Source organism: Besnoitia besnoiti, chromosome III (genome assembly GCF_002563875.1).
Source record: "Besnoitia besnoiti strain Bb-Ger1 chromosome III, whole genome shotgun sequence".
NCBI lineage: Eukaryota > Apicomplexa > Conoidasida > Eucoccidiorida > Sarcocystidae > Besnoitia > Besnoitia besnoiti.
The window spans coordinates 2,708,682-2,823,870 of NC_042358.1; the positions used below are offsets into that span (position 1 = coordinate 2,708,682).

Below are 115,189 nucleotides of genomic sequence, written 5' to 3' on the forward strand. Positions count from 1 at the left end.
TTCGAGAACCACGAACTCTCCTAACTTTTCGCGAAGGCACGATAAGGGCAACGGAAAAGGGAACATTGTGTGAACAGTTTTAGTTCGACTTGGTCGCCGGCATGGTCAGAGCGGGGTAAAAAGTGAACATCGTCTTCACCCCCCACTCGATGAAACTTTCTGGACCGTCAAGACTGTTGTGCCGCCTCTCATGTGCATCAGCCTTGCAGAGGCCTGTGGCACACTCTCTCACGACCTGGGTATCGAAAGCACCTGAAGAATTTCCTTTCATCTGACAGCTGCATCAAGCTGGTGCCGCGCATTCCGGCCCCATCGTGACAAGCGGTTCTGTTCCAGACTGCGGGTCGTGCTTTCCTGGTAGTATTGGCTGCTAGGAAAGCGTGGTCACACTTTCCCTGTGTCTTCCACGCCCTGCTGCAAACTATTCCATGCGCCGTTGTCGTGTGGCATGATTCTCAGAAGCATTTGGTGGCATAGCAGATGCCAAGCCGTCTGGCGGCGGCGGTTCCCGATTTCCGCGCAGACAATCTGCGGCTGCGTGAGTTGTCAATATTTCAGTGCACAGGGACTGCTCTTGGTCTATTCAAACTCCCTGTTTTCTACACGGTGTCTAGCAACGTTCCGCCAAGCCCACGGCAGCATCGGTCCGCCGTGCAAACCGTGCATTGCCAGCCCCACTCGACTGGCACAGCGTGGCTGCATGCACAGAGCATCGATGCAACCATATCCACCACAACAGTCAGAGCGATGTTTACTCGTTACTCGGATTTCAACAGCCATACAGACGCGTACAAGACCCAGAGTAGTCCTCCACATCTGGCAGGCGGGAGGTTGATGGTATGCACCAGGGTACCTGCAGGGTTTCAGAATACACCGTTGGCGGTTTAACTCAGATAGCTGGCCTTTAAGTATCCTCAAGAAAATAGGAGAAACATTGCAGTGCGCGTGCACCGGCACCAGGTTCACCCTAATTAATGCGTTGGCCGTACGGAGTTCGTTTGCGCCACAATGCTTCCTATCCAAGGTAAGGACAATACGCCAGGGAGCCCCAACATGTTTATGATGGAAAAGGCTTCACACATGATCTGTCCAGGCTTCCCATGAATGATGGCGGCATCGCTTAATAAGCCATTTATTTCGTGCTAGGAGCTCTGTAGCATGGCAGGTGGCCCCGTGTAATAAATGAGGATTTGCATAAGCCGGATCAAGCGTTGTCTGTGCCAGTGTGCGGAAGCACCTAGTGGTGGATGGCGACTGCTTCTTGACCTCGCCTCCACTTGGTACCGCTCGGCATGTGTCAGCTGTCGTGTTACCGGAATTCTACGATGCAAACGTTGACTCCATGAGGAACCAGGTAGAGAAAACAGTTACTCTCATGCGCAGCTGCTCTAAGGGGTGTCAAATGCTTGGCTCCCTGCTTACGTTGCTGCCGTCTTTCAGTCAGCGTCGACTCGACGCGCTTTAAATTTAGGGTTAGAGCTAACGCTCCAACACAAAATATGTGCTTCATCGAGGAAGGAAGGGGCTTGAGTGCCGGCGGGTTTTCTTTTTCGGAACTGTGCCGTTCATAGGGTTTAGTGGTTGTTCTGTGGGCTGTTGTACAGTCCGAGGACTCGCTGAGCATGTGCTCGGACTTCCGTTGCAGTATCCAGGCGTCCATCAAGAGTCGCAGGGTAAGCGATGTTTGCTAGTGAGTGAAAAAAACAGACACCTCATACATACGCACCGTTGGAAAAACCAAGCTTCCCAACTCATCGGGAAAAGGCTCAAGGTGTGACGGAGTGTCACCCAATTGAATCCATTGATTTTTTTGTCGAACTCGGTCACAGAAAGATAGCGGTTGGCTAATTACTTCTCTATTTGGGGTCGACTGTCCTACGTGGTGTGACGCAGCCAGAGTGACTCAGGACTTGGCAAGGACGGATCCGAAGCGGCAGCTCCTGCTGATTTGGGACGCCATGTGTGATTTCGTTTCGGAGCAGTTGCAGCATGGAAAAGGAGTGACCATAAAAGACTTCGGTCAGTTTCGTTCATTCGGTGCATCCGGGGCCGGCGAGCCTAATAGGTACCTCGCCTGTACCATCATAGACGTTGACCCTAGAGCGTGCCGAGTGTCTCCATTGTTATGTGCAGCCGATTGTGAAACTGTCCTCAGTCTGTCCGTTGGTAGACGCTGCCCACACAGAGCATCCTTCTTCGGGGCGCGAGGGGTAGATTTCCTTTGGTACCCGAGTTGCGAGTGTAATAGCACAGGCAAGACGAAATGTTTGATCGGTGCTTGATGTGGCCACTACGCGGTCAAACGGATTACGCCTTCAGCCGGGGGCTGCTGAGGTTTTGTGGAGCTTGACGGCAGTTCCATTATCCCCGTGGCAGAGCTACGCAAAACTCTTAGACAACGCATTGTTCATCCCAGCAAGGCTGTCTAGCACGCGAATGTGCTCGTTTCATGTTGCTATTTGCATGCTTTCAGGGTCCTTCGTATTTGAGAGACGTCTGGAAGCTACGCCCCCCAAAATCCCCGAACTGGGGCACGCCCCAGGGGAAAAAGAAGTGATAATTCCGCGCTTTGTTGTATCTGACACGCTGATGAAGGAACTGACAAGGCAGCGTCCGAAGGAGGATATTCGAAGGCAGCATATCTCAGGGTCGATATTCCAGACGAAGAAAATGACGTACGCATGGATCTCTAGCAACCCAGCGCCCTGACCGGCGTTGTTCGACAGCTGGAATCGCCAGAAAACGAGCAATCATGCAAAAGTTTCTCAGGCAGGGTGACCTCAGCTGTCGGCTTCGACAGCGAACGGGAGGCTTCCCGATTCCGATGTGGCCAACTCTCGTGGGGAGGGTTTTGTCGTTTTGTTGTTATTTGCGCCTGTACGGATACGTGGATGCACTTGTGCCTGGGTGTACGGGAGCAGCAGACAGTGCCACCGATCTGGGCCGCAGAAATGTTTGTTGATTGCACACTGAGCACTGATGCATGCTCGTCGAGTCTTTTATTTTCTACAGTGGAGGGCAGAGAGTAATGTTACACGAATCCAGGTGTGTTATATCCTTAGGAAACTAGTGAAAACATTTTAGCCAGGGGTCAACTGTTGCGGCGCATTCCCGGAGATCTTCCCCAGCGCTTCGGCTGCACGAGAACCACATTACCTCACATTAAGCTCTTCTGTATTCGCCCTTTCTCAAAAAAAACACTCGATAGCGAGAGCATTGGAACTCGTACCCGATGCAAAGACATTTTTGGCCTCGAGCTCCGTAGATAACGCACTCCGATGCTCTCGCAGGAATTCTGCCGATGATCACTGTCTATGCGATGACCTGATTTGAAGCCTTGGTTATGCATTTTTTCAGGTGACGTGGCAGGTGTGTGTGCGATGCTGCAGTGCCATTAACCCCGTTTCGATAGCAGCGGGCTGTTACATGCGACGGGACCTAGTAGCGTCTGCCCTCACCGCGATGTTCCGAGCCATCATTGATCTTGGTGAGTCTTTTCAGGGAGGCGAGACGCCCGTCCATCATCATTCCCAGAGCGCCTCGGGTAAAACCATAGAGTGCCTCTTCCTAAGCCATGGAGACAGGTCATCATTCTTTGGGGATATAGTTTTAGAGACAGGTCATCATTCTTTGGGGATATAGTTTTAGAGAACAACGGATTTTATGCGTGAGCCTCGGCACCGAGGGGATATGAATGATCATTGGGACAAGGGCCGAACGTATTGCACCGCCTTGAGTAACGATTACGGCGCAATTCTATTCGTCGATGGTATTTTCGCAAATGACGAAGCGCCGCTGAACTCGCTTGCCTAAGACCGTTTTAGCACCTCTCAGAAGTTGCCTGCTGTCTTACATGCGGGATTGTTTTTTGCTGGTGACTGCGAGACACCCTGGCAGTCGGCGTTGCAAGAGGGGGAGGGGATACGGTGCATTTTACGGCGCGCATTCCCTAACCAATGCGGGCTAAACACGATTTGTGCGCGCGTGCTTCATGCCACCCACGGTGTGCTTGTTGATACTGTGTATGTTTTATGCTTTCAGTGAGAACAAATTACGATCTCGAAATAAATATGAAGTTTGCAGTCATTAGCATCAAAAACAGAGCCCTGAAGTACAGCTTCCGCAAAGGCATTCAGTTGTCCGCTCAGGTTAGTCCATTTTTCCTTGTCAATTGAACGGGAAGATTCACTCACTAGCGTGAGAAGTCCCTAGCAGCGCATGATCATTGTTGTTTACTTGTGTCCCATTCTTATCCCATCCGGTGGTTTGCACCGCCACATATATATGATCTGCAATTCTAGCACCGCAGTTCCTGCATGGTCTATATCTGGGTTAACTGCAGCGAACGATTGATATGGGTCCTTCTCACGAGAGCGTGCCCGTTTCGCGGCGCTGGCGCGAGACGCACTTGAGCAAGGCCATGGTCGAGTACCTCGGAGACCCGTCGCAGACGAACATGAAACGTAGACGAAAGGAAACAGAAATCCTAGCATCAACGGACCTCTCTTCCATTTCTTCTGTTACATACTCGTCTAAGGCCTGAGTGCCACCAAACTGGCGCCCTCCACTTAGCAGTCGCCGACGCCGTACAGAGATAGAGAATCCGTTACCATGGCCACACCTTGAATATTACTTAGCGTTAAGGCTTCTCACAAGGCAGCGACCGACAATCGTGTTGTCATTGACTACAACTGGATAATTGCGCAACACGGGAAGTCCGCTAACGGCTGCCTGCACCACTCACAATTCTACTACGTGCTGCTGACACCCGTCTCAGCATAAAACCCCCCTAGCAGAATAATGAATAACTGTCACTATTTTCCAGCTGAAACAGAGGCATCTGTGTGAGGCTTCCGTTGCCAGGGTTGAGAAGAAATGCGGCTGACTTAGGAACCATCATGACAACTGCAGTTGAGGGTTTGCCCTCAGCAAGATCAAGTTCCGTTACATCACTCCAGTTACTTAGGAGCAGTTGAACGCAGCGCTTTTGCAAGTTACATACGCTCTCACAAGCTCTGTGCCCATTGAGTTACCCGTCCCCTCTAGTCAAGCGTGCTTCGGACACGTTTTCTGCAAAACGTCCAACGACGTTCACGACGCCCACTGGCTTCCATTCGACAGCACAACAGAAGCCGCCGTACCCTCTCTTGCTCCTGCTAGCACACGGGGTCGCGGCAGCTCCCATAACTTGAGCTGGTCGAATATTGTCCGATTTCCAGCTCCAAGTGACGGGCGCCGTTCACCTGGAGCTGTGTGACACCAGAAACACCATCAGAGTGTTCTCTTAGTTGTTGCTGGCGCCCTGGCCGCCTTGCTGGCCACCGCTCTGAGGGCGACGCTGAGGGTTCTCACGAACCTTGCGCTGCTGAACAGAGCGCACGCGGACGACGCGAGAGTGGATGGCACACGAAATGCAGTAGCACTGCTTGATGTAGAGCTTCGGAAGGGTGTACGCTGCGAATAAAAAACGCACACAGAGACACATCTCGCGTTTCCTGTGCTCAACAGTCATACCGGTACCACCCCTTGACTGAGGCTGTGACTTTACGGGTTCCCTTACTAATACTTCAGCGAAAAGCGCAGCGATCGAGAGGCGCAACGACCGAGGCAACACCACAGTCTCGAACAGTGATCTGCATGTCACTCATGATCCACGCAGTCAGGCCGCTGCTTGACAGACTTGGATTCCTCCACGCGAGTACAGCCTTGGTTTGCTGAACCTGATGCGAGCCAGAACATTGAAGCCTCTCTCCCACGTATAACATGGCGCCTTCATGAGCATGAAAGCCGAGACAAACACACACGATGGAACACTTAGTCACTACGACCAACAAATACTGCATCCATGGACTCTCCCCCGGAGACTTCCACGCGAGCTCCGCTTCCGGCATCACCGAGCCCGAGACATCGAGGAGCTACTGGCCCCCCCCTCAGTAAACCCACATCGCTTCGACATGTCTCAGTTCCTAGTCAGGCGTCCAAACCGGGCACATTCCCAGCCGCTTCCCACGGCAAACGCTCCCCCCCCCCCCCCCCCCCCCCCCCCCCCCCCCCCCCCCCTCTGTTAACGCGCATGGGGATAGCTAACATGCCCTTAAACCAGTTGACACCGGCCGGTTTTCCATCAAAACAAGACGCCGTCCCCAGCCATCTGCAGTGCTACAGAGATGTAGCAAGGCTTCCCATACTTCTTGCGCAAGAGAACCTGATGGGCCCGTACGTATGCTGAGCGTGCATGACATGCATGCGGCGATCCCACGTTTAATCCCGTGTGCTGGCACCTTCCTCCCCCAGAATTCCCACTGAGAAGAAATCCATGAGAGTCCTTTGGCCTGGCTGATCTGGCCATTACACTGCCGACACATTCCGGCTCCCGCATCGCGGAGGCTTTCTCAGACTTTCCACACTGGGCGGCCTCCCGCGCTGCTGTCTTCGGCTTACTGCTGTAAACAGACGCTTCACGAAGATCTCTCTGAGACGAGGCGTCGACAATGTTACGAACGTTGAATCTCTTGATTGCCTTGTCCTTGGGGCACGCACGACCACAGTTGCTGCAGCGGACAACAGCGTTGTGGCCGCGACCGTGTTTCGCGCGCCCTGCGTTGCGCCGCTTCGTCGGCATCTTGACCAAAAAGGGAGAGACACTTGAGCAGAGAGCAACGAAGGGGAGACGACGCAAAAGGTATCAAGAGAGAAGAAAGCACAGAGGGAACAGAAAAGGACACGAAGTGATCTTTTTCCTCAAGGGTGAGGAGCCATCGTTCCCGAAAAGGACCCCTCTCTTACTCATCGTTTTCCATTTCCCCCCTCATGCATGTGTACCCTATCCGATTTCGGGGCGCATATAGATGTTGCCGTTGTGGGGACGGTTGCCTGCCTGGGTGGGGCACGCCGAATAAAAGCCGAATCTTGCCAGTCCGATTGTGTTGGACATCATCAGTGTGATCCGGTCACCCGAGTACTTGTCTGTTCAGCGCAACGCAAATTCAGCACATGTAGTGCGGCTGTAGGGTTTGTTCGAAAACTAGTCTCTTCGTGCGTGACAGAGTAACCGCAGCGAGCGAGTGGCGGTTCTGAGTAATTCCAGTATGTTTTTCATCTCATGCAAGCGAAAGGATTTTCCTTCAAGCTCTCAGACGAAACTCTCAGGGTTGACACCACCAAGGTGGAGTGACTTCAGGGGCTGCCTCCTGTATATCGCCCAGAGCCGGCCCGATGCGTGCCGGTAGCTGCTTCAGAGTTATCACCCTCTCTTCCCCCATCCTCCTTTCCCCATATCGCGTGCAGTTGCCGTCATTTTTTGTGACGTATCCGTTTAGATATAGCCGTTTTGTGTCATCCACTGCTTCTCCTTTTGCCTCGACCGTCCATTGCGAGTGCGCTGTCTCGTCTCTGCCTCTGACGCATCGCCCGGTGAGACATAACATAAGAGTCGCACCGTCTGTGCCTGCTGCACTGCCTGCTTTGCACCTTCCTAGCAAACCCAGCTGCTCGACTTCAAGTTTTCATGCCGCTAGACCCTCGTGTACCGATCAGCCCCTCCGCGCATCGCCGAGACGCGATATAGACAACGATCCGTCGTGCTCCAAACTGAACGAGGAAACCATGGCGACAGCCGCGCAGTCTGACGCATCAAAAATCGTTGTATACGACCCGGAGAACGTGTTCAAGAAGATTATTGAGGGCACAATTCCCTGCCACAAGGTATGGAGCCTCTTTTAAGTTGGTATTCGCCGGAACTTGGCAATATTCCTTCAGGCTTACAATTCAAAAATGACCCAGAAACTACACAGTGTATGCGTATCTGTGTATAGGCCTCTGCGATTTTCATTCATACACAGTCATATATGCTTGCCAAGAAAAATGAAGATATGCCGCGGACCGGAGCTGGGAGCTGCCCCGTCATCGACTTCGCACCACAGCCGTAGCGATTCAGAAAATATTGGCAGCACGACACGTGAGCGTCACAGTCAGGCTCGCGGGGGCATGGGGGACGGGGAATTTGGTCTTGACGTCAGAGTGCATGCGACGCTGCAGCCGACGTTTGACTTTTTTAGTAGGGAGGCAACGAGTATGAATCGCAAGACTGGAACCCTGAAAAAACGAGAATCCAACTTGACCGAGGGCGCAGCAACCATTATGACTCACATACCGAGGAGAACCGGCGCTGCGATTCGACTTTGCCTTTTGGTTTGCTAGTCCCCTGGCGGTAGCCTGCAAAATCCAGTTATTTTCGTTGACGTACCGCCGGCCTTTATGCGGTTGGAATGCATTCAAGAAGCTAGGCTGCTTCGCGCCGGAGGGCCTCTACTCCGCAGCTGGAGTACACAGGCACTCTTCACGGCGTCCTGCCAGTCTGCCAGATGCCGCGCGGCTTCACGACGTCAGCATGTGTCGCCTGCTGTGGGGTGCCATGCCCTCAGATTTTCGAGACAGAACACGTCATTGCCATTCTGGACGCCTTCCCTGCAGTGGATGGCCACTCCCTGCTCATACCGAAGGCCAATGTTGCCTCCGTCTTCGATCTCGACCCAGAGACGGCTGCCAACATGTACAAAGAGCTGCCCAGGCTCTGCAGGGCCGTTCAGGAGGTAGGCGTGCCCCCCGCTGGGAAGGAGATTGCTGGATGCGCTGCGGCTAGAAGATTGACCCGGTGTGGGAACGGGAAATGAACTCGTACGTCTAGGAGGCTACTGGATACTGGACGCTTACAGGAGAGAAACGTATGCCGACTCAGCCTACGCTGCGACGTGTGGGCAAGGAAGGGGGGGGGGGGTAGGGGAAAGGCGACCGGGGAAGGGCAGCCTTTCGCGCGACTCTTCGGTTCGCCGGAGCAGGGATATGTTTGAGCTGGTGTTTGCGGCGTGACGATTCGCGCTTAGTTCCGTTTGTTGGGGAATTAGGCTTGAGTTGCATGTTTGACGCTCGTTCTCTTGCGTCTGATTCCTCCCTTCCACAGGCCACAGGCTGCGAAGGCGTGAACGTGCTGCAGAACAACGGACGCGCTGCAGGTCAGGTTGTCTTCCATGCTCACGTGCACGTAGTCCCACGGTACTCTGGCGACCATCTGTTCAAGCAGTTCGCCAGCTCGAAGGAGATGATTGATGCGGCGAAGGCTAGGGAGGTTCTTGAGAAAATCAAGTCGCACCTGTAAACGCCTGCGGACGGGCCGACGGGATTGGTCCTGGAGGCCTCGGAACTCAAGTGAATGCCATCCCGTCCTCGCGATAACGCGGATGACTGAACAGAATTGGACATATTTTGAAAACTGTGGGTGTCCCTTCAGTCAACTCCCGTTGTCAGTAACCTAGATTCATGTGAAATAGCTTTCAATTAAAACGACAGACGCTCCACCGCCCCAAGCCACGCAAATTCCGAGGTCGCAGGCGAGCCAATCGCGGTCAGGGAACGTTACGCGCATCGGAGATTTGAGAGACGCAATGACGCGTGCAAAGTCCACTGGGCAGAAAAGAGGACAGGCAGTCTAGAGGCCTCCTGGCTTCGTCCATGCGAGGCACTCGTACCCTCCTTCACGGTGGAAGTAGACTTACCACTGGCAGCAGCATCAGCATCGAGTGTCTCCGCATTTGCACCACCACGGTGCGTGCACGCCGTATTTGAACAAACCATGCGGGTGGACGAGTAGAAGGCCACGGCCCAGCCGCGCCGGTCATTCCTCACTCCACAGCTTTCGCAGAACAAGGAAGATACGAAGAGTGGCTTTGTCACAGCGTACGAAGCTACGGTGTTTGTAGTGCAGGCGGTCTGTATATCCGTGACCCCTAGCTGCTGCTGGTGGGCGTAGTCGCCCACCTAGGATTCACGTCAACGGCGGCGCCAATGTTCTAGTCCTTGCCATGCCGCGTACACATACACACTGCCAGCGCGGACATGCCTGTGGTTGCGACTGGAATAAAGCTGCTTCCAGGAGAGCTTTCACGAGAGCTGTCGCTGTCACAGGTTGCAAGACGAACAAAGCCGGTGTTCTAGTAGACTTAGGTACCGTCAAGCCCCACGAAAACCGCTGCGCCAGCGAGAACGGGCGCGCAGTTACTCGCAGAGCTAGCTGCTTGTGTCCCGCGGTGCTCAGCCGGAGATCTACACAACGTACACGGAGCCGGTAAACATCTAGAGGGTGATTCATATGACACTTCTCTGAAAGGTGACTCGGATTCACGTGCTGCACAAACTAGCTTTCCAGCGGTAGCTACTGACTTCCCGGCGTCTCCACAGGGTTCACAAGACATCTGAGCCTTTTTTTTCGCTCTGGCAAATGCAACATAAATACGCGTGACACAGCAGCCGCGTGCCATGCCTGACCATGACCCGTCTGAAGCGCATTTTGTTTGCCAGTGCGCACCATCGGGCCCTATCCTGTGGGAACGGAGCCCGAGCGCGGAATCGACTCACTACGTCGAGCGCATTGACGCCGAAGGTGGTTCCTTCCATCTGGCTCTGAAAATACTGTGGCGCACCTGTGTCCTGCAGTTCATCCTGCACGTCGCTTTCCCAGACACTGTGGTTCCCGTCAGTCGCCCCCGTGGCGTTAGTGACATTCACAAGAAGTGTTTTCGCTTTTCGGTACCTCCATTTCGACCGACCAGGGACTGCGGCATGACAAAGCAAAGGTCGCTTTAAACTCAAACTTTCTACCTCAAAAAGTATTCACTCCCTCCAATCGTAAAAAGCTTTCACGGCACGTCTCTTACTTGACACAGAAACGAACACCCGTTTTCTCGCTGGCATGCTTTGTTTTCTACAGAAGTCGTTTGACATGGGGGCAGACGACATGGCATCTCGACTCAAAAGCTTCAGCAGGCCACCTCTTATCGCATGCGTAGAGCTCACAAGCTGTGGCAACTGTTACGCCAAATGACGGAAACCCATTCAAGCCTACAAGCGAACATGCTTGTAGGTAACCAAAACCAACACTGCAAAACTGCACCTCTGGATACAAATGACCTGGTTTCCCCTTCCCACACACACACTCAGACTATTGTGCTCGTGGCCTCTCCCTCCTCTGGTAGCTCCTCGATTGTACAGGCGAGTGCCTGACACACACCTCATCGCCCTGCTGACGTCGGACAGCTGCACTCGCCCTCTGAAATCCAACGCAGCTCGAAATGCTTTCGCGGGGAACTCACGAGAACCAAGAGCTCGCAAGAGATGAGAAGGCAAAAGCGAGTACGCTGTGAAAGCTGCAGCGTCTCGACAACAGCGCAGCTACTCCTGAAATGCCTCCCTCGTGTCGACCAGATGACATGCTCACGCGGCATTAGACCACTCACCCGCCAGCTTTCTGCATATCCAAAAAGTGTCTGTGTAGTGCGCGCGACCCGCATCACCACCCGATATCTTACAGTCTTCTTACACACAACTCGCACTGCACTGCTTCTGCATTCTTTCGCTGGTTCGTATCGCTTCTACCAGATCCCCAACAGCCTCCAGCGGTGCTCGCCATGCCGTCCCCGCTCGTCCGTTTCCAAACTGCATACCGTCCCCCCTTTGGGCCACCTTACGCTCTCCACGTTTTCTGTTGGGCATCTATTTGAAGCTGCTTCAGTTTCCGCTTCCCTCATCACCTGCCTCAGCGCGGCAAACTTTATTCAGAGGGTGTCGTCTGCTGCAGCAGCTTCCGACCGCGGAGAAAATGACGACGATAAACATATGGGAGAAGACGAGACAAAAAAGACCAATTGGGGCGAGTGTGAAGGAGAAGGAGACACGTCGGCTTCCACACGCGCTTCGCCGTCACGGTCCTTTGACTGTCGCTCGCCATCGTCTTCCGGGCACCCTTCTCGCCTGACACCGAAAGACGAGAGAGAGTCGCATCACAAGCAGGCAGAGGCGAAGAGCCGGGTCCAGAAGGGAAACAAGGCTGGCCGTGTCGATCCGGAAGCTGCGGCAGGCAGGCGCTCTCGCCCCTGAGAACGAAAGACCCGACAAACAGCGAATAAATGCCTACTTTAAACACCGCAAACAAAGCGACTCATCCGCAAAACACTGAACTCATGCCTGGACGCAAGCACGAGCTTCGAGGCGAGGAAGAAAAAACAGAGGGAAACAAATCGGAGTGGCGAAATGTGTTCTGCGTCCTGCCGGCCTTTTCCACTGCGCGGCCTCACACCGGTGTCTCTGCAAGGTCCACGAGGAGCCACACGTCCCAGATACAGTTCAACGCGATAAAGCAGATCTAACCCCACCGTGCAATCGGAGGAGAGGCCGCATCAACAGAGGATTCCTCCTTACTTGAGACTTCCATCGGCGTCGGTGGCGTCACCGGACTGGCTTGAAGACTCCGCACAAGAGCTTTCGGACTCGACAGGCGGCGCTGAGCTGCTCAGTAGGATGGAGGCTCTACACGCAGCCGGCGCCGCGCCGAAGGGCGAATTCGAGGACAGCGGAGAAAAGAGAGAAGCACGAAGCGGCGGCTCCGTGGGGAAAAAGAAGAATGAATCACGTGAGGGATTAGAAATCAGAGACGTGGACTCGAAGGCACTGCAGGGCAGATACGTATGGGCTTCGCTGGAGGCCAGATGGAGGCCGACGGAGACTTCAGGCCTGAACAGAAACCGCAACAAACCGCCAGCCACGCTGACAAACACATTCCCCAAGTAGTCGCCCCTGCAAGACTCGGCGCGCGGTTCATGTGCGTCTCAGCCCCTTGCGCACAGGCTCAGGACTCCCTCGAACTTACTGCAGCGATCCAAGAAGGGTTCGCAGGCGACGCAGGACGCGGTGCCACGGAGAAGACGACTGAAGAATCTCGGCGAGCTGCTGCAGTGCGGTTGCCCGCACCTTCGCTTTGTGAGAAAACCACTCATCTGGCGTCTTCTCTCTAAGCCCTCTCTTCGCCTCCGGGGCTCCCTCCGCATCCGGCGCCCGCGTGCCGCCTGTGGGCGCCGGTTTCAGCGTCCTGCCGTCAGCCGCGTCTCTATTTTCCTCCGCACAGTTCCTCCGCCTCGCCTCCATCGCCGGTCCCTCCGCGCCTACAACTCTGCGCGTCGCCTCCCGCCCGCGCAGGGAGGCGGCTCCGCTGCTCCAAGCACAGGACGCGGGCAGGAAGGAGGAAGAAGAGACCGCAGGCGACCAAACCCCCAGAAGAACGCCCCTCTGAAGCGCCCGCACGCGTTGGCGCTGGCGACACGCGAGCTGGCGCAGCTGCGCCTCCTCCGTCCCTTCGCCCACGGCGCCGGGCAGGGTGAGACGAACGTCGTCGTGGCTTGCGCCGGTAATTTTCGCACCCCACCGCTCTGCACTTGTCGCCTCGAGCCACGCGCAGCCTGGCCGCTGCCCTCGCAGGTCCAGTCAACTGACGAAGGGATCTGAGTGAAGGCGAGGATGCGAGCCACGCCGGGAGCCACGGCGGCGGCTGGGCGACGGCGTCCTCCTTGTCCAGCATTTCCCCTGCCTCCGCCATCCCTTGTTAAGAGGCGCTGGCGTCTAAGTCAACGCTCTCGATGTCCTTTTCACTCTCGCATGTACCGGCCTGTGCACCGCGGTGTCTTCCGCGGGCCTCGCATCCCCCTCGCTCAGAAGCACCTCCCCCGCGTCTTTGTCGGTGGGCGCCTCTGCTGGGGCATCTGCTTCTCGAGAAGCACTCCAGGCCCGCTGCGGTGTCCGCAGCGAATGCAAGGCGAGCCGGCAGCAGCGGCAGCAGCCCAGCTGCTCAGCGAGCCACGTTAGGAGCGGGTGGCGGGGCCGCAGGAAACTAGACAGACAGACGCTTTCCAGTGCTGCGAGAGCTCGCACGTGCGCAGACAGACGCGCGCATGAAACGGCGACGCCTCGACCACAGCGGGCACTGCGAGCTGACCCGGTCGCGGCGCCGGACGCGGACGAGAAAAACCACCGTGGCTACCCGATGCCGGCGCGCAAGGCACTCGACAGAGCGAACGCGCAGATGAACACACTGCGGACGACCCCCCGAAGGAGGAAGCGAAGACGCTAACGAGGAACCAGACGCGTGTACCTGCCGCCCTGCTTCCGCACGACAGCGGAGCCCGACTGTGTCGCGCGCGTAGAGGGCGAGAAGGAGCTTGACATGGCTGCAGCGTCCTGTAAAAGGCGAGGACAGGACTACGGTACTCGACTGCAAACACGCGAGGAGATCCGAGAGCTCCACAAAACGGTAGCCTTGCCCGGCGTCGTCGCCGTCCGGCGGCCGTCGGGTCTTCTCTCCGCGGCCAGTTTCAAAAACCGCGCGAGAGCGACGTCGATTTGTTCGCGGACATGGTCACTTACGCGCCGAAGCAGGAACTGGGCGAGCGCGTGTGTAGATTCGTCCACTTGTCTATTGACTGTGGCGCGCAGAAAATGCGATCGCGGGACTGCGCCGCTCTCCACTACGCGGACGATGTCTTCAGCCGCACGCACCGCCGTTTGCCCACACGGAGTGTCTGCCGCCGCTGCCGCTGTGCGCTGTACTCGGTCTGCACACGATGCGCAAACAAACTCCACACTCTCGTTCTCCGAATGCTCTCGACGGCCTGGGGCGCACGCTGGATGTGCGAACTGCATGCCGCAAACTGAGCAGCAAAGCAGCTCCCCCAGAGACCGCTCCACTGTGGGCGCGTCGCCAGCGCCTTCTGCCGGAGATGGCGCCGCGCCTCCCAGCTTGTGTGAAGCCCTCTGGTGGACCTCCATCGTACAACCCGACTGCGGATCTTCACCCTCGTCGCCGCCTTCTCTGTCGACTCGAAGGCAGCGCAGGGCAAACCAGGCTGCAGTCTCTGCGACGACCTGGCCGCCATCGCACTCGATGCAGTGAGCGCCCCGCGCCCGCCGGTGCCGCAGCAACACGCCGACAAGGCAAAGCAGACTGGTGGCCTTCACCATCGCCGCTGATCCGCGGCGCGGAAAGAACAGAAGACCTCCGCGAGCGCGTCGCGACGGCGCGGAGAGGAAGGCTCTCCACCCGCAGGCACGGTGGGAGGGCCGCGCCAAAGAGAAGAAGTCGGTAGTGGCTTCGATGCGAGCGACCTCGAGTTGACGCGAGCCGACCTCTGCCCAACAACGGCGGACAGACGGACGTCGACTCCTCCCCGTCGCTTTTCCCCTCTCGGCGTCGCGCGCCGGGCTCCTCCCCGTCCAAAGCCCGGTCGTGTAAGCTTCTTGGGAAGTGCCCAGCCGCTGTCGATTTTCCCGTTCGCCCTCCTTCCCCCAGCGGTCTCTGCTTCCCGGTCCTCGTCTGGCTCACGGCGTCGCGGCTGCTGCCGTCTGGCTCACCGCCGGCTGGGGCCCTCACGGTTCTGCTGTCCCTGGAGACTAGCCCGTGACTTTCAGGGCTCGCAGAACTGACCGACCTGCCAGGGGAGGAAGACAGCCGCGGACGGCGCGTGAAGCCGCAGGCGTGCTCCAGCCTCCGCGACGCACTCTGCAGCTCCAGCGAGAGAGGCCGCTGCTCTGCGACGGTTGCCAAGGCGCACTACACGAGGCACTCTGTCGTCAACGGGCGTCTTCCCCGCTCTTCGGCTTCGCGCCAGTCGTCGCAGGGATCTGCCGCGCCTCCTCCCGCCGCGTCTCGCGTGCGTTGCCCTCTCGCCGCGCGACAAGACGACCGCGGCTCCGCGGACTTGTCGCTCTGCCGCGAGCTCAAGGAGCGACTCTGAAAGGAATACCGAGCGTGAGAGGCGGGTGGAGAAGAGTGCCGCCGAAACCTGCGCGGTGGTGCGCCCTGCCGCCTGCTTCCCGAAGTCGTCTCGCTCTCGTCCGCCCCTCGCTGGGTCGTTCGACTCCACTCGGCGGCCTAGAGCACGAACCTTGTCGTCCTGTTCCGCGCCCCAGGCGCGTCACCGTCGGAATCCGCTGCCAGGAGCTCGGAAAGCGAGGGCCGCGGGCAGCCCGCGTAAGAGAACCTCTGAGTTCGCCGGCGCCGGTGCCGGCGCAGGTCGCGGGCGCGGCGCTGCGCCACGCGCGCCTCTTCTTCCGCCTCCAGTTGCTGCGCCTTCGCTAACTGAACTCGCAGTTAGTGACAGCTTGCGCACGCATCGGCTCAGGTCCACGCCATTCAGAGCGCCCGCGAGTTCCAGCGTCTTGGTCGGCACCGCGACATCCGACGGCACGCGGTGGTGCGCCGCCGGCTCCTCGACGAACCACGCGGCGAGGCTCCGCGACACACTCGACTCCTACGCCTGCGCACACACGCCAGAACGCGCAAACGCCACACCCCACTGCGCGAGAGCCAGAAGTGACGGAGAGACGCAGTACAATCACATCCACGTGCGGCGAAATGCGCCACAGGCTCCAAAGGCCCCTGCATCTGCATGCCTACTGTAGTAGCCGCGCTGCCTAGTGAGCAAACGGGAATGACATTTCGGGCTCCGAGCCGCGGCAACCACGCCGGAAGTGACGATTCTTCGGATGGCGCTCGAGCGAAGACGCTTCGGCGACCTACCTCCGCGGAGAATGCGTGCGCGCCAAGGCGGCCCGAAAGTGCCTGCCACTCCACGCGCCAGGCCTGAGTGCGCGAAACGCAAAAACGCGGCAGACGTCTGGGTGCAAGAAGAAGCAAAACCAATCTTGCAGCAGGGCACAGACAGCGAAGGAAAGCCTGAAGCGTCCGAGAAAGGCCACGCCACGGAAGAATCTAAACGATAAGCAACGGCGAAATAAAGAACGCGAAGGGAAGCGGGCGGACCACGGAGAGAGTGAGCGAGGACAGCCATAATGCCCATTCCATACGAAAAAAAAAATATTCGGGTTTAGAGTTGGGATCTACTTGACCCGATTGTTGCGGGTCCCCTCTTGGAAAAGAGGCTCGAGTCGCACCACCACTCCAGCACGCCTACCTTGAACCGTGAGTCAAAAAACGCCCTCGGCACGCCGTCCGCTGACTCGTAGTCAGAAAGGTGACTGTTTGTTCCTTCGTCTTGTGTCATTTCTCCGTCAATGCGCTCCACGTGCATTTCTCTTTCTCTGTGTTCGCTGCTTCTTTCTCTCCCCGGGCCTAGTCGCCGACTTCTCTCGCTACCGTCCCTGGGGCTGTCGTCGGGGCCCAGTTCTCACGCGGCTTCTGCGGGCTCGCGGCCGCCATCTGAGGACATGCGAGACGGCGACGAGGTAAGCTGACGAGGCGCGGAGAACGGGAAAGGCGTCGCTCCTTCAGCCCGATGAAACCCGAAGAGCGGAACGATTTTCCTCTCGTGCAGCTCCCGCAGGGCGAGAGGAAGAACCCTTTCAGCGTCTTGCATTCGGTCACCCAAAGACGATAGCGTATCCTCGTGGATGAGCCGCGCAGGCGCGGGCAGTTCGAAAGCTGGCTCCACACTCTCCGCCGCGCCTCTTTCGCGCTTGAGGCGCGCTAGCAGCTTGGGCCGCCCAGGCGCTAGCTGCCGCACAGACAGAGGCCGTCATTGCTCCGTCCATCTCTTGTGATTCAGCTCTGCGCCCTTCTCTCTCCGCGCCGCTCCTTCCGCTCTCGCGCTGTGCACTTGCATGAGGGGCTCCGTCTGTCTGCGCTTCTCGCGTCGCCGCTCGCCTCCGGGTCTTCCTCTCGCTCGGTCTGACCCTTCCCGTGTGGATTTTCTTCATCTCTCTGTTTCTGTTCGCGGGGTGAGGTAGTCGGCGGCAGTCTCAGGGACCTGCGTAAGGCTCGCGTGGCTGCCCTCGATGAGACTCGGGAAGACGCCAGAGAAGAGGTGAGTGGCGGCGCGGGGCGAGCCAGGGATACGGCCGCAGACAACAAAGGTGAGAGGGAGGACAACGAAGGCGACGAGGCTGAAGGAGGAGTCAAATGCCGCCACCGCAGCCGCCGAGATCCCGTTAGAGACCCCTCGCTTTCATCGAACCAGTCGACCGCGGCCTTCCCTTCCTCTTCGCCTTGCCCTCTTGATGTGCAAAGTTGTTCGCTCGGGAGCAGCCCTCAGGTTCGCCCTTGCCCGCTCGGGACTGTTTCTGTTTCGGTCGTCCTCTCTCCGGACCCTCTGGCGTGTCATTTTTCCTGTCCGCCGGCTCGCCTCCGACCTGCAGCACGGCCTCCTGAGTGCCTCGCCCAATCCGTTCTTTCGCTTCGCCTCCCTCTCGCCGCGCAGCAGCCTCGTCCTCCGCTCCCTTCTTCGCTCTCTCTCCCCTCGTGTCTTTCTCAATGTGCTCCTCTTTCTCTTTGTCGCCTTCCGCCCCAGGGCCCAACGCCTCCACCGACGCCTTGGCCCGCCCGCCAACGCCCCAGGGGCTCTGTGGGCGGCGCCAGGGACACGCTCCGAGCGCGGAGGCAGCCGCGCAGGCGCTGCACGGGGGGCACGAGTCTGCTGAATCGAAGAATCTGAGCCTGCTGCCTGCACTGCGTCCGCCGCAGGCGCGACGGCGCTCGCTGAGGCGCTGACCAGCTCACGAAGCTGCGCGAGCGGCTCTGTACGCGCGGCGGACGTCTCGGCCGACTCCACCGCCACAGACGCACCCGGGAGATGATAGCCAGCTCCGTTGGCATGTTTTCAACATCAGATACCAGTACGGCGAAAGCACCGGTACATCTGGCGACAAACTCTGACGGGCACGTGTCTGTCCGGAGGGCCAGGAACTACGCAGAGCCTCGTTCACGAGACTCAGCGAATTCACTGCACTGCTTTGCATCTGAGATGTCGTGCACCGTTTAGCATATTACCTGATTCCCACGGGCTCTCGCACACCGTACGCGAACTGTATGCTCACTGTGAACCTCCAAGCAGCCAAAAGTGACGACACACAGCCCCACGGGGAACACAAAACAGATTGACCGACCCGGGATTGTTTGGTGTCTGGCTGCTTCACTCTGGGTTTTGCCTCACTGCGGCAGCTATTCCCGTGACTGAAGCCGCTACATTTGTAGGTTCGCTATGTGGTGAACCCTGACGCGGCGCAACGAGGAAGGTGCGTGTGTCTAAGGACGAAGCGCCCCGCAAGCGAAGCTGGCGGATAGACGCGTTGCCGCGGGTGACAATTTAGACGCGGCAAAACTATAGGGAAGCCGAACGCAGAGCAAAGCACCCGGGAATGCCTGCGTATAGCGAAACAACTCGAACGGCCAACGTCTTTCACATGGGCAGCGAAATGCCCTAACAACGAAATGGCGCGCGAGACGTCTCCGCTTCAAGCCTGCAACTGCTTTCTCGGCGCCGCTCAAGCGATGACGCACTGCAAGCGAACTCACCCCTCCTCATGTCGGTAAACGAGCCACATTCACAGTACGCACACGGTAGAGGGGAAGAGCCGGGTGTGGGATGGAGTGTACGCGGGGGTCGCGACGACGGCTGCAAATACGTTTGCGGTGGACTGACGGTTTCCGAGCGCGCGACCGAAAAGGGGAACCGGTTTTGTTCGCCGGCTTTAGAGCTTGTCATTTTCGCTGGGCGGCGCGCGCAACTTAAGATCGACAGCAATCGCTAAATGGTCTGACGGATACGCGTGGCAAGGCAGCCCGCCGTGCGCGCTCACAGCCTCTTCGCTGACTCCAGGCAGGCGCGCCGCCACCTGAAGCAGGGTAGCCACACAAAACATCCACGTAAAACAAAACATGCGTGTCGCGAGACCAATCAAGAGAGAGGAATACGGAAGCGGCGGGAACCCCTCACCGAAAAATCGAGCCATTTCAAGCAGAATACTGAAAAAACGGCAGCGTGCGCCGAATCGAAAAGCCCCGGTTGACCTGATCTCAATGGGCCTCATGCCGTCCGCTGCCCTTTGCGGGATCTTCGAATACCTCTGCCCTCGAGGAACTGCGACGTTCCATCAAACACACTTCAGCTCCTTGGCTACTCGCCACAACCGCCTCCTCTGAGACTGAGCGCTACAGAGCCCACCCCCCCTCTCCCCCTCCGCACCCGTGGCGGATCCCACCACCTTGCCAGCCTCCATTTAGCCGCCTGCCAGGCCCTCACCTCGAAATCCCCAGACGCGTAGATATAGTCGAGGGTCGCGCGGAAGCCGCAGACGAAATTCGAGAAGGCGAGCGGCGCGGCCGCGTAGCAGTCCTGAAGGTCGAGCCCTCCCGGAAGCTGTAGAGCCACTCCCGGATTCGCGACGTTTTCTGCTGCACTTGTCTCTTCTTTCCGGCCTGCTGTTGTCTCCTCTTGCTCTGGGGCTTGCGCAGGCGAGGTAGCCGCGGACGCCGCATCCGAAAAGGCAGCAGGAGCGGCGCGAGGCGAAATGTGGTCGTCGGAGACATTCTTCGCTGTGCCCTTGGCACCTGCCTCGGGTGCGCCACCGTTCGCCTTTTTATCGCCTTGCTCCTCTTCTTCCTCGGCGCCTGCGTCTTCGTCTGCTTCCCAGCGGAACGACAGCCCTGCACGCAGCGGCAGTGGCGCCCAGAACGGGGGGCGTCTGGCCTACAGGCTCTATTTCGCCGCAGCGACGGGCCTCCGCAGCCTCCACCCGCAACTCGCCCCCCCCCCCCCGCCCCCCCCCCGCGGCGCGCGCCTACCGTCGAGCCAGTCGTCAAGGTGCGCAGGCACGCCTCCGTCCTTCAAGAGTTTGATGCCGCCCGTGCCCGGCTGGCAATTGAAGTCTCCGCAGAGGACGACCGACGGGAGCTGCTCCGCAGCAAACGCTTCTCGGAGGTCTTTGATCACATGCGACATCACGTAGAGCTGGAGAAGGCGGACGTGCTGCAACGCGGAGGAAGGCGAGATCGCAGAAGACGATGAGACCAGACTCGAATGCATGTGAACCAGACGTCCAGCAACGAAGTCTTCATTCCATCGCCTCGTCCGCAGCCCCGACGTCCCTGCCCTAACCGCCCATGAGGACTCTCGACTCCGACAGCATTACATGCGCTTATGTGTGTACAGAAATACACTTATATAGAGTTACAGCTTTACATAAGCGACTTCCCTCTGCCCCCGTTTCTTCTTTCCGACGGGAAATGAAAAGACGATTCAGACGAGTACGCGTTTCAGACTTACGCGAGCATACGGATGGAAGAACAGATGGGTATTCGCGACGATCAGCGTCCGCGGCAACTCTGGGTTCTCTCCTTGCGCCGCCTCGCGGCGCTTCAAAACGGCGTACTGCATGACAGTCGTCAGGTTCGGAAGCACCTCGCTCTGCGAAGAAACAAACAACAGTGTGACAAAGTTGTCACCCCCCACACGGCTCTAAGCAGACGTGCAACTGTGTTGAGTCTGAGAGAGAGCTTGAGGGAGCAGACGACAGATACGCTCACGTAGCATAGTGAGCAACTGCGCGTGCGCCCGCAAGAACCAGGGTTTTGCTTGGCTCTCCATCTGCTGCCTCTGCGGCCTCAGAGACAACAGCACAGACAGATGTGAGGCACTCGCGCGCACATGCAGATGCGCCAACACGAGGGCGTCGCTGACTTACCTCGAAACGAGGCCACTTGTGGCGCAGCTGAGCGCGCAGGTCATCGAACCGCGGGTTCTCCTGGACAGTCAAGATAGCCAGAAAACGACGGATACTCCGAGGTACGCAACAAGAAAATAGGCCTAGATAGCCAAGTGCGCGCACGCCAGCTCGTCGGTAAACGCGCACACACGGCCAGGTCTGCGTCCGCTTTTTGATTGGCATATGTGCGCCAGTGCATGTCATATCCGTCACGACCTTAATAATAGAAATCCCTCTGCCCGTAGCACGCCTGGACACGCCGATTTTTCTTTTGTCGTCTGCCGCCACGCCCCCGATTCTGAAGCGCCTCACCAGAAATTCCTTCTGAAAGACGATGTGGCCTTCCTTGAGCACAGAGAACATGTTCCTCCGCACGAGCAGCGCACAGCCCTCCTTGACTCGCGCGTTGAATTTGCAGTGCAGAAAAGTCTCGTAGTCCTCTTTGAACAACGGGGCGAAGAACGACGAGTAGAGCGACGACGAGCTGGCGAACACACGCAGGGCGAGAGACACGCATATTGCAGCTCCACATGTCGTCTATCTAGAACTATACTAGATAGGATTTTCTTTCATAATTAATGGGATCCAAATGGACCTACAGTTGGATCCTGAGTGACTTCACCTCCCTTGAAGCATACGCAGGATGTTCAAACTCAAAAATGAATACGTTTCAGTGTTAACTCGCGAAGTACCACGACCGCAGATACTCTAATATGTAACGCCGTTCATGAAGAGCAAAAGAGCTTCCTTTGTTATATTCGTACACGGTGTTCATCCCGCAGCTCTCATGGCACTGAGCACGTCACCACTGAAACGGCGCCCGCGCCTGGCGACCACCTCGGAGGCCGGCGAAGAGCTCCTCTCCGGGACGCTCACCACTCCTGAAGCGCCACAATGTCTGCGTCGAGCAGTCGCAGCTCCTTCCCCAGGAGCGCGCGGCGATGGTGCAGATCCAAGTGGTGACCGCTGCAGTAGGGATACATGGCTTGCACAGCGTGCGGCGTCCGCGCGTAGGCGCCTGCGAGGATGTTGAAGCTGCACACGCGAAGGCCGCCGCTCGTGGAGGACGGCCACGCCGGCGAATGGACGGTAGGCGCAGACGCAGCCTCGCGCGTGGGAGGGCGAAGCGCCCGAACGCGCTCCACGTGCCACGCTAGGGCTGGGCAGACCAGGACCGGCGGCAGAACGAGCGTCACGGCAAACGCGCGATACTGCGGATGGTAGGCTGGAGGCACACATCGGAGACTGACACTGGTACAGGCCTCGGCGCAAGGAGGGGACGAGAGGCGGGCCGCTGAAAGCCGCTCGAGATGTCAAACGCTGCGCATGCACACCGACGCGCGTGGGTGACAAGAGGTCGCAGCAAAAAGGCCGGCACGGTGCATGTCGCCTCAACGGCGCTCCACAGATATCCGTGAGCATCGGCCTCTGCGTGGCCTCCGAGAACGCGTCCCGTCATGCAGCAGCAACTGAACCCTCTCTCTCTGCGGCGACTTTCGCGCGTCGTCGTGGGAAGGCAACTCTCGCGGGTGCTTCAGAACCGCGCTCACCTGTCACGGCAAATATCTTTCCTTCGTCCGACGCAGTGGGTGTGTAGTGCTGCGCGAACCCAGAGTAACAGAGTCAAACGCAGTGAGAGAGTCAGAGAACTGCGGCTGTGAGCAGGAACGACATGCGCGCGCGACAGAGGCCGGTAGACGCCCCAGACGCGTGGAACTGCTGAGGCGCCAGTGAACCAGGAACGAAGCCGCACTCACAACTACGGCAATGCTGTGCGCACCCGAAGAAGTCCTGACCTCGCACCGCTGTTCCGCTTTCACCTGTGCGAGGTGCCCATCCGCCCTCCCTTATGCACTCATACATTAAATACATACGGACACATAGGCGTGTGCACGTTGTGAAGGCATGTACGTAGACAGACAGAAACAGCTGTATGTCGATCTACCCATGCGCAAATCTCACTGCGCGCGTGCACCGCGCTAGCCTCTCACCCATCCTCGATGAATCACTGCCCCATCTGGTCCGCTGTCGGCGTAGCGCCTGCATCAACAGAAGAAGACACAGAGAGTTCGCGGAGACATACAAAGCCGCGAAGCGCAGCACGGCGTGCAGCGGAAGCCCTCAAACCCCCATCACTGCCCTTGAAAATGCCTGTCAAGCATACCAACAAAGAAGATTCCGCGCTTACCATTCGATAACCATGTCGTCTTCGCTCGCGTGCTCGGTGGCGAGACACACGAGGACGGGGCACCTGAGGGCAAGCGCAGCGAAGAGAAGCAGCAAACACCAAGCCAGCCTGGGGGGGGGGGGGGGGGGGGGGGGGGGGGGGGGAAGGGGGGGGGCACGTGCACTGGTAGATGAAGAAGGGAGCGTCTGCCAAGTTATCCGCGAAGGCCCACGCGGAGAGAAAAGGAACTCGCTTGCAACGCCGACACTCACCCTGTATAGACAGCCTGCGGCACGTAGATGCTGCGCACGACCGGCGGATCCCAGACAACGCGCAGCGCGTACTCCACGCCGTCTTCAAGGCGCGACGGTTCGCCTGTCCTGGATTTCTTTTCTGCGAGGGTGTTCTGCTCGCCTCGCTCTTCCGCTCCATCAGACGAAACAGGCCGAGGAGCGGAAGATGAAAAGCAAACAAAGGCCCCCCGCTCGAAGGCGGCGCCGCAGGCGTCGTCGCCCGAGGCGACAGTCCCATCCTTGCTGAACGCATGCAAATAGGAAGAAACAAAGTGCAGGAGAAAAAACGCGACGAAGCTCCAATGCTCAACTTCGCTGCCTCTGCGTCAGCACTGTAGCAGGCACATTCATCTGTGGCATACGAAAAACCGAGAAAGCAGCGAACATCGAAGGTCGCTTCTGTAGACCGCTTGCGTAGAACATGTCTACGCGTGCACACGCGGGCGCATGAGATTCATAGACCTATATTTATACGTCCTTGCCTAACACTGCATTAGCAAGCAGGTTCGCGTATAGAGTTTTCTTTCGCAGGGAACGCGTACGAGCAGGAGGAGACAGAAGCAATACCCGTGCGCAGTATCATATATATATATATATATATATATATATATATATATATATATATATATATATAGGGTTTAGGTATATATATATATATATATATATATATATATATATATAGGGTTTAGAGTCCCAAAACTCTTCCATATATATATATATATATATATAAATATGCCCTACCGTCTGAGGTAGAGTTGGGGGAGATCTTCAGCCTGCTTTGTGGCTGTGTTCGCCTCGGGCGAGAGGCCCTCGCCGAAGGCTGCGGTGCTTCCACTTGGTGATGAAGTTTCATCTCGCTTCCTTTCCTTCCTGGACGCCTTTGTCTTGGCAGTTTTGCCTCCCTCCTTTTCCTTTTTCTGTGTCGCCTTCTTGCACGAGATCCTCAGCCGCTGCAGAAGGCGCTCCAGGGGCTCTGAGAGAAACGACAGCAGAAGCGCTCGAAAGCAGGACAGCTCATCCTCTGGAGCCTCGCGCAGTCTCGCAGGTCTGCCGCGGAAAGACAATTCTGCAGATCCTCCTCAGCGGGAGGATGCCGGCATGCAAGCGACACAGAGGAAGAATGGACCCCCAGTCCGAAAGACAAAGCAGCTAGCAAGGCCTCCAGCACAGAATCCCGATGTGCAGATGACAGATACCAGAGAGCAGAGGCTCTTCCCCCGATGATGCAACGAGTGCTCGTTATGCAGCGCCAAGCGCTGCCCCTGCGACAGGCAGGGGGGTCAACATTTGATGGGGGAAAGACTTCAGAGCGCACACCAGACAGGCGACGAGAGGAAAATGAGCCCTTCAAGAAGAGATATAGCCTACCGTCGCATGAGCGGTCGAGGTTGATTCTAGACCCCTGCCACACGAAGGTCAAGAGAAGCTTTCTGTCCGCGGAATTCTGAGTCACGAGGAGATCGCTCAAAACGCGGCGGCCACTCTCCATCCTCTCGGCGTTCTCCGGCGACAGCGGCGCGGCAGGAGGCGAAAGGGAAAAGAGTCGTCTTTTGCAGTCAGATACAGACAAGCCCGAACGCGAGAAAAAGGTTCGCGGACTGAAGAAAACCGTGGAAGACCGAGGTAGACAGGAGAGCGCGGGGTGAGCCGCAGGCGCCGCGCGAGGGGGCGAAGAGAAGACCAGCGAGGGACGAGGCGTGCACAGCGCTAAAGCATCCCGCGAACTGCCAAGGACTCGACGGGCAGGGAAACTCGAGTGACAAGAGGAAGCAGGCGCACCGTAGCTCGCGTACGAGCCTCGTCGCCAGCAGTGCTTCAGGTCGGGGCGGGGAGAAAGGAAACGAGTAGAGGAAAGAAAGGCTGATGGTGAAGACCGAGAGAGCAGGAGGGAGGAAAACGAGGGAGACGAGAGGCGCCAATGAGGCAACGGAGAAAACGGTCGATACTGAGAAGTCGACGAGGCGGGACCAGCTAGAAGTGGGCAGCGAAAGTAGAAAAGAACTCCAGAAACAACACGCGGAAAGAGTGAAGACGGAAACATCGCACAGAAAAACCTCCGCGGGTCATAGCCACGTGCTCTTCACACGAAAGAAGACGATGAAACAGACGATGCGATGCGGGAGGTTGACGAAAGTGAGGCACGACTAGCACGGGCGAAGAACACCGGAGACAGGGAGGACAATGTCGAAACGCCACAGGGAGACAGGCGGGTTCAGAGGGGTAAAAAAGAAGGCAGGGTCAAGACGAACGAAAACCAGGAGGAACACAAAAAAATCTTGGAAAATGTGGCAGTGCCGAAGAATCGGCTCCCAACATGCGTGCAGACAACGGCCGGGTGTGAAGACAAAGGGCACCAAGAAGCGCAACAAAGTGGAGAGAAAAGTGAAAGTGGACATCAGAAGAAGGAGAAGTCTGAATGAATAGCTCTTTAAGGAAGGAACGGCTCAGAAACAGGTTTTCTGTTTCCCGATGGTGTTGTTCTTGTCGTCGTTCGTTGCATGCGTCTGTTCTCTCGCTGCATGCTGCTGTCAGGACGTTTGAGGAGAGGGAACGAGTCCCCCGATTCGTATTCCTTTCCTGTGTACTTCCTGAAATTGAGTCCAGTCAACCGTACAGGTCGACGGCTCGAAAAGAATGAAAACCACAAGCGACGGCCTCTGTAGCCCTTTCATTCGTGCGACACATCTTCGTCTCGAACCAGAAAGAACGCAGACCGGTCTCAGCTAGTCGTGCACACACTGCAGGCGCGGCAAGTCCGCAGTGAGTATGAAGCCGCCCGCACGCTGAAGCAGTTGCCACGGTCTTCAGAAGTTATGCGTGGTGAATATTCTACACTAGATACCAGCAGCAGTTCGGGCGTACGCGCTGCACACCGAAAGCTGCGTTTGGGCAGCACTGCGCAGAGCCAGCTCAGCATGAATGCGCGGGTGCAGCACAAGACACAGGAGTCACTTTTCACTGTGGATAAGGCTAGCGCCTGCTCTTTCGGCTCCGCACCCCGGAATTGTATGTCCGATCTAAGGAGCATCATTGATAACGACTGCGTTCGGCGCAGAGGTCGCGGAGAGACACGTTTACCAGGAACGTGTTGGAGCATGCGGACAACTTTAGACGGTGTATTCAGAGCCTCGTATAACTTTACAAGCTGATATAGGACATCGAACAGCCGTTGCATGCTGATCGTATTGGGTGTGTATAGCTGCGGTAGTGTGTCAGCAAATGCACAAAGCAGTGCTGGGTGCCGAGGAGACCGTCACGATCTGTTCGATTGTTACGCAATCAAAGCAGTAAGCGGCGTGCCGCACCCCGTGGAAGCCCAGATTCAGCTTCCAAAAACGTCGACCCGTGTGTCCCAGCCGCACGAATTCCTGTTTAGCGCCTCCAAGCTACGCGCTCGCTAAACCCCTTTTCGCTTCAAACCTCGACGCTGCTGAACTCCTTAGGAATCCGCACTGAGCGGGTGTACAGACACCGCGTCGTGTTGACGGTTTTTCTGCTTTCCGGTACCAATAATATCGCAGGAGGACGAGTGACGTGATAGCTGATTGGAGAAAATGCCACGCGAGGCAAGCGGACCTCAGTCGCAGTTGTACCCTGCCTGTGCTGCGTGCTCGGCTGCGTACCCTCTCGCATTAGTATGATTTTCGCATGCCAAGATCTTGAAAGCTCGAGAGATATCTAGCGTGGCTTCATCAGTCACTCATTCAACACTCACGGGCACGCGCCTCCGTTGGCGTCACCCTCGCTAGTTATTGGAACGAAGGTGTCCTGCTGCACATCCACATAAAAAACTCTCGGTTTGTCCAAGACTCCGAGGACGACGGGGAAGCGCCGGCGTCCGTGTTCACGACGGCCGCGACCACCGGGAGACGAGCGCACGCACACACAGCTGAAACAAAAACGATAAGACCAACAAGGTAAAAAAACGAGCAGCATTTCGAGAAGCTCCTTGCCGGTGTGGCAGGTAGAACAAAGGCGACAGTTGGCAAACAGAAGACTCAACACGATTGGTATCACACACTGCCGTACGAGGAAGACCGAATACGATTGCAAGCCTTACACCTCCTTAGACAGAGCGTCGCTGGCTTGTACAGGAGTTCAAAATCTGTCACGTCATAACTAACAGCTTCGGCGTTACCCTACGGCCCGCTTCTTCACATTTCTCACATCTCCCTTGCCTTCATTCGAAGGGCGACCACCACGCAGAGAGCGAACTCCACAGACCATGGCTTCCATCGGTACACATACCCCAACTGCCGTGTCACTTCGAGGAAACGCATGCCTTCGGTACGCACCCCTTCATTGCGTGCACGCACATTTCAGCGATCCTAAGATGACAGGATCTGATGAAGCGGGGCAGCTCTCAGAATCCGCTCGCGCAGAGACGGACTTGTTTTCTGAAAGTATCCGAAAACGACATATCCGTTCACAGGCCTCTCGTTCTTCGAATAGTCTGCCTGCCCTCTGTTTAGTTCGTTAGTCTGGTCCGCTGTCTCCTCCCTCCCTTCGTTCCTTCATCCTTCAGCTCGGACTCTATTCTTCAGAGCTCAAGACGTAAAACGCTGGTATCGACGGCTCTGAAGCCAAGTTTGTCCTCGTAGATGTGCCTCGCGTCCGGCTTTTCGACTGTCAAGTCTAACCGACCGCACACGCCTGCGTCACGAATCTGCTGAATGACTTCTTGACACATTTTCGTCGCCAGACCTCGCCCCCGAAAAGTCTGGCTCACGACGACGCGCTCAAGACGGCCGTCTGGTTTCCGTCCCAGATGCGGCTGCAGAATGACTTCGCAGTAGCCGAGAAGCTCGCCTTCTGCTATCGCTCGTTCCTGACCTCCTCCTTCCCCGTCACCCTGCTCGCCTCTCACGCTGTAGCAACACCAGGCATAGAAAACGGGCAAACGAAGGATCTCGGCAAGCTGTGTTTCGGAGAGTGTCTCTGGACATCGCGAGACTGAAGGAAGAAGAGTACGGACTGCAGAATAATCAGAAACACGCATCCGCCGCAGAACCACCTGTTCGCCTCCTTTGACCGTGAGGCATTTCACGCTGTCGATTGCCTCCGGAGATGCGAAATACGAATAAGATGTAGAGCTCTCCATCATATCCTGACGCGGGCGCACCGTGCACATGTTCACGTCGGCGTCTTCGCTCTCTAAAACCTCGTCTTTCCCTCCTCCCTCTTCCTCAGACTGCGCTTGTATCTGCGAGCAAGAACCGTCTTTTCTCTTCTGCACACGATCACGAATATTGGGCGCACCTTTTTGTGAAGTGCTGGCCTTGCTAGCGCAGCACGACCCGCCAGTGGCCGATCGGCAACTCTGCTTCTGGCAGCAGGCGCAGTTGCATTTGCATGCGCAAGTTTGAGCACGCTTGCAACACCGGCAATCGCAGTCGCATCTACTTTTGCAGCAGTTGCAACAGCGGCATTCAGCGCCGGCACAACAGAGGCAGGAACAGTCGCAAGTTCCGTGCTTTTTGTCGGTGCAACAGCAGCATTTCTTCTTGTCTTTGCAACACTGACACGAACAGCTGCATGTCTGGCAGCACTCGCACCTGCACATGCATGCGCCCTCGCTCGACGAGCAGCAAGGGCACTTGGAGCTTCCTTCCAAACTAGTTGCTGTCTTCTCGACGGTTTTCGAGTCTTTCCCCTTTGCACAGCACACGCATGTGCAGGCTTTTTCTCTGCAACACTTGCAGTCGCAGGCGCAGCTGCCACTTCGGCAGCACATGCTGGCGCATTTTTCGGACTTCTGCTTGCCAGCGGCCGCCGCCTCTCCAGCGGTGATTGTCGTATCGGAAGAAACGCCCCCTCGAGTATCTGATGGAGGTGCAAAAACCGTGTGAGTCTCTATCACCGTCGACGTTACAGTTCCTTTCCCGTCGTCGCCCTCCACAACGGTTCGTTCTTCGGTCACTGTAGTCACCGGCTCCTGGGAGGAAGCAAATAACGTCGCTTCTTCGGAGCGAACCCCGCAGCAAGTCTTGTCGCCCCGACGACCCCCCTCGCAGCACTTGCACGAACAGTCACACTTACTCTGGCAAGCAGCCGGGTCGCTGCAGCACTTGCAGCTGCACGAGCATTTGTCCGCCATGATTATCTGCGAAGGGTCAACCGAAACTCTACTAAGGGCGCCGGAAAACGTCTGACTGCAGGGCCGAATAGAAGCGAAAAAACTACAGCTGACAGCGGTAGAAACTGTGCGCCCCGGGGTTTACGGACTCACCCCTATTGGGAAGACAACGCAGTTCACGATAGTGGAATAGGCAGGCAAAAACTCGCGAGCTATTAAGCACAGGGTCCCCGTATCCGTTTTCGACGAACAACACAAAAACGTACAGACACAGTTTTCACTGTGAAGCACGAAACGTTTGTGTCAGTCAGGTCGGGATTCCGAAGCTGTCGAGATCGTCTTCGCTCACGCGGGACTCGGCGTAGGATAGCACCCAGTAACAGCACCGCACTCCGACGCAAGTATGCCGATTTCTGTTCTGCGCAGTCACACGCAGAAATATGCAGTCACGAGAGACACGTTGTATCCCGTGGAATGGCCGCAACAAAAAGGTACCGGATAGAGAATGACTCAAAAAACTGTTCCCGAGCCAAAAATTGCCGCTTATAAACTTCGCGCATCGCTAGGCGCCGCGCATCGCGGCGCGGCACACGCACGCTAGACGGGATCGTTGCGTCAGTGGCAACACACCGAGCGAGATTATTTACCTTGTCGAAAAAAAAGAGAGCAGGAGTCGCAATTCCCTCACTCCGAGACACCGACCATGGGTATTGGCATGAACGAACTTCACAAGCCTGCTTCGATTTCTCCGTCTCTCAATCACAGCAATATGTTTTCTACTAGACGGCGAAAGCCGGCCGCACTGTGCATGCCTAGATATGAAACCATTCCAGCCCTCGTCTTCACCGCAGGTCGAACTAGACACGAATGCGTACCAACGACGGCGCCTACACATGATAGTTGATGGTTTTTCCTATTGTCAGTGCAGTCCTAGAAACGAAGTGAGAAAGACTAAGCCGAGACGCGGCTTTGGCTTTCTTTGCTGCTGCGTGGATTTCCGAGCAAAAGTGCGCGAACCACCACACGAAAATAGCGAGCATCCTGGTGGCAAACACTCCTCCAACTCTTGCGGCATTTTGTGTACCCTATGGGGTCTGTTGCGCTTGAAGCTGCCTTTTTCGCGAGACGGGACGGATTCATGGAGGCCACAGTTACGGCGAAACCGTGCATGCCTCACGCAACACCTGTGAACCGCTACAGTACTTATCTGCCATGTGCATTTGGTGTGTCTACGCCCGCCAGCGATGCGAGCAAGCCTTGAGAGCTTCGTATCGCTAGGGCGAAACGGTTCGCGTGAGATTTCCGGTTGGGTAGCACGAGAGCCTTGTCCGCGCGCTTTCTGCCAGGTAGCCACACCACGAGTTCCGACGCTTAAAAAACGAACATGACTGAATGCGACAGGACGGCAATTTTTATACGCACAGCCGTGGATTGTAACGCATGGAACCATCCAACTGTTATTGAAGCTCGGTCGATGAACTGCGCAACCGCTCCACGACGAGGCTGTCCGCAGCGCCAGCATTCGCTCTCTTCATGGCGAAGTTGCCATGCGGTCGCTTGAAACTCGTGTGCTCTGGATATTCAAGTTGGAACACAGCGAAAGACTTCTCAGAGCTGACCCCCTTCCTGTCTGTCGTGTTTCGCGGGAAATTTTCATTAGAGAGGCCACATGGGGCTGCGGCGTCGAGCCGGTAAGCTCACGCGTTGCCGAACGCCTCGTAGGCCCTCAACGGCGGTGCCCGCCTGCATGCGACTACGGCCGTTCTGGGTGACTGGCGGACACAGTCTAGCTTTCGGAAATAGCCATCCACCTCAGATCATCTGTTCCTGCTTTCGTTATGGACGTGTACGGTTTCGTCGAAGCAGAATCCATAGAGTCTCCCGGCGTTTATTGAAGGAAGTTTGGCTGGCAGTGGCTTGTGTGTGTTCACGCCAGTGCCGTCGAGTGTGAGCGAGTCTGCTCCCATTCCTAGCTTAAAACGTCAGTGGAGATGCTGCTTATTAAGACTAATTCTAGCCTCCAGAATGACTGAGCGCGCGATGCGTAGGGAAGTCGCTCATTCGCGGCGTATGCTACGGGGCTCGCTCCCACCTGTTGTAAACCCAACCTTTTAAGGAGACACGAGGGGATCTACACTCTGTCCGCATCCCGCTTTTCGTTTTGCTACCGTCTGCGCCTTCGCGTAGTTTCTGCAGTTCTTTTCTTGATTAAATGTGCCACACCGTTTGTCTCTAGTGCGGTTGATTGGCGAATTTGCATTTCGCTCATTCCGGAAAACCGTGTGCCCCCGCCCCCCCTGTGGTCTCGATTCGTCCACGCTCCAGGGTGTGTCGATTGCCTCTCCTCCTCCGCAGACATTGGCGTTTTCTCCGTTGTCTTTTTTCTTTCAGTGTTTTCGCTTCCTCCCTCGCACTGACCTCCCTTCCTTCGTCTTTCTGTTTCGCTGCTAGCATCTTCCCTCCCGTGTTTTCTCGCCATCACAATGACACTCAGAACGCTCATCCTGTACAGTGGCATCGGGGGCATGCACTGCGGCCTGCTGCACGCGCGTCACCTTCGACGCTTGCGGCTTCGCGGCATTGCTCCATTTCCACCTCTTGCATCTTCTTCTGGAAAGCAAACTGACGAAGGAACTCTGGATCCAGAAACGCACACGGGCCGCGAGCCACCGGAAGGCGGGTCGGCACTCAATGAGGCGTCAGGCAGCCTCTCTGCATGCGCGGTTGAGCTGAATGAGGCAGGCGCGAAGAAGGCGGACGCAAGAAGTGCACAAGTCAGTGAGACGCGCTACGGGAAGGATGAAGCTGGAATTCCTCCAGTCGCGAATGTGGCGGCAGAAGAGGGGGCGGCGCCTTTGGCGCCTGAAGACGAAGATGACGCGAGACTCATCGAGGCGTTGCAGGGTGTGTCTTCAGATGGTGATGACGTGTGCATCCACCCCATCATCAGCGCCCACATCCGTCTACCTCCCATCGAGGCTTTTGGGCTTCCGTATCCCGTTGTTCCTTGTCGCTTCTCGTCTTCTCCCTCGTCTTGCGCGTCTTCATCCGCGCTAGAGCCCTCGCAGCCGCAGTCTGTCGGAGCGGTTGTGTCCCCATGCGCCGCTGCAGGAGCGGAGGAAGACAAATGCGGAGAGAGAGGGGAGGGTGAGACGGGCGACGCAGGAAGTTCTGCGCCGACGAGCGTCAGCCTGTACAGCGCAGACACACCGGAGGAGCGGCCTGTTGACGATGAGAGCGACCAGGATCAGAGAAGGGACAATGACGAAGAGGCGGCCTCAGTGGAGGGTGCGGAGGGCAGGAGCTCGGCGACAGGCGAAGGAAAAACCGATACGGAGGAACTCTCAAGAGACACAGGAGCCACACAGAGCACCACGGCGCCGTCGCCGTCCGGGGAGCTCAGCGCGTCTCGCGAGCCTTCTTCGCCATCCTCAAGTCCTGCGGCAGTTGGGTCCTCTTCGGCAGATGGAGGGAAGGCGGCGGACAGCGACCCGGCCGCCGTTCCTGCCGACTCCCCACCGCAGGCCACCCCCGCGCCGCTGGCGAAGCCCTCGGAACTCGATGCAGATGCTGTGGCGTCTCTTCGCCCTCCGTCCTCTTCGTCGTTATGGTGTGCCCCCTGCCCGAGGCTTCCAGTCGAAGTTGTTGGGGCGATCGACGTCAATCCGACGGCGATGGAGGTCTACTGCAGGAATTTTTTGCCCGCCGCGCTGTCGCCTCCCGCCTCAGCCGGTCCGTCTCGCCATTCGCGTCACGCCGCGTTGCCCGCCGCTGCGTCCAGGCGCACTCTCGTGTCGACAAAGTCGATTGACGCGTATCCAGCATCGTTCTACGGCGACTTCAAAGCAGATCTCTGGCTTGTCTCGCCGCCTTGTCAGCCCTTCACGCGAGCGGGGCTGCAGAAAGGAAACGCAGATCGGCGCAACTCGTCGTTTCTGTACCTCCTGGATGTCCTCTGCCGCCTGCCGCGCGCCGCGAGGCCCAAGTACCTCCTGCTGGAAAACGTCGTCCGCTTCGAAGTAAGCGACACGTTCGAGTGTCTGCTGCATGCGCTCGAGTGCGTCTGCGGGTACAGCCTCACCGTCTTCCACCTCAATCCTCTGCACTTTGGCATTCCCAACTGCCGCTCGCGGTGCTTCGTCGCGGCGCGTAAAGGCGCCGGGCCCGCGCGCCTCGCCTCGAAATTTCCTCTTTCTCAGCTCGCGCTCGCCTGGGCAGGGCGGCCGACCGAGAAGCGTGCGCTGGCGAGCGCGACCGCGACTGGCGGCAGAGACGGCAAGAGACAGTCAAAGAGTGGGTTGCGCGTTGCAGAAGCAGAGAGCGACTCAGAGCGTGCCGCTGCAAAGGCGAAGCGCGAGTGCGCAAGCCCCAGGAGCCGAGTCAGCCGCGCGCCCCAGACGGCGACGGGAAACAGCGTGTGGAAGCTCCTGCGGCCGAAGCGACGGAAGAAGGCTGAGGAGACCACCGGCGAGACGGAGGCGACGGGAGAAGGCGCTGAGGAGGGACAGCCTGAACCTCTAGTCGTCCGCGACGCGAGGACTCCAGCGATGGAGGGTGGAGGGGGCGGCGAAGGGCCTCAGAGCAATTCGCGGGTCTCCTCGGCAGCTCCGGCGACCGCTGGAGACGGAGGGAGGGAGAGGCGCGAGCACGAGAGGGGCGCGTCGGCACCGAAAGACGTAGATAATATGGATTCTACAGCGGGACCGAGCTGCTTGGACTGTGACACGTGTGAAAGATGTGTGCGCCGAAGAAGGAAGGAGAACGCGGGGAAGCTGAAGCGAGTCGTCCTGAACCACATCCCCGGCGTCTACTCGACCTCGGCGTTCTTCTGCTGTCCCATTCGTCCTTTGGAAGACTTCCTGGACGTGCGCTTTCCACCTAAGGCTCCGTATTTCCCGCTGGAGACGCCGCCTGCTAGCCGTCCCGCCCCCCCCGCAAAACACACCTCGGAGACTGCGAGGCGCAGCGTGGCGGGCGAGAGCGAAGGCGCCGACAGCCGAGGGGTCAGCGGCGAAGACGACTGGGAGGAAATATCCCTGGCGCGCGAGGCAAGCATGCCGCGCCGCCCATATGTGCCCAGCCACCCGGGCGTCCACAGACCCGGATGTGTGGATACGGCGAACGGCGTGCGCTTCTCGGCCGAAGCCGACCGACGGTGGCGGCGCCAGGTCGCGGCGCTGGTCCTGTCTCAGCAGCAGAAAGACCGCATTTGGTTCAACGTGGATCTCGTCCGTCGGGACGACAAGCGCAGCAGCTGCTTCACGCGGTCATATGGCCGAACGGGGCACGCGCAGTACGGCAGTCTGCTGGTCATCGACGATGACATCGCGCTGGAGCGACGGTGGGCGGCGTTTGCAGAAAAGGAGAGAGACGCGTGCAGGGGCCGAAAGGTCCCGCAGCTCTGCGCGGGCGAGACGGCGCCTGCAGCCACCCGAGGGGAGGAGAACGGAAGCGGAGAGGAGGAGACTGGACGTTGCGGTCTTCAGCGAGACGTGCGAGGGAAGCAGAGCCCGGGCGCGCCGAGGCTGCTCACGAGGTTCCTCTTCAAGGAAGCCAAGCAGTCTGGCGCCGACCGAGGGACGGCGCCTCAAGGCGAGGACAGCCAAGAGGCAGGGGAGGACGCAGAGTCCAAGCCCGCGGGCTCCAGCCGCCGTGAGGGCGCGGCAGAGGAAGGCGACCGACCCGCGCCTGCGGCGAAGGACGTGGAGACTGCCGGGCGATCCGAGGACGCGGGGCGCCTGCGGAAAGCCAAGAAGGGCAGCGAGGCCGCATGCGAAGGCACCTCCAGCTTGCGCAAAAACGACGCGCTGTCGCCGCCGAAACTCGGCGTGTTAGACCGCGGGAGCGAACGATGCAGCGGGCCCCTGGCGAAGCGGAAAAGCAAAGGCGCGCTCTCCTGGTTCGGACACACAGCGTCTCTCCTTCTGCCTTCCTTGCCTCCGTCCTCCCTCTCGTCTCCGGCGGCAGCCGCGCTGAAAAAGACGCTCAACAAGGGCTGGGAGCTCCACGACATCCTGCCGTCTGACACAGCGGTTCGCTTCTTCAGTCCGCAGGAAATGCTGGCGCTGCACGGCTTCCCCCAGAGCTTCGCCTTCCCAGAGGCCGACGAGCCTCGCGCCTGGTCCGCTCAGCGCAGAATGGTCGGCAACAGCCTCAACGTCTTCCTCGTCGGCATGCTCATCGACTTCCTCGTCGACGATGCAGACTGGCAGTGAGCGCCTCGCGGCGCGAGGCGCACGCGCAGGACGCATCGCGCATGCGCAGCCGCCAGGAACGAGGGGAGAGCGATTAAGAAAGGCGCGTCAGCGGGTGGAGTGAATTCATCTCCGCAGCACGATAGGAACGCAGCAGTCGCCGAAGAGGAGTCGGCATAAAGTTTTTTAGGGCATAGGAACTCCGTAGGGACGCCGACTCAGGGAGTAACAGTGACAGAGGAGGGAGAATACTCAAGTACGAAGATGCTTGGAAGGGCTGGGACGCGGCGGCGTGAGCCAGCAGGCGCCTTTGTAGGGTAGAACTACTCAGGTTTTTTGTGTTGCTCGTAGAGCTAGTATGATCGTCGCAACGCAGTGCGCGATGTGTTACCGAACCTCTCGGTCTCATGCCACAGATGGCTGAGCCACGATAAGTTGATTTCTCCTCGAATTTGTGCTGAATCGAAAAGGTTTGTCTTTTGTATGTGCCGTTCGTTGTTGTCTGCACGCAACTCCCGCCTTTTCCGTTGCTTGTTCGTTCCTTCGCATCATCCATGCCCTCTTGATTTAGGTTCTTCCTCAATCGTGCTTTGCGGGAGGCCCGTGGCGTTCAGCGGTCTGAACCTGAGGCTTCGGCGAGCGGCGTCCTAGAGTTTCTGCTGGTTGACGAAGCAGCCGTGCATGCGGAGCTGCTTTAGTCCATTGACCCCGTGCGTCAGCATGCATAAAAGAGTTCGCAAGATACTGAGAAACTGAAGAGTTGGAAACCAGTGTGGACGTCAGGTGAGACTCTAGCCCGGTACTGCCATCGATGCTGTGAACCGAAGCAACGTCAGAACTCGTTGTGTGAGATATTTACTGGCTAAAGAATCTTCTGAAATATTCAGGCAACGCACAACTGAGTGCGGAAAATGCTATTTGTGATTTTTTTGTTTTTTATCGTATTCTTCATTCTCCGAAATATGCCGAAAAGAGACTGACTAAGGAAACGGTCAAACGCTGCCCGCGCGGCATAAGAGCTAGGCTTGCACTGAGCGTCGAAAAATTCCCGATAGCTCTCATGATGGCGCATTTGAGAATAAACCAGCCGCAGTTCATAGCCTGCTTTCCAACGCAGCAGCAATACAACACCAGAAAAAGATTGACTGTAAAAACAAAACGGGGGGCAGCCACAGTAACGCGCGCAGAAACGCAGAAGACAACTAGATCACAAGGCTGTACCCTGACGAGGATTCTTCCTTCACAGGACGACACTCGCGTAGCCAAGTAGAAACATACGGTGCCCTCAATGCTTCTGTGCAACGATCAAACAGGCCGCCAGCACTCGCTTCCATCGTCGCACAAGACGCGACATGAGCGCGGAATTCTTCCGCGTCGGACTTCGAGGAAAAGGCCCGGAGGAAATCAGGTGTGCTCGTATCGGCGTGTAGGTGAATGAAACCGCCCAAAAAGCATTCGGCTCACGCACGGACGGACGTTTCGAAGAACATTTCGCTCTGTCTTCTCTGGCAACACTAGAAATGCCTGCGGGACCTCTTAGCCTTCTTCCTCTGCCTTCAGGCGTCGTCGTAGTCCACCATCTCCTCCTCGCGGTGCGCGTGCAGGTGCGCCGCGGCAGAGGCGCCCACGGCGACTCCGCTGCTGCCTTCACTCTTCATCGCGTCCTAAAAACAGCACCAAAAAAAGGAGAACATGATACGCACTCCCTTTGTAGTGACGCGGCGCCGCTGGAACAAAACACGACCCCAGTCTCCAGTGACTCGCCACGCGCCCCTCAAAACAAACGGAAGTAGATTCAAGCATGTGCACGAGTCTGCACCACAAAACCATACATGTCTGCTCTCCACGAGCATGCATAAGCTCCCGATTTCTCTCTATGTCCATATATATATGCATGGGCGTCTGTATAGTCATATATGCGTGTACGTAGAAGCAGAGGGCGCCTCGTACGCCATCCGTCTGCGGAAAGCACGCTCTGCGCGTATGGACAGAGTAGGCTCTTTCCATACAATGGAATCCTGCAAAACTTGTCTGCGTGAGCGGTCCTACCTCAGAGCTCTGTGCGACCCCGTTTCCCACGGGCGCCTCGCTGGCGGGCAGAGGAAGATTAGCGCAGCTCAGTTCGGGAGCCGAGGAGGGCACTGGCACCGCCCACGCGGCCCCCTCCTCTTCTGGATCGCTGTCGTAGTCCTCCGGAAGCAGGCCCCTGCGAAGGCAACAGCCGATACGCGTGCGCAGGCGAACGTCCGCTTCACCAGACGGAGTTTCAACTTCAGCAACGGCATGTGCATCATAAAGCCACGACGCGACACAGTGACGGAGCACGGGATCAAAAAAGCGAAAGAAAAGCCTCTCGGAGACATGCGGAAAAAGCGAGGAAATGGCTCACCTCGTGCGGCACTTGTGTTTCAGATCGGCGACTTCTCCGTTCAGGTGTTGAAGCGCCACCAGAATTTCTCGGTTCCTGGACAACACAGGAGAACGGCGTGGCGGAGGCATTACAAAAGGGGAACGGGAGAGGCCGGCACTGTGAGAAGCCAAAGCGGAACAATGATGAAGGAAAAAAGTGCGCGCAGCACAAACGATGAAGACGCGGAAGAATAAGTGGCGAAGACCACAAAAAGACTAAGGGAGGACCGACGACACGGGGAGGATAGCGAGCACCCGAACGGGAGAACACGACGCACTGGTGCGGCACCGTAGAGAACACACCCCAACGACCCAGAGTGGACGAACGCCCGCGGTCCGCTGCCGAGGTCTTCTTTGAAATTGTGGTGTCGAACAGCAATTTCAGCCAACGACTTGGCAGGGCAGCGTGGACGCCAGAAAACCACGACAAAAACACTAGACGAACAGGTAGGAAAGACGCACCTTTCCTCGTAATCTTCCTTTGTTCGATTCAAATTCCGAAGAACATTGCCGCATTCAACCTGCTCCAGCTTCCTCGCCTTGCTGACGCCGTCGACGTCTGTGCGTACTCGCTTCAGCGCAGATTCCCAGCTGAAACAGAAATAAAAACATGCAAGAGGCAAAATTCAGTTCCAGTGCACTAGCGCCGCACCAATGCATGCATAGGCAAGCCGACTGGGGCTACGTACGACCCTACATAAATACATATAGATACAGAATCAGTTTAACATACAAGCATAATTGCGCATAACTGAAAAACCGGTTGGTCTGCAGCATAATGAGAGAGACGGGGCATCAAGCCCTGTTTTTTCCAGCGTACTGGTTGCCCTGGAGCATGAGGTTCTGCAGATGTCTAGTCCATGTAGAGATTGCGTGGACGTTCATGAGGTCGAGGTTGGTCTGTCCCAAGCCGAGGTGCTCCAGGAGAGACTCGCACGTTGCGATGCTCTTCCGCCACTCCGCAGTCTCCGCGGACTTGGGCGGCGCAGGGGCCGCTTCGTAGAGACGTGACAAGTCGAGTTTCTGCATGGGTTCGCCTGCAAAGAGCGGACGCGGGGAAACAAAAAGGAAATCGAGAACCGGTTCGGGAGCCGCACTGACACGGACGCCCATATGAGGGACGAAGCCATCAGGAGAAAGGTGACTCCGAAAAGTCGCGTATCCAGTCGAGCTTTCAAACACGAAGAAACATGGGAGAGGAAAGAACAACAGGAAAGATTTGAAAGCCCTGGCAACAATGACTATTCTTCTGCTCCACAAGAAAAAAAACGAACCGGCAGCCTGGCAACACTGACACCACTTCTCGTGTGTATGTACGTCCGCGTGCGGTCATGGTACCGCGGATGCGCGTCTAACCTCGTTTGATGCGCAGGAGCTCCTTGCCGACAAGCGTATTAGGGTTGTCCAGATGAGGAGTCTTCGGCGGAGGAAGAAGCTCATCAAGATACTCCTTGAGGATGTCTGCCTCGAGAGAGGAAGCTTCCTCTTCAGCGACACCACTTGGCAGGTCCTGACGCTTCGCGCGCCGCTCGCGGTTCATGAGGACGAGCTCTTGCTGGAGCAAGCTCTTTGCCTCCTCATTCTGCTCTGGTGTCAGGGCATCGACATACGGCAGAGTGTCAACCAGATGCGCATAAGGCAGTCTCTGAGAGAGAAACTGCGGAGCTGAAGCGGGGCTGTCTAGGTCTTGTCCGTTCTCCGATGGAGATGCAGCAGGCCCCTGTGTGCGGGCGACCAGCGCAGTCGACGGCGGCGCGCGGTGAACGCCAAGGACCGGCATGGTGGCGGGCGAAAAGAGGAAAAAGGAGAAGATGCGGCACCAGAGAGAAAACAAGAACAGAGGGAAACAAGATTAACGCAATGAAGGATCCGTTCACGGCAATTATTTCCCTGACGTGAGAGAATCGGGACAAAGGCTGCGACCGGGGGGCGGAAGTTGAGGAAGAGGGAAACGAAGAGAGCTCTGGATATATACGGGAGCGTCAAAAAAGATAAAAATGAATGAGAATGCAGTAAAACACGAAATTCGAAGAATAAGGCGAAACGACACGGCGCTGCTGTGGTTGCAGGCCAGCAAGGAGACGGTACAAGACTGGGGGAAGAATCAGAGCAACACAGGGGAAGGAAGAAGGAAATGGATGTATGATGTCGTGGCGCGTTCCATCCCTCAGAAAAGGAGGCTGAGAAGACTTCGCGATGCGCCGAGAAGGGAATACTCTTAGCCAGCAGGCTCTTTCACCCGAAACCCCCGTCTTCCAGGGGTAGTGAGGCTTCCAGTTCCTCCCGTTCAGAGCGAATTGGAAGAAAGCAGCAGAACTTCTTCGCCACCTCTGCTTTTCCTTTTCAGCCGGAGGAGAAACCCTCGCGATTACTTTTAAAGGGAATATGCAAGACAAGCATCTCTCAGTTTGTTGAGAAAACGTGTCTGGGCATGCATGCGCTCCGCGGGAAGTCGTCGAGACCGATTCACGCTCGGCCCTCTTTTCTCTTGCAGCTAGTCGCGTTCCTTTGGTTTGCTTTTTGCACGGGCGGAAAATGGTCATACTCGGTTCTCTAGAGCTCGCACGTACAACACCACTTGGGTCTTTCCCGGACTAGTGGTCGGGGAGAGGCCACTGCCTCGAGAGTCTCGCGCCTCATGGTTTGGTCAACGTGTGCCTCGACACTCACTGCGCAGTTACCGCTTGCATGCAGTACATACCGGAATACGTGGCACACGACATAGTTCCGGGTGATGCAGATACCCTGAAATGACGGCACCTGGTGCATATATCTCGCCGCCGACGTGCATCGCAAGGCTCGCTGTTCGGTGTTGCTCTAGTCTCAGCGAGAAGGCGCAGAAAAACCGTCATAAGACCGCGACACACGCTCGACGGAGGACGGCTGAATCAGAGGTGACGGGTGCGGTGGCGGGTCCGGTTTTAGAGTAGATACACATGCAAGTAGCCTGTCGACGTCGCTGCAGAGTGTCTGAATGCTTGTAGCCAGAGCTCCGCGTACACGGGCACCCAATTTGCGTCAACGATGGACGCACGGCAAGCACTGGTATTTTCTAGGTATACGGGCGTGTTGATGAATGATTACTATGGGGTGTTGGAGGACCATGCACGTTGTAACTGGGTGTGTCCGTGACACTCGATTGTGAGGAGGCCCGGAACACACTTCCAGCGCATAGCTGTCCGCGCACAGGAGCATGCTCCCCGCACGCGTAGAACCGCGCCTACCCTCACTCCAGCTAGCGGACATCCGTGGCGGCTGCCGCGATAGAGGCTCCTTGGTGGAGCTATGCTTTTTGAGGTGAACAGAGTGTCTTGTCGAGAACTGCTAAGCCGAAGGGGCTACACTTGAATAGGTTCCGCTTTGTTGACTGTGCGGTTAGCGCTGTACTTGCCCTGGAGCGAGATGTGCTCTTGCATTCACGGGATTCTAACTGCCTACTCTGCCGTGGGAGACAGAAAACTGAGTTGTTTCGTCCTGCGTTCTACGTGGAGCAACGAATAGCTTGGGAAAGCCCTCGAAAGTGGACGAACATAGAGGCGAAGGAGAAGCTCACACAACAATAGTGTTACCGCTGTTCAACTCGAGGGCGGTCTTCTTAAGGTCATGTGACATGAGCAGATTGTAGCAAGGTCTTTAAAGGTATTGTTCTGCTTCTGTGGTGGTGATCGCCCTTTCCGCGGCTCGTTCCCTTCTGCCTCGTTCGAATAGTGAGTCGAAGGCGGGAGTGCGACTGCTCGTGACTCAGGTGATCACGAGCTCCTTTCCGTCTCAGGCATCGACTCTCGGTGTTGGATAAACACTGGAAAGGCTGCTGTACCAAGGGGCACTAGAAAAGCCAGGCAAAGCCGGGGTCCTTCATAGAGTAACGCTTCACTACCTGGAGTAAGGCGAACGGCAAGGAGGCAAAATGGCATGCGAGCACGATGAAGGCAAAGACATAGGAGCTGAAGCTGCACGTTCCTCGCGGCCTGGGGAAGGAGCCGCATGCTGCGTTAGTGGGACTGCAGAGAGTAAAGTGTATGGGTCGTGGTCGTCGTCTCTGCTTTCCTCTTCTGAAGAACTCCCTCCGGGGATACAGTCTTTAGAGGCGACCGCAAACGCAAACTTCGTTGAGCCTGACGCTCGCTCTCGCTTCTGCATCTTCGTGCGCTTAAGTGTGCTCTGCGCTTCTCGGCGTGCCTTCACTGTTGCCCTTCCGGCTGTTCGGCCCTCCGTTCTGGCCCCCTCGCTGCCCTTTTCTACCTTGAAAGACTGTCGCGACTTCGGCGCATCTGCGTCCGCACTAAGGGGCGACTCTGACAGTATTTGCATTTTCCGTCCGCCGCTGTTTATTCCTCTGTCCGTCGCGCGCCTCCGAGACTCACCAAGAGTCAGCCGGTCCCCTGAAGTGTCGTCGCCTGCTCCCTCTCCCGTGCAGGCAATCTCCACGTGAAGCATCCCCGCGGGTTCGGTTTGTCGGGCGTGCGAATCCATTTCACCGCAAACTGGCTCTCTCTTCCTTGTCTTGCGCCTCAGCGTGGCCTGGCCCCCCGCCATGCCAGCGGCTGCTTTGTGTGGCGTTGTGGTTCCTTGGCTCTTCGTCGTGCCGCTCCGCACCTCGCGTCCTAGACGGGCGACCGCCTTCCAGTTGGCGTGCGTGTCTGGCCTTCGCGGGGAACTATCACGTGAGCTAGAGCGGGCCGAGTGAGACGAGACCTCGTACAGGGGGACTGAGAGGGCGATCATGTGCTTGTTCTTGCTGTTGAAACAGGCCAGCGTGGCAGCGCTCCACGTTTCGAGCTTTCCGACCGCGAGCAGCGCCACGGGAGACCAAGGCGAGGTGGGCACCGCGTGCGTCCATCCCCATGCGGCGAGTGCGTCTTTCGACAGGTCGCCCTGCGGCTTCCGCTGGTTTTCGCACGCCGCCCGGCACCCGTCAGAGCCCCTGCAGCCGGCGGAGACTCGACAGGACTGACACGCCTTCACTTGTGCCTGGCTCGATGCACCCTGAAACAAGCTGCGTGTGTCTGTCGCTTCTCTCTCAGTCGGGAATATACACAGCAGGAAGCGGATGGGCTGGCGGAGCAGCGCGGCCGCAGCCTCGGCCTCTGTCGGAATCTTGGGCGGCGACGAGGTAAACGAGAGGTGGGCAGGCGCTGAGGACTGTCGTTTCAAGGACAGCAGCATGCGCCGAGCCAACGACGGAGAGGGTGGACCGAAGCTAAGGGTATGGCGACTAAAGCTGTCGAAGCGAAAGCTGCGACCGTCGCGTTTCACGCACGGCGCCACCACCAGAGACTCCTCTACAAGCGATTCCATGGCTAGCGCCTCCTCCACACTTTTCCCGGCCCCCCCCCTGAATCGCGAAGACTCGGTCCTTTTCCGGAATTTCGCAAAAAACCCGTCACAGCAACAGGGACGCTGCAGCAGACAACCAGCCGCGTCGCTTGTCGCACCGCGGTACTGAGTCGGTGAGACACTGTAAAGTGAGAGATAAACATATTCAGGTGTGGACGGTTAGCTTCGTTGCCGAAGGGACGAGATGGAAGTAAGACGCGAGAGTAGGGGGAGCCCGCTTCTGGACTAGCCGTTCCCGAATACCTTGCCCGAAGGCGAGATATCGATATTCCATACTTCATAAAAGAACGACGAGCGACCTCAGAGTGCTCCCCTACTGACACATGTCCTACTGTGTCCATCGCTTGTTCGTGGTGAGGGCCTCGCCCGTCACTGCTCGTTCGCGCAGTGGAGTTTTCCCTGTCGCAGTGCAGAAGTGGGTCCCCAGCGCACAGGCGTAACCACGAATCGAAAAAAGAAGACGACAGCCGTGCTGCGTCGCTCGATCCATCGTGGTCTTCATCCATACTTTCACGATCTCCATCATCTGTGCATTCTGCATCTCTTCCCGGCAGGCTCTCTTCTTGCCTATCTGCTAACCTTTGACTGTGTTTGTGTTCGCGTCGATGCTTGTCCTTTCGTCGATCGATCGTGGGAATGGCTCGCATGCACCCCGAGTTTGGGTCCTCTCCGGGGATACCGCTTCCACAGCTGCGAGCTGCTTCTGTCTGGCGTCCCCCGACACCCGAATATCGTCCCTCTGCGCGGCCGCTCGCTTCTCCACGCCTCGCGAAGGCATCTGAGGCGCGCCGCTCGCCTAGCGGATCACGAACAGACCCCGTCACGGCAGCCCCCGCCTTGGAGAGTTGGGTCATAGCCATGACCAAAAGAGCGACATTGTCTGCATTCCTGGGGTGACTGAGTGGTGTGTTCTTGCCCACAGGTGAGGCATATTCATCCGTCGTTTCGTCACCGCTACGTGCATCCTTCTGCAATCTCCCACGTAGCCCAGACTCGATCGCCCTCGTGTTCATGGGTGGCGCGTCGACCTCTCGCAAAGCATGTTGAGCCGTCTCTGGTGCGACTACACCAGCCAGCGAGAGTTTGGACTGGTGGTGGCGGGGAACGCAGCCTAGATCGCCGTGCCCACTAGCGAATATCGGTGCCTCATTCAGTGGCCTGGATCCCCTACTTTGCTTGCTCGCTGTTCCTCTCCACGTTTGCTCGTACCCAAGTCCATCTTCGCCATCTTTACGCACAGACTGCATCTTGTCCGGAGACACGCTCAAGCAAGCGCCTCTGTCCTCGAATGGTAACTGGGCAAACGCGGGGCGGATCTGCAAGCACGACAACGCCGGTTCGTCCGCCGCCCCCCCTTCTTCACAGGACCCGGGAGTTGTCACGAAAACAGTCAACGAGGCAAGGCGAATTGCTTCTTCCTGAAGACGAATCAGCTGCTGAAGCTTCCGCTCTCCGTGTTGTTTCATCGCGTCGAAGTGTCGCAAGCGTATGGCGCTGTCTGGGCCGCCTTGGCCTAGTGCCGCCGTGACAAAGTCATCTTCGTCCTGCCAACACATCATCGAAGATGCGTAAGGCCTCGCTCGTGAAGGCGGGGAGGAGCGTCGCGAATCGGCAAACCGATGCTCTCTGCCGAGCTCGAGACGCCCCCTAGGAGAGCAATGGCTGCTGGTGCCTAAGTGACAGGGGGAGGGGGGGGGGGGGGGCAACCCGTGGCGTCTTGCCGACTGCGGCAATTGTGTGAGCTGTCTGACACGACGCCGGATTTACCGACGTGGAGCGACAGGTAAAGTTATTGGCATCAAACTAGAACCCCCGGCAAGCTGCATCTGCGAGTGCAGATTGAACTCCCGGCTGAGTGGCAGGCTGCAACCCGAGAAGCATGTGCCCTTCTCAGCGAGTGGGCACTTCGTAAAGAGCCGCAGATGGGAAACTCCAGGTTTCAATGGGAATAATAAACCCTGTACGCATTTAGCGCAGAAGAGTGGCACGCCCGTCAGCTTAGAATTGCCTAGGGCAGGTCATTCTTGGTAGCTGACCACCATAAACGACGCGGCAAGTCTATAACGCAGCGCATGAGACTGAATCTGCCCGGCACCCGCTAACATCCGACGAAAGCGACGGTCGCGCTCCAAAATGTGCACGCTGAAGTCTGTGCTATTGAGAGTTTCGCAGGGTGAAGTCCCACACAGAAGCAAGAATATGGCTGGTTGCAGCGCGGTCTCCGACATGTTTAGCTTGTTCTACAAAGAGATGTGGAATAGCAAGGTGAATGGTGTATTCCTGTCATGCCAACGCCTGGCTCAGGAAATTCATCCACTAGAAATCTGAGGAAGGCGAGGCGTCTCCAACGGAGAGGCAGAATTATCTTGAAGGGACACAACTGCCCTGGCGCGTTCACCTGCTTCTGCATACGCATGCATTAAACACAGTTATTTTGTTCTGCTATATATTCTTAGGAGGGATACAAGATTTGAGTGATACCTACCCTTTGCGTTCTTGTAGCCCGGGACCAAGGTGAACTCTTCAGACTGCTGGAGACGGGGGAGAGCGATCCAGAGTGCCTCAGCCCGGAAGAGGCTGCGCTACTATGCAGCTGTTGAGTGTATGTGAAAAGGGTTGCTTCGAGCTTTTAAAGCGCCGTGGGACTCCACTTCGCCCCTTACGGTTTCTGAGCACGCAGTTGTCCAGGAGGAGGCAGGTTGCTTCCCCGGCGACGGCGCATAACGTAGACAACCCGAAAAGATCATCCCGCCCTGGACGCAATTTTGGAAGTATGGAGCGGTTTTTCAACACTAGATATTGAGAAATGCGAGACCGATCCATGCGCTGCTGTCTGTGGCACGCTCAGACGCCCTCTGTTAAATTGGCGGTGCGTTTCATGGACGAGCGATTTCGCGCACCAGACGCGGTGAATCACAAGGGACCTCTCTCTGGTGGGACGAAGAGCAAAGTGCTAGCCAGCAGCCACCGCAGACAGATGAATACAACATCCAGAACTACAACGAATGTCCATTTGGCGTCAGACAGCGATGGCGACATCAGTTGTTCTCAAACACTTCCCTTGTGAAGACAAAGTGTGGTCCCAGCCGAGCACACGGCGACGGCGCGGTGAGCGCATGCGCTGTATGGCTCTGCAATTCGGTATGAATTTTATATGCAAGCCAGTGGAAGACCATCCAAAGCTAAGCGAAGCTCCACAATTTGTAATGATAAGTACTATATGACAGCGATGTGTGCTGCTGCTTCTCGCATTTCCCCCGGAGGTGACGGTCAACTCTCAGCTGCGTTGGTAAGCATGCAAGTGCAGCACACCGGAATTTCGCGAGCAACACCGATGTAGCGAATCTAACTCCGTGCACTGGACGCAGGACCGAATTCCGTTCTACCACGGAATTCCATACTGCGTCCAGTTCTCTCTTTATAGCAAGCCTGAATTCGCAGCGCCGTAGTCGGTACTCGTCTTTGAACGTATTATGGGGAAAAATGTAGCGCCTCCGCACGGGCGACCTACCAATACCCCGAAACCAGAATTCACAAAGGAGAAAAGCCATGAATCTGATCCACCCGCATGCACAGCGCCGGCCCACTTGTCGTCAGTTGGTTGCACAGAGAACATCTGAACATGAAATAGTGGCGTCTTCCGCGTCTGACCGTGACTGCTAATGATTTTGATCAAAAGACGAGACACCTGCATCTGGAAAAATCAGCAATCGGGAGCAGCGTACGCTGCACATGCTGGACGACCCCCTGCAATTTGCAAACAGAACAACTACGTGTGAGAATGCACGGAGCGTCCCATAAGAAAATAGTTCAGGTCATCCATCCGTTGAGCGCGGAATTGAGCGCTGCTATATCATGGCTACGCGCAGCCACACGCTGGCTTAGCGCCAGACCGTGCACAACAGTCAGGGTCGCGACGCCAGTTGACGAATGTTTCCTTCCATCAAAAACCACACAGCTTCGCTCGCCACGCAAGGAATCTGCTGGAAGCCTGCTGCAGTGGCAGCGGCTCCAGCGTGCCGGCGCTGGGGTAGGAATGGGAGAAAAAGTGTACCATTCGTGAGTGGCGCAATTGATGAAGGACACGGGCACGAATCTGCCTCCACAGTACGCATGACGACCCGTGCAGACAAGCCCCAAAGGCGACAAGCGCCAGCGAAGTCTTCAAAAGAAAAATTCGCCGCAGTCACCTTCCCACGGCCGCGAACGGGCATCGGCGCCTCTTCACACCGAATCAAAACCAGCCGTTGAAGCCCCGAGGCCCGGCCGCGTGACACTGTCGACATTCCTCTGACTGCAGCTGCCCCAAAGTGTCTGCATGCACTCCGAGACGACTATGGAACTCGACTCGAAGGTTGAGCTTGGCCTGCTTCCTTCTGTTGACCTAGAATCGGATGCGGCTCTGGCGAAAAAAGGTTCTGCGGACCGCAGGCCGGAGACTCCGCGGCGCCGCCAGACTCTTTCGGCGCCTAGGGAAGCAATCCACGCAGGACAGGGATGGTCGCTCGCAACTACAAAAAAACATACAGGCCTCGCAGATCGTCGCCCGCTACCCGTGAATCCAAATCACTCGTTGCTTCCACCGCGAAAGGGAGATGAAGGCGGCCGAAGAGTTGCGGACTGCCCCTGGCGTGCTGCAGAGGCCCACTGTCTCCACACCTCCTGTTGCGGCATAACGGCGAGGGCGAAGTCTCTAAAGCCATGCGAAAATTGCTGCAGCTGCGCAGGAACACACGACCAAGAGACAACCATGTGCACGCACTACACAACCCGCAGTTCTCGCAAAAAAGGGCTGTAGACACCCATACGCCTACAAAGGAAACAACCCACCAGATAAGCCAGCCTTTGCCTGAGTGCCCGCTTGCTCGCAGATGCTCAGCTGAACAAGAATCGACAGTCTCATATAAACCTTCGTCTGGCAGCAGCGCTGTTCCGAGCATAACAGTCGAGAAGAGGCCGGACGCGACTTTGGCAGGCCACTGCATTCAAACATAGCGAAGACGGAGACTCTGCGTCGTGAAGCGAATCCCCACCGATGCGTTCGAGTCATCGTTTACCTGCTCGCGCAAGACGACGCCCCAGCTGGTTGGCAACATGTGAAGCGCTGGCACGCGCTGCGGACACCCATAACAAGGAAAACCATGTAGGCTGTTCCTGGGATACGCTGTGTGGTAGGAAGCTGCCCTAAGCAAACGCCACCCCGACAGCGACAGCATCTCACAGATAATTGAAAAAAGTCGCAACATGCATTACGCGGGCGGGGCGGGGGGGGGGGGGGGGGGGGGGGGGGATGCAGCCACCAGTGGACGCTCCACATGGCGCACGACAGCCTGCCATGCCAAAGCACGCTTGACAGCCGAAGCGAGATCACGAGAAAAGATTCTGCATGCACCATAGGAGCATCCAGGGCACTCGACAGGACACCGCGTACGGTTCATTCCTCTCGCGAGTTTTAACGCACACCCGGCGACCGCCGTCTACACGGTGGCAGGGGACGCTTCAGCGAAGTGGTACGCGCGGTGCGTATCCGCAATGGACGGACAGCGAAGTGACTCTAGCCACCTGACGACAAAGCTGCCGCTAGAACAGGACGCCGAGGCTGGCATTCAGTGCAAATGACCGGCTCCTGGCCGCGACTGATTCGCCACTGCGCGACAGCAGCCACACTGAACGGCACCTGTCATGCCACACGGAGGCCGCTTTGCGCGTTGCCTCGAGGATCGGGATCACAGACCGCGGCGCACCAACGATGTCTACACGCGGATCCTACCTCCGTGGAAGCAGCGCTGACTCCTCGAGACGCGTCATCGTCCCCCTCAACCGGCACCAGCAGCTCCGGCGCCGCCCCTGAGTGTCGGTTCGCCGTTGAAAGAGACGGAGAGTCATTTTTGAGAGAAAACGCCACACACGCACCAAGCGCCAGCAAAGGAACCGCGACCCCGCCGCCCACCTGCACGCATCGGATACACACATCGAGACTTTGACAACCGGTGGATGCAGCGCTGGCAGCGTGGCATTCCATTTCGACAGCGCCTCGATTTTCATACGAGTGGCGTCGCGTGAGCTGCCCTTTCCGGCGTTTCAGCCGCCCCCCACCAAACTTTCCGCAGCCAGCGGAGTGGCGTGTTGGGAAGGAAGCCTGTCCTTCCCGGCGCCTGGGCACTACAAAAAGGTGTCTGTGCTGTGGAGCCAGTTGCACCACTTTGTGGTAGTAAACAAGCAGATGTTGGTCGAGAAGAAGCAAGCAACAACTCCAAAGACGCCAATCAAACAAACATGAAGGATGCAAACACGTGGCTCCACTAGGCCTGTCTCTGCACCTGACGTCTTGCCATTTCTGCCGACTGATACTCCGCGGCTGCGGGACCCGTTATAAGCACAGACGTCGCGTCCTTCGAACGCAAGCAGATCAATGAAGCTACCACTCAGGGCACTGCGCCAGCCTCACTGTTGCGGTCTCGCGCGCGCGACGGCGACTCTACACTACGCCTGCATGCCGCGTTTGGCGACGTGGTTCACTTACGAGGTATTTGAAGGCGACAATGCGGTTGCTCAAGGCGTCAGGCCGTCTAATCTGATACGCGATATCTGCATATCTCCGGCCCACTTCCCTCTCAACAGTCCGTACGGACCTCCAGAACCACCACGCGGTACTTCCTACTGCGACACCTAACAACACCGGGTCCCGTCGTGTGGAAATCGCATGAGCAGACGATGCGGTCTCAGAAGAAGGAGAGAGAGAGCTTGCAGCCGACTCCCGGGCGGGACTTTTAGAAGAGCTACAGAAGCCACGAGTCACGCTGTCGTCTCGCGGAGACGCGGACGAGCTGCTGTAGATCGATGCTCGCCCTGAGATGATGCTAGCTACACGGTGGAAAAACCACCGAGGCCCGTAACTTGATGGATGAACTTGGCAAGAACCGTTGTCTGTAGCTCTGTCTCCGCCCCCCTCTGAAGGCCTCTTCGTTCCTACCATATTGCTTTTGTCGCCTTCGGAAACATGGAGAGCCGTCAACTCGACAGATACCGCGGAGGGGGACTCCGCGGAGCACTCGGCCGCCACTTTGCGGCCTTCATCAAAAACGGGCTGCATTGTATCGAACAGCTAAAGGCGGACCGCGATCAGCACGGCTCTGGGCCGGATGGTCTGACTCCAACAACGACAATAGAAGACGTGCGCCAGGAAGTTTGACGCTACTATTAACATACTCATAGCAGTAGCGGCTGCTAGAAACGAAACCGCACATTGCCACAGAAGCAGGCGGACAGGATGACCCAGCTACCGCAAGTCATAGCCGCGAGCGGCGCAGCAGCATCTCCTATCCCTGGACAGACACAGGCGACGGAGAATAGACTAAGCGAAAGACCAGGTACAAATCAGGAATCAGGTCCCCAACACGCGTTGACAAGCAATCACATGCAGCTGGCGGGTGAGTTCCGCCGCTCACGAAGGCGGAGCTCCCGAGCAGTCCCGCCCGACCCCAATCGGGTTCTTGTTATCTAGCCGAAATGGCCATGCTCTAGCAGCTTGATAAATTTCAAAACGATGTATGGGATGCCCCTGCCTGCGTCGACTGCTTCGGCCCCTTTTCTCGCATACGCGGAGGCACGTGCATGCGGTCGCCGCTTTGCATGAGACAAACCTCGTTCTATCAGCAAGGGCCTACCCACGAGTCTCAAGAACACGCTTCTAAGCCAACACGCGATATTGTGTGTCGCTGCGGCCACCGGTTTCCCTGAATCAGCATTGAGAGTATGCCGCTGGAAAGTAGGGCGGCTACCGGCAAACCCGAGTGAGGGGGCCAGGGGGTTACTTGGCGCCGGAGAGCGCAACGCGACGATATGAGCGACGCACCAGCGCTATGGAGATGAGCCAACCGCGACGACTGCTGTTTTTTCCTCCCGGGTTATATATTGTCTGCAGCTACCCCGGACACGGTTCTTCTTTTTTCTGTGCCCTTCCCGTCTGCGGCACGCTTTGCGAGGCCCGGCCCCCGCCTCCCCCCCCCCCCCCCCCCCGTCTCCCCGCGCACGTGCCCACGAGGGTAGCTCTTTCGTTACCACCTGCCTGTAAACTGGTCGTCAAATGTTTCGCTGCCTCTTTTTGGACGCTTCAAGGTATTTATGGGTCTGCATAGAGAACCGACAACAAGCGGTACATTACCGTAGCAGCACTGCAGCCTTTCAACATGTGGAGTGCAATTTGGGACTATCGGCTACCCGAAGCATTTCACGTCTGATAAAATCCAATATTTTTTCAACAACTATCTAATAATTGGTTTATTTTTTATTCTTTTCCCTCTGATTTTCAAGAGATACAATTACGAAAAAAGTTTAGTATTTGTATTACGAAAAAATGCCAAAAATTGTTGTGGACGCGAAAAATTATTGAAAGATATTAAACCTTTTAAATCAAATTATGATGTTTCAATGGTCAAATTAAAAGATTCTCTATTTTGTAAATGACCTTTTATTGATTTTTGCTGCATTCGCTCAGCAGTAACTGCGGGAGAGGGATGGGGGGTCGCACTTGCCCTTCATTAAGGAACTCCCTTGCGAGCGCATGTCGCTAACAAGTCTTCTCTGCAACTGCTGCGGGTTTCCGCAGCATCAACATTGACACGACGTATTCTGTGGTTGGCTAGCGATTCAACAAAATCGTACCACCTCACGCCTGTGGCAAGGCTCAACAACCCAAGGCGTCGCCATGCACCGAAAGACGCCGACAACGTCTGAGGGTTCTTCGGCGTCCAGGAAGTTGATTGCTTTTTCTGCGCTACCGTGCTTCGTCATTCACAACTTCCAGCAACAGAAAGCGCTGTCCCCCCTGCTCCGGGTCGTACGTATCCGCAGATTTTGTACCCCGAGCGTGAGCGTGCACTAGTTCACCGTGTAGCATTCACGGCGACTCACAGTGGGCTTTACACTGCGTCATTCAAGCGATTTTCTGTAACACTGGCGCGAATGCATGCAAGATTCGACGAAGCGTCTGGTGTCGAGGCCGAGTTTGTTGGACGTGCCAACCAAAGTGAATTTCACCAACGCACATCCACTGCAGGCTGCAAAACACCGATCGACCAATGTGAACTGTACCACATCATCCCTCGGCCGCTACAGAACAAGTCTCATCACAACAAAAGAACCCGCAAGTACACATGACGACAGTTGGATAGCATAGTGAACACAGCGATATCGAACGTTTCGCTGCGGCGTTTTAGATGTATTCCGGCGACACTATCAGGACGAGTCATCCCACAACGCAATAGGCAAACGCGCAGTGACCGTTTTCTTGACCTCGACTTCACTAAAAGAAAACAGCCAGGCGACACACCCTGCCTAACATAAGCACATCAGAACCCTGTGCATATTGCATATTGCAATGTCATGCTGCCTCACCCTTCGTTGCTTCAATCGCGCATGGCCTTGTTTACGGTGATAAATCAAATATTGTGTGCTCTTGCACCCTCCTCCCAGAAATTATACCCGACGTCACGTTACTTCATTGCAAACGGATACAAGAGCGTTCCATCAGGTTTCTTAAAGGTGCCTCTGCGACTCCCACTGGTGGAGTGATTCGCCAGCAAGCACAGGATTCAGTCTCACTAGAATAAGTCAGTATGTATCCCGTATCAAGAGAACAAGTCTTGGGTGCCTATCGACTATATAAATAAGTGTCACGAATCAATGCGCAAGAATATCAGCAACAAACATCAGAGGTTTCAACGCATTTCCCACATGCTATGAACCAACACAGAAGAATGTGTGAGAATACACTCAGCCCGTGACCATCAGACCCCCCTCCAACCATCGAATAACAACAGCGTAGTTATCAGTGTTCATACGTTCAAAACAACAACGGCACTGATACGTGGCGGGCAGAACCACCCAGCGGCCTCCAACTCAGTGCTTCGATCCCCCCAAGAAGCACGAACCCCTAGTTCCGTGAACTGCCGGCTCCCCGGAATCTGCCGGAGGAGAGAGCAAGTTGGACACGGGTTGTAAGGACCACGTCGTCTCCCTGTCGTTCAGAGTCTCCTCTGCTGCTGTGAGGTCTACTTGTGTTCTAGAGGGGCCCGCTGCACTCACAGAAAGGTCGAGAGGCGCTGCCAATTCTTGCACATCCCTTGAGGATGTGGTCAGATCGCCCGCCTCGTACTCTGACATGGGGTCGTCTTCGAGGCCACCTTCATCGGCGGTCGAGAAATCTGCATACCAGGAATAGACCTCTTTCCAGTATGCATCCTCTCCGGGTTGTGCCGGCGTCGGCGCCGTCCGAAGATCCAACCGCATCGCCACTCCTGTAGGACCTGACTCCACCAGAACCGTCTCGCTATCGGCACTGTCTATTTTGACAGGGGTATCGGAAACACGGCGAACAGCAGCCGGCCCCACTACCGCATCAGCTATCATGGCACTGGCAGCATGTCCGGTGGCAGCGCTCAAACGTCCGCCCGCCCTCACATGATGGATGTTTTTTGCCTGCATGCCTACGGGGTTATTGTATTCATCATCGGGATGTGGCCACATTAATTGTATATTGGCGTCTAAGTCGTTGGTGTATTGGATTATTGAACGAATCTGGCGCACACGTACAGGTCAAATAACAGATCTGACCACTAAACGACCAAGCAGCCATACGAGATTGCGCAAGACCAAGTTTCAAAAATATATGTAGAAATCACCTATGCAATCTAACGCCTCTAGGGTATGTGAAACACTTAATTTCATTGGCCTTTTCTCCAGAAGGTACTAACGCTTGTGGTGCACGCGCATCACTTTAAAAACTACAAAAGTTCTGTTTTCTTTTCACAATTGAGAGGGAGAACTTACGGTCAGTTTGTTCATCACTTGCATGCTCCAATTCCATTACTCAGTGGAGTGTGGGTTTTATGGTAGCAAATATTTGAGTTGTCAGGTGAAGGAGTTGGTGCCGGAATGTGGCGTGCAAAGGACTAGTGACTTTAGACGACGAGCTTGGCTGTCACCAAATGGCGGCGTTACATGTGTCCCCCATCGCACGCCCCCTGCTGGGTGTGGAATTTGGTGATTGACGAGGAGTTGGGATTGCCTCCATGCACTCACAATTTTGGGGAAGACGAGATGCTTATGCCTACGCATAGACAAATAGAGACTTGAATGGAGCGCCGCCAACCTGGTGCACGCAACGCTGATGCACCATTCATGTCACAAAAAAAATGCATCCCAGCAGCGGTGCATCCTACCACCATCAGGACGCTGCCAGTCCGCACAGAAAACATATGCATGCACGGATGCATGTGAAACCTCCAGGGCACTATCATAAAACTAGCTTCGGACTTCACCTAGAGTGCATCGATCCCCGCTTGGCCACGACATTGCAGGACGAGGTTGGCACTGCTCATATCCATATTGTGGTGCGGTCTCTGTGCCTTTTCCGCCTCCGTCGTCCCACTCAAAAAAAGCCTTCAACCGCTCCCGCGTAACAGATACCCTTCCAGCAACAAGCCGCAGCATACAGGACAGCCCGACGAGCAAAAACAAAGCAAAATATAGATGCAGGATAAAAAAATCAGTGGAGCGTCTCCCGTGCTCACTGTACATCAGTACAAAATAAACATATTCTCGGAATACACACCTGATGTCTACTGCACCTATATATTACAAGTTTAGTACTAGGATCGTTATATCCTGTCTGAATCGGGACCCTAACGAGGCGGCTTCGCTACCAGGATGAGCGCCACGTTCTCCAATTCCGGTCTACTCGAGGGTGGGTGCGCGGGGCGGGGGATAGGATGCCTGAAAGTCAACCAACCCGGAAACAAAAAAATACTGTTAATGCAAGGCTCGGAAACACCCACTTCAGGAATGGTGCAATCTAGCATGCGGCCGTACCTGCGTCCCAGGTTAGGAACCGCAGGAACGCTACGCAGAAGCAACTATAACAGCAGCGAACGCCCCGATTGTGCCACCGTAAGGACCGGACTATTTGCCTGTGCAGCTGACGATTGAGCAGATGCACTACTCTCCACGACATGAACTGTGGACTACTGACCTACTGAGGTTAGCTCCTTAAGGCCCGTAGCTGTTACCGGCCCAACGATGACTCTCCGTCGTGCCCATCGTCTGCTCGAGGTCTCCCAGCGCTGTCGTCTTCCGGCATGACACCCGCGCTTAGTCCGAGCAGAGAGAGGGCAGCATCCAGCGAGATCCTGTCAGATGAATCTGCAAATGCCAGCACCAACCAGGGGAGAGCTCCGCAATCACAACAAGTCGACGGAAAGAACCTCCCGTCAGTGCTACGCCAACGCTGAAGCACACCTTCCGGGCTCCGGACTCTCGTTTGCTCAAGCTCCGTCATCGCCGCGCGCGAAGATTGCCGAAACCCCCAACCATATGTCATGAACTAACACATGCCGAGTACACCGTGAACCCGTACATCGATCCCGAACCAACGCGAAGCCAGTCGGCTAGGCCGCGCAAGGCCTCATGGCGTCCTAGCTCCGATCGTAATATATCATCAGCCGTTGAACCCCCTGCCTCGCCCGCTCAATCGATTACGACGTTCGCCCCATCCGCATAGCCTTGCACATTGGATGCGCGCGTCAGCAGCCGCCGGTATCTCCCATTACCGCCGCCCTCACCGTCATCTCCAGCTGGATCGCTTGTGGCTGCGTCGGCTGGCTCCGTGTCCGTCAATCCAAACATTGCGAGGGCGTCGTCCAGCGGGATTCTGTCGGGCGATTCTGCAGCTACACGCGCCAACAAGGGGAGTGCTCCGCAATCACAACAAGTCGACGGAAAGAACCTCCCGTCAGTGCTACGCCAACGCTGAAGCACACCTTCCGGGCTCCGGACTCTCGTTTGCTCAAGCTCCGTCATCGCCGCGCGCGAAGATTGCCGAAACCCCCAACCATATGTCATGAACTAACACATGCCGAGTACACCGTGAACCCGTACATCGATCCCGAACCAACGCGAAGCCAGTCGGCTAGGCCGCGCAAGGCTCATGGCGTCCTAGCTCTGATCGTAATATATCATCAGCCGTTGAACCCCCTGCCTCGCCCGCTCAATCGATTACGACGTTCGCCCCATCCGCATATCCTTGCACATTGGATGCGCGCGTCAGCAGCCGCCGGTATCTCCCATTACCGCCGCCCTCACCGTCATCTCCAGCTGGAGCGCTTGTGGCTGCGTCGGCTGGCTCCGTGTCCGTCAATCCAAACATTGCGAGGGCGTCGTCCAGCGGGATTCTGTCGGGCGATTCTGCAGCTACACGCGCCAACAAGGGGAGTGCTCCGCAATCACAACAAGTCGACGGAAAGAACCTCCCGTCAGTGCTACGCCAACGCTGAAGCACACCTTCCGGGCTCCGGACTCTCGTTTGCTCAAGCTCCGTCATCGCCGCGCGCGAAGATTGCCGAAACCCCCAACCATACGTCATGAACTAACACATGCCGAGTACAACGTGAACCCGTACATCGATCCCGAACCAACGCGAAGCCAGTCGGCTAGGCCGCGCAAGGCCTCATGGCGTCCTAGCTCCGATCGTAATATATCATCAGCCGTTGAACCCCCTGCCTCGCCCGCTCAATCGATTACGACGTTCGCCCCATCCGCATATCCTTGCACATTGGATGCGCGCGTCAGCAGCCGCCGGTATCTCCCATTACCGCCGCCCTCACCGTCATCTCCAGCTGGATCGCTTGTGGCTGCGTCGGCTGGCTCCGTGTCCGTCAATCCAAATATTGCGAGGGCGTCGTCCAGCGGGATTCTGTCGGGCGATTCTGCAGCTACAGGTGCCAGCGAAGAGGGGGCGCAGGAAGAGGCAGGTGCATCGGTAAAAGGCCGGCAGCAATCTTTAGGAGTTGCGAGAAACGAGCTTCCGGGGTGCGGAGCTTGGGTACTATCGCAGCAGATACGCATGAAAGTGAGTGAGCCTGACCGAGCACCGGAAGGATCTGCATACAGTTCTCTGTAACGATAGGGACGCGCTGCATAAGTAGGTGACCTTCAATGCAATATAACTGAACGCGAGTGGAAGTTATGGTAGAAGTCGCCCCGTAGCACTGTGTGTGGTCCTTTTCTGAGCGAGCTGTCCAGCGTTGGCTGCAGGAACGAGCACAAAATGTGGCATTTCGCGGGTTCGTTCACCGGCTAGAATTTTTGTTCCACGCCTACACTACGCGATGATGTAGTACCTACACTACGACGGACGGTCATACCACGCACACGGAAACACCACGGCAGAGGAGGCTGACGATGATGTGGTATAAGAGGCAATGTGGGATGGCTCTCTATTGCAAAGCCCTGTCCGCGACCGTACCTCCGTAGTCGGGGACGAGTGAGGACGATAAATGCAGAGGTGATTCGGTCACTGTGCTTTCTGGATGAACAAACACCGTATCGGCAACAAGCTCTGAAATGCAGATGGATGGCAACATGCGAAAAGGAACTCATTTTGCGAAATGAGTAACTCTGCGACGAGCTCAACCAGGAACGAGTCCAAAACCACGACTGCTAGCATGTACATCCGTCGATGAAACAGGTGGTTTTGAGATAACCCAACGTAGATCTTTCCTTCCTGTCAGACCAAGCTGGAAAACAATTACGCTCTCGTGCGATTCCGTGTTCGTGCCACGTAACATCACCTTTAAGTCATTTGTCTGTTGTCTATGCAGGTCTGCTTGATCTCATCATTCACGGTCACGCCCCCGCCAGCAGGCCTTCCACGAAAAAGACTGGTACCCTTACCTGCTCCCAGTGCCTGAACAGCTGCCACCAGCGAAGAGTCCGACGCAATCCACGGGCCTGCGTCAAAGGCATAGAGCCAAAGGACCACTCCGTGGATATCAGTACAGTTCTGGCCACTTGCGTAAGCGGCAGGACAGGGAGTAGCACCAATGACCCTGCTCAAAAAAACCATCAGTGGAATGATGTTTCGTTTAGGCGTCGTCTTCGCAGTGCGACACGGAGAGAGCGTTAGACAGCGTTCTCATGGTTCGCAGATGAAGACCCACCATAATAATGACGGTGCGAAAACGTGCATACACGCGATGTACTCCTGTTTCTACGTATCGCGAACAAACGCCGACAGTCGAACAGTGTAAAGTGATACTCCCCACGTGAATGGCACATTGGCCCTGTAGCGTTTACAACGATGTTGAGCTGAAGACACGCTGGCTAATACTGTGCTTGAAGCTCTTGACATGTCTTTTGCCTGATCTCCGGTGTCTGCTTGAAAGAGTTCTGCACAATGAGCACCGCGCGCGGAACGCTAGGCACTGCATTCCACGATTATCGGGTTGCTTTGCTGAAGCCGTCCACCATATTATTATTGCCATGTGCCTCCAAGCGAGTGCCGCGATATACGGAGCAACAGCGTCAGGACACCCACTCGCTCCGGCACTGCAATAGTGCCCTAACGCTACTGGGAATATACTGGACTGGGCACAGGCACCGCCCTACGCTAACAACTCACACAGACCACGGATGCAACCTTACTGTTGGCTATATCTGGCCTCGCTTCCATCCAGCGATGTAGATACTGCAGTAACGGTACAGTACTCAGGCTGCGGTGCACATCTGTAGGAAAAAACAACGCAGGACAGTCGGTATTCGATTGACAAGCGAAGCAACAAGCAGCCGCTTCCGACGCACATGCCAATTTAGCCAGATCGTCAAGACGAAACATGCGAAGAAGTGAGCTCAAACCAATATGATGCGGCCATCCTTTATACGGTACCAAAGGCGGTGAGCCAACCATAAGCGCACTGGTATTTATCCGTGTACACGCAAGCTTTCTCATATGTGCGTATGCGAGAGAGCGACGCCTTGACGGATTGACACGGTACACAACGCGTGACGTCTACATTCATGGAAACCATGTGAACGCAAAAGTTAAATTAGAGCAGACACACACGCGTACATAACACGTAATTGTAATGATGCTTGCAAACTAAATTAAACGCAAAACCTGAAACTTGCGCAGGCCGAACTCTGCAGTCACTTGATGGACAGAGATACGGCTTGTCTCATATTTATGTGATATCAATGACGATATATCTGGATCGTCGTGGTTTGATGGCTACATTCGGTGTCATTGCCGGACCGCGAGACTGAATGCGGTGGACACCTGGCTCAGTGTTCGCTCTCAAATCAATTTTTGAGGGCGTATGCGGCGACTGCCGACAGTACCCTCAATGCAGATCATGTGACTTTGGCAGGTGCATCGCGGCCTTGACGGGGTCTGCGGCTACGACGTTGGTTGTCTTCCCCACCTGTTTCAATATTGTGTGCTACGGTCCTTACCGGAGCGTTGCTGTGTAATTCGGTAAGAAAAAAGCTCAGGAATCTTTAAAACCAGAGCTGGCTTGACTTTAGAATTCTTCGATTGCAGGAGGAACGCCAGTAACTCGGAGCGCACAGCTGTCGCAACAGGCTCGAATATCCCCATGCGCTCCCACGCGGCCACGGACGTACGGACCGATGCGTCGTAGACCTTGTGTAGCGGAGATCCGCGATCTAGCAATTCCGGATGGGTGCGGGTCAGATGGTGAACTCGCGCCAGTTCCATATCTAGGCGCAAAACCCTACGCAGGAGGGTCCCGGTCCGCTCCACTGGAGCCTCCGAAAAACCTGTGGTGAACCGTACTACTGCCGTCCTGATATTCTGGAGGATATTCCCCACCACAGAAGTCCAGTTCTCTCGTTCGTGGGGGTCCTCTGAAGGCAGATTGACAGAGCATGCAAAATCACAAGTGAGTCATGAATGAGTTGTTGGAATCAGTGTTGGCGCCGATATGCGCTACTATTCACTGCCAGGAGCAACGCATACGGAACCCTGTGGGCGTCCACGCAAGATGGCGCTTACGTCTTACAGCTTCACTGTGCTTCACGAATCGGTGCTGGTACGCGCCAAACTGCAGGATGCAAGTTCTCAGCGGAGCGCATTCGCACTCAGCAACTACTGACCATAGCCCACGTAGTCCTGCGTGGAGTCTCGCTACGAAATTCAACCATGGTGGCCTTTCACATGCATGGGACACGTGTAAGTTGACAGCTGGAGGGCAGACAAAAGGAAACGATGGACAATCGTGTCTGCTTCTGCGTGCTTTCTAACTGACACCGTTTCGCAGTCTCTAGACCGATCGCGGCTCCGCCAAAGAAACGTGCCGTCACGAGGCAGGGCCGTGAAGTTTTCATGAGGGATACGTGCGTGCAGTTGCGTGAGCACGTTCGGCTGTACGTGCGACCAGTGCGGGGGGAATGATTAGCTAGACACACCGGAGGAGTATGTGCCTATTTTATCCCTGGCACTGGCAGGTGAATCAAAGTGGCATGCAGTACCAGGCTGGCGGTGGTTACCTGGGGCCGACCGTGACCTGCTCTCTCTATGCAAGGCATCTCGCAAGTGAATACCATTTTGCACGACCATCCCACGTGTCGGCGTACAAGTCACACGGCAACTCTTGATAACCTTGGTAGACACAAAGCGTTAAGACAGGTTAGTAGGTAGAGCACTTTTTCTTGCAAAAAGGAAGTACCTGGTATTCTTTTTTGGCATAACGTCGCAACCTAGGATATGCACAGTTATGAAAATTAATAGTTTTAACTGTGCCTAAAGGTGGGATAGAAAAACCTATTTTTGAAGGCGATTGGACAAACAAGCGGGTGCATAATGGTTTGGAACTGAAGAACGAGAAAATCCTTCAGAAAGTGTTGACCTTTCTCTTATCCTACCCGGGGGATAATCTTCTGGGAAGCAGTAGTGCTGAACCACCGGGGAAAGTTGCGCAAAATCGCCGGCCGCGAACAAAATGTGGTACTTCTTCTGCGGCCGCGATCGATCTGCGGACCCGGGGAGAAAGGGATCCCTGCCTGAGGAGCAACAATCGACACGCTGGCAACACGGTGGACAGTCTTTCTCAGCTAATCTGGTGGTACCAGTTGCAAACAAGCCCCTTTATGAGGGGGCGGGTGCAAGCGAAAACTCAGCAGGACACCATCCGCGACTTCGCGTAAGTCAGCTAAAGGAATACATTGCCAGTAAAGCCTGGATGCACCGGCTGTGTAAGCGTCAAATGACGCAGCTCTCCGTTAGTGCCATGGTGTTGTGATGGGCAACACCACACTGTACCTCGTTGCCACGGCATCAGCGATGGAATAATGAAGAATAGTTGCCCGTTTGGAGGCAGATCTGAGGGTGTAGAGAACGAACAGGCGCAACCAACACAGCAAGACGAAATATCCGAGTATGGATCCATGGACGATTATGAGCGCCACGTGGTGCGATAAAAGGAACAATCCTGTGGCGGGCAGCCGATGATTCACTAAACGATTTGCCTCTATACGCCCTAGTTTGTACGCATTTTGGGCCGGTAACGCCACGACGCTCGACAGGACAACGTCGAGTAACTTAAATATGTGTAAGTAATACGCAGACTACAAACACGGCCGCAACTCATACAGCGCAGCAAATTACAACTCGGACAAGTGCGCCCACGAGATAATGCTTGCATGAGGATAAGGCCGATACAGATTCAGGGGAGCATGAGGGATGCATGAATACGGAGCGAACGGTGACAGAGAAGGAGTGCTGACTTGCCCATGGCGCTATAGCCAAGAACGCGTGTTCGACCGCTAGACCACTGTGTGTTCTCCAACGAGGACAAGGCAAATGAAAATCAAAAACGATGGCCTTGTCTCCGCTGAGAGAGGCTTCGGGCAGACTCAGTTACAGTCCACAGTAGGAGGAACGGGATTCAAATCTCTCACTGTGAGTCACTTGTGGATGTGTTTCCAGCCAGCGCGCTACAAAGCCCACAAGGTCCGCCGAGGAGACAATCTGGCGGACGCCTGAATTCACAAGCAAAAAACAGGTATCCATTTGCACATGCACGCACGTCTACGAGCCCGCCGCAATCCCGGAAGATGCGGTTGCCTCAGGCGGGATTGTGGAAGGAATGTGGCAGAAGGTGCATCGAGCAAGTGTGCTGGACGGGACTATCATTGGTGACGCGGGACACACCGGGCACTTCACTCCTAACTGTCAGCAGAGCAGGATTCGCTAACGTGAATCCTCGCTCCGAAAACATGATGCTGACTCGGTCGCGCGAGGGGTAGTGCGTAAATACTACAGTAGAGAGAACACCAAAGCATCAACTTTCATGTAGTAGTGGACAGGGCATCGACATGCGTGTGAGTCATGCATCGTATTCAACTCGTGCGTACATGAAAACAAATGCAAAGAGTATTCCCGAAACTTGTGCTGCTTATAAAACTGCTATGTGTGAACGGGCGGCAAGATGGAGCTAATATTCCGCGATCCTTTTGTGAGCGCTACTTGACAGAATCCTTTGTGGATGCAAAGTACTCGTCCATGCGCCGTAAAGCGACGATGCGTGGACGTCTTCGCAGTATGACCTCGCATGTGCTGGGGTGCGAGAGGGAGGGATGTTGCCTGCAGAGATTCTCCAGCGCCGTCTGCTGCCGGCCTCACGTACGCTGAAACAAGAGTGCCTGGCGCGTCGGGAGGTCTCCTTCATCTTGATTGAATTCAGCCGTCAGACGCTGTGTATGCCCCGACACAACTTCAACCAGCATATCCTGCAGCATGTGCCTCAGCGCTCCAACTGATGCAGGCTGGCCAGTGATCATAATCGCGGCTCGCGTAATCAGCTCTTCGGTCAGATTCTTTTTTGCAGTGCACTCTCTCAACAGTACAGCGCTCTTCTTGCTCTCAAAGTTGTGGTGGTTCCCCAGGAAAAGAAGCTGCAGGGACGTAAATTCGAGGACGCTCGTGTGCAGAAGCAGAGCATTCAGGATATTGGCGGATTTGGGATACTGCATGTACATACGACAAACAGAGTCAAAAATCTCAGCGTTCCTGGGGAACAGGGTCTCTTTCTGGTAGCGTAGAACTTGGTTGAGAGCCGCTGCACAACGTCACACAGAACACTACAGCACGCAACCATGTTGTGTAGCTAATTCCACAAAGATGTAATCAGTGATTCCGAAAGAAGAATGACAGCCACTTATATCGGTGCCCTGACACATCTGACATGGCACACAATCCTCTGCTCGGACGGGTTGTTTGCGACCATACGGCTGCGGACGGCGGGTAACCCGTCAGCGCATCGAGGCAACACTGACTATGACACGTGAACCGGGGAACCAGAACCGAAGTCCGACATGAGTCCTTTCACTCGACGACACGTGCACGCAGAGACACAGGACATTACGCCGGCTATCCGATGGTGCACGTCTATGGTGCTGCCAAACTTGGAGAGAGACGGACAAGGACGACTGGCTCGTCTGCCGCGGCGCACTGTCAACGGGCAAATACGACTGGCGGCAGGAAGCGTTCATCAGTTCTTTTTGTTGAGCGCAGCAGGCGTGCTTGATGCACACCCGCGGATGCTGTGGATGCTGTGCCTGTGGGAACGACAGCAATCCTCCACAAAGGCCTCGCCCGCTGCACGCTGCGCACGCGCTTATGTGAATGCACAGACGGCCCCCCGATATGCCTCTCACCCCTATCAGACGGTTGTATCTGTTCGAAGAGGTCCCTGAACGCCTCCTCAAACTCAGGTGTCGGAAGTCGATCGTGCTGCAGCACGGGTCCTTGCACGCTATCGACGGAAGACATGGAGTCACCTGAAGATTCCGACGAAACAGCATCGAGACGCATCGTACGTGATGCCATCAGCAGCGCACATGCGTCAACAAAAAACGAGACAAGTCTCCTCCAGATGGGACGTAATGCACCACCGTATGCTCACCACCCTAGCAGCACATAACACGCCCACAAAAACTCCTACCGCCCCGAATTCTACGAAGCACGGGCTGACGTGTACTCCGGGAGCCTTGAGGGCCGAGAAGAGCGCATGGACGCAAACTCAGTGGGGAAGGCGTGCAAATGGTGACTCGTATTTAGACGTCTACGCAGGCAAAGGTAGACCTGCGCCAATCATACTGTCCGAATAGACTGGGCGGGTTGCTCCTATGTCTAACGATTGAAGGTGAAACGAGGTCAGGAAGACACTGCAGCTCCAAAATGTTCATCCTTGGAATACAACTGAAATCACGACGGCAACCACACATGCATCTGCACAGCCGGCAAATGACCGGCATGGCGACAGACAATTTTGGATTAACACTGGTAGCTGCTGAAGGAATCTCCCGCCTGCATCGTTTACCGTTGTCGTCACTGTCACTTCCGGGGTCGGGCGGCTCATCGACATACATGCCTGTTTAGAAAAGGGAAAGACAAGCCGGCGAACGTGACGGCCCGTGTGGCAGTGAAATGGGAGCGATAGTACCAGCATAACCCGCTAAAGCTGTCTTGTGATCACGAGGCCAGCATATACAGAAGCGTTTTCACACATTTGGCGGATACTCTGCCGGAAACCAACTTAGCCACGCGAGCACGTCGAAATGTATTTTTTACGGAGACACCGATACGCAAATTGACGGACTGAAGCACATTTCACGCGCATTCAGACATCGGTTTTCGGTACGCAGACACTTTTGAAATGCACGTGTTCACTGCTACCGTCCTCGAAGGCACAACTACATCTTCATCTTCACGTATGCTACCTGCGTTGGTGGACTTGTCCGCAACACGCACGGAAGTCATTCATCGGCCGCAAAAGCGTGAGAGTGCGCCGTAGTTTGTTACGGATTCGGCGAACTCAAAAGGCTCGCCCGTCACATGAATTATCTAATTCCTTTGCGAGAAAACAATACATGGCTGCATGTAGTGGCATGTCATTTTGCTTTCTCGCAGAAAAATGGCGTTATCTGTTGAACTAAAAGCGGCCGAAACGCACAAGAAACAGTCAGACGAAGAGTCAAGGCCGAAACAGGTGCCCCCCGGAGCCGCCCCTGTAGCCACGCAAGCAATCGAGACCCACCTTCGATAGCATTAGTTGAGAGCACTTGCAGAAACTCGGAGTCGGAAGTAAAAACTGAACACCGACATCGGCACAGCACCACCCTCGCAGGAGTTTTACAGGCGTTCGTTTGCAGGTGAAAGCCAACCGCCAGATACGTAACGCTCATAAAGAGGAAGTGTGGCGCTCGTTGGGTGATGGTCGTCTTCTCAGCACCCGACAAACGACTGACAAAAAGAAGTTGCCCATCAGAATGTAAAGCCATTAGCAGCAGGGCGCACACATGCAGCACATCTGACCGGCGGGCACCGTGTGGCGTACATATGCGGCAACAAACGAACGAATACACAAAACGCGGCTATGTGGAGAAGGCCAAGGGAAAGATCCGAGGGGGTTCTCAGTGACGACGCCTGACAGGCGAACAGCGCATCACCATAAAGACCTGCCGGCCGACGTGATACGCTTATAGCAAAAGGCCGAAGGGAATCACTGGGATGAAGCAAAGATCAGAAAGGGGCGGTGAACCATCTCCGGTGTCTCTTAGCTTACGCTCTTGAAGTTCCGGGTTTCGCTGTAATACCCCCCTGGCCAGGCCGATAACGTCCATCATCTGGGTCTCGATGACGAATGCTGAAGAGAGCAGAATACAAGTATACAGCTTGCGCGAAAGAGAAGTCATGAACCCTATGTCGGATTCAGAGTGTCTCTGGCTGATGCTTTTTTTTCCGATGCTGCTCCAGCACACCGCTGGTTGCCTGCTGACTGCGGTTTTGTCCTGCGTGCAGACGCGGCGCCCGTCTCTTTGAGTCGGCTACTTTGGCCGTCCAGTCGCGCTCGCCTCTTCCCTGTCGCCGCGGCTTTCTAGCTGTTTTCTGTTTGAAGGTGCAGCCCATGTAGCCCCCGTCCTGCGAATACGCTGGACTGTACTGCCCTGGTGTCGCGCTCAGGCAGTGAGCTGTCCTTACCTTTTTCCAGGGCTTCCAACTGCTGCAGGGGGGGGTCTCCGCGCGATCTCTGCATTGTCTGTTTCAACTCTTTTTCCATTTTGGTCAGCGCTGCACTCAAAAACGCTTCCCGGACTGTTTCGCTGCGGGGGCCGTGGAGACCCCAGCGCGCCCACACGCCTGCTGATAAACTCTCGAGTTGTTGTCTGAAAGATGACCCTAAATTCGCACCTTCGCCGGTTCCCAGTTCAGTTAAGTTCTCGTCGTCCTCCAGAAACAGACTTTCACCGGGCTCCAATGGCTCTTCAGCCTTATCTGCATGTTCCATGTCATCATCGCCGTCGCCCGTGGGCACAGGATAGCTTGCCTCTGGGGCGCCGGATTGTATGTCATCGCGCCACGTGGCGACTTCCTCCGGAGCGAGATATGCGCTGACTGCAGAGCCAAAGTCTGCCTGTAGTAACGCCCGCAGTAAACGGTCGGGGACTGCGTCGCCTTGGGGGTCCGCTTGCCAACTGGCTGCATAATACCTCAATACTCGGATGCTCGTGGCTGCGGCATTCTCTCGGGCGGCGGTCCATTCTCTCAGTGTTGCCTCTGCAAGAGCGCAAAGCATAACAAAACCTAATTCACGGCAAAGTATACAGAGGGGAGTGCGCCGCAAAGACGAACGTTCTAGGGCCTGTGATTTCGTGCTTCGGGAAGACGAACGGAAAGCCACCAAGCAGCAAGCGAGGGTGTCTCAGTACGCACTGCACCGGATGAGCGCGTCACGAGCAAAGATGATCACAGAGCAACTCAAACGCTATGCGACACGAGCACATCGGAAGCGAGTGATGCAAACGCAACTTGTGGCCGCGATGCGCCACGCTGTAACGGCCGAAGCGGGCGCACGGGGGACTTGATGGAAACCGGTGTCAGCCGCCGCGGATAAAACCACCTATCACTGAATGGAAATACACAGGTAACGAGGTTCGTGGATACCCGAGATCTTGCTTGACGTTGATGGCGAATGTGAAAAGGTAAGCAGATGGGTATGCAGGTGGAAGCAATACTGAGATCACGTCTGCAAGTTGCAGGTATGCTTGCATGTCAATAGGTATCGGCATGTGTGCACAAGAAGAAATCATGCATATCTGCCACGAGAAGGCTTCAGTGCACACACGTGCAGCCGCAATTCTGGGTTACCGGAATAATGCTTTCACGCTCGAGCATTCGTCAGCTATCAATGCCCCCTATGGTTTATCTTATTTATGGAAAGCGAGAGTGGCATGCTGCGAAACCCTTTCTGTATCTGTGGTGGTGAGTGTGCCCTGCCCGGGTTGTTTCCTCTTGTGGATACACGCTGTCGCATCTTCGCGAGCAAAAGCTTATCAGTCGAGGATGTTCCATATTCATATCTTCGCGGATTTTCGCAGCTCTGCCCGCCAACGCACCTGTCGGTTTTAGGTCATCTCGGAGGAACGGCTCAACGTCCGAGAGCATTGACGAGTAGTGACTAACAGGAGTGTAGAATCTGCGAGGACGTCTAGACCCATTCTCCACGGCCCATCTCATCCCTGTATATCCGGTAAGCATTCATCCACAGCGGAGAGGCAAAACGCACATGCAGCTGCCGACCCGCTTGCTCGACCCTTCCGCATGTCTCTCAACAGCACTCAGTGGCGACCCCTGCATTGTTGCACATCCAGCTTCTCTTGGGGCGACGCCCTCATGTCCGAACACATGCACAGAAAACTAGGAACTAAAAGAGCATAGGCGAACTATTTCCTCCCACATCTGCGAACTCGCCAAGAGTGTGCAATATCGTTACCGTTCCACCGTCCAGAGAGCGACCCTCCCCGAGGCGAAGCTTACCTGGTACATAGGTGCGTGGTGCACCGAAAATCAGATTTTCTAGCATGCCGCCGTCTACCAGTATACCTAAAGAAAACCAACAGTGCAGAAAATCGGACTGCGCGCAACTGCCCATGCACTGACGGTACACTGGGCGGGGAAGGAGGCCAGGAAGAGGCGACCAAGGGCCTGCGCCCGCTGGCACCGCACATCTCGAGAGCGCCCCTCAGAAAGAAGGTACAGGGAAGGCAGGTCGCAGACGATTTGTGGAAGTGGAATGCCTGAAGAAGAAAAGGCTCGCCTACGAATGAAACTAAAGCCGTCACATAGAGTGAAGCAGACAGAAGGGAATGCCGAACGCTTTCGGCAGGAATAAGAGCAGAGTGGGGAGGGAGAGCCGTCCCACTAGTCACGCGTTCGGCGAAGAACAAACTCAAGGCCAGAGGGAGTCGACCAGCAGCGTTGGTGAGTATAGCGGAATGACGAACGAAAGTTGAACGTGGCACTGATTTAGCTACACTACCACAGGACGTAGAGAGATCCCAGCACACACGGTGAGACACGGAAGGGCTCAGCACGCCTACTTTGTCGTGTGTTGGGGTGCGCGCTAAACCAGGAGCGGAAAGCGTGTGTGACCGAAGCGCGCGTTATGTAGCTTTGCATTCCTGCACAGGTGAAAGGCGCCAATCACAAAACAGCGTCGCTCCTATAGAAGAGCTGAGGGCATCCAGCAAGCACGATTCCAATATTCGAATTACAAGACAAGCTGAAACCGAGGGAGTCATCCGTGCGGTGCAAATGTACCCTCGAAACGTGCTTGACAGACTCCTGCAAGTACATATATAGAAAATTATACTACAGCGTAACTTCTCGTGCAATGTCTACCACGCGCGAGTGTCCCTCCCGCTGGAGCTCCTCTGCTTTCTGTTCTACCGTCTAGTCTCCTAGTCGCCGCTTCAGAGTGCAAGCAGGCATATCGACCAGTTGTCTCTGTGCAAGCAAGGTACAATGCGAGGAAGCCCAGGTCACAATCTAGCGTGCGTAAATAGAGTTGTCAAGCGCGGCTACCTGAAATTCGGTGACAGCAGGACCTCTGCTGTTCGCCACTTTGCGTGAACAAGTCGATGGCAGCTGTCTCGCTCGGCGCGCGCCTCGAGCTTGCCGCCCGCACATCCACTAAAGTGCCGACTCATCTGTGTCCACTAAGCCGTGTGTTCCGCTACGTCTCTGCGTGTGAGGGCAATTCACAAGCTGCATTTCTCGGCGCCGGTGCCCATTCTCAGGTATTCGTGCTTGAAGACCTGCTTCAGGAACGCTAGACCGTGACTTCCACCCATAGAACTGTAAATCTAGCATAGTGCGCACGAGCGGGTCTCAACGACGACGTACTCCGGCTCACAGCCTGCGCCACATCTGTTGCCGTCGGTGCAGGTTGTAGTACACCCAGAATATTAGACACTGATCCGACAGAGCGCTCAGCAGCGAAGAGAAGAATGGCCTCAATTCCGCTCCGTGGTGCCGTGTTTGCTTCCAGGACGTGCATCGCGTTGAGCACTTCGAGGCGAAGCTCGGTGGCGGCCCTCCACATCTTCCGGCCGAAAGCTGTTCCTCTCGACCCTGTCACAGGGTGGATACCGTGCGAACCTGCAAAGAACACCCTCACACGGCGATAGGACAAGCGGAGAAATGCTGGTTCCCCAGGATTTATCAATACCGGAAGCTGACAGAGGTTAGAGCTGTAGGAGAACTCGGAATACAGTACTACCAGGAACACGGCGTTCGGTGCAGCCGAACAGACGCGGAGGGAGCGCGGCAACAGGAGCGTGGATTTCAGTAAGTGTAAGCCAGGTTAGCTGTTCAGGCACCTCCAAGGAAAGGGCCTCGCCAGCTGATCCAGTAGGAGTGGAAGATCGTGCATCTGCGCAAGGGAGCAAATCAACCGGCACCTGAGCCTTGGCATATGAAGCCAAAGCTGCCCATGACAGGAAACCAGGTGGGAGCTGACGCGGAACGTTCCTTCGCAGAATCGGTAGGCCATCAAATCGCCACTGTTGCGAACGACATGGACACGGGTAGTAAAGTGTACGAACGAGGCTGCAGCATGGCAACAAAGGGAGGCTGCAGACAGAGCGCTGCATTAGCCAGACCTCCGTCGTCGAGGCACTAGTGCGGATTCTGTCTTTCAATCAGCTGGGGGACGGATTCAACCGTTTCTGCTTATCTCCTGGAGATTTTTGTTCACATCCTTGTGGAAGTAAAACTGGTTGATGGCGTAAAAGTCGTCTATAAAATGTCTGGGGTGAGCCTTGCACCTCAATTCTTGGCCTGCGTGAAACTCCTCTGGCGTCCAAGATCAACGGACACAATGTCCAAAAGCGTACGTAAGCCGGACGTACGCATGGCTCACGGAACTTACGCAAAAAACTGTTCATCCGCGCAACCAACAATGTATTAAAGACCGCGTGACGCAGGAGGCTCCACTGGTACTCATATCCCTTTAAGAAGCGTGCCGTTAGCGATTTCAGGAGTATCTTCCTCTGCGTGGCCTCCTTGGTCATGCGGTCCACTATGAGCGGGTGTTGATCCTCTGTGCATGGCAATTGACAACGACAAGGCCTAGGGAATGACCAAAGTGTAGGAGCGAAGGGCGGACAGGGTGCAGGCTGGAGAAGAACCAAACCCCGAGGTATGCAGCATTCGATGCAATCCCAGAATCAGTGTAGACGCGATTGAAAATCGAAGATAACTGAGATCTATTCAGGAAGTGAATCGGTGCTCTCGAAATCAAACGTGGGCCGCAGACGGTGTCACTATACAGAATGCTGCCGCTGCCGTCTCTACACAACCGGCGCCACTCCACGACACAGAAAACCGTAGACTTTGAAAGAGACTCGACGCCTCCGCCCTTTTCGCAGCAGCGAGGTCGTCCCTGTTCTCTGCCTAGACAACTCCCGGTCCCGAACCAAACGATCTGAAACCGTGGCGGAAGACCCATTTGCCAGGTCGATTCTTGCAGTCAACCACAGTCCACAAACGAGTAAAGCGTACTTTCGAACGTGGCGCTGGCGGCAGAGAGCCGGCGAGTTCGTTTCGTACCTGAAAGCTGCAGTGAGCTGGGATGCGTTGGTAACGTCTCCCCGGATTCTTTCATCCTCTCAGGAAGCGGATGCCCTGCAGATAGAAGATCAATCAAAACAGCCGAGACACGCAGGAAGCCGCCGCATGCATTAGTCAGACGTGAAACTTGTGGCAGGTCAAACGGCCGAGCGGTGTGAGCGAGAAAAGCAACGTGCAGAAGACATAGGAGTCCGGACGCGGGCAATGATGGTGTCGGCGGTATGCGTACAAGGGCTGCGCGTTATAGGACGCGATTCAACAGCACGACATGCAAAACTCATAGAGGCCGTCTCTGAACCGTGGGCTCTGAAGACAATAATAGTGGCTACAGTCGGACTTATGCGAATAAGTTGATGGAATGCCGGCTCACCACGTGCGGTCAGTGCGCAGGTAGCGGCACCTTGAAAAGTAAAAAGTTAAAGAGAAAGCGTGCGACGACTACACGTGAAGGGATGGAATGGAGGGTTCCTCTGTCGCACACTGTGCCTCTACTTATTGGTTTCCTGCCATGCAGCCATCCGACAGCTACTGTGTCCGACTTCTCTCAACACTATGCGTCCCTGAGGGGGTACCCATTATAGACGTTAGGATATAGATACATATATAATGAGTGAGCGGTGAAGCTGTGTCGCGGGCGAGAGCGGGCATCCCTGTACCTGATTTTGTGGGGGGTTGGTCTTCTATTTCCTCTTCCGGAGCCTCCGGTCGTGCTGCACCACGGCGCCCACCGCGGGCTCGTTTCTTCCTCGTCGCTTCGCCAGACGTTGCGCTTGAGGAACCTGCAGGATCGCCGTCAGTGGGTATCTTTCGCTTCTTTCCTCTTTGGCTTCCATCGGTTTCCTTTCCTTCCTTGTCCGTGCTTCCGCCATCACAGGAGGGGTGAGGCGGTGTGGGCTCTCCCGCAGAGAGCCGCCTAGTCCATGCTGCAGCTGAAACGGAGGACCCCTCTAGAAGAGCGCCCGGCAAGGAGCTAGCTTGAGAAAACGAAGACGGTGAGACGAAGCGAGAAAACGGAGCAGACCGTAAGGGCACAGAGGGGGCAATGCAACGCAGAAAGTAGCCCCTGAGGAAGAGAAGCATGGACACCGCGGCGATGAGTGCTGCGATTTTCAAAGAAGCCATGCCACTAGCCGCCGGAACTCTCGCGTCCCTCTTGAGGTTCCGACTCCTTCTTGTAATGCGTGTACTTCTGGAAGTTTCCTCTCTCAGGAGGGCCTGTTCATGCGGCCCTCCCGACGTGCTTCCGGTCGGCATCAGGAGAGCGGGACTTTTCCCGATTTGTTCTTCGCCTTGGTCTCCCATCGTCACCGAAGAGTCCGGCAAAGAGAGAGACTCCGACCCGAGAAGCGAAATGCCTCCATTTCCTGCCATGTTTCTTCCGCAGCGAAGAACTGCTTTCTTCAAAGGGATTTAGAAGCAACTCAACATGGGCCCCCTGCGCGACGGACGTAGACCACTGCTCAGTCCGCACTGGCTAGTCCTGAGGCACAACAAGCCTCATTTTCGGAAGGAATCGATGAGGGACCTGGGCAACGCCAAGCAGAATTGCGTCAGAAAACTCGAAAATGAGCTGGGTCACCAGAAACGCGGTCGTCGTTGCCTCCGTCTCGATGCGAACGAAGCTTCATGAAGGGGGGCAGCGCTCCGTCAGTCCGGTCCCCGCCCGCGAACCCCCTGCTGGCAGCGCGCGCGGGCTCTTGCATCCGAGGGCTCACGAGGCGGGGGCCTGCAGAGGTTTCCGCGGGCTAGCAGGAAAAGAGACAGACGCCTCTCGGTCGAGCCGCTGTCCGCCTGTACCACATGTATGTCCTAGAGCAAGCCGGCGCAAGCTGGCATTCCAGAATCCGATATGCGTCGAGGTAGACCAAACGAGGCGCGGGCAGATGTAAATGGGTCGTCAGAGGACGAGTCCAGCGCGAATCTGGTGTGCCCCGCGGGGCGGCTGGCTTGTTCGCCGGTGCAGTCCTCGAGTGGATTGCTCCGCCCCGAACTAGTGCTACGGAACCGAGCCTGGTCAAGCTTTCTTTTGAGAGATCGCACTTGAGCTGCCACAGACGCGAGAACCGTGGCGATCAGATAGCTGCTGTGTACGTTATGTTGCCTCTGCGGACAAGGCAGAACTTTACACGCCGTCGTCACTCCCGGCCTCCACATGAGATGTTACGGACAGCCGACGAGACCCGCCAAGAAGTGGAAAGGGAGAGACGTAGGAGAGGCAAGCCGTGCCGTCTCCGGTCCTGCAGGGGGCTGCTGCAGTTGCATGCTGCTAGCATCAACAACATTTGTGTGAACGGAGAGTGTGGCTGCACCGTCCGCACCCGGTTACGAGGGGGAAACTAGCACACGATCATGGGCGTCCGCGTGGCACTGGTCTATCTGCTCAGCCGTATCGCCGAATCTATTTGCGCAATAACGTCTGCCAACTTTAGAGCAGGCTCATGACGGTCGGTGTGACGTTTCCTATCGATGTTCCTATAAAATCGTGTAGCACAGAATCGGGTGCAGATGGGACTGTCGGGAATTTCGTTCGAGTGTACGAAGTTAAGTGTTGTTGCGCAATGAGTTATCTTCTTCCTCGCAGCTCTTGTTTCACGCCAGTGTGTCTGTGCTCCAGAATACGGTGTCAGCTGTGTAACACATCAGGCCAGTGAGTAGAGGACGCATCCGCTCATTTGTTCCGGATACTTCCAACCTGGCGTCTGTATCAACATACGGACGCACCAAAACTACTACTACTACACTACCTAGATTGCCGCTGGGAGGGATCGCGCGTCTCTCCCCAGCGCGCCGATACACCACAGCGTCCCCAAATATGTGCCCAAGTTACAAACACGTCGTCTGTGTGCGCTAGTCAAAACAAAAGGTCTCTCGCAAACGGTGTGCCAAGACGACTGTCGTCGTCTTCTCATGTATCGTTTAGTCTTGCGTTGCAAAGGGGGACGAGTGACTGAGGTGCATCTTGGAAGATGCACCCCCATGAGCACCAGCGTCAAGTTGTATGCGGGAAGCTTGTTGGCAAGCCCAGTGAGCGCGGGAATCTGGAACATGTTCCGTAGTGCAGTCAGCTAACCGGATGGCGGACGCATCTCTCTCGGAGGCTGCGCTTCAGGGATAGTTCTTCCACGCCACCCAGAGTTAATGGAATGTCACAGCGCCGGTGAACGCTGCTGCTTGGCGGTTTTCGTTCACGCACTACAGCACTAGATGCGCGATATGGCTTACTGTGCAAGCCTGCGGCCCCTGGTTCCCCTATTGCAACAACAACGCAACAGCTCACTTGTTTGCTGCTTCGCGGACGACGTGGCGCTCGCTTGCGGTTCTGCTCTGGCACTGACCTCCGAAAACACCCGCGTGTCCGTAGCACCAGCGCATGCTTTACTGAATTGGCTAAGAAAAGAGTCGCAGGTCCCAGCCGCGTTAAAGAAAAAAACGCACACACACACACACACCCGTCCCCCCCGTCCGTCCGCCCCTGCGTGCTCCCGAAGCAGTGTCTGATTCTTTGTCGAAGCCGTGCTTTCCTGGGTTCACGTTCTGCAGCGAGTTTGCGAACGGAACTACGACAACCTGAAATATGAGAAGGCTTCTGCCTAAGTCGGCAACAGGGGCTCTTCTTCTACGGCGCTCTGAGACTCATACGAGTACACGGACCGCAGCCGCGCGGAAGTGCCTGGAGAAATCACGTCGAGTGGTCGCCAGCGCACTGGCGCCTGGAGTATGTGTTCGCTATTATGCTTCCGGGGTGGGAGACTGAACAAAGAAGTATTTCTTGGTCTTCTGTGAGAGCAGCACGCTACGTCTCCTAGATGCTTCCAGCAGGCGAGGACCGTAGCTTCCGCTCCATTCTGGCGGACCATCTAGCCCGACCTTCGGCATGCGACTCCTTTCATCTGGCTCCCCCGGCTAGACCTGGCAAATCCGGAGCCGTCAGACACATGCTCTGATGTGCACGGGGCAGTCGACGAGCGGCTGATGCCAGTATCATAACACATCCATGACTGATCCTGCGCGTTCCTGGTTTAAGTGCAATTTGAAGAACACGAAGGTTACAAGTACTTGGAACGCAGCAGTTTCTTTCGACGTACCCTCGGGAGCACCTTAAATCTAAGACAAGGGGAACCACTTCTCATAATGCCGAGGATTAGAACATCAGGAGCACGGCGAGTGAGTGAGCTGGGATATCGTCCGCAACCGTGGTGCCTCCGTAGCGCGTGTGGGGAGCACCTTTGCCCTAGTCAGCACGACACATCCGAATATCATACCAGATGCGTGACTCGGACGTTGACACAACCGTCGTCGGTAAACATTCGATGACAGCCTCCACGCCGCGCAGCGCAGCCGACGGCGGCGTACGCATAGGGGCGATTCTACTGTGTCGTCACCCGGGAGAGAACGCCATTTTAAGCACGCAGTGTGTGCTGCTTCGTGTATCTTTGAAAAGCGTTCCACCCGGTGAGATCTGCCAACAACGTGTGCGTGTCTGACGGGGAGCCCCCTCGGGGAATCAGGGCTCATTTATCGCATGCAGCATACAACGCAGTCCAGCTAGTTTAGTAGAGAAGAACAGCCTGACCGTGCTCGCATAAGCTGTTAAACTGCTCGTCGGCAGAATATCGTTGATGCGGCTCTCGGGAAATACGAGGAGCCTGCACTGAGCGTTTCGCATAATAGTGAGCTGCCGGACGAGTACTCAGCGGCGCGTCTGCCCATGCGCTCGCGCTGCATGCGCGAGGATCTTCCGAGACCAAGCTCCGGCGTCTGCCTCTGTTGCACAGTTTCTCCATTCCTACCCTATTTCCTTGCTGCTTGCTGCGATTTTTCCTCACTCACTGCCTCGAGGGTGTGTGATCTCATCGGTAGGGGCGGGGGTAGAGGAGACTCCACTTCAGACAGCCCTCTGGAGCAATGCGTGATGACGGTTCACACGGGATCGCATTTACGGTTGTCCTTACGAACGTCTGGGATCGTCTGGTCCGCAGTGAGACCGTGCCGTAGGCAGTTTGTCTGAATTGTTCCGCTGGCGTGTTCCCTCGGCGAGTGCCCGTTGTTGGAGCACATGCTGACGTTTGTGGCGTGTGTTGGACTGCCGCGCAGCGAGTCATGAGTATCTTCGCTGAAGCGCTCCAGCGTGCGTGCCGGTGCAAGAAAACTCCCCTGAAGTTTCGCAGAGGTGGCGTAAGCAGGTGACAGCGTTATGCCTCATACTGCAGTTTCCACTACGCCTACAGGGAAACGGGCGCGCCAGCATAGCCTCTCCTCCGCGACTGCCCGTGATCGTCCTTTGAGCTTTTGTGCCTCGAGAAAACGCAGGAGAGGGAGAGGAAGGAGTGCCCAGACGCCGTGGGCAGCTCTCGGCTCTTCAATCTTCTCGGATTTGGGAGCTTCGCTCGCCGCTTCTTCGATCCTTGAGAGCCGCGCCCAGCTAATGCATCCGTATCGCGCTCGCTGGAGTTCGTGACCTTATCCAGCGCAACAGGGTCTCCTTTGCTTCTGTTTTCGCCGTTCCATCTTTCGCGACGCTGTCACTTAGATTTCCTCGCCCTCGTCCTTTTGCATCACTGGGGTCTTGAACCATGAGGAAACGGATTCCGGGGCTCGCCGCGTGGGGGTCGCCGGCGTCACGGAGTCTGATCCAACGGGGAGTCTTTCCTTTTTCATCGCAATCGACCTGCGCGGGAAGCTTCGCTCCTAGCCCTCGGCGCGTTCCCGCGGCAATGAATCACCGACACAAGGTGCTGGTGTTTCAGGATGGACTCGCTGGTCATCTTTCGACGACTCAGGCATCGCCCTCCTTGCTCTTCCAACGGAGCTTTCCGTGTCGTTTCTCATCCTCTTCTTCGCCGCCGGCGAGCGATTCTGCCGCATCGTCTCCAGCGCGCCCGTCCCCACCTGTCTCTTCTCCAGTGAGCGACTTGGCTGAGTCTGCCGGATGCTCACCCACACCGTCTGTGGATCCTCCTGGCGCCTCGCCTGTCACTTCTTCGTCCTCCTCCTCGTCTTGCTCCTCTTCGTATCCGCTCGGGATCAAACAGACGTTGCCGCGCAAGCTCATCAAGCCGACGCGTTCCTCGCTGGCTGTCGCGGCGTCGCCTTCGTCGTCTTCTCCGCCCCCGTCGGCGGGCTCTTCGGCGGGCTCCGAGCTTGTCGTTTACGAGCGCCCAGGCGGCTCACGCTGGGTCCGCAGAGAGCAGCTGTCGCTGTACCTGGCGCACGCAGTCGGGCTTGGATATTTCCAGGCTCTTTTTGAGGACTCTGCACTGGAGCCCGCGGCGGTCTTCGATCTGCTGTGCGACTTCGTACGTCGGTCCGCCGCCGAGCGTCCAGCTGCAAGTGATAAAGCTGACAGTCATGAGCACACGCCGAGAGAAGGACAAGAGAGCCATGCAGACGACAAGGTGACGGCGACGGAGTTGGCTGAATTGATGCGGGTGAGTCAGACGCAAAGGATGCATCTGCGCCGCTCATAGCAGCGTACAGATGGTGGTCAAGTCGAGCGCAAGGCACCGCAAAGACCAGAATCTGACCGTGCGACAGAGACGGCCAAAAAGAAACACTTCGAGACTCGGAATCGAGCAGGCGCAGTCCTCCCGCGGAGACATTCCTGCCATTTGGAAGAGAATGGCGATATTGCTGGCGTTCGGCTGCACCCACGTCGCCACACTCACAATTCGCAGAAAAGGCCTGAGCCTCGGGGGTGACCGTCGTGTGCGGCGCGTACGGGCTTCATATCTGACCCAGACTTTCGCACGTATATTTCTCTGGCGCGCGACGCATCATGTGTGTATCGAACTCCGACTTACTTGATAAACAAGAGAGCGTACTCAAATATCTGTAGCCTACTGGCACGAGCGCACTCTGGCTGGAGGCCCTTTTGGGAGAGCCAAAGAGAGAGAGGGAACAGGCAACGCGCGATCAGTGTGCGCCTCGTGCTGCGGGACGCAGTGCCTCAGTCTTTGTAAAGGAACGGACGCATGTGGCACCCCTTCAATTCATCTGGTTGCTCGTTTGTGTTTTCTTTTCCCTAGAACTGCGTCTCATCGCGGTTTCGAGATGTTGACATTCTCGATGTTCTGGCGGATGTCCTGGGCTCGCTCGTCATCGGCTCCGCTGACGTCCCCCTCCTCGTCGGTAAGACAGCTTTGCTCCGTTGCTCATTTGCGGGTTGCCTGCGTTGTCTCTCCTTTGCCTTTTCGGTCTTCTGTCCCTTCGGGTTTTTCTCTCCGCTGGTTCCTTGTGCGTTGCCTGCCCTGCCGGCTTTCGCCGCGTCTCGGTGTGCTTCTCCGCATTGCGGCTGGCTCACCGTCAGCGGTCGCTTGTTTTTTTGTCTTCTGTCGTTCCCTCTTCCATGTCCTCGCGGCCTCTTTGCAAAGCAGTTGACTCCTCTGCTGCGCTGTGCAGCCAGAAGCTCGGTCTGCATTCGAGTTGTTTTCGAAGCGTTTCCTACTCTCTCCTCGCAGACATCGCCAACTCGTGCGCCGCTCTCGCGCTTCTCCGCCCTCGTCTGTTCGCCGCAATCTCCTCGCGTCTGACGGCAGTTCTGCCTCCGCTCTCGCCCTCTCCGTCCAGCGTTTCTTCTGCGTGCGCGAATCTGTCGCCGGCCGACGCCGTGTGTCTCCTCGAGGCCTTCAGCCGTCAGCGTTTCCGCGACTCCGACCTTCTGTCTCTTCTGCTTCGTCCGCTCTCGCCCTGCCTTCCTTCGCTCTCCCCGCGCCTCGCCTGTCGCCTCCTGCACGCGCTCGCCGGCCTGGGCAGCGACGCCGCAACCGCGGAGACAACCGAGGCCCTCCTGGCACGGATTTCTGCGGGCGTGGCGTTGCCAGGCGAAGAGGGAAAGACAAAGTCAGGGCTGGACAAGAGGGCAGCGAGTGGCGAGCCAAACGAGGCCCTCAGACTGGCGGATCTGGCGAAAGCGGTCCACGCGCTCTTGCTCTTGGAAATCGAACTCGAGCAGAAGCCACTGCTTGAAAACTTGCTCGCTGCGTAAGTCGGTGCATCTCGCGCGGCGGTTGCCCTACCGTCACTGCCGCGGGAAAGATGCTTGCGCTGTTCCGTAGATATTCAGAGCCTCTCTGTGGGCTGCGTCGGCTGCGTTGTCTCTCTTGCACTTTCGAAAGGGCTTGGGGTCGCAGTTTGCACACCAAGTATCTTTCCGTCAATTTGTAGGCATTTGTGTAGGGCGATCTGTTGGAAAACGGCGAAGCGGAGGACGCTGGACACGGGCAGTGGGCTTCAGTTGAAAAAGCGAAAGTCACTTTTGCATGCTGTTTACTCTCGGGCGAGCAGGCAAAGTAACGAGACCTGTTGTGGAGATTGGGGCGCGCCTATTCGACTGATTCTAGGCTCAGCTCCCGGGGCTGCCAGCTGCCACAACGCATCTCTCCTGTACGGCCACCCGCTCCGATATATGTATATATATACATATATACATATATCTATATATATATGAGTAGCCGCACATATACATTTATGTTTACGTATATGCGGCATATTTGCCCGACGCGTGCTTCTGCGAACGCGGGAGAGAGAGGAATGACGATGGCGTGGCTCATTCTTCTCTTGCTGTTCGCAGAATGGCTCCGGAGATTTTTGAGCGCCCAGTCGACTTCTGGGCGCGCTCGCCATCTGCCATTTCTCTACATAAGTGAGGCGGAGGGCGGACCCTGAGGGCAGAAGGAATCCCCGGAGGCCAGCTGGGAGCTGGAGACAGAGGGCAGGCCTGGAGGCGAGGAGGCGCGTGCCCAACATACCTGCGAAAGAACGCCGGCAGGCAGGCTTTCAGACTCAAGAGAGCGCGAGGAGACGAGCTGGGAAACGGCCTTGGCGGCAGGCTTCCAAAGGGTCCGCGGCGCAGAGGGAGAGCCGTGATGAATTTCAACCCTTCTTCGCTCAGCGGTAACTGGGAGGCCCTATCTGCTTCCAGAAAGAGAGGCGCTTAGTTGCACACGCGCGTGATTGTGCTGCGTGGTGTGCGCAGGCGCTTGCTTCTGCTGCGGACTGCCCTCCGCCACTTACACCGCGAGACGATCTACAACGGTCTCCAGCGTAAGAGACTCACGTCCTCAAAGGTCCTTCTCTTCCATTTCGTTTCGCGTCCCGCCCCCGAGACCGTCGATCGCGTTAGCTGTCTTTCGTCTCTCCTGTCGAGAGTTCTGTCCTCAATCTTCGCTCGTAATAGCGAACCGCGCTCCATCTGGGCGTCTTGGCGTGCTTGACTCTCTTCTAGCAGTGGGCACGCCCTACCTGCCCCAGTCCCCTCTCAGCAGCGGGGAGTCGTTTTCTACCCACGGCCTTCGTGTCTGCCTGGCGGATTTGGTGTTCCTTCAGCGAGCGTACGCCAGGCGTTTCGTCGGCTCCAGCGTGCTGAGATTGTCTCGACGCCGCGCGCGCCTACCTACTTCGTGACGCGCGTAAGTTTCTACCCTTTCTGCGTTTGATGTCAACTCCCACACACATGCCTATGCGTAAATGCACTGCCTCGCATGCAGTCTCGCACTTGAACGCACATGCATCTTGTTCCAGCCGCTTAGCTTTCTTTTGGATCCCGGCTGCCGGGTTTGTTCGCAGCATCTCCATTCTCCCTCAAGAGGCTTGACGTCTTTTAGAGGGGGCATGCGCTCTCCATCGGGCACAGGGCAATGTCCGGGAATGTGCTGAATGTGTGCTCTGACGTCTCTTCCTCCCAGCTAGCCGCTGGGCTAATCCGTACGGGCATCGGCATTTCTCGTCCCAAATGTATTTGCTTGGGTCGGGGGTCAGCAGTCTGTAAACTCTGCATGTAATCAGATACGTCCCTGTGACTGTGTAGAGAACTCATTGGCGCGCGCGTTTTCCTCTCCTCTGCAGATGAGCGCCTTGCTGACGCGTCTTCGCATTGCTCACTTTTGCTACGCCACACGGTAGGTCCCTCCCTGCCTTCTTGCTTTACTTTCTTTCGCTCCTGCGCAGCGGATGCAAGGCCCCTGGGGCGACTGTTGAGGCAAGGTGGTATCCCCGTTCTTCCGCCATCTGCGGCTAGCTGGTGCGGTGTGAAGCGGCGAGCGGAAGACTCGTCTCGCGCGCTCGTCGAAACTGACGGAGTGCCTGCAGCGTTGCATTGGGCGGGAGCGACGGACTTGCCATTTCCGCTTGTGGTAGTTTCCCACTCGCGAGTCCTCTCTGTCTCTACGTATTGCGTACGTCACATGCGTGCGTGATGCCTTCGCTGAATCGTCACTCCCGCGCGCCTGTCCAGCGACCGGCGTGTGTCCTCCTCGAGCCCTGGTCGGCGCGTGCGCGGCGCAGGGTTTCTCGCGCTCCGCGTGGAGCCGACGAGTCGCTCCCCGGCTCGAAAAATGAACTCGCGTGGCTGTCGGTTCCTTCGGCTGTTGTCGGCAGAGGTCCGCTCGTGTTTGACGTTCTCGAGCGGGATCGGCCCCTGGTCTGGCAGTGCAACACAGTCGACCGGTTCTACGTGAACAGCGCGGAGAAAACCTCAGCAGGTGAGCCGCGACCCGCCGCGTCTGTTCGGTTCCGTCCCCTCCCTTGAGATCCGTTGTTCTGTTCCTCTCCTGTGTCTTCCTGACGCATGCCCCTTTAGTGGCTTTCGCCCGCACGAGAAGGGCGTCTCGTCGCCGCACGTGTTCCTCGCGACGCGTGGGTTCGTGTCCTCTGCTGCGGCGTGCGATCCTGTTTGTTCCCGGAAGCGTCCGTCGGACGTTTCACCTGTGTCTTCAACTCGGGTGTTGCTCTTCCGGAATGCTCGCTAGCGGTATTCTCCCGCCCTCTTTCCCGCGCTCCTGACCCTGGGCCTCTGCTCAAAACCGACGCGTGCCTGCAAGTTGTACCAATGCGGTGGCAGCGCTGTGCCTCTCCTGCCGCGTGCTCCCTCCAGCGAAGCTTCAGGAACGAATCACCAAAGCGATGGGCCTTCGAGTGGTGAACTGCGAGTACTGGCAATGGATGAAGATGAAGTGAGGCGAAGTGGACAACTCCCGAGTGCCGCCCAGCCAACGTCGTCGGGACACGCACGTGGGAGACAGCACGGCGGCTGTGCGAGTAACACGTGGGGAGTGAATGAGCGAAAATGTATCCACGCAGGACGATACAGCGAGCACACGAAACGCCGATAGAGCTATAGAGTAGGCGCGTTGGTTTCCTAATTTACCGCGGATAGCGAGCGACAGCTTTATATTTCACTCGTGTTCGAACATCGTTCTCGTTGCCTGGCAGGCGCAAGCGCACTCGACTCGAGTATATTCGCATGCAGAGATACTACACACTGAAAGATCGGAGGTAAGGCAAAGTCGCGCTGATTCTATGGAATCGCGCGCTCCTGCAGCCAAAGTGTGAGGAGTCATTGCCGTTTTCTCTCTGGATAAAACGCAGAGAACTAGGGCGCGTCGCCGCCTAGGGAAATCGTGGAATATGCCGTCAGCTGATCGAGGGCATGCACAGAGCTCGCGTCTGGTGAATGAGATACTTACAGAGACAGTGCCGCCGCGGGGCATCAGCTGAGTGGGTATCGCTTCCCATTGGGATTTTTTTTTCAGGCAGCACGACCCGGATTTCGAAGGCTGGACGCTGCCTCTTGTTCACCACATGCATCGCCGAAATCGTCTGCACTATGACTATTATTTCCCCAACTATACTCCTCTGTCTCGCGTGGAGTACTAAAGCGGGAACCGGACGTCCACCCTCTGACTGAATCTATGCACACCGCATCTCCGTCCACGGGTCCCGTCTGTCTCCACAGCGGAAAAGACTCCTGAGCCCGGCGTGGCCCATATATGCAATGGATTGCGCGCTCTGAACGCACACGCACAGATATGTATATATATATATATATATGTCTATATGTGTATGTATGTATAAATATGTGTATATATGTATATATGTGTATATATGTATATATATGTGTATATTTTCATATGTATGTGTATATATGTATATATATGTGTATATGTGCACAAATCTGGCGGCCACGTTTGGTTCCTTCTTGTTACGGTGGCCGGTAGAACCAGCGTGTCCTGCGAGAGTCTTTTCTGGAGACTGGTTCGTTTCCTGTCTCGTCTCTCTGTAACCCACCGCGTTAAATGCTTTTGCACAGCGCGCACTGACAACTGAATCAGCGGACTGTTGGGCGTGCGCTGTATTCTTGTTTCGCATCCGTCCTGGTTTGACTGAACTCAGCGGGTCTGCTTCAGTCATCCTGCGGTGCCGCCGCCCTTTCGGCGATAGGGATGGAAAAAATGACATGTAGGGGACAATACGCTTTAGAACAGTTTCCGAGCATACTCTAAGGACCACACACACCTCAAGCAGCCTTGTGTAGCGGGACAAACAGGAGATGAGCGGGGTTTTTGAGACTAGTTTTTACAGAAGGAATGGGAAGGCAGCGGAGGAGAAGCACGCGTAGATGAGAGACCAGAGCCGCAGTTCTGTTGTTGATTCTGTCCTGCGCACCGCGTCGGTTCTATCGCGACAAGCAAGGAAACGGCCCTTCCCATGTTAGCTGAATCAGGTTTTCCGGCGTCGGCATCAGCGGGATTCTTTTTGTGCCTGCCGAAGAATGAAGAGTCATCCGCGCAGTACGCGGAGCAGGCACTACGCCTTCCAGTCCACGTCATCCCGACAACCCGATTCCTGGACACGACGAACCGGATATATATATATATATATGTATACGTTGTATATGTACAGATACATACTATATACGTATGTATTCCTACATATAGCGAGGGCTATCTGGTATATACGGGAGGAACTCGAGGCTTCCTCGCAGCGTCCGCATGCCCGCTGAGCAAGTCGTGACCAATTTAGCACTACGTGGGAGGTGTTCGCGTTGCGTACTTTTAGTTGGCTCTGCTGCAAACTCTTAAGCGGTGTGCCAGACAGGCTGCATGTGCGGTTGTTCACGTCACTCTTTACTCATACACTTCGTTGCCGCTGTTGTCCTGGCTCCCTCATGATTGGAAGTTTAGTCATGAGCCGGCGCGCGTGCTCATCCGTTTTTCCGCGTCGTCATGCCCACGTGACCCACCGAACCAACATGCGGAATACTCAAAGCAAGAAGCTTGGCGCTCAGTGATTGCCTGCTCAGCCGCGGAAGAGTCTAGAGGTAGGCACAGACAGTGCAGGGTCCTGCACTGCTGCGCGCGTGAGGTTTAGTTGCCTGCTGGCGCTGCGTAGATCAGCAACTGGGGTGAATACGGCCAAGGCGTGCTGATTCACTCTGAAACGTGTGAACGCGCAGTCAGCCAGCAAAGCAAAGCATACTGGGAAGAAAGCGCGGCAGTGCAAAAGCAATCGAAGCGACTGCAATGCTGAAATGGTGACGACGCCAGAGAGGGAAGGAGGGGGGGGGGATAGGGGGCGGAGGTGTGAGGGGGAGGCGTGGAGGCTCGGCAGCAGCATAGAGGTCTTCCTAATCGGGGGCTTTCCCACGCGAGTCTCCAGCACCGCTCGCGGGAGCCTAGGCGGCGACGAGCGACAGGGAAAAAGATTTTACAGAAGACGTGCGAACGCGAAAAGAATCATTGGGCATACAAGTCCGCCCAGGAGGCTCCCCTTCAGGTCGCCACAGCAAGTCCGGAAGTACTCACACTCGCGACAGGAGAGGAAATGCAGAATCAACCGTGGTTCAGACGCAGACAAGAGGGCACTTCAACGCGAGACAAACTCAAAACACAAAGAAGCCAGAGCAGCAGGCACGTCAAACACGCGACGCGGGGGGTATACGATCAACTCAGAGACAACGTATAGGAAGGGAGAACGAGCGCCGGCCTCACACTCTTAAGCGTGGCGCCACGACGTGCCAAAAGAACCGGGTTAACCCGCTTTCCCGTTTGGCCTCTTTCCCCCCCTTTGGATAGTACGCGCCCGCGTCTCTCGCCCTGCTCCACGTCCTGCAAATCGACCGGCATTTCCCAAAAAGGAATGACAGGCGCTTCATGGCTCATCATGCACGAGAGAACGCCTAGCCAGAAGACACGTGCCGCTGGAAGGCCGCGCTTCTCCTCCAATGCAGCCCCGCCGCCGCCGCGACGACGTCCTCAGCGCGTCCGGCGGCTACCGCGGCTCTTCGTCTTCCTCGTCTTCTCCCTTCACCTGGCGCAGGTACAGCACGTTGTTGCAGCGCAGAAGTACTTCGCCGAGGTGGCCTTTGAAGCTCCCGTCGACCCACTCTTCCGTGTTTTGGAGCTGCAGGTTCATGTACTCGTCAAAAGACTTGAGGTAGCCTGAGACCCACAGAAACGCAAGAGAATCCGCGACTGCGATGTGCTTCGAAAAAATCGCACAGAAACTCTAAACCCTAAAACCAACAGAGCCAGGGCGCGCCCAGAGTGCTGCGGACGGTTTCCGAGTCTGGCGTGGCTGTTTGAGGCGCGAAAGGCAGACTGCGTGGAGCATCATCCAGCTTGTGTTATCTTGTGAATTCCGAGCGCTCACCTTTGTACTCAATTCCCCACTTCAGCTTTACCATGACCTGGCGGCCGGTCAGGGACGTCAAAAAGGGCTTCGGATTCACGGGAGTGACTTGCTGCACACACGGCAGACAAGCGGAGACGCAGAGAAACAGGAATTCTGCCCCGAACCGCGTGTACGAAATTACGCAGAAAAACGCACGACAAACAGCCACTCAGACACAGCGGCTATCTGCCGCGTCTACGAAGAAACAACACGTTGTTCTGCATTCACCGAGGGGGAGCGCACCGACGCGAAGCATTGCAGAGAGCAGAGAAGACGTGCGGAGTAAGGAAGACACATACACGCAAAGCAAAGGGGGCACCTAGCCAGGCAACAAAGAGACAAATCGAAAGCGAGTGTGAGATGCGGGCTAGACGAAACTGGGCGGCGTGACAGGAAAAAAAGAAAGGAAAAGGCGGACAGACTGAGACGAAAAGAGGAGGACGGAAGCGAGGAAGATTAGCGGCACTTTAGGGCGCAGGCCGCCCGCGAACGCGACGGAAGATGACGCAAAGTAGAGGAAGGGCACAACTTTCCAACTCCTGGCCAAGTTCACCAACACAGAAAACGCCGACAGCGAGGCACAGAGTGGGAGAGAGCAGTGAAGTCAGCTCCTAAGCGACACGAAAACCGAGATGAGAGGACGCAGTCCGTCGGGCGGTGGGGGAGAAGGGGGGACAGAGGGGGGGGGGGGGGTTGGCGGGGGGGCACGGTCTCAGTCGAGGTCAGAGAGAGGGAATAGACAACTGAGACCCGACACCGCGTGCAAGAGGACCCTAGGAGGAAAATGGAGACAGGAGTCGGACTAACGAGAGACGAATGGCCGCTTCAAAGCTCCTGCCCTCAGACTGCCACAAGAGAGCAGACACTCGGCTACAGAATGGCAGCGGAGGAGCAGCCACGGGAAGAAACGGAGGAAAAGAAAAGAGAAGACGAGAGAGTAACCAGCACGGGTGGGTCGAAGTGGAATCCGGAGCGCCGGGAGAAATAGGCGCATGCGCGTACGAAACAGAAGAACAGTGGATGAATCTGAGAGTGGACGTACCGCCATCTTGAGGAGAGGAACTCTAGTAAGACCAGGAATGAAGCAGTATCTTGAACTGATGGCAGAGAAATACTCTCCGTCTGCTTCTCTGTCGGCCGATGGACTTTGTAGAAGAAAAGGCGGAGCGCACGCGAGAAATCCGGCAGGAGACAAAGGACAGAGGACCTCAACTGAGGAGTCGACGAGAGCAAACTGTTGGCGAAGAAGCGCAAATTTTGTCCTGACGAGGGAATTCAACAACTGCGACTCAGGTGAAACCGAGAAAAGAAGAAGAAATGGCGGTGCGCGAGGGACGAAAGAGAAGACGCGTTTGCTCCTTGCCACAACGTGCCTCTCAGTTTGGCGTCCCCCGAACTACGAGTTCTACACAAGGAAGCACCGCAGTCCCTATTGGCGCCGAGATTGTGGGGATTTCCAGGAACAAAACAAGCGTGAAGATATGAAAGAAGAACGGAGAATCACTGTCTCCGCGGCTAACGCATTGCTGCAGGCTGGCGTGTGTAGAGCAAGGGCGAGCAATCTTTCTTGTCACATGCACTTTTGCGTATACCCAGCATTGAAGAACGGAAGAGACTACGTGCCAGCCGTGCTGTTTAAGCCTGCAGCATCTTGCGCATGCGCGGCGGCTTATATGCGGTAGCATCGGACGGGCGAGGCGGTCTTCTTTGCAAGACACGTGAAAGCTAGAAGGCGCAGCCCTGCTTCATTGAGTGCGCAAGAAGAACTACAGAAATAGCGCAGCCTCCAGCGAGAGAGGGGCTTGTATCAGCTCCAGAAGAGTGTGTCCAGGTTTCGTTCTTCAGGCAGCAAAGCCGCCGCCGTGAAGGCGCGCACACGTTCAGTGAAATTCGACCGAGTTAGAAACGCGGCACTGAAGAAAGCCAGGGTAGCACGATGTGTCATCCATGATGGCTTTCTTTTCATGATCTATACACCGTTTAAACGTAGGCCCAGGGTGCTTAGCTTCACTTACTTTCTGCGACACGCAGGCGGATGCATAGACGTGTAAATGTGATCGGGGATCAGGCGTGTAGAAAGCATCCACTCGCTCTGCAGCACAGTACACGAAAGATGAAATGCTGTTTAGGAGCAATGCGTCTTCATGCATATAATATGGAAGCCCTCAATTCGTCGCCAGTAATACGCATCGTCGGTGTCCGGCTTCATAGATACTGTGTGAGTCATCCGTGCTTCTATAGCGCGAACGCGAACCTATGCAGATTATGTTAATGATCAACGAACGCCAAAACATACTTGCGTCAAGGGAAAAAGGCTAGTGTGAGTAACGGAGTTAGGCCGCAATGAGGGGGGCAGCAGTGTCTACGGTAGCAAAGGTCCGACGACCTGCGAACAACTGGGCCCCTCGAAAATCAAGTAGCATCACAATTCTATGGTCGATACACTTTAACAGCTCGCGGCATGCAAACGCCTACCCGCCGCCACAGCTTACGTCCTCCGCTCCAAGAAAGAAGGGTCAACCGTCTCTGGCATAACGTCCGAAGGGCATCTCGTTTCGTCAGGCTTCCTCGGGTCCACCTCTCTAGACTACTGCAGCACACAGAGTACCCCCCAATGCGTTCGCTGGTGAATTCGTCTTTCGATATTGCGTGTTGCTTATCCAGCGGAGGTGAATACCTGCCTTCTGCTTTGCATCGCAGAGTCAACAGCCCACACCCTGCTTGCCGAGGAGGCAGTAACAGCTCCAAATTCTCTTCGGCTACGCGCGCCGTCGCACCTCGCGCCGACAGCAACTCTAACCTACACTAGATTGCCCTCCAGAGGTACAATGTAGGCTCCAGCCTTCCGCCCGATGGCTTCTTTCACGAGTGTGCATTGCGAGATCGAGACAGTGATCCCGAGCATGGATCCTTTACGACAGAAAGAGTAGTAGTCAGGGGATCAACGCTCGTCCGCCCACTGTTGACAAAGAGCTCGACGCAGGTGTCCTTGTTTCTGTGTATAGCTCAAACGTTGTAAACGAGAGGGAAGATCCCACTCTTGGTGCAATCGCAGAGCTGTCTCCACTCCAGTCGGGACGGTGAGGCGACGCCGGCAATTCGGTGAGCTTAGCAGATGTTTGCAGAGTACAATGCCTGGCGCATGCTACAGTGTCATTCAACAGGGACGGAAGCTACGGTGGCGGGTTCTGCATGCGCTACAGCAGACGATCCCAGCAATTTGTCGGGCTGTGTGACTGCGCATGGACTCAAATTCTGCCCTGCATTCAGACCGCGGTGACGGGAAATGTGACTCACGCGGAACTCTGCGCTCGCACAAGTCGCAGGTTTTGCCTGCACCAACTTGTTGAAATTTCTTTTCAATGCAGATGAATGAGCAACGTTTTCCGTAGCCAACGTGCTGTTTTCGAAGCGATTATGGTCAAGGACACGGCACGCACAGGCGGAGGACACCCGATGGAAAACACATCCGCACACGACCATCTGCATATTCACGTCTGCACAAAACGAGTATACACATACAGGCGTGTGCACGCCTGGAATCAAAATCTGCAGGCAAGTAGTCAGACATTGCCGCGCAGTGCGTTATGAATGCATTCGAATGCATGACGCCTGCGAGTGCCTGCGGGTCGCGTAGCCTGGCAGCCCCGGCGCCGCCGAGGCTCAGTCGCGAAACTGCGTTTGTCATGACATGAAGAAAACAGAAGAAAGCAAATGACGCGGAGCTTCGTCGCGTGTTTTGCGCTTTAGGCCGTCTAGCCCCCCCCTTTCCATGAGGAGGTTCTGAGCCTTTAGCTCCTCGATACCTCAGGTCTCGAACTTGCACACGTTTGACGCATGCCGACCTTCTCCGTAGTCTCGGCAGCCCCCCTGGGCCTCCCCCTTCCAGCGCCTCCCTATTGACTTGACTATTTGCCCTCCACCCTCAAACTCAGCCCCCCTCCCTGCTTCTCTCTCTCAAAGTCCGCCGGGCGTCAACGGACTCCTGTTCCAGAGCGATACGGACTATGGGGGGGGTGGGGGGGGGGGGGTGTCTCTCCGTGGGTACCACCCCCCCGGCGCCCCTCCAGCCCTGGACGCGGGGTTGGTCCCTTCTGCTGCGCTCTCTGGCTAGCTCAGAGGCCCGCGTGGGCGTCAGCTTGAGACTCACAGCCCTTACAGCCCTCCTCCTCGAGGCCGGAGGAGCCCCACGAAGGGGACCCCTACCCGCCTCGGGCGCGTGAGGCCCTTTTCCGCCGGAGCCGAGGCATGGAGCCGCGTCTCACTGGCTGGCAGCGAAACCGTCAGCCTCAGAAAGCCAGATGCTACTCACCTCTAGAGAAGGACCTGAAGGCGGCGGTGAGGCATAAGCACCTGAGTCCTCAGGCTCGCCTCGTGGCCGCTCGGCGTCGTCCTCGAACTCTGACGCTGAGGAGTCTTCACCTGCGGCTCGCTCCGCCAGCTGAACAGAACCCCGAGAGAGACGCCCCACTTTCGCATGAGTAGACGAAGCCCTGCGGCCCTAACCCGCCATCGCGACGCAAGCAGACACCGTATGACAACTACCTGCGCCCATCATCCGGAGGCATGTCCCTCCACCGATCCGCCAGCAGCATCCACATCCCCAGCTCTGCGCTGCTCGGTACCTACACTGTGCCCTGGGCCCTCTAGTGGTGTGCGAGGCCTATCCTTCGAGGTTCATCCTCCCACGCAACCAAGACGCGCGGGCTTCCAGACCGAAAATGGCAGTACAGTCAGTCTGGCTCACGGCGTCCTTCCTTCCCCACAGAAAGGAAGACGCAAGCGGATCCACAAAACTGCTGACGCCCTTCCTTGGCGTCTCCACTCGCGGCTGTTTTCCTCGCGCGGCCCTCCCATCGTGTCTCTGTGTGGCGCCAACCATGGCGTCACCACAGCCGAGGGCCCACAGTCTTTACCGGATCGAACTCGGGGTCCTCGTCTGCGGCTGCAGTCGCGGCTGGGGCTCTAAACTCGTGTCGATAGACACACTCGTCGTTGATACAGAGCCCTGCGAGTCAGAAACGCGGACAAAAACAGCACGATGGAACGCGAGGCAAAAACAAATCTGCTTGCAAAGTGGTTTCAGATCAAACTGGGTCGCGTTAAAACAGGCGCCATCCGCGCATCGACGGGCACATGAACGTGGCGTTGTCGAACCCCGAATATGTCTCAGTGGCAACCGACGTGGCGAGCGCGGGGGCAGCCTCTGCAGCATCAAGCACGTGGATGCACTCTGAAACGCCATTCCATCCAAAACATCCGGTAAACAAAAACCTGAAAATATCGACCAGCTGGTCACCTCGTGCTATACATCTCGTACCCTGGAGAAAGCGAGCACAGACCGGAACCACGGCCGCCTCGTGGGAGAGAGGACACTCCACAGCCTCGCAGAGACCTGCGGCTCACATAGCACCAGAAATCGCCCCCACACTGTCGTTCTCAGCGTTCGAGCTGGCGACCCTCGGCCGCGTTAATAGCGCCTCGCACACAACGAAAAGAAAGTCACTCCAAGCCGTGACACGCACTGGGAACTCGATGCCGCTCTAAAGGAACGCCCTGGGGGAACACGCGCGGGCGTCACCGGCACCGCCTCGCCACACCCCGGCGCCCGCGCTCCACAGCCCTCCCGCCCTCCGCGACGGGGCACAGCCGCGAGGGAGAAGAAAGACATCGCGAGAACGGCAGGCTGTAGCGTGGGGGGGGGGCGGGGAAGGGGCGCCCGCTGGCGCGGTGACGGTGCGGCCGCTGCCTTGCGTGGGAATGCGGCGAAAGCTACGAGCCTCAAAGATGTCTGCCTCGCCGCCGCAAGACATGTCCTCCACCATGGAGGAGCCCGTCTCGCCGCAGATTCAACGGCGCGTGGACCGCGAGCCGGGCCTCGCGTCCGTTCTTGAGAAGCCTAACGCGACGCTTAGCAGTAGCCGTCCCATACTACGTGCATTGAGGCATACAGGTCTCCACGTGGATGTTCACGCAACCGGTAAGCTCCAAACGGGAACAGGCAGATAGGCTAGCAGATAACAGATATGGAGGAACAGAACTGCTGCAGGGCGCCCGTGCCGCAGAAGGCGACGCCTGTCTCTCGGCGTGGAAAAAACCTTGAACCTCTCGAATACCATGTCCATGGGCACCGACCTTCGAGATAGAGGGGACAGACCGTCGGGACGACCGTTTGCGCCGGCGCGTCAAGCGGCTCTAGCTCTCTTTCGCGCGTTCTATCGTGGTAGAAGGGACACAAATCTCCATTCCTGCAGTAGCCTGATGAATAGCCACAACCGAAAAAGGCTGAAAGCTTGCCAATGACCATCCACGACGCCTATCCTAGCTTGCGCACTGGATGCGCTGTATTCGTATCTCTCTCTCTCTATATATATTTTAAAAGAAATAAAACATTATCATATTTTTCAAATAAATTACTTTTTTTTAATAAAATTTTAAAAATGTCTCCATTAGAAAGTTCTTCAACATGAATTTTTGAAATAATAAATTATATAGGTCTATATAGGCTCGAGGCGCCAGCCCACCATGTGTGTCGAGTGCATGTCCGCGCATGTATATGAAATACATACAATGATATGCGCGTAGTGTAGCAGCAAGCCTCAGATATATGACGGCAATGACGAAGAGGGATCTATTCTACCCTTCGAAATGCGCCGTAACCCTCTCTACGTGGCATTATACCGCGGCGAATGCCCCGGCCGCCGCTCTGGCACAAGAGTCTTCCAAAGAGAGAATAAAGTCCGTGCTCGGAAATGAGGCATACCGCCGTCTGCACGCGTCCTCTGCAGATCCGATGAAATGAGACAGTCTAGCGCACTGAATATAGGCTCTGGTCATTTGCACACACCGGCTGGCAGGTCACACAGAACTAGCGTTCCCCCCTGTTCAGGGGTTCAGGGATCCTAAAGCCAACGTCAGCAAAGCCGTATTAAGCCTTCTCCAACCGAAAGTGCATGTGCACCTCCCTCTTCCTCTCGTCGCCCGTGTTAAGCGCTCACCGAAGCCGTTATAAAATCGACAAAACGTCAGCGAGCGATTCCGGAACTTGGGCGTTAGCGAGGAAGCGCGGGGCTCGCGAGCGAGAAGATCGTTGAGCCCCGAAGCCTTGTCGCGCGCAGAGGGCGACCCACGGGATGTGATGACGGAAGCGGAGTCTGGGTCCGAAGTCGATGGCGAGGCGTCATCCGCCGCGGCGGAAGAAGCCGCGGAGCCAGCGGTAGACGCTGCGTCTCCTCGACCCGCCGAAACCAGACTCCGGCGCGCTGAAGCGCACACAGAGGGAACAAAGCCGCGCCCTTGGGCAGACACTTGGGAAGCTTCGCATCCGTCTCAAATGCAGCAGAGAGGCGAGGGTGCGCGGCCGCACGCAATCCCAACCCTCTGAGTAGCTGCTGGCGTGGTGCGATGACTCTTCGTGCGCAGAGATGTGCCGCGTCTCACCAGCGTCTGTTTTCGCCGCAGCCCAAACGGCGAAGGCCGTCCCGTCGCCCGCGGAGAATGCGACTTGCTCACTCCGATCGAGCGACGCCTCGCTGCGCACGGGACGCTCCTCCTCGTCCTGCGATGCGTCTCTCAGAGCGGAAGGGTTGACGAGTCTATTCCAGCGCACATTCTGCCGCCAGAGAACTCTCTGCCTCTTTCTGGCCTGCCTTTTCTCTTCCTCCTGCTTCTCTTTCGCCTTTCGCTTCGCCACAACCAGCTGCATCTGAGCAACTTGTTCCTTTAGGAATCTCAGGCGCCCAGAGGCGCGCGTTTCCGCAGTGCGCAGGCCCGGTCTAGTCTCCACACCGACGCCCCGAGGCGCCGGCGCCGGAGGGACGCTGCGGGCGAGGGTCAAAGGCCCGTCCGCCGCCGTCTCCGCGTCAGGTCGCCTTATCGAACAAGCCGACGGCGACGCAGCACCGCCAGGGGAGGGAGCTGACGCAACTGAACGACTGCCATCGGAACGCGATGACGCAGGAGACGGCGACGTAGAGGCAGGAGGCAGGCGCGTCGAAGAGGCAGGCACGGCTAACGCGTTCCTCCGTGCCTCGGAGACAAACACACGCGCGTAGTGAAGACGGGCCTGAGGCGGCGGGGGCGGCGCGGCACCCCCGGAACCCTTCCGGCGTCGATCGTCGTGCAGGGCTTTCGCCAGCGCCGCAATCTGCGCGCGACGGGCGTCCGCTGAAGATGTGTCACGCGGAGGCAAGGACGAGGGAGGCGAGAAGGGCGCGCAGCACCCAGCCTTTCGCGGCCGCGATACCGTCGCCGCCGAGGGACTGGCAGACGACGCTGGCGAGCAGAAGGGAGCGTGCGTCATAGCTCCCACACAGTGCCCGCTAGGACGAGGCGAGGCAAAATCGCGACTCCAAGAAGAGGGAAGACGAAGGGGAGTAGTCCGCGGGGTGAGAGACGTGGAGCGAGATGCAAAGCCAGTGACGCAGGCGCTTCACAGAACAGCGAGACTACAGAGGGGTCTCAGGCGCGAGATGTCAAAGGGAGGGGGTTGCCACAAAGAGAGCAGAGGCCGACAGCCAGGTGAGGAAGCGCACGCTTGGTGCTTCCCGCCTCCGCGTCACAGCGGCGCGGAGCTCCCATGCAGCTCCTTGCCCTGCAAGCCCCCCGTTCTTTGACGAGTTTGGCTCAACTCTAGCGAAGCCGTGATGATTTTTAGCCCCTACTCGACAGGGCGGCGGACTTTGCCGCTGTTTTTTTTTCGAAGGTGACGATCCCTCTCAGCCTTCTCCAGAAGCACGCCAGCTGCTGCACAAGACGTGCAATCCACAAGACGTTCCCTGCTCGCTGCCGCGGCCGCAAAAAGTTGAGGACAAAGTGTGACTACATTTCAACTCGCAGTGAATGGGCGCTGTATCGCGCTTCACATCCGTTACAGCTCCCTAGACACGTGCATGTCTGGAAACGACATCGAAATGCATGATCTCAGCGGACGGCTGTCAGCCGGCAAACGTGTCGGTGCCGCAGCGACGGGCCCTCCAGAAGTCTACGCCCTCTTTGGAGCTCCGCCACGCGCTCTTTACTCCAAAGGCGCGATAAATGGAGTCTCTCGGATGGCTCGAGGAACTGGTGTTTATATGTGCTCGTAGTTTACGGGCGGTCAGGGCAGAATCGCAATCCAGTTTCCTCTGTTTGAAGACGGAAGAGTGCCAAGAAATGCAATGCAGCTACCGCCAGCACGATGGGTGCCACACCTGCGAAACAAAGGGAGCCAAGAGACGAAAAGAGCCTGATATGCGCTGAGGTGAGTTGTCAAAAACTTTAGCACGGAGATTTGCTGAGCTTCTTTGCAGTCAGCGCCGTGCGACCCGTGCTTTTTTCACGGGTTCACCAAGAGGCACCGGTAGCACCGCTAACCGAGCGACGCACCTCGTCAGACGTTATGCCACGTAAAAAATGACATGACGGACCACACAAACAAACGCTAGGCGGCCCAGAGAAAAGCACCGGAAAAAGAGATCGCTCAGATCCGCCAAGCGCATGTCAGCTCTGCGCCACGGCGCTCAGCTGCTATAGGAGTTCGTGACCGCAGGGAAAAAGGTGAAGTTCACGCGAACCCCGTGAAAAACGGTACTTACTACGTTCGAGCTCTCAGAGAAAAAAAAATCGAGGTAGAACCGGTAGAAAATCATCTCACTTCTCGCGGGACTGTGACGCCGGCGCGGCAAACAGCCCAAGTTGAATCCCGGTACACGCCGCGGCAGGGAAAAGAGTCTCGACTGACAAATTGAGAGAAAATCTTCCGCCCCTCCTGAAGCTCACCAGGGTTTGCAACGCGAGTGCAGTTCACAAGAACGGTGGTAACGAGAGACAAAAACGCGTGTGTCAACATGCGACAGGGCGGCGACTAGCAGCGGTCCTCTGGCACGAGCCCAACGCGCGTGACTTGGGAAGGAGTCGTCTTGAAAAATGCCATGGAGACACACACAAGTCAAACAAAACACGCGTGTAATCCTTCAAAGCGCATTTCGTTCGATTGGACTGTCGTCGCTTTCCACCAGGCACGGTTCTCCGAAAACTGTCCAGGTCCTCGTAGCGCACCTGGCACGTGACGCTAAAACAAACCGGGGGGTCGCCGCACAGGCCTGCGCCAAGCAGTTTTTCAAGCAAGCGCTTGTCGTCTGGAAGACATGGCTGCCATGGTACATACTATCAAGCGCGCGTCTCCAACGAGAATACAGCAGATCTTGTTTGCACCCACGTCGGGTAGTGCCTTCATGTCGAAGGGACGTCTATTTTTTCGCGGTTTGCCACCCCTCCCATACGTCTGCGCATCACTGTAGATTACGACTATCACATCAGATTGGCGGGTACGAGGAGAGGCGATTCCCCACCTTTTAAGCTAGCGTTTTGATGCGTCGTTTATTCACAACCGCGCTGTGTTGTTCGGGCGGATCTGTGAACTCTGCACTAGTGGTACGGAATGTGCCGGAAAATAGGAGATCGTGTTAGTTCTTGGGAAAACAACTTCCGAACCACGAATATATATTGGTACAAAGAAGTTACCATATCCTCCGTAAAAAGCAGGCATTAAGAACATAAAGATCATAGCTAGGCCATGTATCGTTATTATCACATTATAAGTGGCTATCGTCTTCTCGAAACCATGCTAGCACAATAGAACTTCGTTGAATAACAACATATTAAAATGAGCGCATGTAAACTAGTCTTAAACACACCGCTCGTCACGTAACAAATATAAAATCGTACTGTAGATTCTATATATATGCCGCTGATCTTGTAGCTTCGCTCAGAACGCAACTAGTCCTTCTCTAGCCGTTGTCATGCACCGGCTGTCAGTCGCCAGCGTCATGATGCTGCCTGAAAGGTGGTGCAGTCCCCCCCCCCACCCCCACTAGGCAGCGCTGCAAACGTGAAACCATGGCAAGCCTTCGTAGGTAGCCCACACTATCGACATTTGTGGTAACCTCCACCACCAGTAGCTAAATTGCCTAGGATGTTTTGCCGCATTTGGAGCATGGGCGCGAGGGTAAGCAAGCACCACGAAGTGGTATGCGATCGCGCTGCGGCCTTACAACAGCAGCAGGCAAAGAACTTTCTCTCGCAACCGTGACTCAAATGCCGTGTGCGACGGTTCAGTGACCGCGGCGTGAACGCAGAAGTATGCCGTCCACGCGTTTCTCCTAGAACCACACAATTTCGCGTGCCACACAGCCCTCCGGCAGAAAGCGCCACATCGCCGGAGTCTGCAGGTATAGTGCGAGATAGCTCGGGAGGATTGTTGAGAAGCTGCAGTCTCTCGTTCGTCCGCGCACATATGCTGCCTCGGATGCGTTAGAGGGTGGAGTATGAAGCAGGCCAATACATGTGAAGAAGACAGCAAACTAAAAACCGAGCATGTCTCTTTGTCAAGTGCATTGCTGAGAGCCGGCTACGCACTTTGCCAATTGGCACAGCGGATACAACGGTGCTAGCAGCTGAAGTCGGGTAGAAATACTCCTGTCGTCTGCATACAGAGGACCGGTGATCCTCTACGGACTGCTGAAACAAAGATGGCTTCGGGCACGACCCCAGGGAATCACTACGAAGTTGTTTTCGCATCTGTATAGATGAAGCCCGGCGTGTCCAACGGAAAAAGGGAGCGAATGGTCTGAAACAAAAACAACAAAGATGGCTTCGGGCACGACCCCAGGGAATCATTGCGAGGTTGTTTTTGCATCTGTATAGATGAAGCCCGGCGTGTCCAACGGAAAAAGGGAGAAAATGTTCTGAAACAAAAACACCTCTGCCCCCCCCCCTCCCTCCCCGCGCGTCTCCTCCTTTGCGCTTCAGCCACAGCAGCAACCGGACTGCAGAGACATAAACATCTGTGCAAATAAAACGTCGGTCCTTCCTGCCTCCGGAAGAACGCTTCTACACACCGACAGATATTGAAAAGAGAAGTGCTCCCCACGAAAAGAGAGGCCGCGTCGGCACGTATCCGCGCGACTGAGGCGCTCCGCAGGAAGCTCTCTCCCCTGCAGTGGGGCAGAGTTCCGCGCGCCAGGTGACTCAAGCACGAACAAAGTCGAAAACAAACATCGAGCTGCTCTTGTCCCCGCCGTTAGACTGAGTGCATGCATGCGGCCGCATTTCCAAGAACCCCCCTGCCGGCCGCGCTTGCATGCATGCACGCCATCCCGGTCGCGAAGGCGTGAATGCAGGCATGTATTTGATTCTTCAGATACCGGCGGCCGTTTAGGCATGCGAAGCTTGCCTTGCTTTGTCTTGCTTTCTGAGACAGTGCGTTCTCACTGCAAGCCTGCACCCGAGAGGCTCGCTCTGCGGCTGGGGGGCCTGAGGAAACTCTGCATGAAAGCCGGGGGTCTGGGCGGGAGAGGCGCCGCTCCCTTGGTCGCGGCTTCAGCCGCCAGGGGCACCGCGTGGAGGTTCAAGCGCGACGCGTGGAACACCGAACGATCGAGTACTGGGTCGCCAGGAACGCCCCCGTCGACGGCGAAGTCACCGAAGGGAGTCGCGCCGGCGGCGCCGAGTAGAGAATGCGAAGAGCGGACGGATGACGGCGACGCCAGCGACAGACTCGCCCTCCTGGTGTTCAGCGAGGAGGTCAGCGAGCTCGACAACACGGCGTCCGCAATCTCCGACGCGGCGTCAGCCTCCACTGGTTCGGGGGGCTGAACGGAGCGATCCGCCTCCAACATGATGGCGCGACCCGACGGACCGAGGCTGTCCTGAGAAAAAAAGGACACGGACACTCGCCGCGCTGAGGGAAGTCAAAGCTACCCCAGTAAACCTGCGCAGGACGCCCTGCGCGAAACCCTAAACACTCAACGTGTCTCCACAAGCACTTGCCGCCACACCACATGCATGAGCACACCAAACCCCCCTTTGCGAGAACGGCTTCACCGCCTGAGGGCCGGCAGTCTCCCTCGAAAGCGACTCACCAGCGCGTTTTCGAAGAACTGCAGACGCCGCGAGAGGAAGTCGCTGGTAGAGGATAGAGTCGCTGCACGCTACGGAAACACACACACACACACACCCGAGGGACGAGACACGACACGATCTTCCTGAAAAGCTCCACTGCGTCGTCGCATGCCGCCCCCCAGAAAGTGTGATTAGCTGAGCGCGCCTTTCCGCCCTATCTCCCCTCCACCCCCCCAGTTCATCCGCTATCATAACTGCGAGGCTTGGCTCCCGCGCTGTCAAAACACGATTCCTGAGGCGACTCAGGGCAAGGTGCCTTCGCAGCCACGCCGACCGGCTGCTTACCATTCGCAGCTCCTCATTCTGCTTCGCGACCAGCACAGACTCTTTCTTGACGCCTTCGACAGTCGGGGGCACGCGGCGCGCCTCCTCCAGCTCCTGCAGCGCACACCACAGACACATGCCATCCACTTCTTCTCGCAGGCGCCGGATACGCGAATCCGTGCCTCTGGACGGGTGCTCCAAGATGCGGCAACGCTGAATCCTACAGGTCTCGGTGCCCCCATTGCACACGCTCCCTGCCTTGTAATCTCCTCGAGGCGAGGCCTGGAGCCACCGTAAGAAGTGCTCAGACTGCCGCAAACCGGAGGGCACTCAGTGTCCCAAAGAGGGACATCGTCGCGTGTGTGTTGAGAGAGAAAACAGATAGTGTGGCTCGCGAGTGCATGTTGCATATACCTATGGAAGCACATACATATTCACAGCGCTGCTGTATGAGTTCGCTCAGACTCGTCGAGTCAGCAGTGGCCTGCGGCCTTCCTGACGCTCTCAGATGGCAGTTCCCGGTGCCCACGTGAGGGAATGCCACGGAGGAAGTAAAACCTGGCGACGAAACACCCGCGAGAAAACTCCCTTACCGCAGTGAGTTCCTCGCAGTGCTTCTGTTGACGAGCCGCGGCCTCTTCGAGCATGCACAGCTTCGCTGCATGTTCTGCAGCTTCCTCCTGGGCCTTCGTCTTCTCATCCTCCTTTTCTGCCTACAGAAAAGCACCTCATGGAGACGAAATGCGAGAAGCATCCCGCTCCCTGCCTTCCTTTCAGAGCTCGTCTGATGCACGCCTGTCTCGCCTCTGAGTTGCCACCAGCGAAAACACCTAGTTCCTGTCTCTTCTTCTGCACTCGCTAACAGAACGGGCACGCAAACTGATTCAGCTCGTTTCTGAGTGTAACCTGCCAATCGGCATACGTGCCCTGCGTCCACCGAGTCTGAAAGCCGCAGGTCACTAGGCCAGCCTCAGTCTTCGTGGCATTTCAGAGGCAGCTCGCGATGAGGCTCCTGCTGAGCCTTCACGCTGAGAGCGCATCTGCGGGGGCTCGTAGCCTCTCCGCGGCCCCATTCTCTCACCTTCAGTTCACTCAAAGCCTCCTTCAACGTCTGGATTTCCTCCGCTCTTCGCCTCTCCGCCGTCGCATGCTTCTCCCTGTCGGCCTCGAGCTGCTCCTGGAGAACCTGGAGGCGCAAGTCACTCTCCCTTTGCGCGTCTTCCCGCTCCTGCAGCACGCGCCTCAGACTCTCCTCGCGTTCCTCCGCGTCCCGCTTGCGTTCGCGCTCTTCTTTAGCGACGTTTGCGACTTGCAGACGAAGATCCATTAGCTCTTCCTCCAGCGCCTGCTGCTCTTTGTCAGCCGCTTCCGCTGCCTTCTTCTGCTCTGCCGCCAGACGCGCCAGACTCGCGCTCTGCTCTTCGCAGGTCGTGCGCAGCTGAGCCACCTGCGGAGGAACGAAAACCACGCAAAAAAAAAATGAACTATGCACAACACCCGCGATGAGAGACGCACGCGAAGCAGAAAGGGCACGGTACAAGGCCACAATCGTTCCCGCTTGCCCCGTTCTCCGTCAGCGGCACACAGCGCCAGCGCAGCGCCGCGCGCGGGTATCTCACAGCCGGCGGCACTCTCGTTGACGCTTTCGAGAAGACACAGCGGCAATCTCTGTCAAGGCGAAAGGGAGATGCCGGGAGGCTGGAAGCGACGACTTTTGTGAAAAAATGAATCGCGGGCTCGTCAGGCGCCATGCTCTCTCCGACCCGTGCATCGATTCGTGAACATTTCTACCTTCTGCGCCTTTTGCACCATTTGTTGCTCTGCGTCCGACATACCTCCGCGTCTCGTTCGTTGAGTGTCTGCTGGAGCTGCTTGGCCGCTTCCTGGGCTCGGTCTGCTCGCTCCAAGGCTTCCTTCATCTCTGCTTCTGTCTTTTTGAGTGTCTCCAATTCTTGCTCCCGCGCCTGCATGGCGAGCTGAGCCTGCTGCAGGCGAGTCGCGACGCCCTCGTAAGCCTTGAGCATTTTCTGGCTTTCTTCATCCCACAGTTTCTCGTAAGTTTGCCTTAGTCTCTCTGCTTCTTCGCTCGCAGCTTTTTTCTTCTCTGCCTCGATGACGGCCTGCAGGCGCGCGGTTTCCTGCCTCAGCTCCTCCCTGAGTCGCTCCTCTGACGCGACTCGCTTGCACTCTTCTTCCCGCAGCGCCTCCTGCCACGCTGCCTCCGTCGCGGCGGACTGCTGAGCCTTCGCATCCAGCTCCTGGCGAAGACGCGCGAGTTCCTGCTCCTGGACGGCGAGCTGCGCGTTTGCTGCCTCCAGGTCCTCTTGCCTCGGAAGCGCGAGGAGTTGAGAGTCTTTCTCTCGCAGCGCCGCTTCGAGGGTGTCGCGCTCGAGCTGCAGCGCAGCCTGCGCCGCTTCCGTCTCCGCCAGGCGGGCCTCGACGGACTCCAGACGAAGGCGAGTTTCATCAGCGCGCTGCGCGTCTTCAGCTGCGCGGAGGTCGGCCTGCCGCCTCCACTCGCCCTCGCGCTCTCCAAGCATTCTTTCGTAGCGCGCCTTCTCTTGGCGCTCGACTTCCACCTGCTGAAAGAGAGTGTCGAGGCGCAGCTGCATCTCCGCGGCTTCTCTCTCACGCCCCGCGAGCGCCGCAGCTCGCTCCTCCGCCAGTCTCTTGCTCTCCTCAGTCTGGTGCTCGAGCACGTGCTGACGCGCCTCGAGTTCTGCACGCAACTTGGCTTTTTCTTCTTCCTTCTCTTGCGCGAGCTGCTGCTTCACGGCCTCCAGAGCCTGGGCGGCCCGCTCGGCTTCGTCGCGCCGCCTGGTCTCCTCCTCTTCGGCTCGCCGCTGTCTTGCTTCCTCTCCGTCGCCCTTCTCCCTCTCCAGACGCGCACACGCCTCCCGAAGCCCTGCCATCTGTTGCTGCAGCTCGTCCTGCATCGCGTTCAGTACCTCAATCTCCGCGTCCTTGTTCTTCATCTCCTCCTCGATCTCCTCGCGCGTCTGGGCTTCGCTGGCGAGCATCGCCTCATGGAGGCGCAGGGCCTCTGCATGCGCCTGGCGCTCGCGCTCCAACTCGGCCTCCGCTTGGCGGACGCGCGTCTCCAGCGCAGCCACCTGCGTTCCTGCTGTCTCCGCCTGCGCCTCCAACTCGCGGGTCAGCGAGGCGCGGAGACTCTCCAGCGCGACCGCATGCGCCTCCTCCGCGCGCTGCCGCTCGACGCCAGACGCTTCTTGCTTGCTCTTCACAGCATCTCGGAGTCTCTCCTCAAACCCAGCTGCGGCCGCAGAGACAGCCAAAAACAGGAGAATGACCAGACGACGGCGCAGGAGACAAGGAGAGACCGAATCTGTGGAGCCAGCAAAGCAGGCGGCGACACGCCGACGCAAAGCCGTTTTTGCGCGGCAGAGAGACGGAAAACAACGGAACCGAAGACGAAACACCCTCTTTCCCAAAACAAGCTTCCTGCCGCTCTCACCTGCCGCCTGGCGATGCTCGGCCTGGGCCGCCTCCAATTGCATGCGGAGCGCGTCGCCTGCGCCTCTCAGCTCGTGTGTCTCTCGCCGCAGTCTCTCCGCCTCCTCCCGCGCCTCAGCGAGCTGAAGGATCAAACAAACACACAGCCACATGCGCTGAGCGTTAAGCAGATGGGGAGCAGGTCATCAGAACAAACGGCGGCCGCCACCTGGCAAGCGACTAGCGCACAGGTTCGCAACGAGCGGAAGCCCAAACAAGAAACACTGAGAGGAGAGAGAGGAGTTGAGCCTCAGCGCAGCAGAGAGAGACGGGCGAACGAGACTCAAGCGGAACAACTCTTCGCCGTCTTCAGTGTGGTGGTCGGAAATGCCTCGAAGGTCTCTTTGGAAGACACAAACAAAGCGACGACTAAAGCCCCAGAGACCGCGCTGAAGATCAGAGATGCCCACATCACACCTTCTACTGAAAAGCCGCAGCTTTAAGCAAGACGAACTCGTTGTGCTGGAAACACGGAAGGAAAAAATTAAAAAACCGCTCTGGCGAAAAACGGGCCTGAAGTCGTCTTACCTGCAACCCCAGCGCCCGTTCCTTCTCTTCGTGGGTGCGTTGTTCACTGGCGACGGCGTCAGCGAGCTGATCTCTCAGTGCGTTGATCTCCCGGTTTGTTTCTTCTGTCCGCTTCGCAGCCTCTTCCCGAGCGGCGGCGAGGGCGAGTTCGGCGTGGTGCCGTTGATCCTCGACGAGTTTCGCCTTTTCCGCTGCATGCGCCGCCCGCGTCGCTTCCGCGTCGGTCTGCGCCCGCGCGAGGTCTTCGCGCAGCCTCGCAAGCTCCGCTTCGCCCTGCTGTCTGTGCCTCTCCACCTCTTGCCAACGCGCACAGTCTGCGTCTTTCTCCCTCAGCTTTTCCCCGAGTTTCCTCAAGCTTTCCTGCGTGCTCGCCAACTCGCCCTGCGCTCTGTCGAGATTCGCCTGGAGCGCGCGCAGCTGCTCACGCAGACTGACCACTTCCGCTTCACTCTGGCTAGCCTCGCGTTGCTTCGTCCTCAGCGACTCTTGCAGGAGCACGACCTGTTCAGCGCCGGCGCGCAAAGCCTCCTCCTTTTCTCGCAGAAGAATCGTTCGCTCCTCGGCCTGCGTGTCACCCAGCTCTCTCTCCCGTCGCTCGAAGTCGCCTTGCGCCCTCTGCAGCTTCTCGCGCGCATCTTCCAGCTGCGTTCGGAAGCTGTCGCAGCTGAGGCGAGCCTCTTGCAACTCGCGCTCGCGCATATGAAGCGCCGCCTGCATGTTGGCCTTCTTCTCGTTCTCAGCTTGCAGCTGCGCTTGCAGCTCCGCGGCCAGACGCGCCTGGGCCGCCTCCCGCTCGCGTGTCTGCTGCAACTGCATACGCAGGTCCTCGGCAATCGCCGAGACCCCCTCGTACAGCCGCTGCAGCTCCGCCTGCAGCAGCTGCAGGCGGCAGACTTCTCTCTGCTCTTCTTCCTGCTCCCTCTGCAGCGTCTCCACGTGCCGACAGAGGGGCTCGATGACGTGCTTCTGCTGCTGTTCTACAAGAAGCAAATAACCTTCGGCCTCCGCCTGGCACACCTCCAACTCCGCGCGACTCGAACTCTGCCTCTCCAGCTGCTCCGCGAGCAACTGCGTCAGCTACGAGAGCGTACCACCCACCACATGAGAACCATGTCTACAGCACTCAGCCACCGGATACAGATAAATAAGTATATGTATTTATATGTATATTTACATATACAGAGATATATTTAGATATATATTTACTTACATATGTTTACATACATATTTGTGTATATACAGTTGCATATATATAAATATATTTATACATATGTTTGTACTATATACGATGGACGCCACGGAGGGAGGTGAAACAAACCAAGGCTGAGGCAGAGAGTCCTGAGCATGCAGCCTGGGAAGTGTGTAGGGTTTGAAAGAACTAGAAGTTCGCGTATGCGCCGTGTCCACCTAAACCGGGCTCTATACGGGTAGAAGTCCCCCGGCACGCCGCCGCTGTCTTCACAACCAACATGACTCGAGTCAACAGACGCAGTACGTTGCGGCACAAGAGATAAAAAACTAGTGTGGAGACTCGCAGGGCATGCAGCTGAAATGCCAGCAGACGTCCGTTTCGCTCGCGTCCGGTCTCTTACCGTGTTGAACGCCTCGCGCACTTCGTCAGCCTCGACGACGTCCGCGTCGAAATCTGCGTCTTCCTCGTCCGCGAAGAAGCGGCCCGGCTCGGCGTCACTCAGGGCGTGGAGAGCGAGAAATCGCTCCGCTCCGGTGGCGTGCACATCATCGTCCAGCAGCTCGTTGTTCATTCCCTCCCAACTCTCCGCGTCTCCGTCGGCAGTTGGCCAGGGCGCAGCCGCCTCGTTCGGTTTCTCGTTGACGTGCTTTTCAAACGCTTCGCCCTCCGCCGCATGCCGTTCCTCCTGGGGTGGCGCTCCCTCTCCCCTCGGAGCGTGCTGGGCATCTGCAGCCGCGCCGTCGACGTCGATCGCACCCTCGCGCGGCTGCATCGCGGAGCTCCTCAACAGGCCACTCTTGGGCGACGAGGCCGCAGGGCGCAGGAGGCGGTTGAGACGGCGCTTGTCTTCGCGCGAAAGCGAGAAGCGCGAGAGAAGAACTAACACCGCGTGCAGCTGGCGCTGAAGAAGCGCGTTCTGGCCCTCCAGCTCGAGCCGCACGCGCCGCTGCTCCTGCAGCTGCTCCAGCGCCGCGCCGCTTGTTCGCTCCATGTCTTCCACCGACGCCGAGAAGGGCTTCAACACGCTGCCTCTGTACGGCCCAGCCACCGCGTGCGTCTCCTCAGCCAGAGAGCATGTCGCGAACGCACCGGACGCAGCGTCCTGCGCATACTCCGCAGACTCGCGCCTTGCGGCGGACAGCCCCGCGGCGCCTCGTCCTGCCAGCGCGGCTGCTTGCGCCTGCAGCTGCCGGCCGCCGTCTTCGTCGCTTCGGTAGAAGAGATCAACTGCATCGAGCTCTTCTCCCTCTGCTCCCGGCGCGTCCGCACGCCACCAGTCTCCTTCCGCGTCGCGCTTGGACTCCGTCGGCGGCCGCTCGACGGCGCCAGAGGAAGCACGCGCGCCGGCACTCCGCTCCACGCCCCCCTCCGTCTGCGCGCCTCCGGCGGCTTCACGAGACGCCAGCGAAGGATAAAGCTCCGCTGAAATGTCTCTCAGCAGCACACCTGGGAGGCCGGCAGCCTCGGCATCGTCTGTCTCGGCAAGATCGAAGACTTGCGTGCGGCGCGTGTCCTCCACACTCCGCGCCGGTCTCTCGGGGTCTCCGGTCCCCGCGAATTCGTCACATGAGGCTTGAAGTGGAACAGGCGACGGGCGAGGAGAGACGGGCGACGTCACCAAGTCCACCGACCGCACGTACTCATCGAGGCCAAAGTCGCCGTCCTCCGCCCACGCATCCGCAGAAGCGGCGCCCTCTTCTTCCACAGTGACGGGCTCTCTCGGCGGCGCTGCCTGAGGCTGTCCGCTCGTGGAGCCTGTCGCAAGATGGGAGGCGGCGGCGGGAGAGGGCGAAGAAGCCGCAGCTGGAGGCTGGGCCACTTGAGGAGGCCCTGAGACGGGAGGAACGCCACCGGCAGACGCGTTCGGCGCCCCTACCTGCTGCAGCGTTGTCACCGCGCCCTCACAAGAAGACCGACGATCCGAACTCCATGGATCATCCAACTCGAAGTCTTCCCCGCGTTCTTGCCCCGCAGCAGCGATTTGAGGGGGACGGACGGCGGAGAGATCCGCCGCCCCAGAGACCAGGCTGGGTTGTTCCTCTCCTGGCCCTGCAGCCGGCAAACTCGGCTGAAAGTGGACTTTCCCCGTGTGGTGGACGTACACCTCGTTCTGCTGTACGTACACTCTATTCTGGTCGACACGTATTTCCTCCTTGTGCAGACGCACCTCGCTTTCCTTGACGCAAGTGTTTTCATATTGCCTTCCCTCTTCCTCCCTGTCCCCGTCGTTCCATGCAGTCTGCTCTTGGTCCTCTTTGGCGTCTTCGCGGACTCCTGCAGCGCCACCGGAGACAGTCTCTGCGGCGAACTGCCCGTCCCTCCACTCTCTCAAGGCGGCAGCGTACCCCGCCAGGCATGTGGATCCGCCTGCGAGCCCTCGGTCGGCCTCGCATGCGTCGCGCCAGGCATGTCTTTCGTCGGCTTCGTTTCCTCTTCGCCTGTTTCTCTGCTGCCTGCCTCGAAGCAGCGCTTGCCCATCGCCGGAGGCCGACGGCCTTCCACTTCCATAAGGTCTCTCCCCTTCCCCGCGCTCCGCACCGCCGCCGAGGTTTTTTTGAGCGCCGTCGGCCGTGTGCCAGCCTTCTCGCCAGCTCACCCCGTCATCGCTGGAGCCATCCCTGAGTGTCGGGCTCGCCGTGTCGGTATCGTCCTCGCTGCTGCTGCTCTCGAGGGTAACAGAGAGCGCTCCCCGGGCAAACCCGCCAGCGACAGGCGCGCTCGCCTCTCCTTGGCCACCGCCCAGACCCGCGTCCGCCCCGGCTGGAGGCTGTCCGCACGGCGGAAACGAAGAAGGAACAGAAAGTCCGTCTGCGCGAGACGGAGACTCCGCAGATACCTCCATCGGCGGAGAATGAGCAACCGGCAGATGAGGAGGCAACGCAGCGCCAACCGAGCCAGAAGACGAACGGCACGCCGCCGACGAGAGCCGCGACGCTGAAGACGCAAACGGCGGGGAGAAGGCGGTTGGCTTTTCCCCTTCTTCTGCCGGCAGCGCCTCCCACGACGCTCGCTTGTGCACCGAAGAAGCACCTGACACTCTGCGACTCTCTGGCGAGCAGACATAACCGGCATGGGCCCCGCCCAGACGCTCCTCCACTTGACCTGAAAGCGACGCGCCTCCCCCTGAGGCCAACCGGCCCTCAGAGTGAGTGGCCGGCGAGCTGCGGCGCGACAAATCGCCGCCAAAGACCGGCGATGCTGCGCCTCCAGGGGCTCCTGCGGCGTCAACGACGCCGCCTGCGGCAACGAGACTGTCTCTCTGCCCCTCCACGAATCTCGTGGGCGCATGCGAGGCGGTGCAGGCCACGGGGAACGAAGAAAACAGGGGGAGCGACGGAGGCGCCGCAGGCGCTTCGGAGAGGCCGGCGTTGAGACCTCCCGCGCTCTTTGTTGGAGAGGCGGTGTCTGTTTCGCCGCCTGCGCTCGCCTGCAGCCCCGTGAACGGTTCCGCGCTCTGTGCGGAGGTGAGGGCTGTCTCCTCGGCAAGGAAAGCGCCGGCTGCGGCAGCAGGCTGAGGCTCGCTGCTCTCCTGAGTGGGGCCCGGGGGAGGCGGAGGCAGAGCGGAGGACGACGAGGGCGTGTGGTCGCCGGCGCTAACGGAAGGAAGCGGCGGTGCAGCGAGGGGCGGCTTAGCCGCGGCGAACGGTGGAAGCACAAAGCCAGGTTTAGGCAGCACAGCCGCCGAAGGCGCCGCCGAGGGTTTCACGTTCAAGCCTGGAGTGGCGGTGTATAGACTCCTCGCGCCGCGCCCTCTGGAAAAGCAAACGTAACGCACGTTTCTTGTGAGCAGAAGGCGCAAAAAGACAGTAGGGAGTGACGCTGCAACACGCGTCAACCGCTCTGGCTGCAAAAACGCCGAAGGACGCAAACGGATGGGGACAGCCTATACGCACATGTGTCGACATCCTGAGGGGGGCAGTAAGAACAAAGGACCGAGACGCCTCGAACGCCCGAAACCCGCGGAATCATGGAAAACCAAGATGCGTCAGCTCAGCAGACCGAGGGGTTCCGGCGCAGGTCCGTCGAGGGAAGAGACTCGCCACAGGCAAACACTCACGCCGCACACCTGAGCGACCGCCGTCTCCCCGCCCCCCCTCCCCCCCGAATAAACGGGTCGTGCGGCGCCGGCAGGCCCTGCACAAGCGGCACCTCGCGAACTGACGAGAGGACGCCCGACTGCACTCCACGAGCGCGCCTACGCAGGCACTCATCCAGAGCTATTCTGAGGAATATCTAGCGGACAGGCGTGTCCAGGAGGGACTGAATAGTGACTGACCTCGCAAACCCGCGGGGGCCCGCGGCCGACGGCAGAGGGCCCCCCGCGGCGCCCTCGGGGGCCTGCGGAGCGGCCTTGGGAGGCGGCGGAGGGAGTTGCTCCTGCTCCACGAGATGCTCCTCGCCCTTCACAACCCAGCGCTTGAGTTTCTCGTTGTAATACATCTTGTTCTCCTCACCCATCTGCACCAAAAAGAGGCAAGAACATTTGCAGAAGGATGAGTCCATCGAAGGAAGGACTGAGGCAGCGGAGGTGCCCAGACGGCGCAGAGGGCCGCAGCGAAATGCGCGGATCCCAGCACAGCGTCCTTCGAGCCCCCGACACGGTAGCTCGAGAGACAGAAAGTGCTGAAAAGCAGGTGACTCCGAGTGCGCGGCAGACGAAAGAAGAGAAGAACGGTCTTCGCGAAAGCAGGATAGAAGTCGAGATGCAGGGGCACCGAATGAGAGGGGAGGGACATGGAAACCAGGGGCATGCGAGACACTGCGAGACAACGTGAACAGCAGCCGTGAAGACCGGCAGCAGTCAAAGGCATGAGACGACTTACATGGGCCTTGGTGGCCTTGGTTTCCTCCTCGTCGCCATCCTTGCCCTTCCTCTTGAAGATCTTCCAGATACCTGGAAAGCAAGTCCCCAAAGACCCACAAAACGCGCTGCCTCAAGTCCACAGCCCGTCAAAAAAGGAAACTCAGCCGCAGAAACCGAGAAGAAGAATACAAGGCCCAGCGACGAGCAACAGACGAGGGGCGTGAGTTGCGTGAGTAACGCCTCAAGGACGCAGACGCACCGAAGGGCACGTGCCCAGGTGGATGCACAGAAAAAGAATTTGCATCTGTTTGCGCGCTGGACAGAGAGCTGGAGACGGCCCCAGCGATGCCGCCTGGACTGCAGTTGAGCTGGATAGACGGCTCTGCATGCTGGTTCCAGCAAGAAAGGAGAGAATTAGGGGAACGGGGTGCGCCTGGGGGGGAGGCGGGAGAGCGAGGGGGGTGGGCTCCCTGCGGCAAATCTGGCCTGGGCTGCGTGTTGGCGCTCACCTGTAGACATCTTGAGGGAGCCTCAAGGGAAAAAAACAGAAGGGGGGAGGAGAAAGAGTCCTCGCAGAGCGCGGGCGCCGGGGCCTTCCTTCGCCTCCGTCGCCCTCAGCGCCTGGCTGGCGTCTCACACAAAATACGATCCTCTTTAGTGGCTCGTGGATAAATGTACAGATATGCATTTACACGTCGTGCGTGCAGTCAGAGCCAAACTGTCCACAGGTCCCCGTTGAAGGAGCTGGCTCTGCCACGTCCACGGAGACGTGGAAGAAAGCGACTTTTTGCAGACTCGTTGCCGGGCCTGTCTCAGGAAAATCGAGCTCAAGAGGCAGTCGAGGCGACAAAAAAGAGACGAGATATTTCGCCACCAGCAACGCCGGGTTAGAAAAGCGAAAGAGAAGGAAAGTTCTCTTGCATTTGAGAGGCGATAAAATAACAAAAAGCGGGTTGTTTAACGGGGGCGGTTTCCAGTAGACCGAGTTGGTTGCGCAACGGCAGACACACGCATACAACAGGCAGGTCAGCAGGCGCAGGACGAGTTCATAACGACAGGAAGAGGACGCAGAACCGGTCAAGAGAGAAGAGTAGTTGGAGACCAGTCGTGGTTGGGCCTGAAACGACGTGCATCTACTTAAACTGACGGAAAAAGCATGAGAGACGAGTGACCGCGTTTGAGCACGGCGTGGCGTCACACGAAAAGATCAAACGACGCACAAGGGCGGCTCCAATGGGAAAGAGGCCGGAAAACGATCCGAAAGAAAGTTCGGCTTTCTGCTTGCTGAGGCAACCAGCGGCAGAAAATGAAGTAACGCTGCAAGGTCTGCAGGACCGTTTGAGAGTGCATGTGTAGACTTCACGTGTTAGCTTGCGCACCTTGCACGCGGCGCCTTCTACTTCTTCGAGTTTCCAAAAAACGAAGGCCAAGCCACTGGGCAACACACCCGGCGACCGGTAGAAAGGTAAAGACTTCGAGACCAAAACGTGGCAGAATAAAGCCTCAAAGTTGAACCCGAGAAGCGAAAAGTCTGTCCAGGTGAGGCACCCGCCACACCCAGAGGCAGGACGAGGCGCGCAAACCCCAACCCTCCTCTGGCCTCCCCGCTGCTGCGACAGGTCGCTGCGCCTTTTCTCAGTGTTTTTCTCTCCTTTGCACGAGGCTTTCAGCCACAGATAATCTGTAGAACGTGTTCTGAAAATCGCCAGCCCTTGCCGCGCAGGACGAGCGTCTGGTCTACGGGGTTCTCTTGTTGTTTTATCGCCTCGCGTGGGAGACGGTGTGTTCCATACGACGAAGACTTGAGCCCTCGGAATGGCGGCGAAAAAAATGCTTGCTGCGTTCCAAGCCCGTCTCGCCACAAGCTGCTGGGGAGTGAGGCTACGCGAGTGTCGATCTCCTCATTTTCCGCGCTAAACATTCGGTCACCAGACTCAGGACTTCCAAAAGCGGGCATTTTTACATTCTCTTCCGAACTGTAAAAAAGGTGACCTCCGTGATCGGGGCTTGACGGAGTTACCGGGTCGCTAGGGACGCCAGGCAGGCCGCAGCTGCCGTCTCGGTTGTCCTCTGCCGATGGAAACGCCGATTATTCAGTTCCGGTGATGCGTCACAAACCTCTCTCCCGCGATGCATGCCCTATACATCTGCGCAAAGAGTCTACACACACAGGCACGAAGCCATTGCGTAGCGTGGACTCCTCAGAAACCACAGATACGTCACACAGGAAACACGCCGCGCCTAGCCACGCTCCTCAGTGAATTTTGAGCTCCGGTCTCCCTTTACGAACAGCCCAGAGTGCCCACGCTTTGCTGTAGTCTCGTGTTCAAATGCTCGAGGGTTGGTGGCGCCGACTGAGCGACGAATCGCCAGCAAAGAGAGCTGTTTAGCCAGTGAGGACCGCTTGAAGGCCCCTGGTGAGGGCTCATCTGTCATCTTAGCAAACTCGTGATGGGGATGTGCTGCCTGGCTCAGTCGGTCTACTGGGCGTTCAGTCAGCCTACACGGCAACAAAAAACGCGCATGCCTTTTCAGTCAGAGAGATCAGCCGCTGGGAGAGATTCTCGGTTTGTATTCGCCTCGGGAGGCTCAACTGTGGGATGCCTGGCTTCTTTTACGCGTTCGTCTCAACTCTCAGGTGCCAAAAGGGCCGCAGGTGCTTAAGTCTGAGCCTGGCACATATTCGCAAAAAGGAACCGCTCGAAGACTCAATGTTGTCTCTGCATCTTCTTGAGCGTTAAAAAAAACGAGACTGCGCACTGTTCCTAAATGCACGATAGGTGTGGCTGCTGCGTCTCAGGTAGAGAACACACACCCCTGATACTCCAGCGGAGTGAGGAAATATGATCTCGAGACTGGGGGGTTGAGGGAGGAGTGCGCCGGAGCAGGCCTCGGGCGAGCAAGAAAGGCAAAGTACGAAGCAGGCAAGGGAAGAGCGCGAGCCCAGTGACAGAATGCACCGGATGTTAGCGTAGACGCAGATATCCATAGGATTCAAGGGGTGCTGCTGGCGATGAAAAACAGTTTGGAAGGCCTTTGAAAAATGCAAAGTGGGAAACAGGCGGACCAAAGCAAGGATTTGGGAAAAAAGCAGACCTGAACGCTGCGGAACTCACATGCAGGAGGGATCCCGCAGAAACAAACACTGTCAGTTCCGAAACGCTACATTGTCAGACTAAATGCGCTTCCCGCACGTCGCTACCGAGACCCTTTCAGAGGCCAGTGATCACGCCCACGAGAGCAAAATAAAAGCAGAAAAACACTTGGAGAGGCAACCGCCAGCAAATTTTAATGAGTCGCTAGCCAGTTGCCGCGTCACGTGAGTCCGCCACAGGCGTTTGAATCCAGTGAGACGCGCAGGCATCCCTCCCGTTTTCCCTTGTTTTAAATAATGAGTCAACACGCCAGCGCTCACGCTTGAGGAAGTGAAAACAATAGATCGTGAGCACAGAAGCGCAACAACCCAGCTCTCCCTGTCGCGTCATTCAAACCCGTCGTCCCCCGCTGCCCCCCTTTCTCCCCCCCACCCCCCCCTCCGCCCCCCCTCGTCGTCCATTCCCGTTTTTCGAGCGAAAGACACGTTCGCTTTCCACTCCCCTCCTCGACCTGAACAAAGAGACCGCTAAGCGAACAGCCTGCACTAGCGGTGCATGAGGTTTTTCTGCCTGACTTCAGGCTCCGCTGACAGCACAAGCTCGGGTCTAAGCTGCAAACCTCTCTGCGGATTTGAGTTCTCATCGGCCCCGGGGGCGGCCTCGAAGGGCGCACCTGGCTTCGCACGTTGGAGCTGCACATCGATGGCGACGATTCGGCTCTCCTCTCCCCCCGCCATCACTGCTCGCTCCTCGGAGCTCTGCACCGAGACGTGCAAGCCTCCAACGGTCTTGATGAAGCAGGGCCCCAGCGCAGCGGGTCTGGCAGCCGGGACAGTGCGGAGCTCTCGCGAGCGCCTATTGTTCGCCGCGTCTCTAGCATTCGACTTTACAAGCGCCTCCCGCCCGCCCCACGCCGGGAGGCGGCCGCGCCTCTGCAGGGGCTTGTTCTGCGAAGCAGGAGTCTCAAGAGAAGCCTTTGCGGCCGCCACTCTCCGCGGCTGCCTCCCTGCGTCTCCCCCGAGGTCATTGTAGCCGCTTCCGCGTGTACTCACTGAGGCCCCTCCCCCGTGAGGCACGGGAACTGCGGAATCACCCGCCGGAGCCGCAGGCTGCAGCAGAGAGGGAAAGTAACCTTGAAGGTGGTGCTGCATGCGCTCCTGCTGGTGTTTCAGCTGCTCAACGACGTCCGCACACTCCCCCTGCAGGGCCTCGGATTGCTCCCGAATGACAGAACTCAGACTCGAAGCAGAAGAGATCGCATGCCTTATGCGGGCACTTTGCGAGAGAGTCAGTTCTGCGCCGCCTCCCGCCACGGAAGCACGGTAGACGTTCGCCAGAGCCGACGCAGAGCCGCGGCGGCACGCTGCATCCGCCTCATTCTCCAACGAAGGGGCAGCCGTAGAATGTGGAGGAGACCCGCCGACAGGCGCCAGATCTGCAGCCTGTGTGTAGGAGGCCGAGAACGGAGGAAACAGCCACAGACGATGGTGGTCACCAAGCTGCTGCTGCATGCCCTGGAGTTGCCTCTGGATCTCTTCTAACTGCCCCTGCCGATCGCTCTCGCCGTCTCCTCGCGCTGCGTCGCCGTCTCCATTCGCCGCCGCTAAAACCCGCGACGGAGAAGACGCGTCGGGGAGCGCGGCGGGGCGAGGCGGCGCGGAGCCTTCCTCCTCTCCCGACGAGAGACTCTCTCCAAGGACGGGGCGGCCGCCTGGCGGTCGGCGAGGGAGTGTTTGGCCGTATGCCGTCGCGCAGGATTGCTCGACTGCTGCAGACGGACTGTTCGCGGCGCTCCGAGGCGCCCCCGGCGCTGGAAACGTAGCACGGCGGCAGCCAGGACCAACGTCGCAGGGGAAGGTGGCGTCAAGGCAGTCGAGCTGAGCGGCGATTTCATCCAAAAGCTTCAGCTGCCCCTGGACGTCCATCGCGTAGGCGAGCCCCGCGGGGCTGCGGCGACCCTCCCGAGGCGCGTCAGGCGCGCGAGCCCCGTCTCCTCCCTCTGGGCTCGTCGGTGCAGGGGCGGCAGACCGCCGGAGCGTCTCGCCTCCAGGCACTAGCCGCCCGCTCTCCGGCTCCAAATCGGTGAGTCCGCAGGCGCGACGGAGGGGCGGGTTCGTCCACACACCCGTGCACACTGGTCCGTCCGGCGTTCTCCGCACTTCGACTTCGATGTTCGCGACGCGCGGGCGGATTTCCCTCTCATCGGCGCCGGCAGGAGACGACCTCCCAGCGGCGCCGGGCGCCTCCCCCCCGCGCCGCAGCGACGACGAGGAGGCCTTCGAGAGCCTCGGCGCCACGTACGAGTGATGCTGTTGGAGCCGCCGAGAGAGCTGAGTCGTCCTCGCCACAGGTGGCGGCGGATAGACACTGAGAGCGCCCGGCGCGGCGTCATCGCCCGCAGCAGCGGTGTCTGTGGCTACTCCGCATTTGGAGCAGACGCAGGGGCGTGGGCGAGAGAGGCGGCACGACGCTGCACCCCGTGGCGAGACGCGGCGGGCAGCTCCCTCCGCGGCACGTGTGTCTCCTCGTCGCCCGCCGTCCTGTCCCCTGCATGGGCCCCGTACCGAAGAGACACCACCGGCGCTGTGGGGTCGCGCTGGTGCTGCCTGTTGGGCTGCAGCGGGCCGACGCCCGACAACCGCACAGCAGCTGGTGGCGCCTCGAGCGGCCGCGCCCGCAGGCGAGTCTCCACCGCCTCGTTCGCCGTCGCTGCGGCGGCACCTGGCTGACGTCGATGAGCAGATGGAGGCTGCCACGGAGGCTCTTTGCCGCCGAAACAGCTCGAGGCGCGCCTCACGAATCAAGCGCTCTTCTTCCTCCTGCAGCGCCCCTGGGCAGTCCTG

At 57.1% G+C, this 115,189-nt stretch overlaps 16 protein-coding genes across 16 annotated transcripts in view; 4 read left to right on the forward strand and 12 right to left on the reverse strand.

Annotated features, from left to right (window-relative positions):
- Window positions 1-1,008: 1,008 nt before the first annotated feature.
- On the forward strand, window positions 1,009-4,175 carry BESB_046760 (uncharacterized protein; the record flags this gene model as incomplete). Its single annotated transcript, XM_029363127.1, has 6 exons — window positions 1,009-1,024; window positions 1,572-1,673; window positions 1,894-2,019; window positions 2,474-2,675; window positions 3,390-3,487; window positions 4,042-4,175. The coding sequence occupies 6 exons, from the start codon at window positions 1,009-1,011 to the stop codon at window positions 4,173-4,175; spliced, it is 678 nt and encodes a 225-aa protein (XP_029220493.1).
- Window positions 4,176-5,284: 1,109 nt separating this feature from the next.
- BESB_046770 (ribosomal protein RPS26) lies at window positions 5,285-6,622 on the reverse strand (the record flags this gene model as incomplete). Its single annotated transcript, XM_029363128.1, has 2 exons — window positions 5,285-5,454; window positions 6,442-6,622. The coding sequence occupies 2 exons, from the start codon at window positions 6,620-6,622 to the stop codon at window positions 5,285-5,287; spliced, it is 351 nt and encodes a 116-aa protein (XP_029220494.1).
- Window positions 6,623-7,605: 983 nt separating this feature from the next.
- On the forward strand, window positions 7,606-9,154 carry BESB_046780 (putative Hit family protein involved in cell-cycle regulation; the record flags this gene model as incomplete). Its single annotated transcript, XM_029363129.1, has 3 exons — window positions 7,606-7,704; window positions 8,424-8,591; window positions 8,960-9,154. 3 exons carry the CDS (start codon window positions 7,606-7,608, stop codon window positions 9,152-9,154), a joined length of 462 nt encoding a protein of 153 aa, XP_029220495.1.
- Window positions 9,155-11,606: 2,452 nt separating this feature from the next.
- On the reverse strand, window positions 11,607-16,907 carry BESB_046790 (uncharacterized protein; the record flags this gene model as incomplete). Its single annotated transcript, XM_029363130.1, has 9 exons — window positions 11,607-11,802; window positions 12,250-12,561; window positions 12,698-13,290; window positions 13,486-13,611; window positions 14,245-15,005; window positions 15,302-15,405; window positions 15,796-16,127; window positions 16,397-16,459; window positions 16,791-16,907. The coding sequence occupies 9 exons, from the start codon at window positions 16,905-16,907 to the stop codon at window positions 11,607-11,609; spliced, it is 2,604 nt and encodes an 867-aa protein (XP_029220496.1).
- An 856-nt stretch (window positions 16,908-17,763) lies between these two features.
- On the reverse strand, window positions 17,764-18,570 carry BESB_046800 (uncharacterized protein; the record flags this gene model as incomplete). Its single annotated transcript, XM_029363131.1, has 2 exons — window positions 17,764-18,310; window positions 18,398-18,570. 2 exons carry the CDS (start codon window positions 18,568-18,570, stop codon window positions 17,764-17,766), a joined length of 720 nt encoding a protein of 239 aa, XP_029220497.1.
- Window positions 18,571-19,302: 732 nt separating this feature from the next.
- Window positions 19,303-25,264, reverse strand: BESB_046810 (endonuclease/exonuclease/phosphatase family protein; the record flags this gene model as incomplete). Its single annotated transcript, XM_029363132.1, has 13 exons — window positions 19,303-19,446; window positions 19,854-20,257; window positions 20,396-20,579; window positions 20,877-21,017; window positions 21,295-21,354; window positions 21,628-21,799; window positions 22,192-22,540; window positions 22,866-22,914; window positions 23,307-23,355; window positions 23,504-23,566; window positions 23,755-24,018; window positions 24,517-24,748; window positions 25,144-25,264. 13 exons carry the CDS (start codon window positions 25,262-25,264, stop codon window positions 19,303-19,305), a joined length of 2,232 nt encoding a protein of 743 aa, XP_029220498.1.
- Window positions 25,265-28,315: 3,051 nt separating this feature from the next.
- Window positions 28,316-29,872, reverse strand: BESB_046820 (acetyltransferase, GNAT family protein; the record flags this gene model as incomplete). Its single annotated transcript, XM_029363133.1, has 1 exon — window positions 28,316-29,872. The coding sequence occupies one exon, from the start codon at window positions 29,870-29,872 to the stop codon at window positions 28,316-28,318; it is 1,557 nt and encodes a 518-aa protein (XP_029220499.1).
- Window positions 29,873-32,334: 2,462 nt separating this feature from the next.
- On the forward strand, window positions 32,335-36,066 carry BESB_046830 (C-5 cytosine-specific DNA methylase superfamily protein; the record flags this gene model as incomplete). The annotated part of the gene is made up of 1 exon (XM_029363134.1): window positions 32,335-36,066. One exon carries the CDS (start codon window positions 32,335-32,337, stop codon window positions 36,064-36,066), a length of 3,732 nt encoding a protein of 1,243 aa, XP_029220500.1.
- Window positions 36,067-37,601: 1,535 nt separating this feature from the next.
- Window positions 37,602-40,234, reverse strand: BESB_046840 (uncharacterized protein; the record flags this gene model as incomplete). The annotated part of the gene is made up of 6 exons (XM_029363135.1): window positions 37,602-37,709; window positions 38,095-38,251; window positions 38,435-38,509; window positions 38,917-39,045; window positions 39,275-39,491; window positions 39,811-40,234. The coding sequence occupies 6 exons, from the start codon at window positions 40,232-40,234 to the stop codon at window positions 37,602-37,604; spliced, it is 1,110 nt and encodes a 369-aa protein (XP_029220501.1).
- A 2,093-nt stretch (window positions 40,235-42,327) lies between these two features.
- BESB_046850 (uncharacterized protein) lies at window positions 42,328-50,884 on the reverse strand (the record flags this gene model as incomplete). The annotated part of the gene is made up of 9 exons (XM_029363136.1): window positions 42,328-43,912; window positions 44,371-45,335; window positions 45,828-46,031; window positions 46,455-46,544; window positions 47,303-47,485; window positions 48,451-48,510; window positions 48,849-48,905; window positions 49,562-49,741; window positions 50,315-50,884. The coding sequence occupies 9 exons, from the start codon at window positions 50,882-50,884 to the stop codon at window positions 42,328-42,330; spliced, it is 3,894 nt and encodes a 1,297-aa protein (XP_029220502.1).
- Window positions 50,885-53,691: 2,807 nt separating this feature from the next.
- On the reverse strand, window positions 53,692-54,201 carry BESB_046860 (uncharacterized protein; the record flags this gene model as incomplete). Its single annotated transcript, XM_029363137.1, has 1 exon — window positions 53,692-54,201. One exon carries the CDS (start codon window positions 54,199-54,201, stop codon window positions 53,692-53,694), a length of 510 nt encoding a protein of 169 aa, XP_029220503.1.
- A 1,274-nt stretch (window positions 54,202-55,475) lies between these two features.
- Window positions 55,476-72,931, reverse strand: BESB_046870 (uncharacterized protein; the record flags this gene model as incomplete). The annotated part of the gene is made up of 24 exons (XM_029363138.1): window positions 55,476-55,566; window positions 55,860-55,992; window positions 56,412-56,519; window positions 56,932-57,039; window positions 57,453-57,707; window positions 58,094-58,186; window positions 58,522-58,578; window positions 59,272-59,352; window positions 60,079-60,492; window positions 61,510-61,647; window positions 61,907-61,966; window positions 62,545-62,625; window positions 63,273-63,704; window positions 64,303-64,425; window positions 64,968-65,018; window positions 65,685-65,738; window positions 66,213-66,293; window positions 66,629-67,204; window positions 68,465-68,530; window positions 69,028-69,108; window positions 69,833-70,087; window positions 70,860-71,030; window positions 71,540-71,614; window positions 72,217-72,931. 24 exons carry the CDS (start codon window positions 72,929-72,931, stop codon window positions 55,476-55,478), a joined length of 4,299 nt encoding a protein of 1,432 aa, XP_029220504.1.
- Window positions 72,932-77,133: 4,202 nt separating this feature from the next.
- BESB_046880 (RAP domain-containing protein) lies at window positions 77,134-83,212 on the forward strand (the record flags this gene model as incomplete). The annotated part of the gene is made up of 11 exons (XM_029363139.1): window positions 77,134-77,988; window positions 78,586-78,688; window positions 79,018-79,540; window positions 80,130-80,201; window positions 80,535-80,602; window positions 80,885-80,967; window positions 81,404-81,456; window positions 81,935-82,038; window positions 82,431-82,509; window positions 82,769-82,831; window positions 83,089-83,212. The coding sequence occupies 11 exons, from the start codon at window positions 77,134-77,136 to the stop codon at window positions 83,210-83,212; spliced, it is 2,127 nt and encodes a 708-aa protein (XP_029220505.1).
- A 2,394-nt stretch (window positions 83,213-85,606) lies between these two features.
- On the reverse strand, window positions 85,607-94,310 carry BESB_046890 (zinc finger (CCCH type) motif-containing protein; the record flags this gene model as incomplete). Its single annotated transcript, XM_029363140.1, has 10 exons — window positions 85,607-85,776; window positions 85,988-86,078; window positions 87,051-87,270; window positions 88,024-88,100; window positions 90,321-90,449; window positions 90,925-91,016; window positions 91,329-91,403; window positions 92,144-92,266; window positions 93,007-93,270; window positions 93,449-94,310. 10 exons carry the CDS (start codon window positions 94,308-94,310, stop codon window positions 85,607-85,609), a joined length of 2,103 nt encoding a protein of 700 aa, XP_029220506.1.
- Window positions 94,311-98,256: 3,946 nt separating this feature from the next.
- BESB_046900 (surface antigen repeat-containing protein) lies at window positions 98,257-109,770 on the reverse strand (the record flags this gene model as incomplete). The annotated part of the gene is made up of 12 exons (XM_029363141.1): window positions 98,257-98,697; window positions 98,911-98,979; window positions 99,236-99,328; window positions 99,808-99,927; window positions 100,296-100,661; window positions 101,050-102,488; window positions 102,690-102,810; window positions 103,256-104,332; window positions 104,848-108,199; window positions 108,724-108,905; window positions 109,271-109,341; window positions 109,761-109,770. The coding sequence occupies 12 exons, from the start codon at window positions 109,768-109,770 to the stop codon at window positions 98,257-98,259; spliced, it is 7,341 nt and encodes a 2,446-aa protein (XP_029220507.1).
- Window positions 109,771-112,891: 3,121 nt separating this feature from the next.
- BESB_046910 (uncharacterized protein) overlaps window positions 112,892-115,189 on the reverse strand; it is a gene marked incomplete at both ends in the record, with an annotated part of 4,137 nt that continues 1,839 nt past the window's right edge. Inside the window, one exon of the mRNA XM_029363142.1 lies at window positions 112,892-115,189. This exon is cut by the window's right edge and continues 1,839 nt beyond it. Coding sequence (XP_029220508.1) covers window positions 112,892-115,189 — 2,298 coding nt within the window.